The following is a 129833-nucleotide window of genomic DNA, read 5'->3' as shown; positions in this document are numbered from 1 at the left end:
AAAAAAAAAAAAAAGGCAAGAAAGGAGGAGAACAAGGATGGAGCAAGAGTGCACTTGTGCATAGAATCCTGTCTTTGCCTGTTTCTGCACTCCACTGTGGGTCAGAGGAGGCACAGGCATGTTTCTTTAGCATTGACCTTGTCTAGCAGTTCACTAGATCATGGAGGCTATTTTCCTCCAACCTGTCCACCTGACTCAGTGAGTAAGAGAGTAAGACTCATCCAGGTCCAGAAGATCAGACCTGCAAAGATAGGAAACTCATTCAATGTGCCCACTGTCACTACACCCATGCTTTACTTAGTTTTTTGGCTAGTCTTGTGCTTATTTGTTCCACCAGGAACAAAGAAAGACTGCTTCCCTCAAGAACATACCCTGCCCTTTTCGGAAATAAGCCAGTGAGACCCAACATAATCATTACCTTCAATGTGAAATGCCCAGGCCAGTGGCCAGCATACCAACAACTGGTCCCTAAGAAATTGGACCACTCTCACATCATCCCATAAATCTCAGTCACCCCAAACCAGAAGCTAAGTGATAAACCACAGATACCCAGGCAACCTGGCAGGTGCTTTGTTGAGCCATCTCCCTTCAAACACTTTTGCACATTTTCAAGTACAGAAGCCAAAAATTTCCATGTGACAAGTTACCTCTGAGCAGAGAAATCAATGCTCAGGTGTCTCTAAAATCTGAAGAAACACTGAGATGGAGCCATCTGACTTGGCCACTTTACCTTAGGAATACTCACCCCTCACCACTGCTGTATAATCACAAAAATTCCTGCAGGGACTCCAGAGAGCAAATTCCTTGGAGTTCCTGTTGTGGAGCAGTGGAAATAAACCCAATTAGTATCCATGAGGACACAGGTTCAATCCCTGGCCTTGCTGAGTGGGTTGAGAGTCTGGCATTGCCGTGAGCTGTGGTGCAGGTTGCAGATGTGGCTCAGATCCAGCGTTGCTGTGGCTATGGTATAGACTGGCAGCTGTAGCTCTGATTTGACCCCTAGCCTTGGAACTTCCATATGCTGCAGGTGTGGCCCTGAAAAATAGGAAAAAAAATTCTCCAAGCCTAGTCCAGTCCTGCTCTGCTGACAGACTAGCAGGGTGACGACACACAGTTTAAGGAAGGTGCTCACTGTATTAATTTGTTGGGAAGTCCAAGATCTAGGTGCTGGCAGGGTTGTCTTCCTGAGAAGTGGTTTTCCTGGGCTGCCTTCTCATCCTCCTGTGGCCTTTCCTCTGGGCATGTGCATCTCCGGTATCTTTCTATGTGGACCAATCGCCTCTTTTTATAAGGCCACCAGCCAGATTGGGTTAGGGGCCACCCTAACAACCCCATTTTAATGTACCTCTTTAAAAGCTCTGTCTCCAAATACAATCACATTCTGAGGTACCAGGGGTTAGGGCTTCAACATGTGAATTTTGGAGAATACAATTCAGTCCAAACTACATACACATTAAAAGGAAACATTTCCCTCTGGCCTCTGGGATGGTGCAGAGGCCGCCTCTACCAGGGGAAGACAGATCACATTTTCCTCTCCCTTTCAGGAACCCACAGAAGTTAGAAACAGCAGGCTGTACATCTGAAAATCAAAGTGTGGTACATGTGTGGAAAAACCAACCCAGGAGGCCCCAGGGTTTTTCCGATCTAGTGCAGCATGGACATTTGCACAAAGTAGCTTCTGCCAGGACCTCTCAGGCAGGTCAGGCAAATGTCAAGGCACCCTGGTGTGTGCTCAGCCAGCAGCTTCACTCCTGTGCGGGCCCATGTTCCAGTGAACATTTCTCTCTGAGAACATTCCCTCTAACAAGTGACCCCGAAGTCCAAGGCAAATGCCAGACAGCTTTCTGATGGGTCTTGCCACTCATCTACTCTGCAACCCACTGTCGGGCCATTCCTCTGCATCCCCAACATACATAGGAAGAAGTCACAGGAGATACAGAGAATAAAAGGAGAACATCTTACAGGTATCTAATCAGAGCTCTAGAAAGACAGAGCAAAGAGAATAGGGAAGAGGAAATAGTGGCTGAGGATTTTCCAGTATTGATGAAAATAACAATCCATGGATTGAGGACATCTAGTGATTCCAAGCAGGATAAATTAAAGGAAACTCATACCTAGATACATCATAGTAAAAACCCAGAGCACCAAAGGAGAAAACAAACAAACAAACAAACAAACACCCTTAAGAGCAGCTAGAGAGAAAAGATAGGTTGCCTGTTAGAGCAGTTACAGTGAAATTTTTCAATAGCATAAAATTAAAGCCCAGTAACTGCAGAATGTTATTTTCAAAGTGCTAGAAAAAACTGTTAACCTAGACTTCTAAGATCAGTGAAAATTTCCTTCAAAAATAAGGATGAACTAAAAACATTTTTAGGTTGTTTTGTTTTGTTGTTTTTTGACCATGCCCACTCATGCGGAAGTTCTGCAGCCAAGGATTGAACCCATGCCATAGCTGTGAGCAGTGCAGGGGCTTGGGTTGCCATCGAGGCATGGGTTCCATCCCAGCGTGGTGCAGTGGATTTAAGGATCTGTGTTGCCACAACTTCAGCATAGGTCAAAACTATGACTTGGATTCAATCCCTTGCCCAGGAACTTCCATATGGCATGTGTGCAGCCATAAACAAAACAAAACAAAACAAAATCACAAAGTATCATCTCATACCAGTCAGAACGGCCATCATGAAAAAGTCAACAAACAATAAATTCTGGAAAGGGTGTGGAGAAAAGGAACCCTTCCTGTACTGTTAGTGGGACTATAAATTGGTATAACCACTACAGAGAACAGTATGGAGTTTCCTTAAAAACTTAAAATAGAACCAGCACGTGATCCAGCAATCCCATTCCTGGGCATATGTCCAAATAAGATCATAATTCAAAAAGATACATGCAGCCCAATGTTCATTTTGGCACTATTTACAATAGCCAAGACATGGTAACAACCTAAATGTCCATCGACAGAAGGATGGATAAAGAAGACGTGGTACGGATATACAATGTGGTACCCAGCCCTAAAAATAATGAAATAATTCCATTTGCAGCAACATGGATGGATCCAGAGGTTATCATACTAATTGAAGTAAGTCAGGCAAAGATAAATATCATATGATATCACTTATATGTGGAATCTAATTTTAAAATGACACAAAATAACATATTTACAAAACAGAAACAGACTCACAGATTTTGAAATCAAATTTATGGTTGCCAAAGAGGAAAGGTGGAGGGGAAGGATAAATTAGGAGTTTGGAATTAATATATACACATGAGTATATATAAAATAGATAATTAACAAGGACCTGCCATAGAGCACAGGGAAATTTACTCAATATTCTGTAATAACCTACATGGGAAAAGAATCTGAAAAAGAATGGATATGTGTATATGTATAACTGATTTACTTTGTTGTACACCTGAAACTAACACAGCATTGTTAAGTCAAGTATATGCCTATAAAAAACTTTTTTTAAAGAACTAGAAAAGTAATCACAGGGTGTAAAAAAAAAAAGGGTTATGTCAAAGCTCCATTTATCACTTTTTCTATGTAAGTTCTGTTCTAACCAGAAAATCACAGTGGAGTTTAGGTTTTCCAAATGTCACTGTCAGTTCAGACCTCCTATGTATCAATTTTTGAAGAGTCTGAGTATCTCCTTTACCAGTGCATGGTTATTCTGATGGATGGCTCTGGGTTGCTTTGGTAAAGAACTGAGGAGAGTTTATTGCATATACACACAGTGGGGCTGTAGGATTCTCCTGTTTAATAAATGGACAGGGGGTTATGAACTCCCTTAGATCTGGGAAATGGATGAAGGGTCTGATTTTCCACTGGAGGGCTGATTTTAGGCCTCTATGCACAAGCTCTTGATTTTATCTGACTACATACACAGGTGGCCCTCCTTATCCATGAATATCCTTGAGATGTGAACCTGCGGATAGAGAGGGCCAACTGTACGACACCATTTTTTAGGAGGAATTCGAGCATCCCTGAGTTTGGTTAACCAATGGGTCCTGTAACCAATTCCTTGCCAATAATGAGGGAAGACTCTACATTGAATAGCATGTTGATTTGCTTCTCCTGCCTCTGGGTACAACTTACTGTAATAACCACTACTATAAATCCATGAGGGTCGAAGATCCAGGCACTGTGACTGCCACTACAGCCCTGCTGCTGACTATCGTAATTATGCCCATCTTGCCTCTGATGATTAAATGCCCCCAATCTGACCTCCGTGGGATCCCATCACACCCACAGATCCTGGGGAGCCCAGGTCATTGGCAGCATCCCCCACCATCAGGCCAGCTTGAATATCCACTACCAAGCTATGCAATGATGCCTGTTTCTCCTCACCAGGGCATCCCTTGCTATGTTAGTGAAGGAGTGTTCTCTGAGCCCTCTGGGGAACATAGTCAGAGCTTCAACACTTTGGAAAGGAAGCACTGGCATCTCCATTTCATACCCTGTAGGCCACCATCTGAGTCAGAGTTCAAAGAGCCATTCCAGCAAAATGTCAAGATGGGCTCTAGGTGTCCTTGCCAAAACTTTAAATCTTGACTCACAGTGAGTAGCCGTCACATCAATGAATTCAACCCTACTCAGACCTAAGTTCCTCTTGACAGCTTCAGGTCCACTGTGCTCTGCGTTCTTTTTTTTTTTTTTTTTTTTTTTTGCCATTTCTTGGGCAGCTCCCTCGGCATATGGAGGTTCCAAGGCTAGGGGTCGAATCGGAGCTATAGCCACCAGACTACGCCAGAGCCACAGCAACGCGGGATCTGAGCCGTGTCTGCAACCTACACCACAGCTCACGGCAACACTGGATCCTTAACCCCCTGAGCAAGGACAGGGATCGAACCCGAAACCTCAAGGTTCCTAGTTGGATTCGTTAACCACTGAGCCACAATGGAAACACCTGTGCTCTGCATTCTGTCGGTACACATTAATGAGCCCCTGCAGGTCTTACACTCCCCTGCCAAAGCTTTATGTCAGTTGTAAAGCTATTGTCCTTCAGCTGCAAACCTACCTTCCCTACTCTGCTGGAACCCAGTTCTCCTTTGCCAGCTGCTTCTCTGCTAGAATCTACCTGCAGCAGGTGCTAAACTAGGAGGCTGCAGGGAGAAGGGGCTTGCTCCTTACTGTTTACTTCCCAGTCATTGTTTTTCTTTCCTCCTCCCGTCTTTGATATTTCTATGCCTGGTTCTAAGGTTAACCCTGACAGCAGTTTCTTCCAGGAACAACAACTGACTAGAGTGTGCAGTTTTTCTGACATTCATAGAATCTCAGCAACCTCATTTCCCTCTGAGACGCCAGCATCAGACAATTAACACCCCCTCAGAGGTCTGGATCCCATTCCCAATTCTGATCTCAGAAACACTACTACCAGTAGGGCAGTGCCCCTTCCTCAGAGATCTGAGTCTCAGGCCCCCCAAGTCTCTAGGTTTTTGTATTTTTAGCCTCTTCCCTTTGCTCCTCAGCCATTGGGGTGGTAGCTGCCTTCCACGGTTGTTCCCTTCGTAAAATACCTTATTGTTCCCTTTTGCCTCTCCAGTTCTCTAATACCTGCTTAACAATTATTTACATTCAATTATCTCTATTAAAGTAACTGGTATATGGCACAATATTGTAAATCAACTGTAATTTTAAAAAAGAAAAAAAAAGAAAGTTAATAGTGTAGGAACTCCCTGGTGGCCTAGCAGGTTGGGGATCCCGCATTGTTGCTGTTGTGCTCAGGTTGCTGCTGTGGCCTGGGTTCGATCCCTGGCCTGGGAACTTCTGCATTTTATATATATAGTAACTGGTATAGTTTCTGTCTCCTGATTGGGCCCTAATTGACACAGGTTATCTGAGATATGACTCTGATTATTGGCCTGGAGACAATGAGGGGTGTTGAGGGAGGGTCGTGAGGACAACAAATGTCACTGTGTGAAGCACATGTTTCAAAGAAATGATGAGCCTATCTCCAGCAAGCAAAAGCTACTCTACTCTGGTAAGCGGGGAAAGGGCTGAGGATGCCAATTAAGGAGGCTTCAGAAGAAAGGGTTTCAAGAGTCTCAGGTTTTCCCACCAAAATTTCCTATCCCAGATCTCATTATTTCCTATAAGATCCCCAACTTTGCCTAAGAAGAATGTCAAAAGTATGCACTATTCTCCCTTGAAGATCTACAAAGACCTGCAAATCATCAGACCCTGAGCTTAATTTTCAGCTCAGTCTGCCCTACAGCTATAGGAGGTAAAGGTCTCCTTTAAAGTTGTATAGACATCTTCAAGTATTCAGAGCATATCTTATTGGAATGAGATGCCCTGAGCTTGTTATTCTCTTTTAGTAAGGTCTCTAGTGGTTTCAGAAGAGTCAGTGTACGCTGCTGTCCCTGTAACTTACATGGTAAAATGTTTCCCATAAATCCCAGCCACTTTACCTGCCATTGCCTTGACCTCCATCTGCCCTTCATCCAAATTAACCAGAGTTTAAAGCTTAAGAAATCTCGGAGTCACTGTGTGTCAGAAGTTATTGCCAACCTACTTATTCTCAGTGATAGGTTCCTATTGTTTTAGAGAGCTGAGCAATCCAACTTACAAATTTCATCCCAAGTGTTCATTATACCTGATACCAACTGTCATAGCTCAGGTCTCAGAAAGCAGAGCCTGAGGCAAGGATTAAAGTGCTGACACTTTATACAGGAGTTATAAGCCTAGGTTGCTGAGGCTGAGGAAAAGGGGGAAATGAGGGAAGAAAGATGTGCAGCAATGTCAGGTGATAGACTGGCCAAAACTTCACTCCAAGGCAGGAAGAAAGAGCAAGTCTCAGGAGGTATGTTTGCTAGTCACACAGATTGCTCCAGAAGGGTTGAAAGGAGAAAGTAGACCTGAGAACAGTGCTGAGAAAGGGCAAAGGAGAGGGGCACTGATATGCTAGGGGCACTGATATGCTAGGTTCCCTTTTCTCTCCCCTATCCCATTGGTCAAGGTTTACTCCACAGGAGCTTACTTCCCCGAACTTCTGAACTACATCACCTAGTCACTGGTGGCCACATAAGAAGCCAGACCTCATTCCACACAGTGTGACACTTCATCTATATCTGCAAGTGAAAGGGAGAAACTCTGAGAAGGTACACAAAAATGTACCCAATACAAACAGGAATTCTCAAAACTGATGCAAGAAGACAAAGGAAATTGGAAGGGTTCTGTAATTATTAAAGAAATTGAGCTAATCATGTAAAGTCTTCCCACGAAGAATACACAAAGGCTGACCAGACAGATTTATAGGTCTTTCCAAACTTTCAAATAACATGTACTTCCACACATACATAAACTTTTACAAAAAAGAGAATGGAATATTTTTGATTTAATGAAGCTAATTTATATTATAATAAAATCAGAGGGGGCTGTATAAGAATAGAAAATTAGGAGTTCCTATTGTGGCTCAGTGGTAACAAGCCTGACTGGTACCCATGAGGACGTGGGTTCGATCCCTGGCCTCACTCTGTGGGTTAAGGATTCAGCATTGCCATGTGCTGTGGTGCAGGTTGCAAACACAGCTCGGATCTGGTGTTGCCGTAGTTGTGGTGTAGGCCGGCACCTATAGCTCTGATTTGACCCCTAGTCTGGGAATTTCCATATGCTGCAGGTGCAGCCCTAAAAAAGATTAAAAAAAAAAAAAAGAATAGAAAATTACAATCCTATACTTACTCATGAACATGGATGCCAAAATCTGTAAACGAAAATATTATCAATTTAAAGCCAGCATGTATAAAAAGATATTACATAATAAACCAAGTTGGGTTTGTTTCAGGAATTCAAGATTCAACATTAGAAAATCTATTAATGGCAACAGAAATAAAAGCAAAAATAAACCAATGGGACCTAATCAAACTGACAAGCTTTTGCACAGCAAAGGAAATCATAAAAGAAACAAAAAGACAACCTACAGAATGGGAGAAAATAGTTTTAAATGATGCAACTGACAAGAACTTCATCTCTAAAATATACAAACAACTTATACAACTCAACAGAAAAAAAATCAACAACCCAGTTGAGAAATAGACAAAAGATTTGAATAGACATTTCTCTAAAGAAGATATACAGATGGCCAATGAGCACATGAAAAAATGCTCAACATCACTGATTATTAGAGAAATGTGAATCAAAATTACTATGAGATACTACCTCACACCAGTCAGAATGGCCATCATTAATAAGCCCACAAATAACAAATGCTGGAGGGGATGTGGAGAAAGGGGAACCCTCCTGCACTGTTGGTGGGAATGTAAATTGGTACAACCACTATAGAAAACAGTATGGAGGTACCACAGAAAACTATATATAGAAATACAATATGAACCAGAAATCCCACTCTTGGGCATATATCCGGACAAAAATTTTCTTGAAAAAGACACGTGCACCCATATGCTCATTGCAGCACTATTCACAATAGCCAAGACATGGAAACAACCTAAATGTCCATCGACAGATGAATGGATTAAGAAAATGTGGTATACGGAGTTCCCTTAGTGGCCAGTGAAAACAAATCCGACTAGGAACCATGAGGTTTGATCCCTGGTCTTGCTCTGTGGGTTAAGGATCCGGCGTTGCCATGAGCCGTGGTATAGGTCACAGATGCAGCTCAGATCCCAAGTTGTTGTGGCTCTGGCGTAGACCTGCAGCTATAGTTCTGATTAGACCCTTAGCCTGGGAACCTCCACTTCAGATGCAGCCCTAAAAAGACAAAAGACAAAAAGAAAAAGAAAATGTGTTATATGTACACAATGGAATACTACTCAGCCATAAAAAAGAACAGACTAATACCATCTGCAGGAACATGGATGGAACTGGAGACTCTCATGATAAGTGAAGTAAGTCATAAAGAGGAAGACAAATACCATATTATATCACTTATATCTGGAATCTAATATATAGCCCAAATGAACCTTTCCACAGAAAAGAAACTTAGGGACTTGGAGAACAGACTTGTAGTTGCCAAGGGGGAGGGGGAGGGAGTGGGATGGACTGGGAATCTGGGGATAATAGATGCAAACAATTGCCTTTGGAATGGATAAGCAATGAGATCCTGCAGTATAGCACTGGGAACTATATCTAGTCACTTATGATGGAGCATGATGGAGGATAATGTAAGAAAAAGAATGTATATATGCATGTGTGACTGGTCACCTTGGTGTACAGTAGAAAATTGACAGAATACTGTAAACCAGCTATAATGGAAAAAAATCAAAATCATTAACAAAAAAGAAAATATATTAATTTACCACGTTAGCTAATTAAAGAGATAAATCACATTATATCAATGAAAAAACTATTACTGAAGTTTAAAATCCTTTTAGCAAAGTTGAAATAGAAACATCTTTCTTTAAGCTGATAAGATTATAGCAAATACTGTGCTCAATAGTGATACATCAAAAGCAACCCTTTGAAAGCAGGGACAGTATAAGAATGCCAGCAGGACCACCATATGTGCAATGCACAATCCCAGAAAGCACCATTTACATCATAGACATTGTAGATTTGAATATGTATCATGATGATTTCCTACCAGATAGAAGTAAAGTATCTTGAGAAAGAGGCTTTTTCTTCCAATTTGCACAAAAACTTTACATGGGCTAATGGTGGCCCTGGATAACACTCATTCTATTTGTATTAGAAACTGTGGCTGAATGTCCTGGACTTTGCAATAAGATTTTATAAGTAGTACTAATAAACATGAGGATTGTAATAGAAGACAGTCAAGAGACATGCCTGCATGCAGCAGCCTTGCAAGGAGAGAGCTGGGAGAACATGTGCCCTGACTCTACCGAGCTCCTGCCTTTTGACTGCCAACCCAATGGGGAGTCCTGAGCAAATAAGTCATTAATGTAGTCCAGACAGGTCTGCTTCCCAGGAAACAAAAAAGACTAAAGAAGGGGTGGGAGAGGGTCTGAAGGTGCAAACAGGAGTTCTCCAGCACCGACAGAAGGATTTCATAAATAAACCCACACAGTATAGACGGTTAAGGAAAAGATTAATGTCGTCAATATTCCTCAAATTTACCATAAAGAATGAAAAGATAAGTCACAAACTAAGACAAATATTTGTACCATGTATAAAAGACAAAGGATTCATTTCCAGAATGTGTAATAAAGTCCTCATATTCATTAAGAAAAAGATAAATAACCCACTCGAAAAAAAAAAAAAGGTAAATGACATGAATAAGCATTTCTCAGAACAGGAAATACAGACAGCCAGTAAACACATAAAGAGATGCTCAACCTTGTTAGTAGTCAGGGGAAATGCAAAATTCAACCACAATGAGATAACATTCACACCCACCAGACTGGCAAAAACGAAAAAGTTAGCTATTACAAGTCTTGCCCAGGATGTGAAGTAAAAGGAATTCTTACACAATGTCAAGTGTAAGTGTAAGCGGGACAGTCAACTGTTACTTTGGAAATGTAGTGCCTAGTAAGACTGAAGATGCACGTACTCTTTGACCCAGACTTTCAAGCGACTATGTATTCTAAAGAAATTCTTGCACGTGTATATCAGAAGCTGTAAGCAAGGATGTTCATAACAGCCCTGAAGTTTTATTTTAGATTTACAGAGAAATTGTGAGGAGAGAACAGAGAGTACGCCATACCCAGTTTCCCTATTATTACATCTTATATAAGTAATGTACATTTGCTACATGGATGAACCAACACTGATATGTTAGGATTAATTAAATTTTCTACCTTACTCAGATTTCCTTGTTATTTATCTAATGTCCTTTTTGCATCATTGTTTTAACAGCTAAAATGGGGGGGGGGTGTAAATATCCCTAAGCAGATAAATTGTGGTTTATTCATTCACCAGATTACAGTAAAGCAAGTACAGAAGAGTAAATGAGTGGACAGCTACATGGGGTGACACGGATGAGTCTGGAAACATTTTGTTCAGCAAGAAAGCCAGTTTTAAATACATCCAACATGATTCCATTTATGAAGAGTCAAAAATCAGTGAAATATAGCTCCCACTATGGCACAGTGGGTTTGGATCTGGCAAGGTGTGGCTCGGATTTGATCCAAGGCGGGGAACTTCCACATGTTGTAGGCGAGGCCAAAAAAAAAAAAAAAAATCAGCAAAATACAATCATATACAATTTGGGGATATTTACTTATGTGACAAAACTATAAAGAACATCAAAGAAACAGTTAACCAAAAATTAAGACAGTGGTTACCCCTGGTGGGGAGGGAATAGATGCTGTGGAAGAGAGACCTTCATCGTGCAGTGTCTTCAAAGGTGGTGAGACTAAGAGTTTTTATTCTGTTAAACTTTAAACTGTGCATGTACATTATGTTTGATTTTGTAAGTATGTTTCATAAGAATAATTTTATCTTTTTGCCTTTTTTTCTTGAGCCACTCCCGTGGCATATGGAGGTTCCCAGGCTAGGGGTCAAATCGGAGCTGTAGCCGCTGGCCTACACCAGACAGTTTGGGCTCAGTGAGCCACTCCCAGAATCACGGGAGATTTTTCTCTTGATTCAGGGAACTCTTTATCATTCAAATCCCCAGATGCTAGGAAAGGGGCTGCCTTGCCTTCAGGCCTATCTGAGGCTCTCCGTCTCTGGCCTCTCTGTGAGCTCTTTCTGCACAGTCACTGCTCCAGCTCTTGGTACTGTGGTGTATCTGATTGCTTTGATTGCTTTGTAACTAGGGCCTGGGTGTATTTCACTTTTTTTTTTTTGGTCTTTTTTTTTTTTTTTTTCACCTTTTCTAGGGCCATAACCATGGCACATGGCGGTTCCCAGGCTAGGGTGGAATCAGAGCTGTAGCCCCCGGCCTACACCACAGCCATAGCACCGTGGGATCCGAGCCGTGTCTGCGACCTACACCACAGCTCATGGCAATGCTGGATCCTTAACCCACTGAGCAAGGACAGGGATCGAACCCGAAACCTCATGGTTCTTAGATTCTTTAACCACTGAGCCACAACGGGGACTCCCATAAGAATAATTTTAAAGCTCTCATACTCTTGCTCTTTTTTCCCCCTTAAAGCATATTTTCCACACAGTCCTCATCCTCCAGAATTCTGGCTTAAGGGAAAAGATGATGCGTTAGAATTAGAAGAAACAGGAACCCCAGCCCTCCATACCCAAACCAAAGAAGTGTGATTATGTCTCTTATCATCCTTTCAAACCCCACCATACATCATGATGCTTCCTGTTTCTCAGAAGCTGAAAAAGGTGCTGACATAATGTAATGAGTGGGAAGTGAAGCCGTTTACACAGATCCACCCGGAACCCTGGCTATCACCCCACTGGACAGGCTGGACCCTCGGCTGTGGTCAGGAGCAAAGGCCAAATCCCGGCACCTCGTTGGGAAATAACGCCAAGTTTGAAAAGTCATGGAGGTGGTGATTCTCACCAAAAGAGCGAGCAAGGCTGCTGGCACCTGCCCCCAAAGAAGCCTTCTGCCACAGCGACAGCACTGCTGGGCTCTGAGCAAGGACTCCAGCTGGGACCTGGGGACATCTGCCCTCACTGTGCCCTCAATTCCTCTACATCCAACTGTTGCTTGTCTAGCCATGTACTTGTTTATCCATTACCCAGAAAACACTTACCAAGCACCTGTGATGTACCGGGTATGGTTCTCAGCACTGACAACATGGCAGGAAGCAGGACACAGGCCTGTTCTAGCAGCATTACACCAGCAGAGGGGTCAGCCAACAAGCAAACAAAACAGTTGCAAACTGTGGTAAGTGCTGTCCAGAAAAAAAACAAACAAAGGTAGAAGAAAATAACCACATGTCACGGTGTGAGCATGAAGGTCATGTTACTTGAGTTCAAATTCTACTGCGTCTTCTTTGGGCAAGTTAACTAACCTTTCTAGGCCTCAGTTTCCCTTTCTATAAGTTGGAAGTGATATTCAAACCTACTTATAGAGTTGAATAAACATTTATTCTTTCAAAAAATATCACTGAGCATCTTTACGTGCCAGGCACAAAGGATTAATAGTGAAGATGACAAGCAAGGCCTTGCCCTCGAGCTGTTTACACCATAGTTGAAGAAGTCACTGAATTTCTGAAAGGCCATTTCAGATAGTGATAAGGGCTCAGTTCTGATGTGACAGAGGGAGACTGGGGTGTACTGGGGAGCATGGGCCACCTTATGTGTCAGGGGAGGCCTCGGTGCTAATGATGAGAAAGAACCAGCCGAGAGAAGGCTGAGAGAAAAGAAACAGCCAAACAGAGGTAATAACCACAGGAAGATAGAGATGGCTAGAGCACATTAGCTGGGAATTAGGAGTCAAGTCCAGAGAGAGAAGGAAGGGCCCATTCAGGCCTTGGAGGGGACTTGGCATTTCTTCTACTACGGGAAGTCGCTGAAGGTTTAAAGCAGGGGAGGGACACTCTCTGACATGTTCTTAAAAGATCTCTTGGGAGTTCCCTGGTGATCTAGTGGTTAAGAGTCAGTGCTTTCACCACTATAGCCTGGGTTTGATCCCGGGTTTGGAAACTGGGATCCCACATCAAGACTCTGAACACCACAGCCAAAATCAAAAAAAGAAAAAGAAAACAGACAAACTCAACACTCTTGCATCTCTGTGGAAACAGATGAGGGTATTAATGTTTAACCAAGGAAGTAAGCCTATTGCTCTAGCGTTGGTAGCTTGAACTTGGGTCTGTGTGTGATACACGGTACAGGGTGAGAGGGTACAGGGTGAGAGGTGATACAGGGTACAGGGTGATGGGCTGAAGGTGGCGGGATCTTACTATGCAGGGCTTTTAGTGGGTTCCTTCTCTGTCCTCTCCCACCCCCTGCAGCTTCTTACCTGCACTTGAGATTCATATCTGATTTTTGGAAAAGCTCTTCCCTCTTTGAATTCCACAATCTCTGCAGGTGGTGGGGGCTCCCTGGACCTGGGGTCTCTGCCTCCTTTCTCCCCACCTGCTACCTCATGGTCCTGGAACCCTCTCATGTAACTCAAATGTCTGAGACCTGGATGAGTAGGCTCCAACTCTCATCTGAACAAGTGCAGCCTTTACTAAGGCAGCTGCATGTCCCAGGGGCCTTGTGTTTGCATGACCACCACTGGGTCCCTGCTCCTGCTTACTGTGATCCATCCAGATACTCTATGAGTGCTGCTCCTGGAATGCAGCCCTTTCTACTGAATCCTATTCACACAGCAAAGCTGACCCTGACAGAGGCAATCTCAAACTGAGAATTAGTGTTCCTAGTCTTAGGGCCTCACCCATGGCATATGGAGGTTCCCAGGGTAGCGGTCCAATCAGCTGCCGGCCTACGCCAAAGCCACAGCAACGCCAGATCGGAGCCACGTCTGCGACCTACACCACAGCTCACAGAAACGCTGGATCCTTAACCCACTGAGCGAGGTCAGGGATTGAACCCTCATCCTCATGGGTCCTAGACGGGTTTGTTAACTGCTGCATGACGGGAACTCCGTGTTCCCGGTCTTTGAAGTCCTGTGGCCACCCCTTTAAGGTGGATTTTCCTCTTCTCCATTTTGCCTTCCTCTTGTACCACTTTGCCAGCTCCATTCTTTTCTCTCCCAATTCCAGTTCATTTCTAATACAGAGCATTTTCTTAGCCCTTTTGTGATCTCAGCTCCCATGTTCACCTAGGAACCCAGGGTCTCAGCTCCCTGGCTCCCCCTACTGCCTGATCTAGGTATTTCCCCAAGAATTCCTACTCGAGCTAGATTCTGTGACTGGCTGCAGGGCTGCCAGTGAAACCCCTAAACATATAGTGACCCCAAGAGTTTAAGGCGCTTAAGCCATATCAGAAAACAAATGAAGCCCGTCTGACACGGAAGCTCAGACTGAAGGAAGCCAAGCTCTGTTTACTGTCCCTTGGCTGAGGGACAGTGTTCTGGGATGTTCACATGCCCCACCACTACCCTCTGGTGGCTGATAGATGTTAATTCCAAAACCCACTGTCGCCACCTCTGAGGTGAAGCACCGGCTTTCCCCACTCTGAGCGCAGTGGCTCACTCGCCAGGAGCAGACACAGCCAAGACCTTCTCGGACTGAGTTCCGTCTTCTGGCTTGGACCGAGCCATTAGAGTCTCAGCAGTGGTCAGGTGGGACCCTGATCTTGGAAGATCTGGAGATCACCCATCCTCTGTCTCAAGTCCTTCTCTTGACTACTCCATGTCTCACAGCTTCTTGCTCCCCACCCTAATCATGGGCCCAGTGGGCAGCAAGAACAAACCCGGGAGAATGGATGTAGGGATGATGCGTGTAACGGCTCATTCTCCACTTCCTCCCGCCTTCTCATCCTGCCTCTAGTGCAGCAATCTGTGGCTCTTAAAATAGCTTCCCACATAACTACCTCCCTACTTTCCCACCTCCAGCCCCCAAGTGACTTTTCTTGTTCGCCCACTGGCCTTGGTTCCTCAAATCTGCACTTGTTGTCACAATACTGGCCTAGTTGTCAAGAGCCCCAGCTCTGACACCAGTGAACTCTTGGAGGTTCTCACATTCCCATCCGTAACTTAAATGGGGCACTCCTGGACGTAGGAAGTAACTAGTGGGATGAGAAGGTACCCAAACATACTTAGGACTATGGTGTCCTGACCCGGGGTGGCAGTTGTAAATATATGTATACATGCATGATGTAAATATATGTGTACATTTACAAATGCATAAAAAAAAATCCTCTCAGACGTATCCTTGGTCAGTTGGGGATATGTTATTTGATGGCCTTGGTGTCATTTATTTTCCAGGTGGGAACTTTAATTATCCATTTTCCATAGATCAGGAAAGTGAGGTTTAGAGAGGTCAAGTAACTTGCTCAGAGTCACATAGCTTGTGGGTGGTAGGTTTTGATACAGCATGAGGACAAAAGATAAGGACTAGGAGGGCATTTTGAAGAGTTTTCTTGAGTGCTCAGCTTTACCATCAACTGGCCCTGTAATTTCTGTTGCTCAGGCTGTGGATGCAAAGTCTAAACAGTATGAGCAGTAACCAGCTACAAGGAGGATTTCTAAGTTGGATGGGGGTTGGGGTAAGTGGGGGGTGTTCCAGCTTTGGGCTCCCACACTTTTTGTTCCGGTAACTCTGGGTTACAAAACTGTCTATTTCCTTGTCACTGGCTCCTGTGCTCCTTGAGGGCAACCCGTGTATTTTCTATTACAGCTTTACTGAGGTACAATTAACACAGGAGAAACTGGACTTAGTTACAGTGTACAATTTATTACGTTTGGGATATGTATGCACCTGTGAAACACTCACCAAAATCAAGATAGTGAACAGATGAATTACCCTCAAAAAATTCCATCCTGCCACTTAGCAATCCCTTCCTCCACTTTTTTTTTTTTTTTTGGCTCCCCACCCCTTGACAATCCCAGATCTGTTTTCTATCACTACAGATTAGTTTGCATTTTCTAGAATTTTATAAAAATGGGATCATCCTCAGCCTGATTTCTTTGATCCAACAGAATTATTCTGATATTTGTCCATATTGTGTTTTTTGTTTTGGGTTTTTTTTGTTTGTTTGTTTGTTTGTTTGTTTTTGGTCTTTTGTCTTTTTAGGGCCGCAACCATGGCACATGGAGGTTCCCAGGCTAGGGTCGAATCAGAGCTGTAGCCGCCGGCCTACACCACAGCTACAGCAACATGGGATCCGAGCCGCATCTGCGACCTACACCACAGCTCATGGCAATGCTGGATCTTTAACCCACTAAGCAAGGTCAGGGTCAAACCCGTGTCCTCATGGATACTAGTTGGGTTCATTAACCACTGAGCCACCACAGGAATTCCAGATATTTGTCCATATTGTATGTATCAATGTAGTTGACCCTTGAAAACATGGGCTTGAATTGCATGGGTCCACTTTAATGCAAATTTTTAAGAATAAATTCATATATGTGCTGTTAATGTATTTTCTCTTTATTATTTTCTGAATAACATTTTATTTTTTCTAGGTTACTTTATTCTAAGAACACAGTGTATAATACATATAGAAAAGATGTGTTAATCAACTGTTTATGTTAACTGTAGGCTTCCAGTCAACAGTAGGATATTAGTAGTCAAGTTACGGGGCAGTCAAAAGTTATAATCAGATTTTTGACTGCATGGAGAAATCAGAAAGAATCCTTAACCCCTTCATTGTTTAAAGGACAACTGTAGTTTATTCCTTGTTTGATTTTTTGTTGTTGTTGTTTCTTTTTTAGGGCTGAAACTGCAGCATATGGAAGTTCCTAGGCTGGGAGTCGAATCAGAGCTGCAGCTGCAGGCCTACACCCCAGCCACAACAACACCATATCTGATCCGCATCTGTGAACTATGCTGCAGCTTACAGCAACATCAGATACTTAACCCACCGAGTGAGGCCAGGGATTGAACCTGCATCCTCACGGACACAGTGTCAGGTTCTTAGCCCACTAAGCCACAACAGGAACTCCCTATTTTATTTTTAAATTAACATACAGTAAAAAAACTTTTTTTGGTGAATAGCTCTATGAATTTTAACATGGGTACAGATTTGAATAACCAACATCCAGAATCAGAATACAAAACAAAAACTCCTCAATGCTGTCTCCACCTTCCTCCACCCCGAATCTCTGGGAAATTATGATCTGGTCTCCATCAACATAGTTTTCTCTTCAAGAATGCCACATTGATGGAATCAGGCAGTATGTAGCCTTTTGAGACCAGCTTCTTTTACTCAGCATGACTAAGAAATTCACCTAAATCATGTGTCCATTTATTTCTCTTTCTCTCTGTTTTTCCCTTCCCTCCTTCCATTCCCCCCCCCCCCCCCCTTCTTTCTTTTTCTTTTGAAGAGTAGTATTTCATTGCATGGATGTATGAATTTTCTCATCCATTCACTTGTTGAATATTTGAGTTGCTCCCAATATTTGACAATTATAAATAGACCTGCTATAAACATTAGTGTACAGGTATTTGTGTGAACATACATCTTCTTTTTTCTTTTTTTTTTTTTGTCTTTTGTCTTTTGTCCTTTGTCCTTTTAGGGCCACACCAGCAGCATATGGAGGTTCCCAGGCTAGGGGTCAAATCAGAGCTCTTGCTGCCAGCCTACACCACAGCCACAGCAATGCCATATCCAAACTGCGTCTGCAACCTACACCACAGCTCACAGCAACACTGGATCCTTAACCCGCTGAGCGAGGCCAGGGATTGAACTCAGAACCTCACGGTTCCTAGTCAGATTCGTTTCCGATGCACCACGATGGGAACTCCACATCTTCATTTTTATGGGATAAATATGTATATAAATATGTATAAGTAGGATCACGGGATCATATAATAAATGTATGTTTAACTTTCTAAGAAACTGCCAAATTGTTTTTCCAAGTGGCTGTACATTTTATATTTCCATAAATGTATGACAACTCCAGTAGCTCTATCTCCTCACCAACACTTGGTTTTGCCAATATTCTTTATTTCAATCATTCTAATACATGTGTAGTGGTATCTCATCATAGTTTTAATTTGCACTTACCTAAGAGTTAATGATGTTGAAATATTTGCATTTAATGTAATTATTGATGTGTATGGTTAAGTCCGCCATTAAATTTTTTTTGTTTTCTCATTTCTCATTTCTTTTGTTTCTTTTCTCTGCCTTCTCAATTCTTTTTTTTTTTTTTTTTTTTCGCTATTTCTTGGGCCACTCCCACGGCATATGGAGGTTCCCAGGCTAGGGGTCCAATCGGAGCTGTAGCCACCAGCCTACGCCAGAGCCACAGCAACGCAGGATCCGAGCCGCGTCTGCAACCTACACCACAGCTCACGGCAACGCCGGATCGTTAACCCACTGAGCAAGGGCAGGGACCGAACCCGCAACCTCATGGTTCCTAGTCGGATTCATTAACCACTGCGCCACGACAGGAACTCCCCTTCTCAATTCTTTATGTAATTTAGACATATGTCTTTTATCCAATATGGGATTTCATATATTTTTAAGTCTCAAGTCTATGGCTTAACTTTTGTCATTCTCGATGATGCCTTTTGAAAAGCAAAAGTTTTATATTTTGAGGTGTAATTTGTCAAATTTTCATTATGGACTATACTTTTGGTATCATAGTTCAGAAATCTTTGCTTAATCCCAGGTCACAAAGATATTCTCTTATGTTTGCTTCTAAATATTTCAGAGCTTTAGCTCTCACTTACAATTATGTCTATGAAAAATTTTGAGTAAAATTTTGTGTGTTATGTGAGGTAATTATATAAATTCTTCTTCATGCATGTAGATATTCAATTGTCCTAGCACCATTTGTAGAAAATACAACTGAAATGCCCTGTAATTTTTATTAAAAATAAATTGATAGGCATTCCCTGGTGGCCTAGCAGTTAAGGATTTGGTGTTATCACTTCTGTGGCTCAGGTTTGGTCCCTGACCTGGGAACTCCCCCATGCTGCAGGTGCAGCAAAAAAAAAAAAAAAGAACCGACAATAAATGTAATGGTTTATTTTAGTACTCTCAATTCTGTTTCAAATATTTACATATAAATTTGGATATGGATATATATTTATCTTTGTGTCAGTACCACACTATTTTGATTACTGTAGTATTATAGCAACTTTTAAAATTTTTATTATTTTTGTTGAGTTATATTTGAAGCACAAGATTGTATAAGTTTATGGTATATAGTATATTGCTTTGATACATTTATATTACAATATAATTGCCATAGTAGCATTAGCTGTCGCCTCTGCCGATTAATGCTCATGATACAGTTTTGCTGTCCATAATCACTGGCCTGTATATTAGGTCTCCAGGACTTACTTATCTATTAGTTACAAGTTACAACTTTAAACAACATCTCTCACCAGCTAGGCCCCAGTAACCACCACTGTGCTCTCTGCTTTTACGAGTTCAGGTTTTTTTAATTCCACATGTGTGGAAGAAATACTATATAGCACTTGTCTTTCTCTGTTTAACTCATCTTACTTAACATATTGTCCTCAAGGCCCATCCACATTGTTGCAAATGGCAGAATTTTCTTTTTTCTCATAGCTGAATAGCATTACATTGTATAAATATACCACATCTTCTTATCAATTCATTCACTGATGGACACTTGCCATAAACAACTTGGGTCATTTCCATATCTTGGGTACTGTGAATAATACCGCAATGAACATGAGAGTGTAGCTATCTTTTTGATATCCTGCTATCATATCACTTCCTTTGGATATATACTCAAAACTGTGATTGCTGGATCATATAGTAGTTCTATTTTTAATTTCTTTTTTTTTTTTGGTCTTTTTGTCTTTTAGGGCCACACTGGTGGGGCACATGGAGGTTCCCAGGCTAGGGGCTGAACTGGAGCTGTAGCTGCCTGCCTACGCCAGAGCCACAGCAACTTGGTATCTGAGCCGCGTCTGCAACCTACACCACAGCTCACAGCAACGCCAGATCCTTAACCCACGGAGCAAGGCCAGGGATAGAACCCACATCCTCCTGGATGCTAGTCAGGTTGTTAACCACTGAGCCACGATGGGAACGCCTCTATTTTTCATTTTTTGAGGAGCCTCCATACTTTGTTAATAGTACTAAATCAATCAGTTTACAATCCCACAAACAGTGCACAAAGGTTTCTTTCTCTTTATACCCTCACCAACACTTATTATCTCCAGTCTTCTTGATGGTAGCCATTCTTACAGGTGTGAAGTCAAATCTCAGTATGGTTTTGATTTGCATTTCCCTACTGACTACTGAGATGCTGAGCATCTTTTCATTTATCTGTTGGCCACTTAGATGTCTTCTTTGGAAAAGTATCTATTTAGTTCTTTGCTCACTTTTCAATTGTTTCACTTTGTTATTGAATTAGATGAGTTCATTATCAATTCTGGGTATTAACTCCTTATCTGATAAAAGGTATGCAAAAAATGTCTCCCATTCTTTAGGTTGTCTTTTCATTTTATTCATTATTTCTTTTGCTGTACGGAAGATTTAAAGTTTGATTAGTCCCCACTTATTGATTTTTTTCTTTTGTTCTTTGTGCTTTTGGTATCATATATAAAACATGATTGCCAAGATCAATGTTGAAGAGAGTCTTCTCTGTTTTCTTCCAGGAGTTTTATAACTTCAGGTTATATGTTTAAGTCTTTGATCCATTTCTAGTTAATTTTTGTGAGAGGTGTATAGTAGATGTCCAATTTCATTTTTCTGCATGTGGTATTTTTTCCCAACACCATTTGTTTAAAAGTCTATCACTTCCTTACTGTACATTCCTAGCTCCCTTATCAAACATTAGTTGACCATATATGTGGGAATTTAATTCTGCACTCTCTATTCTGTTCTATTGGTTTAAGTGTCTATTTTTATGCCAGTACCATACTGTTTCAGTTACCATAGTTTTTCAGTATAATGCAAAACCAAGAAGTGTTATGCCTCTGGTTCTAATCTTATTTCTCATAATTGCTTTGGTTCCACACAAATTTTAGGATTGTTTCTTCTATTTCTGTGAAAAAATGCCATTGGAATTTTGATAGTGATGGCATTGAATCTATAAATGGCTTTGGGTCACGTGGACATTTTAACAATATTCACTCTTCCAATTCATGAACACAGCATGTCCTTCCATTTGTTTGTGTCTTCTTAGATTTCTTTCAGCAAAGACTTATAATTTTTCATGGTACATATCTTTCACCTCCTTGGTTAAATTCATTCCTAAGCATTTTATTGTTTTGATGCTACTGTGAATGAGATAGTTTTCTTTATTCACTTTTCAGATGTTTCATTGTTAGTGTATAGAAAAGCAAGTGATTTCTACATTGATTTTATATCCTGCAAGTTTACTAAATTCATTGATTAGATCCAACAGGTTTTTTTTAGAGTCTTTGGGATTTTCAATATATAAGATAATGTAATTAGCAAATAGCAAAAATTGTGCTTCTTCCTTTCCAGTTTGGATGCCTTTTCTCACTTTATTTTGCCTGACGACTCTAGTTAGTAATTCCAGTACTATGTTGAGTAAGAGTGATGAGAGTGGGCACCCTTATATTGGTCCTTATCTTAAAGGAAAGGCTTTCAATTTTTTGCCACTTAGTATAATGTTAGCTGTGGGCTTGTTGTATATGGCCTTAATTACACTGAGGTATGTTCTTTCTATACCCAATCTATTGAGGGTTTTATCAGGAAGGGATGTTACTTTTGTCAAATGCCTTTTCTGCATCTATTGAAATGATCACATGTTTTTTTCTTTCACTATATTAATGTGGTATATCACATTTATTGAGTTGCATTTGTTGAACCATCCTCACATCCTATAAGATAAATCCCACTTGGCCATGGTATATAATCTTTCTAATGAATTCTTCAACTCAGTTTGCTAATATTTTGTCTAGAATTTTTACATCTCTGTTCATCAGAGATACTTGTCTATAATTTTCTTTTCTTGTAGTGTGCTTATTTAACTTTGGTACCAGGTAATGCTGGCTCCATAGAATAAGTTTGGAAGTATTCTCTCCTCTTTGATTTTTGAGAAGAGCTGGAGAAGGACTGGCATTAACTCTTCTTTAAATGTTCAGTAGAATTCTCCCGTGAAGCCATCTTGCTCCAGAGTTTTCTGTATTGGGAGGTTTTTGATTACTCATTCAGCCTCCTTATTTATTACTGGCTTATTCAGACTTGCTGTTTCTTCTTGATTCAGTCTTGGTAGGTTATATCATTCCAGAAAATTATCCGTTTTTCTAGGTTATCTAATTTATTGGTGTTTAATTGTTCATAGTAGTCTCTTATGATCTGTGTTTCTGTAGTGTCAGTTTTTTTAATTTTATTTCATTTTTGAATTTATTTATTTGAGCCTTTCTCTTTTTTCCTGCTAGTCTCTCTAAAGATTTGTCAATTTTGTTTACCCTTTCAAAAAAGCAGCTCTTAGTTTCATTGATCTTTACTCTTGTTCTCCTAGTCTCTATTTCATTTATTTCTACTCTGATCTTTATTATTTCCTTCCTTCTGCTAACTTCAGGATTAATTTGCTCTTCTTTTTCTAGTTTCTGGAGGTAAAAAACTAGGTTTTTTAATTTGTGATCTAATTTCTTTTTTTTGGTTGCACTTGCAGCATGTGGAAGTTTCCAGGCCAGGGATCAAACCTACACTACAGCAGTGACCCAAGCCACTGCAGTGATAACACCAGATCCTTAAACTGCTGAGCCACAAGGGAACTCCTCTAATTTGTTAATAGAAACATTTATCACTATAAACTTCCTTCTCAGAACAGCTTTTGCAGTATTCCATAGATCTGGGGAGGTTGTATTTCTATTTTCATTTGTTTTGATATACTCTGTGATTTCTCTTTTGATTTCTTATTTGACCCATTTGTTGTTCAGGAGTGTGCTGTTTAGTTTCCACAATTTGTAGAATCTATAGCTGTCCTCGTGTTGTTGATTTTTAGTTTTATACCATTACGGTCAAAAAGATTGTTGGTATGATTTCGACTTTCTTAAATTTGCTAAGACTTGTTTTATGTTGTATCATATGATCTACCCTTGAGAATGTTCCATGTGTACTTGAAAAGATAGGTCAAAACAAACAACCACAATTCCTTGAGAATAAAGTCTACTCTGCTTCCTCTGGTACTAAGAACCTACACTGGGAATGCAGGATATTATCTTAAAAGGCTCTCACAAAGCTTGGGAAAGGGGATTGGGCCTTTCCACAAAATTCTCCTTCCAGGATTCAGCATTTTGCTTTGTTTTGGTTTTCTTGATTAAGCATTTCTCTGGTTGCTGTACACTTTTTTTTTTTTTTTTTGTCTTTTTGTCTTTTTGCTATTTCTTTGGGCCACTTCTGCGGCATATGGAGATTCCCAAGCTAGGGGTCCAATCGGAGCTGTAGCCACCGGCCTACGCCAGAGCCACAATAACTCGGGATCCGAGCCGCGTCTGCAACCTACACCACAGCTCACGGCAATGCCGGATCGTCAACCCACTGAGCAAGGGCAGGGACCGAACCCGCAACCTCATGGTTCCTAGTCGGATTCGTTAACCACTGCGCCACGACAGGAACTCCTGTACACTTTTGATAAGTATTCAGAGTTCCAATAAAGTTGATTCTGATAGTTTCCCCAATTTATTTACTGCTTCTGTGTAGGGATGGGATTTTGGAGTTCCCAACTCCACCATTTTGCTGACATCACATTGATATTTACATTTAACGTATTTATTGATGTGGTTGGATTTATATCCAGGGATTTTTTTTTTCTGTTTTCTCTCCCTCTTTTCCCTTTATCCTGAGTATTTTTTGGTTGTTTGAACTTTATTTAGCATTGCATTTAAATGCATCTATTGTGTATTTAACTACCTCCCTTTTTTTAGTGGTTGCTCTAGGGATTACAGTATACATATTTCCTTTTCAGGTCAGCTTAGAATATATGTTACCATTTTAAACAGAATGTAAAACTTAGCATTATATAGGTTCCTTTACTCTCCCCTCTTTCTGTTATAATTTTCTTACATATTACATACACATACACTGAAACACCATGAGAAAAGTTTATAATTTTTGTTTTAACCATAAAATACATTCTAAAGAACTCAAGAGCAGAATAGAATGTTAAATTAACCCAGATTTTCCCATTCTGTTGGTCCTCCTTTGTTCCTGATACTACAAGTTAACTTTTAGTATCATTTCCCTTCTGTCTGAAGGACTTCTTTTGGAAATTATTTTAGAACAAGTCTCCCGTCAAGAAATTCTCTTACATTTTCTTCATCAGAGAATTTTTTATTTCGCTTTCACTCCTGAAGGATATTTTTATTGGATACAGAATTGTGGGTTGATGATTATTTTCTTCTTATATGTTATTTTTTTAATTTAAAAAAGCTTTTTAGCCTGCGTGTGACAAGTGGGAGTTCCCAGCCCAGGGACTGAACCCACACCACAGCAGTGACCTGAACCCCTGCAGTGACAATACCAGATCCTTAACCCACTGCACTACAAGGGAACTCCTCCTCTTATACTTTAAATAGGCGATTCCCAGAGTTCCCACTGTGACTCAGTGTGCTAATGATGTAGCCTGTCTCTGTGGTATTGCAGTTTGATCCCTAGTCTGGTGCAGTGGATTATGGATTGGCATTGCTGCAGCTATGGTGTAGGTCACAGCTGTGGCATAGGTTACAGATGTGGCTCTCAGATTTGATCCCTGGCTCAGGCACAGCCTTAGCCACAGGTGCAGCCAAGAAAAAAAAGATGTGATTTTACTTCCTCCGAGTCTCCACAATGAGATTTTTTCTTCTGGCAGATATATTTATATCTATTTATTTATCTATATGTATGTGTAGTGAAATATGCATATCCATATATTTAAAATATGTATATTTTACATATTCATGCACACACGTGTATAATATATAATGAAATACATAGTGAAATATACACTTGTGTGTTGTATGTGTGTGTGTGTTACTGTTTTCAACAGTTTCATTAACAATGCATGTAGGCATGAATCTCTTTGGTTTATCTTTGGGGCTTGCTGAGATTTTTGAATCTGTAAACCTGTGTCATTTGCCAAATTTTGGAATTTTTCAGTCATTATTTCTTCAAATTTTTTATCTTCACCGCATTCTTTCTCCTCTCCTTATGGAACTCCAATGACATAAATGTTAGATTTTCTGGTATTGTCTTTGAGGCTCTATTCATTCTTTTTTCAGTGTAAATCAGATTGGATCATTTGTATTGGCTTATCTTCAAGTTTACTTACTGACTGACTCCTCTGTTACCTCTATTCTATTACTGAGCTTCTCTAGTGAGTTTTTTTTTTTTTGGTCTTTTGTCTTTATAGGGTTGCACCCGAGGCATATGGAGGTTCCCAGTCTAGAGGTCTAATCAGAGCTATAGCTGCCAGCCTACACCACAGCCACAGCAACTCCAGATCTGAGCTGCGTCTGCAACCTATACCACAGCTCATGGCAATGCCGGATCCCTAATCCACTCAGCAAGGCCAGGGATTGAACTAGCAACCTCATGGTTCCTAATCAGATTCATTTCCCCTGTGCCACCACGGGAACTCCCTCTAGTGAGTATTTAAAATTTTGTTCATATATATATATATATATGTTTACTTTTTAGGCCCACACATGCAGCATATGGAAGTTCCAAGTCTAGGGGTCGAATCAGAGCTACAGCTGCCAGATTATGCCACAGGCACAGAAACATGGGATCAGAGCTGCATTTGCAACCTACTCCATAGGACATGACAATGCCGGATCCTTAACCCACTAAGCTAGGCGAGGGATCAAACCCACATCCTCATGATCCTAGTCAGGTTTGTTAACCGCTGGGCCAGGAAGGGAACTCTGTTATATTTTTAAGTCCTAAAATTTTCGTTCCTCTATTCGTCTTCTATTTATTTGTTAAGACTTTCTATCTTTCCATTCATTTCGAAAGTGATAGCCTCTTCTTTTTGGAGCATTTATTTTCATTACAGTGCTTTAAAATCTTTGTCACTTATTTCAATATCTCACTGTTGGCCTCTTTTGATCATCTTTTATGATACAAATTGAGATTTTTCGTATGCCAAGTAATTTTGTTGTTTTTTTTAATTTTTTTTATTGTTATTTCCCCAATACAATTTTTTTTCTACTATAAAGCATGGTGGCCCAGTTACACATACATGTATACATTCTTTTTTCACCCATTATCATGCTCCATCATAAGTGACTAGACATAGTTCTCAGTGCCACACAGCAGGATATCATTGCTAACCCATTCCAAAAGCAATAGTTTGCATCTATTAAGCCCAAGCTCCCAATCCATCCCACTCCCCACTCCTCCCCCTTGGCAACCACAAGTCTCCTCTGCAAGTCCATGATTTTCATTTCTGTGGAAAGTTTCATTTGTGCCGTATATTAGATCCCAGATATAAGTGCTATCATATGGTATTTGTCTTTCTCTTTCTGACTTACTTTACTCAGTATGAGTCTCTAGTTCCATCCATGTTGCTGCACATGGCATTACTTTGTTCTTTTTTATGGCTGAATAGTATTCCATTGTGTATATATACCACATCATCCTAATCCAATCACCTGTCGATGGACATTTGGGTTGTTTCCATGTCTTGGCTAAGGTGAATAGTGCTGCAATGAACATGTGGGTGCATGTGTCCCTTTTAAGAAAGTTTTGTCCAGATATTTTGTTTTAATCCTGGACATTTGAACTTTATTAGACTTTATTAGACCCTTGTCTGAATACTATGGAGAATGTTGATATTTGTATTTTAGCAAGCAATGGACTCTGTTGGGCCCAGGACACAAATTCTGACCAGCCTTCTGTGCATTGTGGTTTCAATGTTAGTTCGATTTTCTTTTCTTTTTTTTTTTTTTCATTGTTTTAGTGTTTAAAATTTTTTTTAATTATAGTTGATTTACAATGTTGTGTCAGTTTCTGCTGTACAGCAAAATGACCCAGACTCTCTCTCTCTCACACACACACACACATCTTTTTCTCACAGTATCTTCCATCATGTTCTGTCACAAGAGATTAGATATAGTTCCCTGTGCTATACAAAGCATTTCAGTGCTGCTTAGGTTTGTCCTGTATGTGCACCCTCCAGTGGTCAGTCTGAGAAGAGGTGGTGGTTTATTCTTTAATTCAGTTCTCCAGTCTTTGGTACAGTGTTTAGGATCAAATCGGTGCATGCTCATCTTGAGGGTGATCCCAGGAGTTCATCAACAACTTTATGGAGTCAGTTTCCAGAGTTCTGCCTTCTCCACAATCTCCCTAGTGTTCTTGGGTTCTCTGGGGCTTCTCTTTTTGGTTCTCTAGCCAAAATGCCAGCATTTTAGTTACTTTGCTTTGTTGTGCCCTCATTCAGGGCTAAGAGGCAAAAGGTTAGAGAAAGTGGAAAAGAGTTAGTGAAAGAGGAGAGCAATTAGATTTGTCCCAATCCCTCTCTCTCTCTCTTTTTGGCTGCACCTGCAGCTTATAGAAGTTTCTGGGCCAGGGATGGAGCCCTCACCACAGCAGCAACCCAAGTTGCTGCAGTGACAACGCCAGATCCTTAACCTGCTCTGCCGCAAGGGAACTCTAAATTTGTCCCAATCTCTTGAGACTCCTCCAGTCAGAAAGGTGTCTCTCCTTTAGAGTTTTAGGTGACTGCAGGCCTCATATGTCACTGCAGCAGGAATGTTAGGAGGCTGGGGCATGAGAGAATAGAGAACATTTTTAAAAGGTGTATTTCCTCACCCTTTCTGAGCATGAAGAGTGCCTTTCCCATTCTTCAAATGAGAATTAGGAGACTTCTCCTATAGTTTTCACCATCTCTGGCCCAGCTGCCCACTTTCAGGTTTCAGGCTGTTTGGGTCTGGCCTAGGAAATACTGAGGTGATTTTCTTTCCCATTCGCCTGCTACTATTTACTCTTCAAAACCTCCTATGTATTTTGTCCAGGTTTTATTATTGGATTTAGCAGGAGAGATAGGGAGGAGTATGTTTACTTTATGTTACTTAGCTCCTTCCTTCTTACTTCCAAGTGGTATTCCATTGTATGCGACCCTCTATTTATTCATTCTCTTATTAAGGTCATTTTTATTGTTTTTAGTTTGTGGCTATTACAAATTAAGCAGCAAGACGCATTCAAGTACATGTCTTTGTGAAGACACATACTTTCACATTTATTTTGCAAAATATCTAAAAATGGAAAGCCTAGGTTATATGGTAGGTGTGTACTGAAATTTTTAGGAAAATGCCAAAATGTTTTCCAAAGTAGTTGTATCATTTTACATTCCTGTCAGCATCTTAGGAACATTCCAGTTGCTCCATATAACTGCCAACACTTGGTAAAGTCTTTTTCATTTAGCCTTCCTAGTAGATGTATGGTATTATTTCATTGTGGTTTTAGTTTGTGTGTCCTTAATGACTACTGATGTTGAGCATTTTTTCATATACTTATTTGCCGCCCACATATCTTTGGTAAAATATCCAGTTAATTCTTCTGTCCATTAAAAAAAAAATGTGTTGTCTTACCATTCAATTGTAAGCATTCTTTATATACTCCATATACAAGACATATGATTTGCAAATATTTTCTTCCATTCTACAGCCATCATGTTTTATTCAGCTCTCTTTGACTTCTCCTCCATACTCTGCCTGGATCCACTCCCTGTTCTTTCCACTGATACCACCATTACCTTAGTTCATCTCTCCTGGATTGTCCTCCTACTCTGGCCTCCCCCACAGCTGTCATCTTATTCTACTCCTCCTCCCCCTCCTCCTCCTGCTTCTTCTTTTAAATGTTTTTGGCCACACCCATGGCATATGGAAGTTCCCAGGCCAGGGATGGAATACAAACTGCTGCTGCAACCTATCCCACAGCTGTGGAAATTCGGGATCCTTAATTCACTATGCCACAGCAGGAACTCCTCCCATAGTCTTCTTGCTTTCACACATGGAGAAAGACTTAGTCTGGACCACAGTCCGGTCTGCAAACAGTAGGCAGTGAGCACTTAACTATGCACACTGAGGAGCTCCTGTGGTGACTCAGTGGGTTAGGAACCCAACATAGTCTCCATGAGGGTGCAGGTTCGATCCCTGGCTTCACTCAGTGGGTTAAGGATCTGGCATTGCCACAAGCTGCAGCACAGGTCACAGATGCAGCTCGGATCCAGTGTTGCTGTGGCTGTGGCACAGGCCTCAGCTGCAGCTCCAATTCCACCCCTAGCCTGGGAACTTCCATATACTGCAGGTGCAGCTCTAAAAAAAAAAAAAAAAAAAAGCACACTGAAAAATTCTCTTGTGGTGCAGTGGGTTAAGAATCTGGCATTGTCACTTCTGTAGCAGCTTGGGTTGCTGCTGTGGTGCAGGCTCGAACCTGGCCCAGGAACTCCTACATGCCATGGGTGTGGCCAAAAAATGCAAACCGAATCATTTCACCTCCAAGCATAACATCATACAAAAGCTCTCCAGTCCCCTGGCATAATGCTTAAGCCCAAAATGCGCCACATTATCTGACCCTTGCCTCATTTTTCCCCTTTGCCACCATATTGCAGCCAAAACAATCTTTTTCCTCAAATGCACTGAGTTTTGTTTTCTTCCCAAGACCTTTGCATAAGCTATTCCCTCTGCCTGGAGTGTTCTTCACCCTGTTTTGCACATTTATGCCCCTTCTGTCATTTAGAAAGTTAAAATGTCACCATTTTAGATATCCTTTGAACACAAAATCTAAAGTGGCTACCTCCATACTGTCTATGACATGCTATTTAATTTCTCTGCAGAATTGTTATCACAATATAATACTTTGTTTGTTGCCTACCTTTACTAGGGTTTCATGAGAGCAGGGATTCTGACTTATTCATTTCCATATGCCTGGTGTCTACAGCCATGCACAGCACATAGTACAGGCTCCGTAAATTTTTACTGAATATCTGAGCCCATAGCACCTGCCTCTGTGTCTAGAGCTTTGCCACAGAATAAATGCCACCTGAATTTGTCAAGAAATCTATCCCCATAGCACAATGATCAAAAAGCACCCATGAACTAGAAGAGGGAGAGAAAAGACACTCATGCAGGAAAATGACAGAAGAAAAAAATGAAGAGATCAATTCCTCTAGAAGTGTTTTGCAAGCTTTGTGACAGAGTTGCCATGTTCCTGGCTCTGGTGTGGGTTTCCACTCAAGGGACGGCCCTACCTTGGTTGCTGGGGCTGTTAAGCCCACACGGAACATACACAATGTAGTGGTACAGTTCATAGGTGCAGTCCAGAGGCCTCCACAAGGCTGGCTTCTCAAAGGAGATTAGACCCCTTCAACCTTACCCACTGTTGACTCTGTTCCTGTACTTCCTAGGATCTGTAAGTTGATTTTCCCATCCCACAATCCTCAGCACGATGGGTCAGCCCTCCCATGAACTGATGATAGCTCACTGCTCCCATGGCCCCCACCCTCTCTCAGGCCATGTGGCAACAGACTTGCTAAGACAGCACCTAGGGTGCTAGGAAGTTTGAGCACACAGAGTCTGCTTCGAGGGCCCTCCTATAGGCCTCGTGTCTCCCTGAGAGCCTGGTAGGTGAGTGGTCTGAGCAGTTTTTGTAAGTAGCTTACATTACCCTGATGAATCAAGATGGCTGCCAAGACCACACCCGGGCCAGGGTGAGGAGCTGCTCTTCTGAGCACCAGGGCCTCTCTAGGGCCTGTCCCAAAGATAACAGCAGCCATCCATACTGTCTTGACCTGGAAGACAAGCTTCCTGGAGGTCAAGACAGCTGCCTGGGCTCCAGGTAGCCAGGTGAGGCCTCAGCCTTGATTGCAACCAAGAGTCTTGATGTAAACAAACTCCCTGAAACCTCTTATCCAAGGTGGGAAATTCAGATGCCAGGCCATGGGTGAGCACGACTCATCAGGGAAAGCCACCTTGTTTTTTAGTGGCAGAAACTTCTGGGAAGTGGCTGCCCAGGGTGTGGCCCTATTTGTAGACTTTCTGGCTTGGAGATAGAGGGACTGTGGTGGTGCACATGGGGTCCTCTCACTCCTTTGTCTCCTGGGCATCTCATTGCACTCCACACTGGTCCCTGTGTCCAAGGCACTGGCTTGGGGCTCAGGAGGGGAGTGAGTCTAGATAAGGTTTGAATCTGAGAAGCCAGGCAGCTGCTCATGCATTCTCTGACTTTTGTTGTGCTGAGTGCTGGGTGCTGGCAGGGTGCTGGCATTTCCCTGTCTCTATTCTCAGCCTGGACTGGACGGCTGGGGCAGGAATTATATCTGGGGCTGACTCTTCCTCTTTCTATAGAGTACCAAGGGCACTGTCCCCTGCCAGTGGACCCTCATCCAAGACAAATCCTTCTGGGGACCAGAAGGGTTGCTCTGGGAGAATCTGAGGGGGGTGCCCACCCACGAAATGTGTGCTCAGCCTAGGATGCAGACCTTCTTGGGCCATGGGGCTGGGGGAGACAGGGTGCTCATTCTCTGGCCTCCCTCAGCAGTCACCTTAGAAAACCCCATCTTGGAGTTCCTGTCGTGGTACAGTGGTTAACGAATCCAACTAGGAACCATGAGGTTGCGGGTTCGATCCCTGCCCTTGCTCAGTGGGTTAAGGATCCGGCGTTGCCGTGAGCTGTGGTGTAGGTTGCAGACGCGGCTCGGATCCCGCGTTGCTGTGGCTCTGGTGTAAGCTGGTGGCTACAGCTCCAATTCGACCCCTAACCTGGGAAACTCCATATGCCGCTGGAGCAGCCCAAGAAATGGCAAAAAGACCAAAAAAATAAATAAATAAATGAATAAAATAAAATTCAACCACTTTAAAAAAAAAAGAAAAAAAAAGAAAACCCCATCTCTCTTTTTTTTGGGGGGGGGGGTGGTTTGCACCTATGGTGCATGTGGAAGTAGTTCCTGGGCCAGGGATCAAACCCACACCAAAGCAGCAATCCAAGCCACTGCAGTGACAATGACAGACCCACTGTGCCACAAGAGAACTCCTCTTTTTTTAAATTTATTTTTTATTTTTTTGGCCACTCCTACAGCATGTGGAAGTTCCAGGCCAGGGATCGAACCCACACCACAGTGGTGACAATGCTGGATCCTTAATTAGTAGGCCACCAGGGAACTCCAGCCCTATCGCTTCCTTTTCTTGGAGTCTGCTAAATGATACTGACCAGGAAACAGGTGCTTTGTTTACCAGGTGGCACTGTCTATGTACCTTAGCCAAACTCTTCAATTTCTGCTCCCACCCTTTGAGCCAGCATTGTCCCTTGCACACTTCTCTCCTCCCTAGACCCCCAAGGAGGATGATATCCAGCAGGGGGCACTGCTGTCACAGGGTCAGAGTTTCCAGAGGTCTGGGGCCTGGGAGCAGAACTGCTAATCCTCTGGGAACACAGGAGGATCTGGAGGTGGACTCTAGTCCTGCTAGACAGCAGAGGGATGATGGATTGATAAACATGCCCCATCCAGCAGTGGGGCACCCTTATCTGGCCTCCCCTGCCTGCTGTACTCACACACCCAGTGTCCAAAGGGCAGAGCTGAGCAGTGCTGTTATGTTGTTTCGGGTTCTGGCTGTGGTCACCAATGACCTGGGCATTCCTAGAGCAAACTGCGAGCTTTTGACCTCCTGCTCTACTCTAGCTCAATGCCCTTGGCTCCCCAGATTCATAACTTAAGACCAAAGCCAATGCTCCTTGGGTAGAGTGGGGATCTCCCTAAACTTCTCCCAAAATGGGGAATCTAGGGAAGGCCTGAGAAGAGTCCTGCTCCAAGCCACCTCAAATCCTCACCATCCACAGATCCTATTCTCAACTAGGCCCATTCTCTCCATCCCCTATGGCCACAGCCCTAACCCACATGCAGCGCCTGAGCTGCCTCCTGTCCATGGCCCTGCCTCCAATGTGCAGCAGGGTCCCAGACTAGCGCAAGGCAAGTAGGGGCCTATGGCGCACCATTTAAGGAGGTCCTCACTCTCACGGTTATCTACAAACAGCGTTGAATGAGTGTCTCCTCCATAGAAAGTTTTCTAAAACACAGGTCAGACTCCCAGTTACCCTCACAGAGCCTCGTCTAGAGCTTCCTTCAACAAATATCGGATGACAGACTTGTTTCTCCAGAAGGAGAGGAACCATAGGTCCCACCCTGTAGACCCTTGCCTGTCAGGATCAAGTCCAGACTCCTGACGAACATTCAAGCTTCTTCACAGTGTGGTCCCTGTTGGCTGGTCCACCCTTAGCTCCTGGGCAACCATATGAGGCCACACCACGAGTGGGATCTGCCCTGCACTTTTGAGCCTCCAGGCTTTTGCTTGGGCTATTCTTGCATCCTGAAGATCCTCTCCCACTGCTGACTCATCATCCTGCTGATGGTCCTGCTGAAGGCCAGCTGCTCAGAGTGGCCATCTGTGAACACTGGCTGAGATAAATTGCTCCTGTCCTTACACCGCAGCATCTCCGCTCCTTTGCCTCACACTTCAGGTAGGACATACATCTGCTATTCTGCAAATCAAGTGCACTTACTAAGTGCCTACTGTTTGCGAGGAAAGCACTGGGCGCCAAGGAGGTAGCTCTGGGCGTAACATCCACATCTTCTGTCTTTAGAGAGCTCACATCCAGTTTTGTTGTGGGGACCATGGCTCCTCACTTCTAAGTACCCCCATATGGCTGGCATAGGCAAGGCGCTGAGCAACATTCCATGACCATTAGATGCCCCTAAGTCTTCAGCTTTCTGGAGTTACCACTCCACTAAAAGCCAAGTAATACATGGATGCTCCAGCCCGTGAGTCTGCGGGAAGCTTTCTTCAACACTCCTGTGAGTTCTTGAAGAAGGGGAGAATAGCTTTGGTTTCCTGAGGATGACCTATCACTGGAGGTCTCCTGGCTCAGAGCTCCTTCCCTAGCATACCCTGGCCCATTTTGCCCCCCAATATCGACCCAGTCCTATGAAATACTCCCAGAGCAGCATTTCATGTAGGCAATCTGATATGGTGACATCTGCACTATAGTCTGTCACTTGCCAAGCTGGAAGGCAGACAGGCATGCTTTTTCCTAGACCATCCAGCCAGGGGGCCTCTGCTGACCCTTCACCCCTTCTGTCAGTTAGTTGGTCAGTCAATCAACAGATGCTTTCCTGAGGACTTATTCATGCAGAGTAAGGACTGGAACCTTTCATAGCTAGCTGAGGTCCTATCTAAATTGAGGCCCTTTGTGGACCTACCTTCCAGGAGAAGGAAGGAGCCCCTGCCTGATGTTAACAGCCCCTTCCCCTTGTTATGTGGCTGGATGGTGCTTGTCTCTGGACTCCCAGTCTCTCTGCAGATCTGGGAGGGGCCACACATGTGAAGAGGATGATGGGAAAGAGGGGAAAGATCTCTTAGTAAAGACAGAACCAGACAGAAATAACCACAGTGCTGCTCAGGGAAGCCATGTCCCCCTCCTTCTCCCTCCCTCCCTCTCAGTATCCATGAATTGCCGTGGAAATTATCTGTTGTCAAGAACATTTCAGGGAAAAGGTGCACGCTGCTAAGACAATTTGAATCCATCATCCATCCATCCATCCATCCGTCCGTCCATCCCCATCCAAGCCACACTAGGTCATGGGACACCTGCTGCACTCAGCCAAAGCTGGATCCTGGGGCTACAGCAGTGAATGGGGCAGAGAACCCACTGGGCCAACCCATTTTTCTCCTGCCTTTGCCCTGCTTTCTTTCCATGACTGTACCTATATCTCATGGCTTGCTCAGTCCAAGCTACAAAGGCATATTCCTGCTCTTATTTTCAAGCTTAAGTTACATCTACTGTTTCCGAAATGTGACCTCGAATGGAGCTCTACACAGACACTCTGAAGACTGGGTCCTCCACCAAGTCTAATTTATAGGCTAGAATCAGGGTTGGGTTCTCTGCATCAAAGATACTATGTAGATTAGGCAGAGGACCAGCATCAGTGGGTCCAGACTTGGGCTACAGGAGGAGCCCAAGTCTGGACTCCTCACTAAGCCCAAGCTTAGTGAGACCCTAGGCCAATACCATATTGGCCTGGGGTCTCACTAAGCTGCTGCCATGGTCACTAGACCCCTTAAGGGGCACCCCCTCATTGTCTTAAGCCTTATTTCCAGGGCAGCCCCTGGAGTCGGGATTCCCAGACTGAGTCACCAGGGTCACCAGGGGCTGTGCTCATAGCACAAGCTCTACTCTTGCAGCACTTGGAGTTTCCCTGGCTCTCTCCCAGGCCTGCCACCCTGATCCTAAGCCTTAGCCAGAGGAAATCAACTCTGGCCTGGACAAGGGATGCTTGAGGGTCCATCTGCTCCTCTACTGCCTAGCTGGCTGCCTCCAGAGTGGACATCACTGCTAGCTAGCTGCTCCACGCCCCGTTCTCCTGGACTGAGGGAGCTCTACATGTTTGATTTGTCTTTCTAAGAGCCACGGTCTCAAGACTATAAGTAAGGTGACCTCTATGTGGTAATCCAAAAATAAGAATTTAGGAATCGGGCTTGTAGGCAACACTGCCCACCTTGATGACAGGTATTTCTTTGGCCTGAACAGGTAGTGTCCTGGACTTTGCCTCACCATCCCAAACTCCCAGCCTACCTGGCTCCAATCCAGGCCCAACCTACAACCATCCCCCAAGGCCTGAGCTACAAGCCCTGGGGAGGGAAGGAAGTGGCCGGCCAACCCCCATAGCCAGCATTCCTCTGTGATGACGACAATCTGCTCACTGCTCAATCACCCCATCAGAAGCAGTTCTCTGGAAGCCACAGGGGACTCCCTCCCAAAGTAAGTAAGGCCTGCTCCTACAGAGTGGGGCCTCCTTCAGCTGGGGGCATCAGCAGGACTTGACTGGGCTAGGTGGCAAGGAGAGCTGGGCCCAGAGGTCCCCTGGGAGCAGATCAGAAGATCACAAAGCCCACCTAAATGCCTCTCACTCGTTTTTGCACTCATTCAGTAGGCACTCACTGAGACCCTTGTTGCGGTTAGCCCCATTTGAGGCCCTCAGGACCCAACAGGCTGGACTAGGCAGGTAGGGCAGCATTAAGGGGCTCCAAGATATGTAGGAGGAATCCTCCAACAAATAAAATACACAAAAAGGATAACTTCAGCAGTGGTAAGAGCTATGGAGGCAATAGAACAGTACATGACAGCAAGTGGAACAACTGAAGACCTCAGCCTTTGGAGGGGGGCCTCCGAATTCCTCGGAGGCCACCTGCCTGCATACAATCCCCTCCTTCCATGCATGTATAGCCCCTCTTTCACACTCCACCTGGGAAGGAGCTGGGGGCAAGTGCGTTCAGGTGGGGCTTTTCCGAGGCCGATTTTCCAGCTTCCACTGGAACTTCCAGAGAGCCAAAAGCCCGCGACACAGGATGCCCGCCCCTCCCGCCTCCTCGCCTCTCCCCACCTCCTCCTAGGCCAGCGACAGCTCGTGAACCTCTGCGCTCCCGGCGTGGTTCCCGGAAACTCCTCGATTTCCCTGTCTCCGCAGCAATTGCAAGAAACCGAAACCCAGACCCCGCCCCTTCGGCTCCATCCCGCAGAACCCGGCGCAGGACTAGGGGCTGGGAGCTGGGGGCTGAGGGCTGGGGGCTGCAGGCTAAGGGCCTGCCTGAGGGGCGGGTCCGAAGGGGCGGCCGGAGCGGCCCCTCCCCCACTGGCAGGGCCGAGGCGGAGGTGGGGAGCCCTCAGAGTGACCCGGCTCGGCGCCCACCTACCCCCGCGGACATCGTCCCCAGCGGCTCAATACCACCCTCGCCTCCCACGGGAAAGCTGCGAGTCTAATCCAATCGCTCTGGCTGCAGCGGAGGGCGGAGTGACCAGTGGAGGGGACGCAAAGCGGCCTCCCCCACAGCAACATCGGGGTGGGCGCCATTTCTGTGCGCCTACTGTGTGTCGGCCAAACCAGGGAGGGGGCGCAGGGGGTTTAAGAAGGAAGGGCAGGAGCATTTCCGAAGACCTCACCCCCTGCCCCCACAAGACTCGCTAGCTTCTTCTTGGGGGAGGGCACAGAGAAGCTTCGCAACTTGCTACAGGTCACACAATCTGTAGCAGCAGAGTTGGCTGCAAACCTCTGGCCTGCAGCGGGAGGCTGGGCGGAGAAGGAGGAGGAAGTGCCCCGGCCGGCTGTGGCAGGTGAGCCGCCTGGCACCAGCGGGGCAGCCAGCTGGGGAGGGGGAGGGGCGGTCCCAAGCAGCCACCAGGGCGGCGTGGACTGGAGGCTTTGCTTTCTCCCGCCCTCCCTCCCTTTCCAGGAAGCCGGCCAGCCCTGAGCCGGCCGCTCACCCCAACTCACCCCCAGCCGGGGCCGTGCAGGAATGTGGAAGTTGGCCGGAAGGGCTTGTGCCCCCTCCTCTCCAAACACACACCCACACCCATCTTAGGCTCGGGCAGCGCGCTAGCGTGGGTCACCTGGGGTTGAGAGATTTCATACCGGGCTTTATTTCCCAGAGCGATGTAGGAGTGCTGCTACCCCCTTAAAGGCAAAGAAGCCTGCCAGGGGCAATGGCGATGGTGCAAGATCCATTCGCATGGGGGAGGAGGGTGCTGCTTCCATCCAGCACCATTCTGGGTCAGGCTGCTGGGTCTGGCCACAGAGCCGCCCCAGCCTCAGGGCCCCCTGGGGGAGGATGGGAGCTGAGGCCTCTTTCCTCCCAATGCAGTGTTTATAAGAAATGAAACTGCACAGGGCATCAGCGGCAACCCACACTGATACCCCGCTCCCCCTCAGGGGTTCCGGAACAGCCCAGAGTACTGGAGCAATCCTCTGCCCACTCTTACCCACTCTTACATCGCAGGACCCCTAGTGCTTTCCCAGCCAGCTGCTGACTCCCACTCTGCATTTAGGATTTTTATAACAGCACATTTATTCTGCTGTGTCATACACCATTTTTGCCAGAGCTGTGAGAGGGGAGGGGCTAGTCTTGTGCCTCAGCACATCCCCAGGAGTTGACCCAGAGCAGGCATGCCATTCATACTTGTTGAATGAATTAAGAAACGACTCTTTATTGGAAATTAGGCTCCTTTCAGACAGAGTCAAGCCGTTGATTGCTTTCACATGACTGTATACCTGACCTGAGTTAGCACAGTTTAGAACTGCCTGCCTCCCACCTTGCTGTGCAAATAGAGAGATGATGGCTGGGAGGGACTTTGAGCATCAAAGAGAGCTCTCTTCCTGAACCTGGAAGGCTGGAATGCCTGCTGGGGGTTCATCTACTCTGGGGACTGTGGCTCTTTCTCCAAGTAGTAGGTCCCACAGGGCCCAGTGCTGCCCTACTCTCAAAACCTTAGTTAAAGCCTTGCTGGGTCCTGTACTTCAGAACTAATTGGAACCTACCTAGGGGGTGAACACTATGTCCTGAGAGCCCAAGGGAGGGTGCTGGGGACAAGATTTAGTCCATATAGGAAGAGGTTTCCATAGGGATGATATTGCCCCCAGCAGCAGGCAGCCCCTTCTGCCAGTCCAGAAAACCTAGGGCCTAATACAGAGAAACTGCCCAATAAATTTACCTTCATTGAGTCACTGAGTGATGGCATAGACAGGAGGCATCTTGTGAGTGGGACCCTGCTCCTGCTCCAGAGATAACCCCCAGCTCAGCTAACTCCAGCTGCAGATGTGAGGAATCCACCTAGGTCTCTGCTGGAAAATGCAGACTTTGTTCCCCAGGTCACCACTCAGAAGGTGCTAAGTGGAGAAATGGCAGCAGGAAAATTAAGGGCCAGGGGTTTTGAGGAGGGGAAGGATTTCTGCTTGGCTGCTTTAGAGGTGCTTCATAGAAGACCAGGCATTTGCTCTGGGCCTTAGAAGAGAGACTGAAATTGAAATTGGGGGTCGGGGAAAGAACTGAGATAGAGGGTGGGGGTGAGTAAGTGTTGCTAATTACCTGAGGAATTCAGGGATGAGAAGCAAATGGAAGGAACAAAGAGGGGGAAAAATACAGTGTGTTCACAGAATGAAAATACATTGAAAATTTCATGCAATACTTTAAATACTGTCCTTTGACTAATGTTTTACAATTTAGAAGGGAGTTTGATAGTCTATCTAATTTCATCTTCATAACAATTAGGACATGTGCAGAGAGCACCTCTCTTTCACACATGAGAAAACTGAGGGGCAGAGAGGGACAGTAACTTGTCTCACACATCAAGTGGCAAGCGGCAAAATCTTAAGAACCGGAGCTTTTCGGACTCAGATCCACCCCCCCACACCCCCATGCAGGGAAGGAAGACCTAGAGGCCCCAGTGAGATCAAGAGGGGAGGAGGATGCGGAAGACCACCAGGATGGAGCTGGAATTAGGAAGAGAGAAAGCTGCTGGAGGCAGTGCAGAAAAGAGAGGCTAAGAGTTCTACTTGTGTGAATCTGTGGATAGAAGATTCATCCAGAATGTAAGGAAGCATCCAGAAGGCAGCCAGAGCTTGGTTTGGGGGTCACTTGCCTAGAGGGGATGGCTGGAATTACAGAACATGAGTATTTTGAGTCAGAGAGGGGAATGCGCCAACCCCAAATTACCAAAAGAAACCTAAAGAAGACAAAATACGTTCTGCCCACCTTCTCAGGGAATGTGTGATTCATCTTAGAATGGGATTCATCAAGAGCAGTTACAATAGATATTAGAGATACTTAAACAGGAGTTAGCTTTATTTCACTGATTTGGAGTATAGCCCCCCCAATCATGATAAGCAGATTCTTAGAGGCTTCAAGATTACATAAGAATCCCTAATGTTAAAAATTTTTTAAATTAAGAAAAAGCAAAGAACACTTCAAAGATGTAAATGATAATTTCATTGGTAAATCCTAACACTGGGGAATTTCTCCTTAGCAAAAAAGTATTGATGTGCGTGAAGATTGAGCTACACAGTGCTGTTGGTGTTATGAAAAAATGGAAATAACCTAAAGGTCATTAGGGGATTAATTGGGTAAATTTTTATTTATCCTTGTGATAGAATATATGTACCCATTACAAATGACATTGGAGAAGTTATTTCATGACACAGGATGCTCATTTTATACATATGTACACACACAGATGATTATCTGAAGCAAAATAAAGTTCTTGTTTTAAAGCACTTTTGACACTCTCCTGTTGCCTTCACAGGGTCAATTTCTCAAAACACATGAGCTGCAAACTTAATCTCCCTAACCTTATTCTGAATTTCCCAGTGGCTATGTCAAATTCTTAGAGATAGGATAAGCATTCATTTGCTGCACAGAGAAAAAGACTTCATAACTCAGGAGCCACTTGTTCTCTACTCTTCTTGCTCAGAAGGGCTTGGTCTCTATAGTGTGCTCCCATTCCCATCTGCCACTTAAAGCACCCCAATCCTTCTCCCACTTCTAGGACAGCTTCCACTTTGCTTAAAACCCAGCTAGGCTCTTTTCTCCCAGTTTCTCCTCCCTCTCTGCACCCATCAGTATCTGGGAGACAGCTCTGACCCATTCCTGTTGGTTTCCTGGGAACCAAGCTCGGTCTTACAGCATCAGATTTGGGTGTACCAGAATTGGATTAACCCATCCATTTCTTCTGCGGGAGGGAGCTGTAGTGTGACTGACAGGTGGAATGCTGCATCAAAGTGTCTATTTATAGCTTGTAACATTGAAATTGGGGGCTGCTACAGAGGGCGAGCTTGGGTGACAGGAGTGATACCATCAGCCTGGCCTGAAAGAGTGATTTACTTCTGAGTCAGCAGCTTTGGGGAGGTGAAGGAAGCAGCCTGCTAGGCCAGAGTTCTGGATAGAAAAATGAACATAGTCCAGTCACTAGGAGCACAAGCAGGGCAAGGTCTAGTTGTAAGCACAAGAGTTAAAGAGCTGCCATTCCCAAAGAGCTTAGGACCTGAACTTTCCAACCCTTCCGCTAGACCCACAGCCTTGCTCAGCCCTAAGCAATTCCCTTATTTTGCCCAGAAACCCTCGGGACTAAGCATTGAGGGCCCAGAGACTACACCAATGCTTCCACAGTGGGGCTCCGATGCAAGTGCCACGTGAGTCTGTGGATGTGGCCTAAAGGAAGAGGGCTAGGAGGAACCAAGGCTACCCCACCCCTACCCCAACTCAGCAGTCCTGGGTTTTCTGAAACCCTTCTTCCTTTCCCTAAGGCCAGTCGTGGGGCAGTCCCAAGGAAGTAGACAGAGAAGTGGAAGAGATCCCTCCCCGGTCACTATTAGACTCTGGACAGGGACCTTGCAAATCATGCATCATCTGTAGCCCAAGTAGGGCATGGCGCTTTATAGACATCAGCTTTTTGTCACTGTAAAGCCAGCAAGATACGGTTATTGTTACTGGAAACTGAGATACCCACGAGTCCCTTGGCAGGCTGCACCAGCAGGGGCCAATCTGTCCAGGCAGTCCCAAGCAGGGTATGCTTTCCTTTACTTCCCCAGGGCAGGTGAGTGACCTGGAGGTAGGTCACTCCTCAAAAAGGCGACCTTTTGAAGAGCCAAAACCCTCCCTCTTGACACCCCATTTCCGGACTTGAGGAAGCGGGTTGGTTTTGGAGATTCAGTCCTGGCCTCCACTCTTAAGGAGGAGGCAGGTGCCCAGGTGACCCCCTCACCGGGTCTGGGGAGACTGCTGTCCCTACCCTCCGTAAAGGAAGACGAAGAGATGGCCATGGGAGCTAGCAGGTTGGGGAGTGCTGAGTGACGGGAGTAACTGCGGGCCGGGGGCGTTTGGCTTTCCAGGACAGCCTTTCTCCGGGGCGAGCTGCTGTGGGGGTGGAGTGGGAGCCGGCGGGGCGGGCCCGCGGTCGCCCCGGGGCGGCGGCGCCAGGCCGGAGGGGGTGGGGAGGGGCAGCCGCCCTGTACTTCCCCTTCGCCGCTAGCTCTACAACAGCCTGATTTCCCCGAAATGATGAGGCGGCGCCGGCCAATGGGCGCCCTCGCGGCTCTTTAGGAGGCGGGGCCGGGCCTGGGCTGGGGGAATCCCGCTAAGTGTTTAGATTTCTCGCCCGCGTCGCGGTTCAGGCAGTGCGCGCCACTCCTTCGTCCAGGCAGGACGTGCGCTCGAGCCCGGCCGAGCAGAGGCCAACGGGAGCCGTGCCAAGCCAAGGCCAGCCGTGCCCAGCGGCTCCGCGGCCCGGGCATCTTCTGCCTTCTCTTCGCTCCCACTGGGAATCGCGCTCCTTGCGCCCACACAGCAGCCCTTGCAGCGCCGGGACCCTCGGGCACCACTGCCGGATAGCGCTTGCTGCCGAGGTGAGCACACCTTCTCCGCGGGAGGCATCGGTGGCGTCGAACAAAGGCGCGCAGGGCACAAGGAAGTAGGGACCGAAAACCCTAGCCGGGAGAGTGGCGGGCGCGCGGCGTTGCCTGGGTCCCGGCGCGGGCTCAGGAGGGCGCTGGAGGAGAGGCGAGCGGCTGCGCCGGGTAGGGGGAGGCGGGAGGGGAGGCGGACCGCTGCATGGACCGCCTACCCGGCCAAGGTTGCCGGCGCCCGGCCGCTGTCGCAGATCTGTGTGCGCGAAGCCGCGGGCGGCCTCTGGGTGGCCCTTGTGTGTTGGTTGCGCGCATCCACGGGACTCGAGTGTACGTCGGCGCGTGGGCGCCCTGTGCTCCTGGCGTCAGCTGTCTGTGCACAGGCCCCAGGTTTCAGGCGGTCTATGCAGGTGGCGGGGTCTGGGGCTTGCTGACCAGGGTGGCTGGAGGATCTCCCCGGGCCCCGGGAGGAGGCGCCACAGGTGTTCCTTGGGCCACTAAGCCCGAGGAGGGGTGTCTGGCGGGAATGGTTAGCGTCCCCGCCTTTGCACTGTGGCTGTTAGGGAGGTGTAGAATAGAATAGATGGGGGGGGGGGGGGCTGGGCGGGAGGGGGGTGGTGTTCCAGAATGCAGGGTGCCTCCTTGTCCCTAAGGGAAAGTGGACAGCTAGTGGCAACAACTCAAGTATGGAAATTTCTGGCATCAAGCAAAAGAAGGCCCTAGCTTCCCAAAGGATTTGAATTTTGAGAGAAAAGTTCTGGAATTTAGATATCTGGTTTCTGTTTTGTTTTTTGGGTTTTTTTTGCTTGTTTTTGTCTCTTCCTACATATACATCCTGAACCATCACTTGCATGCCTCTCTCTTCCCAAGACTGTCTAGGAGGGAGGGAGTGAAGAAGAAATGTTTTGCTCAAGGTGATAACAAGATTCGGAGGGTGGTTTTATTCCAGAGAAAGCCCTCTTCCCAACTGCAGTACTACAACTGTAGTACTTGGTACCTGGCAGAGGGCAAGGGAGGGTAAATGAATGACCTGGGGTGGGGTAGGGTAATGTCCAGGGGCTTCTCGACAGTCCAAACAGGAGCCTTCTGTCTTCTCTTTACAGCCAACATGCCCATCACTCGGATGCGCATGAGACCCTGGCTAGAGATGCAAATTAATTCCAACCAAATCCCAGGGCTGATCTGGATTAATAAAGTGAGTGTTACTTTTGGGTTTTTCTGCCACTGTTTTAACCTATGTCCTTTGGGGGACCAAAGCTTCAGATGCAGCTCAAAAAGGGAAGTACTGGGAAGCAGGCAGATGTGTTTCTCAGTGGGCCCTGCATGCACCAGGGCCCCACCGGCTGACTTCTGCTTGCCTCCCTTCTTGAGGTATGGACAGGTCACCCATCTGAGGGCACTGATAGGTTTCCAGTAGCAGGATACTCCCAGCATCTGCAGAGCCATAGTTCTGGTCTCTCCTGAGGGAAATACCTACAGGTACACACAGCATCCTGCAAGGCTCCAATCAGTCAGATAAGAGACAGAAGAGTGGGCACTGCTGGCAGGGGAAGGTAGCTGGCTTAGCAGGGGACACAAGAATGAACTTTGCATTAGTTGTCCAGGCCCAGGGGGCCTCTTGCTGGTGCTCATGGGGCAGCATAGACCCTGCACACTTAGCAGTAATAATAGTATTCATAAGAGTTCCTATGGTGCAAGAAACGAATCCGACTAGGAACTTTGAGGTTGTGAGTTCGATCCCTGGCCTTGCCCAATGGGTTAAGGATCTGGCGTTGCCATGAGCTGTGGTGTAGGTTGCAGACATGGCTCGGATCCCGAGTTGCTGTGACTCTGGTGTAGGCCGGCGGCTACAGCTCCGATTAGACCCTAGCCTTTTGCACCTCCACATGCTGTGGGTGCGTCCCCCCCAAAAGAAGTAGTATTCATAATAATAGCTAATGCTTACTATATGCTTACTAGAAGCGGGCATGGCACCATGCTAAGTGTGACACATTGTGTCATTTAATCCTCAAAATAGTCCTATGAGGTAGATCCTATTAATCTTCATTTTCAGGTAAGGAACCTGAAGCACTGAGAGTAGGTAATGAGATCACACAAAAAGCAATGAAGCCAAGATTTGAACCTGAGCAGTTGGACTCAAAATGTATACTGTAATGAAACCTGAGAGCTTAGCCTTTATATTTGTTTCTGTGTTTCCTTCATTTCACAGAGGAGGAAACAATGAGGGACAAAGAGGTACAGGGGCAATGCCAGGTTCACACAGGTGGTCATCATCCAAGTATGGCCCTGTGCCCCCACAGGTGTATGGCCAGGACCCCCTTTGTAGAAGCCAGTGTTCTCAGTTGTCACTCTGTAATGAATGGAGCAGCCCTATGTAATGAATGGAGTTCTCACTCCCATGTTGGTGCTGACAAGCTGGAGTGAAGCATCCCAGGGTATTCTGTATGAGTCCCAGCACATCTGTACTAGGCAGAAGGTCTTTGCTGAGCTCATGGTAGCACAAACTCATCAGAACCCTGAGCCCCTTCTGAGAGATCTAGAATGATGGTGTAGCTTGTTTAAGCCATTCTCAGGATGGGTCAACTCAAGCCATATGTCAGGGTGAAAAGGGGAAGTCAGCCTTTTCTCAGACCTGGGGGCTGGGTAGATTCAGGCCAAAAGCCTGTGGTCTCTGAGCTGACACAGCCTTGTGTGTATGTGTGCTTGTGTGCTGTATAGGAGGAGATGATCTTCCAGATCCCATGGAAGCATGCTGCCAAGCATGGCTGGGACATCAACAAGGATGCCTGCCTGTTTCGGAGCTGGGCTATTCACACAGGTGTGTGCCCTGGACTCCAGCTTAGGAGGGGCTGGGAGGAGATAAGGGAAGGCTCTTCTCTCAACACAGAGGTTCTTTGTTGGGTTCTCTGACCTCCCTAAGATGTACAGAATTCAGGGGTAGGCAGGGGGGCAGACCTCTTCATCCTCAAGGGGAGAGGGTTCATCATTTCAACAAATTCACAAAGGAATTTGTGAAGCCAAAATCTTAGAAAGTGTGGCTTCATGGAGTTTGTGGCTGGATTAAAATTCTCTCTGGTAAAAGCAGTTGTAAGCATGGACATTGAAAGAAACCCAAGCCTTCCTTTTTCTTGATCTAAACAAGTTGGCCTAGGCCCGAGGTCCTAGGTTGGTAGCCTCCTTTTATCCTTGAGAGATGGGGCTCTTGGCCCATCTCAGACCAACCAGCTTACCAGTTACTATTCTTTGATGCCTACCCTGGGTCCACTCCCATGTTTGGAAATATGAGTTCCAGTCCCTGCCGTCTGGCTGCTGAGAGCCAAAGCAGGGAGACTTGGCATGATTGGGGACAAAGACCACATTTTTGGGCTTGGCCTCTCCGGTGCTTTTGGCAGGGCCCTTCACTGAGGCTTGCTGGATGTATTTGAGCCAAGTCTGGGCAGCATGAGAGCTTAGGGTTACCCTTGTCTTTCTCCTTCCAAGGTGGGGTGCAGCTGAGGCTCCCCACCTATGGCCCTGATGATCCTCTTCACTTTCCTGCCCACTAGGCCGATACAAAGCAGGGGAAAAGGAGCCGGATCCTAAAACATGGAAGGCCAACTTTCGCTGTGCCATGAACTCCCTGCCAGATATTGAAGAGGTGAAGGACCAGAGCAGGAACAAGGGCAGCTCAGCTGTGCGGGTGTACCGGATGCTCCCACCTCTCACCAAGAACCAGAGGAAAGGTAGTCAAGGGCTCTGGGTCCCGGGGAAGGCCTCAGAGAGGGAGGGAAGGAAGAAGAAAGGCAGCCGGGGCTCGTATGCCTGCCTATACACAAAGGCTGACAGCCTACTTGCCCCACAGAGAGAAAGTCCAAGTCCAGCCGAGATGCTAAGTGCAAGGCCAAGAAGAAGGTGAGTATGGTTCATCACCTGAGAGTCAGGGTGGGCAGCTGAAGGAGTGTCATAGCAAGCTTGGGCCTAAGCTTCTTTCTCGTTCTACAGTCATGTGGGGAATCCAGCCCTGATACCTTCTCTGATGGACTCAGCAGCTCCACCCTGCCTGATGACCACAGCAGCTACACAGCTCAGGGATACATTGGGCAGGACTTGGACATTGAACAGGCCCTTACTCCAGGTAAGGAGGACCAGATCTGGCAGGGGACCATATAGGTTGGTGGGATGGCTCTTTCTCTTGGGTCCATCCATGCTTTTGGATGGTAGCCTGTTAGAGCAGGCTGTGACTGGGGAGGATGATGGGTGTCCCGGCAAACTAAGAAAGCACACAGCTCTAACCAGAGGTTTCCATTGTCCTGAAGCACTGTCACCGTGTGCCATCAGTAGTACTCTCCCCGAGTGGCGCATCCCAGTGGAAATTGTGCCAGACAGCACCAGCGACCTGTACAACTTCCAGGTGTCACCCATGCCCTCTACCTCTGAAGGTTGGTGCTTCTGGGGCCTGGCCTGCCTACCTGCCTGTTTGGGTCCAGGGAGGGGTTTCCTGGGGGAGAAGAGATGCTCAGAACTGCCTGAGCTAACTGGTGGAGTGGAGAGAAGAGGGAAGAGGTGTGGCTTTGGGGTTCGAGAGACTGAGACATCAGGACAGTGTTTTGTTCTGGAGTCTCTATGCAGATATCCACTGGGAGGCCTGTGTGTGTGTGTGTGTGAAGGGGCAGGGGGACCTTGCGGGGCTGGCACTGCAGGGTGATCCCGGCTGACTGCCAGCCAACCTCTCTGCTATTCTCCATCCACAGCTGCAACAGATGAGGACGAGGAGGGGAAATTAACTGAGGACATCATGAAGGTAAAGCCCTTCCTACCTCCGTGGTGCTCACAAGTGTGTCACATCCGTGTGGCTGGGGACCACTGACCTCCTTGGCTGGTGGGAAAGACACTGTGGAAGGGAGGGCAGGACAGAGGCCTGGTTTCTGGAAAGCTCCTAGGACAGCCTCAGGGCCTCATACAGCTCTGAGTCAGCCACCATCAATTCCAGGTCCCTGGCCCTGTGTCCTCCGTCCCAAAATGCCCTAGCCCTGTCAGTGCGGGAAATGCACATCGGGTTTCAATAATCAGCCTGTAATGTGTGGCTTTTTTTTTTTTTTTTAAGCAAATTAGGTTTTTGGTTTTTTTTTCTTCAGTTTTTAAATTTTTTACTAAAAAGTTTTTGTAAGAGTTGTACCCAGCCTCTGTTCCATTAGCACAGAAAATGGAGACATGGGCCTAGTTCCTTAACTCTAGATCTTCTAGGTATCTTTTCTTGACTTATTATGTTAACCATTGTTTTAGCCACACTCCCAGTTGGTATGTCCTTACCCAGTTGAGAGGGAAGTCTTGGAGATTCTAAGAAGGTAGACCCTCACCTCCCTGGCCCCTTGCTAACTGTAGTCCACATCTACATCTGAGGATGTGAAAATGGCCAAGGATGGGATCCTGGCTGGGAAGCTTTGGCTCATTGAAGGCAGGGCCAAAGGATGAGTCTGTACAGGAAGTGAGCTGATGCCTTCTTGTTTCTTTGTCCCCAGCTCCTGGAGCAGTCAGGGTGGCAGCAGACAAACGTGGATGGGAAGGGGTACCTGCTTAATGAACCTGGGGCCCAGCCCACCACTGTCTATGGAGACTTCAGCTGCAAGGAAGAGCCAGAAGTTGAAAGCCCTGGGGGTAAGAAGACCCTGGATCCATACGGTTTCTCAGAGAAGGGAGAACCATGTAGTAGGTGGGGAAGGCTTGGGGGCAGGGCTAGAGAGCAGCAGAGGTAAAGCATCCTTTTTGACATTCATCTGGGTCCAGGAGTTCCCATTGTGGCTCAGCGGCAACAAACCTGACGGGTATCCATGAGGATATGGGTTGGATCCCTGGCCTCGCTCAGTAGTTTAAGGATCCAGTGTTGCCATGAGCTGCAGTATAGGTCACAGATGCAGCTTAGATCTGGTGTTGCTGTGGCTGTGGTGTCGGCCTGCTGCTGCAGCTCCGATTCGACCCCTAGCCTGGGAACCTCTATATGCTGCAGGTGCAGCCCTAAAAATAAATAAATAAATAAATAAATAAATAAATAAATAAATAAATAAAACCTCTATATGCTGCAGGTGCAGCCCTAAAAATAAATACATAAATAAGTAAATAAATAAATGCATCTGGGTCCAGACAGCTTGCAAATTGGCTCCTGCTCCCAGATCCTAAAGATGAGGCCGCCCTTGGGTGGAAGCAGAGGCTGCTGTGTCTGTGCCCTTCAGGGATAGGACTGGAGGGTGGCGGGGAGAGAACACCTGCCTCCCTATCCCCAGTCCTCACACAACCTTTTTCACATCTTTAGGGTATACTGGGCTGATATCTTCAGATCTGAAGAACATGGACACCAGCTGGCTGGACAACCTGCTGACCCCAGTCAGGCTGCCCTCCATCCAAGCCATTCCTTGTGCACCGTAGGCGGGCCTTTGGCCCCCTTTTAGTCCTCTAGGTGAGCAGGACCTGGCATCATGGTGGCTGTGGTGCAGAGAAGCAGGACTCCTGTGGCCTCTTGACATGACAAAGTGTGACCCCACTGCTGACCGGGGATGGGGCCAGTTTCCTTGGAACAATGGCCTCTTGGGGACTGGCAAGCCAGATCTGGACTCATGTTGTGGGGTAAAGCTGGCCTTGTCTCCTGGGAAGATGGGCTTCTGAGAGTGGTGTGTCAGGAAGAGGTCTCAGACAGGAGTCAGCCTCCAGCTCTTCCCTCTGAGCCCAGCTGCCTGGAGACGGTCTTGCTGTCACTGAGCTGGCCCAAGGGAATGGACCATTGACCTCAGAAAAGCACAGCACCAACCCCAGGGTTGGCTCTGCACTAAGAGACGATTGCACTAAGTGAATCCTGTTCCCAAAGATTCGCCTCCCTTCTTAGCTGAGCCTTGGGGACTGTTCCAAAGCCAGAGAAATGTGAAGGAAGAATGGGGTCCTGTGGGACATGTCCCCTCTGCCTCAGAGGAGCTCTGCCCTGCTCCCTGCTTGGGCTGGGGGGCTTGTGAAAAAACATGGCACTTTTCTTGTGGACGCTGCCACATTTTTGATCAGAGGTGTACACTAATGTTTTCCCCAAGCTCTAGCCTTTGCATTTATTTATACAGTGCCTTGCCCTATACCCACCTGCCCCTTAAACAGGCCCCAGCAGCCCCTCAGCAGACCCAGGGAGGCAAGTGTGAGCGCCTTGGTGTGACTTTTAAAATTGGAAATGTCATCTGACCACTAAGTCGTGTGCGACCACACATGTATATGTGTGTAAATATGTACATTTGTCTTTTTATAAAAAGTTAACTGTTTATAAGGGGTGTGGCCCTTTATTTAGAAATAAATTGTAGATGATTTTACTTTTTGTAGATACATTCTGATGGATTCATTGTTGGCATCCTGCCTGAGCTTGACTTTGGGGTGAGCAGTGAGTGACATATGCACCTATTGCTAAGTCCTTTCAATTATGTTCATGGAGAAGATGCCAGGAGAAAGGATAGTCATTGCACATGGACATGCTCATGTAAATATAGTCACTGAGATGAATTTTGGCTTCTGGGGCCTGGAGAGTGTTAGGTTTTGAGTTTTCCTATGGAATGTGCCATAGACTCTGATGTCCTGCCAAACACAATGCAAGGGTACTCAGGTAGATGCTACTCCAAAAAGTTAACAGTTGGTACAGTACAGTCACAGACAGATCAGACACCGGCTCCCAAAAGGTCCCTGAGGCCTGCTGTGCCAAGCATTACTTGCTGTCCATTTTCTGCACTGATGGGAATGTTCTCTTGCACTGTCTGCCACAGTAGGCAGCGGCATAGGGAGTTCCCTGGTGGCTTAGCAGTTAAGAATGCAGCATTATCACTGCTGTGGCAGTTTGATCCCTGGCCTGGGAACTTCCACATCCTGCGGATATGACCAATAAAGACGAAAAAAGGGAGTGCCCACCGTGGCTCGGCGGTTAACAAATCTGACTAGAATTCGTGAGGATGCAGGTTCGATCCCTGGCCTTGCTCAGTGATTTAAGGATCTGGCGTTGTCATGAGCTGTAGTGTGGGTTGCAGATGCAGCTTGGATCCCATGTTGCTGTGGCTGTGGTGTAGGCCAGCAGTTATAGTTCTGATTTGACCCCTAGCCTGGGAACCTCCATATGCTGTGGGTGTGGCCCTAAAAAGCCAAAAAGCCAAAAAAAAAAAAAAAAACCAAAAAACCACAAAACCCACTTGTGGCCAGTACAGGTAGATACTTGGATTAGATACTGGATTGGGAGCAGATTTGAGGGGGAGGGGATGGGGTGGCTGGAGGACAATAGGGCTAGGATCTTGGGGCTGTTTACCTGCCTGTTCAAGAGCATTTTAGTATTTGACAGCCAACAATAACTGGTACTGAATACCAGCCTGCAGTGTGCTGCGAAACAGGTCCAGGCACAAATGTGTTAGGAAAGCCTTGGATGACTTTACATGAAGTAGGCTTTTTTCTTCCATGTCTTTTCTGGGTTCTAGTTGGGCTGATGCACAAAGAATCTCTATGAAGGGTATATTTGATCAGAACCGTGTTTCTGAAAACCACAGGTTGGGAATCACTGATACATAGCAATAAAGGGTTTCAGATAAGGACCAAGTCATAGGAGTACCTGAGAGGGAGTGGTCTGGAAATGGGCTTTTCTCATCTCCCTCCACAGTCTCAAGCCCTAGGTCTAAACAGCACCCAGCAGTAGGCAGGTTGGCCAAGGGAAGCCAGCTGGCATCACTCGCAATGTCTAGGGAATGAGGCAATGGCAGTGAGGGGTTGCTCAGGGAAACCAAGCCCTGTGGACGCCTCTTCCATTTTCTTGGCCCCAGAAGCTGCTTTGACTTTGACACCCACACCCACCTGCCTTCAGGCCCAACTACCTGTAAGGAGTGTGGGAGAAGGAAAGATGAGCAGGCAAATAATGAAAAAACTGGAAAATGGGCAAAGTTTAGTCAGACATTCTCTGCCAAGTTCAGGAAATAGTGTTCCCTGGTCTGGAAGTGCCGTGTGAATGGTAGATGGCCTCCTGCTGGGTGGACATTCTGCTTGTGGATGCCTGGGTAGCCTCCAATCTTAAGCCCTGCCCATCAGAAGATCCACCTGGACTTTTCAAGAGTTAGTTAGCATCACCTAGGGGCAGAAGGGGAGAGAGAAGGGTACAGCCCTTATTGAGGAAAACAACACTGGGGAGGCTAGCTTCTTATAGCTCCTAATGGGGCTTGAGAAGGTCTTCTAGTGGGTGGCTTTTCTAGCTAAGGATGGCTGGGAGTGGTGTGGCCAGGTAGGGATGGGAGGGAAGGGATGCAACCCAGACCGAACAGCAGGGACTGCTTCTGACCTTTCTTCTTGTCCTTCAACCTAATCCTGACAGAGTAGGTAATAGATATGTTGAAGTCCCAGGCAGGTACAGAAATCTCTCAAGTTCTAATATGCAAAGCTCATCACTTCTAAGTTACCAAAATGGGAGAGGCACTCCATCAGTGAGCTTCCAATCTCCAGAACCAAGATGGAGGTCTGGTCTCCAGCTCTTACTCTAGGCACCCTAAACAACTCCTTGTAATGCCCAGGGGGGGACCCCAAAACTCTACCCCTCCCATCACAAGGGAGTTGGGTCCTAGGGAAGAGACCTGGAAGAGTAGTGTGGGATAGAGCCAGACTTTCCAGGATGGTGAGCTGTCCTAGTACATCCCACCGTGGACCTCAACCCACGCCTGACAGGAGAAGGAAGAAAATCCAACTGCTCACCTATAGATGATGGCAGCTGACACAAACTTATTAGCCAGTGTTGGAAATGGAGCAATATCAGCATAATCTGTGTCAAATTTGGATGAGTTAATTTAAGTTCATTCAAAGGACCTGCCAATGCTTCCGTGGCACATTTCCAAGAATTTCAGTTTAAGCACTAATGGTAGAAGCTCTTGGCTGAGGAAGCTAGCGGCTCACTGTAAGATCATTGTTGGCATTGTGATGATACCACTGTCAGGAAGGACCACTTTTCAATGGGGTAAACTGGCAATGTGGGGCTCAGCCCCACTAGCCAGAGCTCCTGCTAAATCTATAGAGGTTCAGGGGCATTTCCGGTTAGTAAAGGGAGTTTCTTTGCCTCACTCCAAAAGGGTCACTTTAGATGGTTATTTTTCAGTCAGCTCTCTTGCCAGTAGCAAGAAAGCTAGAGGCTAATATGCCAGTTGCCCATACTCATGCTCATGGCCATGCTCACTGTGGCAGAAGACCTTTAGGGAAGACAGGTGCAAACCGTCCCTTCTTGGTTGTATCGGTTTTCAACATCTCTCAGTGCACTGTGTGCAAGATAATGCTTTCTCAGATCTCTAAAAATCTTGGATGGGATTGCCAAAGAAAGAACTAAAGTCTTGGAAAGAGTCCCGGCCTGGCTGGAGGTGAAGTCCTTTCCTCTGGGAGTGATGCCCACTGGCTGGTGGGGCTGGGTCACGCCCAGGCTGTCATCCTCTGGGACCATTTGGTCTTCTTTCACACAGTTTGCACATATCCAAAAATCCTTGTATTACTAGGGTACAGGACTCCTCAGCAGCCCTGTTGGAACACCCAGGAAGCTTTTGTCTGTCAGATGTAATGCCCTTTCTTACTCTGGGCACAACTAACCCTCATCCTGAGGATGTGTGAAATTCATCTGAACTCTGCACTATCCTTTCCCCACATGTGCCAGCAGTCACAGGGGCTTGCAAGGAGATCAAAGAACTCATATACTCCCTTTTCCAGGAGTCAGAGTACTGGGCAGGGTGAGACTTGTCTTTGACAGCCAGAGCTCCCTTGTGAGGCCAAGTCTAAGCCAGCACAAGGACATAGCTTGTTGGCCGCCTGGTTTTCCTAGCTATAGGGAGTTCCCACAAGACCCATTTCTGCTGAAATCCTAGGGCTGGGGAGCTGAGAAGAAGTCCCTACTTCTGCAGGCTCAAGGGTGAGGCAGGCCTAGGGAATCTATGCTGAGTTTAATTTTAATTGGGAAAATATTGGAGGCAATGAAGCAAAGACATGGGGACTAAGTACAAGGGAAGAGACAGCTATTTATCCATTGTATCATCCCTGATCCAGCTCCACGAACTCAGAAAGGAGCAGAACAGGAAAGGACCTCACTGTCCAGCTGCGTAATTACAGCGTAGCCTCAAGTGCTCACTCTGCACCAGGCACTGTGCCAATTACCCTGTGTGCACCATGGCACTGGCACCACACCACAGCCCCTGTTCACAGATCCGGAAACCAAAGCTCGACTGGCATAAGGTGCTTGCCCAGGATGATTCAGCTAATCAGTAGGAGGCCTGAATTCCAACCCACATCTGTCTGTGCCCAGAACCCAAACTGGTTCCACAATGTCAGGCTGCCCACAGAGGAGGAAACTGAGGCCTCGGGAAGAAGTTTGGAAGAACTTGCCTGGGGCAGCTAGCACCTCAAGCCAAAAAAGCATTTGGGCCCTGCATACTCCTGGGGAACCTGGTGCTAAACCACTTGTAGGCAACCTGCTTCTGGGTCAGGGTTTCACAGGTAGCAGAGCAGCTACTTTGTTGTAATCTATTGAGTCAGCAGCTCTCAACACAAAGGTTTATAAAAGAAAAAAGAAGAAGGAAAAAGCAAAGAAAGAAAGAAAGCATTTGGGGACACTGAGGGAAGGCAGCAAACCCTAAAGCTGCTCTGGACACTGTGCCCTCAGTTCCCTGCCCCCACTCCAGGCAACGTGGCTCTGTGGCTACGGTCCTAGGGTCCCAAAGAGGTCCTAGGGTCCTCAAGGGGAGCAATGCCCCACAAATGTCCTGGAGGCCACTTGCAGTTTGAAGGGTGTGTCCCCCAGGGGGTGGGACACAGGCCTGTAACTTGGTCTCAGTGCAGGGGGCAGCTGAAGCACGCAAGTCTGTTTATGAACCAGCTTCCAGCTCCAGGGGACTCTGGCCTGCCAGGTCTTATCTCAGGGATCAAAGAGGACTTTTCAACTGCGTTTCTGCCTGAGCAAAGCAACTGGATCTCTCTTGTTCTGCTTTAAATTAGACGCTTTGTTGGGTCTTGAGGTCCTCAGAGATCTAGACTCTGGGTGACTGTACAGGTCAGGACCAAAGGTGCCTCCCAACTCTCAGGTGTAAGGTTGGAGCCACCCTCTGGCTGTACTGAGTCTAATCCTGGCTTCTTGGTCTCTGAGAAAACCCAGCATTTCTGGGAGCTGGCTGTTTGCTACCCTACATCAGGTGAGCTCTCAGCCACACTGGCAGGCTTCCTTCAGGGAAGGCCTCCCCAGCCTGGGTGCCTCTCACTTTCATTGCTATCCTTATGCCATAGATTGGCCTGGGTCCTTCTGTTTCTGCCCTCCCTTTTTCCTTAACAGCCAGGGGATGTGAGGTATCTGGTTTACTACCAACTTCTGCCTCACACTGTCAATCCTGAATCTGCCTAGAATTAAGGCAGGTGCAGTGAGGTCTTCCACAGCAGTTAAAAATATTCAGCCACACCTTTGCTCAGACAAGTGAAGAGTTATACTTGGGATCACAGTTTAGGAGCAAAATAAGTGGCTCAGGCCACATGAGTCCTGGGGTGGGGGTGGGGGGAACTGTGCACAAGCTTCTCCGAGAAAGCTGACTTCATGGAAAGAGGAATATGTGTGGTTATGTGAACATGGAGTTGGTGTTTGGGGATCTGGGGTGAATAGAGATGGGGGGAGTTGTTAGGCCAGAAAAGCAATTACTTTCCTTAAAACAGAACAAGTCAAGAAGTCCTTTCATCACCCTTTCATCACAACGGTGAGGGTGAATTGAGGCGTGGAGGTGAAGGGTGGTTGCCTCTGTGCGGAACTCGGGGCTCCCTTCTCAGGGTCCCTTCTGGGCTTGCCAGGGTAAGGGCTGAGCTTCTAGGTGTATGGGAATGGGATGTGGCAGGAGGAGGACCTGAAGGGTGTCCAGCCACCTAGGACTCAGAACAGCATGGTGACCAGTCCTCACCACCCTTCTGTCATGACCTGGAAGCAGCCAGAGTCTTCCTCCCAGAAGAACATCTGTCCGCACTTGGGAGGCCTGCCTCGGGATACTCGGGCAGACCCCCCATTTGGGTTTCTGGCTGGACTGAGACACATGCAGTGTGGCCTTGGGACCCTCCCATATCTGACAGCTCACTTAGGTGAAAACCTCACCAGTCCCCTTCCTGCCTGCTATTCCCCATGTGCCCAACCCCCTCTGGCCAGATGGCAAGCTCTCAAGGGACCAGCAGCTTATCTGCATATTCTCACAGGAGGAGGTCCTGCACAGGCAGGATCTGTGCATGAGAGCACCTCCTGCAAAATTCTGTGTTGGCAAAGCCCTGCAGTTTATCTCTGCTCACCTGCTCTGTCCAATGTCCACCTGATTCTCTGAGTCCTTCCTTGGGGACAAGCCAGGATGGACTCTGAGGTGCAGGAAGCAGGCTAAATGGCAGAGAGGGCACAGAGTGCTAACTAGCTCTGCCCCTGCAGTAGAGCCTTGGGCGGAATGCGCCACGATCAACCAGTAGCCAAAGGCCCCAGAACAAGGGCCACTGGGTCCTATGACATGCAGCACAACCCATCCATGTCCCTCAGCAGGACTTCTGGCTAAGTCATTAATTACTTTATTAAAAATGTACACAAGTAAAAAGGAACATGTTTAATTGTATAGAGTAAGAAATATAAATGAGTAAATAGAAACACTAATTAAAGCCACCCGCACTATACCACCCAGAAGCAATCAGGCTGTTAAATGTTTAGAGACTGGGTGCAAACACAATTTTTCACTCCCCTGTGCATGTATTGAGGAGCTCTGTCCCATGCAGACCCAGGCATGGTCCCAGGAGTGATGCCTCTTCTAGGAGCACTGCAAGCAGGAATCTACTTTCCTGGTACTCACCTGGGGCCCTTCCTCAGGCCCCAGGTCTCTCTGCTCCCAGATACAGTGCAGAGTTTGGCATCCGAGAGTCCAAAAGGGTGGACTTCCAGGCTGTCAAGGTAATCTAGAGTCGATTAGGAGGGGCAAAGGGCCTTGGAGGCAAGATGACCAACTGCCCAGTTTGCTCGGGACTGAGGTGTTTCCTGGGATATGGGACTTTGAGCATGCAAACTGAGAAAGTCCTGGGCAAAGGCCTTGTATGGCCCCTTCTTCCTTGCACTGTGCACAGGCCCTCCTGCTGGATCTTAGATTCCTCAGGACCTCAGCAGGCATCCCAGGGACAGAGGCTCCACAGGGGGCCTCCTGCTCCCTCAGGCCCCTACAAAGTTCCAGCCTGAGGCCCAGGGAAAGGATCAGGGATGGGAATGAGTAAGGCAGTCATATTGAGGAGAGGAGCCAGGGAAACTGGCTGCCAGGGGCAGACAGGGATACAGAGGTAGAAGGGCTCCAATACTTGGCTGCCTGTCCCCACAGCACTGGAGCTACCTTTAGCTCTCAGGGTCTAGGCTCTTTAGTTCTCAGAGGCTAGGCTCTGGCCCCAGTCCTTGGAAGCCCTAGGGTCTCTGGGCAGGTGGGAGGGGACCCAGGCACAAAAGACCACTCTAACAATGGTGGCCATACTCTGTTGTTTGGCCTGGCCTGCTGTCTATGCCTGAGAATGTGGCCCTTGGGGAACCCAGAAGAGTAGGCGGAATAGTGGTCCATGGTAGAATAAAAATGTCCACATTCTAAAGCATGGAATCTGTGACTATGTTATGTTACATGGCAATAGAGAATTAAGGTTGCTCATCAGCTCCGAAAGATTATTCTGGATTTTCTGGATAGGTCTAATGTAATCACAAGGGCCCTTACACAAAGAAGGAGGTAGAAGAGTCAGAACCAGAGAGATGGCATTACTTGGAAGCCGTTGCTAGTTTTGAATATGGAAGAAGAGGCCAAAAACAAGGAATGCAGGTGGCCTCTAAACCTGGAAAGAGCAAGGAAACAGATTCTCTACTACAGCCACCAGAAAGGAATGCAGGCCTGCTAATTCACTAAGACCCACTTGGGATTTCTGACCTACAAAACTAGAAGATAATAACTTTGTGTTGTTTTAATCCACTTAGTTTATGATAATTTGTTACAGCAGCAATACTGGGAAACCACCTGAGGGATACAAAAATCCATTAGTTACAGTCAGTCTCACAGAGAACCACAGTCCCTCTGTAAAGACCCTGTTCTGTTCTGGGATGCACTGTGACTCTGGAGCCCTGGGCGGGGAATGAACCTTCACAGCTTGGGTGGGTCAAGAAGGATGCCTGAAGAAGAGGGCCTCTGCTGGAAACAGCTGCCTCCTTGAACTCACTACCCAAAATTCCAATAATGCTAGCTCTGAGCTATCCTGGAAGAGCTGACCTGAGGTCAGGCCACCCAGCACACCCAGCCAGAGCCAGCAGGACTTGCCTTAAGACTCCAGGGTGGCGTACCGTGTCCTTTCCACATGCCCATAATACTCAGCTCTCATCTTTGGCCTCACTAAAGGGATTCTGTTTAGCTTAGGAAAAGCTAAAACTAGAAAGAAAAGTTTAGAGGAAAAAAAAATCATTAGAGTGGATGTCAGCAAGATCTTCATAAAATCCCTGCTCTGTCACTTACTGGTTGCATGGCCTCAAATAAGACACTAAACCTCTTATCAACTGTTTCTTCATCTGTACAATGGGTAATAACAGCTTCTGTCTTACTTGCCTCGCGGGGTGTGTATCTTGGGTAAGACAACACATGAGAAAAGGCTGTGCTGCACAGACTGAGATGCTGTTGTTATTAACCAGTAAAATAATGATCACAACCCCACAGCCTTCTGTTTGGAGTGGATGATCACACATCCTGTGTCAGGAAAGGAAGGGTGAGTGCAGATTCATCAACTCTGCCTTGTTGACAGGCAGGAGGCTGCAGCCCGGCCAGGACAGTAGAGAAGGGCTTGTCTTTCTCTGAGCCACTGCTGGAGCTCATACCGGACGTGAGACACAGCCACCCTGTAACCCGCAGGATGTCCTCCTAACCACTGCAGGTTGGGGCTTCGCACTTTTTTTTCCTAAGAAAAAGGTTCTCTAGATTCTTTTGCATAAAAAAGTCCCCCCCCCCTCATAAAATACTCTCAATTTACAGAGAAAAGGTGGGACATGAAACTGTACACAATACAATTACAATCTAATGAATATATAATTTTATATGTGGGACACCTACTGGAAGAAATGCATCAGAATACTAATGGTGATATCTTTGGTTGGTAGGCCCATAGGTGATAATATTTTCTTCTTTTTATTTCTATAACTTAATAATGCTGTAACTACTTTTACAGTTAGAAAAATTATATATGTATAGGTATATATGAAAAGTGCCAGGGACTTCCTTTTGTGGAACTACAAACTGGGCTGGAGGAATCATTTGAGCTGGATTCTGCACAGGCAGGAGTCCTGAACTTGGCCCTTGCTGTGAGACCTCGGAGACTCACTACTTTCCCTCCCTGGCCTCTGTTGGCCTGGCACAATATTCTTTCGGATTCTCACACCTCGATAATTAAAATATTCTCCTCTCATTCATCCCTGCTCCATACCCAGCTTCCAGTGGCTTCTCTTTTCCTAGATAATTCCTTGCCACTTCCCTCACCAGCTTCATTTCTCCAAGACCTGCCCTGGGAGTTGCTGCCTCCTGGCATTTGCTTGCATCAATCTACTTCTCAGTGCCCTGCCCTTCCTTGAAGAACAAAGCCTGTGCAGCCAGCTGGCTGGCAGTGAACCCTGCTTCCCTCTAACTTGTACATAACAATAGCTACCATTTATTGACTATTAACTTCAGGTCACATGGCAAAAGTGGTCTCATTTAATCCTAGGCCACCAGCAGCTGCTGCAGAGACTTATATTTGAACAGCAACCCCGGCCCCATAGTTGTCCAGTGTAGTGATTCTCTCTTGCCTCTGGGCAAGAGGGTTGTATTGTTAATCTCCATTTTGCATAAGGTAACTGAGGCTCAGAGAGGACAAGTCAATTCACCTGTGGTCATACAGTGGGTCTGTAGCAGAGCTAGGATTTGCTCTCTCGACAGTTCATTCCAAGTTCCGTGTTTTTTCACTCCCACAGTGGTGTCTTTCTCACACAACAACCCCCACATTCCAGCGATGGGGGGCAGGAAGGATCTATTCTGAGTTGAACACACCAGAGAGCACTCAACGACTGTCTGGTGGAGGTGGTGCGGGTCGCAATGAGTTCACATCTTCCTGGAGTGTCTGGGAAGTTCTGGGGGGCAAGAACAGACCTATTCTATTCACTGCTATATTCCCACACCAAGCAGTGCTTGAAACATAGTACATGCTCAATAAATGACAATAAGTTCATGATTGTTCATTCAATTAAAAAACCAATAAAGTAAATAATAGCAGCTAATATCTACGGAGTGCCTACCTTTAGCCAGCTCTCAGGGAGTCTCCAGGAGAGTTGAGGAGGAATATAACACTGGATAACAAGGGCTACAGCTTGGGGTTTTACATCCAAAAAGTGTCTATATAAAGGCCATGAGCACACCAAAGAAAGAAAGATGCTCAGCAGCAACCCAGTACCATGTCAGAGGCCAAGACAGCAGACATCACCATCCACAGCTTGAATATGCTGACTGCCAAAGCATACTAATCCAAATTTGCCATCTGTATCCATGGCTCTGCCTCTTTAGACCATGTGTGGATACTTTTATTGTCTCTCCAGACTGGGTAATCCGAATACTGAGGGCTATAGGACAAACAGTCATGGAAACCAGTGATATTTAACTTGGAGAAGAAAAAAGGATGGTCCTCAGTACCTGATTGGCTGCCGCTGGACCAGAGCCCTAGGTACCTCCTGAGGAAGTCTGCTCTTGCTGGCTGGGATGTCTGGAGATGGACCAGAGAGGCAGGGCACCTGGCAGGCTGCTTCTCTGGGATCCAATGGGGCCTTACTCTCTACAGCATACACTCTGCACATTTGCTCACACGCAAAAGATTTATTAACTGTCATCTATGGCCTATTCCAGGCTAGAGAAACAGGGATGAATAAAACAAGCTTGCCAGCTTAGAAACATCAGCACCCTAGGAGGCAGAGTCAGGAAAGCCTCATCTTGCGGCCTTGGACTCCCAGGTGTGCACCCCACAAGGCTCTGTCTCAGCCACCACTGAAGGCCATTTTCTTCCTGTATTCTGAAGGGGCCAGGCATATGGCAGGTAATCAGCAAATACACACAGCCCTGAGGAGGGGATGCTGGGATGCAAACTCCAGCTGAATCAACACTCTGTGAGAGCCAAGCAGGGTGGGTCCCAGGTATTTGCATGTGTCCTTCTGCCCCTTCAGATCCTCTCAGGTCCAGCCAGGTCCTGACGATGGTGTCTTCCAGCCTCCGTCCACAACCACTGGTTCATCTTCCTGGGCTGTAATGATAGGTCAGAGGATGTCCTCCGATCCTAAATTGCCTATTAGCCTTGATTTTCCATTCCTTTCAAGGCTGCTCATCTGTAGCAACAGTTGTGGTTCGGCAAACAGCGTGGAACTCCTGAGTGCTGTTCCAAAAAAGGCTCACATGGGATAAAGCTCATTCTGCTGTCCTGTCCAGTCACTGCACTGTTCAGTGCTGGAAATGACATACGTACACGTTTATTTTTTTATTGCAAAGCAATAGTTATGCAGAAAAATGCACAAAGCATATGTTCAGTTTAACAAGTATAAAATGTAAATACCTGTATGATCACCACCAGATCAAAAGATAAAACAATGCCAAGACCTTCAAAGACACCTATGTCCCTGCTAATCACAACTCTAACCCTTCTCTGTGGTCATGAATAAACTGACTTTTGTAACAATAAATTCTTTATTTATTTTGGCTGTGTTCACTGCATGTGGAAGTTCCTGGGCCAGGGATCAAACGTGTGCCACAGCATCAATCCAGGCCACTGCACTGATAATGCCAGATCCTTAACCCACTGCACCACAAGAGAACTTCTTTTTTTTTTTTGTCTTTTTGTCTTTTTTTTTTTGTTGTTGTTGTTGTTGTTGTTGCTATTTCTTGGGCCGCTCCCGCGGCATATGGAGGTTCCCAGGCTAGGGGTTGAATCGGAGCTGTAGCCACCGGCCTACGCCAGAGCCACAGCAACGCGGGATCCGAGCCGCGTCTGCAACCTACACCACAGCTCACGGCAACGCCGGATCATTAACCCACTGAGCAAGGGCAGGGACCGAACCCACAACCTCATGGTTCCTAGTCGGATTTGTTAACCACTGTGCCACGACAGGAACTCCAAGAGAACCCTTCTAAATTCTGTTATTTTTTATGGTTTTACTTACTCTACATATATCCTTTAACAATACAGTTCAGTTTTGCCAGTTAAACTTTTTATGAGAGGAATTATACTGTACGTATTCTTTTGAGGTTTCATTTAACATTATGTTGATGAGAGTCACAGTATTATTACAGTATTCTGATCCAATATTACAGTATTATGGGTCACTACAGTTCATTCATTTTCACTGCAGGAATACTTCACAGTTTATTTTCATTCTCTAGCACCGATGGGCATTTGGACTCCTGGTGCCGTGTGAATATGTGTGACTATTGTGGGCTAGAGTTCAGTTAAAGCAGATTCTGAGGAGTAGACCTGCTGGGGTACGGGGTACATGTATTTTCATCTTTACCAGATCATTTACGTACTTTTCTTTTCTTTTTTTCTTTCTTTCTTTCTTTTTTTTTTTTTTTGTCTTTTTGCCATTTCTTGGGCCGCTCCCGCAGCATATGGAGATTCCCAGGCTAGGGGTCGAATCGGAGCTGTAGCCACCAGCCTACACCACAGCCACAGCAATGCGAGATCTGAGCTGCGTCTGCAACCTACATCACAGCTCACAGCAACACCGGATCCTTAACCCACTGAGCAAGGGCAGGGATTGAGCCCGCAACCTCATGGTTCCTAGTCGGATTCATTCGTTAACCACTGTGCCACGACAGGAACTCCCTTTTTTTTTTTTTTTTTTGGTCTTTTTGCCTTTTCTAGGGCCGCACCTGCGGCACATGGAGGTTCCCAGGCCAGGGGTCTAATTAGAGCTGTAGCTGCCAAGCCTACGCCAGAGCCACAGCAACATGGGATCCGAGCCACGTCTGTGACCTACACCACAGCTCACGGTAATGCTGGATCCTTAACCCACTGAGCAAGGCCAGGGATCGAACCTGCAACCTCATGGTTCTTAGTCGGATTCGTTAAACAGTGAGCCACGACAGGAACTCCTATGTACTTTTCCATTCTGAAAATGTTCCTCAGGGAAGCAGTGCTCCAACAACTGAACATTATCCGGGATACAGATACTCGCTAGAGGGACAGAGGAAATGAGGGATGCCTGCACTTGCAGTTTAACTGGCCCACCTTTAGTCCTCTGAACTCGTCCCCTCCAGCCTGGCCATCCCGTCCCCTCTGGTGCCCAGAGGCTGAGGCCTCCCAGTAGCACGCTCTTCTCCAGCCTCTCTACTTCAGTGATGCAGCTAAGTGAGGGTGGGAGGAGGCTAGGAATGAGGAAGTGGAAACCACCTAGGAAGGCCCAGAGAAGTCTCGTCCACAAACCTCAAGATTTCAGCAGTACACTCTGTGGGAGAGGAATGTGCAGGCTGCCCACAGAGCATGCATGCCTAGGAGGCACCAAAGCCTACAGGTGCCAAGTTGTGCCACCGGACAAGCCACCACTTTGCACTGGATTCCTGCACATCAGTCACTCCATACCCTCCTCATCCCATGTCTCTGAAGTAGGTATTATCATCCAGGTCACAGGTGAAGGTACTGAGGCACAGAGACATTGGCCGCCTGCCAATGTAGTACAACAGTTAACAGTGTGGGGGCTGAACCTGTAAAACTGGGTTCCAATTGCAGCTTCCCTACATACTGGTGCAACACAGGGCCAGTTACCTGACTTCTTTAGACTCAGTTTCCTTATCTGTAAAATGGGGCTAATTCACTCACAGGTTTACTAAGAGAGTTAAAAGAGAGGATGTGTAGAGGGAGCTTAGCAGAGGGCTTGGCACAAAGGAGGAAGGAGCAGGAATGAGGAATGGGAACTATGGGGTTCCAAGGTCGCCAGGACAGGATGGGCATGGGAGGGGACATCTCATCTCGGCAAGCTGAGACAAGGCCATCAGCTGAGGGAGCAGACTGGTGCTGTGTGAAGACTCAGTCAGTGGAGGGCTGGCTAGGTGGACTCCGAAACGTGGGCACCCAGGCAGTCCTGTCGCCTTGACACCTTTGCTCAAAGCTCTCTCCCTATCTGTGCTGCTTCAAAGGGCAGTGATTTCTGACAGGGAGCAGCTGGATCCCTGCACATGTGGAAGCTTTAGCCCAGCTTCAGCGCTAGCCTGCAGGAGGCCGCATTGGCTGGCAGCAGCAGTGTCAGCCAATGGGCAGCGAAGGCTGTTGCTAAGGTCACTGGTGAACCTTATTTGGCTATATTGGGCTGACCCTGCATTCACCTCTGAGAACCCTGGGAAACGCCAACCACAGATGTGAAGTGAACGTCTCAAAACCACAACTGCATTTCCTTTGAGAAAAGATTCGACTCTCCTCTCAAGCCTGCCCCACTTGGGCTGGACACCCTCTCTGCAGTGGCTTGCAACCTCAAGAGAGAAGAGCCTCGGTGAGGAGTTTGCTACGAACCCATCCTGGGCAGGCCAGGGCAGAAGCTACACCCAGAACACACCAAGGACCTGGAAGGCTTCTGCTCTCACCCTAGCAGCTGCCGACCTTCAGCCCAAGCCTGCCTGCACACACCCTGAAGTGTTCCTGGCCCCACTTCCTGCAGCCTTGGGAAGCGGCTGGTATGAGGAAGACCCGTAGCACGCAGGGAGGAAGTGGGCCTGCCCAGGCCCTCACCATCTGCACCGGCCACACTGTTTCAATGCAGCCTACAGCTCAAACGGTTGGCGGTTTCAGTTTTTCACCTTCCTTTGGTACACCTTCAAGCTTAACATTAAATAAGTAAAACTGCTGCCCCACCCCAGACAAATGGGGGAGGGAAGCTGTGCCTTCAATATTTCCAAAATAATACTGTTTCTTCATATTTGTACAGTGCCTTCGGGTCTGGGAACTGTGCTGACATTTGCCATCTCGTTGGACCCTCACAAGCCCTGCTAAGGTAATAGCTAATGACAACTGAGCCCTCGGCAGGTGTCAGGAACAGGAATTAACTCACAGAATCCACTATCACTGTTCCCACCTGACAGAAAAGAAAAATGAGGCAAAGAGAGACTCAGTAATTGGCTCAAGGTCACATAGCCCATAAATGCAGAGCTGAAATTTTACTCTGGAATATTTAAAATTCCGCCCTTTTATCTTCTGTTATACTTCTCTTCCAGGCACATACACAAGAACAAATCCCATTAATGGATGAGAAAGTGAGGCTGAGAAGAATAAAAGGTGTGGGGCCTGATGTTAAGGCTGCTCCCCATGTTCCCATCTCCTCCTGGAAGACCATCCACTGGCATCCTTCTTATGTTCCCCCCGCCTTTTTTTTTCTGGCTCTGCTGCACCAGAGGCCACACCCACACCACCGTGGTGACCAGAGCCATAGCTGTGACAATGCCAGATCCTTACCTTGCTGCACCTTTTTATCACTATGACAACCTCCCCCAACCCTGGCTTGTTTCCTTTTGACCCAGGGGCTAAAGGTGGCCTTTCTTTTCTGGGTAGCCCAAGAAGCCAAGTGTCTCGGCCTGTTGGGAAAGGCTATGTGAGCCCATCTGTCAGGTAAGGGGGACAGAACTAGGGCCATGGAGGATGAACCACAGAAGCACCCCACACCCCCTCCTCTCCCTCTAAGCCCTCACCTATACACACTGGGACAGTTAAAGCATTTCACAGGCAGGAGTCTGGGGATAGCAGCACTGGGGCATCTACCCGTCCACTGTCTCCTTCACTTTCAGGCTGCCTCACTCATGGAACATATACTTTTTCATGCCCCTATCAAGTGTCAGGCACTATTCAAAGAATCAAGGATATAGCAGTGAATAATACGGACCTGAAGAGTCTCGTTCCAGGAAGGGACAAAGATGGGAGGCAAATAACTACACAAATAGCTGGAAAACCCGGTGTCCTGTGAGAGGATGCACCCACCTTCAAGGTCTTAATCAAAGGCCTGTGTGGCATTGGGGGTGGGGCAGCCAGGAAGGTGCAGAGTTGCAGGTAGGGACAGTCTTGGCTCCTATCCCACAGCCCTTCTCACCCCGCATTCCAGGCCCTTCAGGAAATCTGCTTCCATGAAAGCTGCTCTGTGGTAGCCTCAAAACTGCCTCAAGCAGTGCCTTTGCGGCCAGCTGCTTTTCCGTGTTTGCGCCTGAGTGAGCACAAACTCAGGTTTGAGTGCTGTGGGAGACCAGCAGGGAGGGCAGACTCGGGCGTTTGATCTCTGATCCTCGGCTAAACTCAAGCACCTCCATTGCTCATCAAAGTTCTTCGTGTGCACGTGGGAGAGGCCCAGTGGGGCAAGAAGCTGCTGGTACCAAATGCTGGCATGAAGTGTTCAATTCTAAGAAACATTTAAAATTTTTTTCTTTTTCAAAAATTTTTTTGTTATTTCCCCAAGACAATTTTTTTTCCCTACTGTACAGTATGGTGACCCAGTTACACATACATGTATACATGCTTTTTTCTCCCATTATCATGCTCCATCATAAGTGACTAGACATAGTTCTTATTCTAAGAAACACTTTTATAATTAAATATTTTCAGATTAGTGGAGAATCAGGGCCCTTTCTAAAGTACCTCTGAAAATAGTTTTTCAACATAAAGTGTGAAATTAGCTTTTGCTGGAGAGGAAGCCCTCCAGGGCTGACAGTAGATGGCCAGGCTGGGGGAAGCTGGTGCAGCACTGTGCATCTTTGCTGGCACCTCCCGCCCTGAAGACGGCTGTGGCAACCCTGTATTTGTGTGCCAACTGCCAGGGTGCTTAAAAAAAAAACAGCTCCACCTTGCTGCCTTTGCTAAACATGCTTTTCCCTCTTCCTCCACTTTCTTCCTCAGGGACTCTCTGTGTGGAAAAGAAAGCCCGACTCTTTGGGTTGTGAGGCTGTGATTTCTAGTTTCATTTTCCAGTTTCCATTTACAAACTGCTCTGCCAGCTCTCCACTCCCCATGCCGCAGGGCACCACCGAGGATGAGAGGCAAGAAAAAAGCATTCCAGCCAGTACCCTGCTTCCTGGGGCTCACAGAGGGTGGGGACTGGCTGAACCTTGGGAGGAGGTTGTTAACATGCAGATTCCTGGCTCTCCAGCCTCTGAGGCAGTAGAATTGGGCCCTTAAAATTTGTAATAGGTATTAATAGAAACAAAAAAAAAAAAAGAAAATTTCTATTAAGAGCCCCTAGGGTCCTTTTGCTCTGTCCCTGCTCATTTGTAATTTAGAGCCTATCTAATTTCAAAAGTATTTAAGGATATTTACATCTGTGTTTTTCCTGTGTGTGTGTGTGTGTGTGCGCGCGCACGTGTGTAAGAGACAGAGAGAGAGAGATAGAGAGAGGAAGTGGGTTGGGTCTTCCAATGTACCCTTGTCCTGGTTTAACCCTGGAGAGAGCAGGTGGTCAGGTCCCCAAGCCTGGCAGATGTAGACCTTTGCTAATCTCTAGGGCAAATTTGTTCTTCAGTGTTTCTAGTATCACTTTTTGATCAATCATTAATCAAAGTTGTAATAAAAAGATAATCTTCTCAGGACTGGGCTATAAAGGTCCTGGTTAAAACCATAAATAAACCCTTCCATGGAGGCCTCAAAGCCAAGAGAGAGGGTCTCATGTCTGTGGCTGGATTTGGAAACAAATGAAGGTTGGGCACAGACATGAACTTTAGTCACCTGACTGGCTGTGGCCTCTTGCTTCACCTCTCACTGCCAATGAAGCTGGCCATGTCCTGGCTCCTGGATCAGGTGACAAAGCTAGGGAAGGAGGCTGTGGCTGGGCCCAAAGGCAGGGGCCTATAGGTACCTCCGCAAGGTGTGACAGCTGTGTGTGGCTCTGGGGCCAGGCCTGATGGCAGCCCCCGAAGCCCACAGAGCCCATGTGGTGGAGGGCACCCTTAGTACTGCCTGGGGTGAAGGAGGCTCACTTCTCAAGGGAGGAAGAGAGGAAGTGGCTGGTCCTCCCAAGGGCCAAGAGGGCTAGACTATGGGGCCCTCACTCCTCTCCAAGCTCCCTCACAGTGAAGAGGGCAGATGTGCTCCCAGGGGCATGAGGTCACTGGCTCTTGACTGGGTGCAGAAGCTGGATCTAGGAGCTAGAATCAACAGGGATAATGAGAGGCCCAGCACCAAGTCCAAAAAAGCAAGAACACCAAGGCAGGGCAGGGGACCTGGACCAGATGCAGCCTGGACCAAAAGACTTAGGGTTCAGTTGTCGCGAGTTTGGCAGGAACTACAACAACTGCATCATCCAAGACAGCGGACATGCTCAGGTGGACAGAGCAAAGAAGGGCACTCTCTGAGAAGGTAGAAAAGGCACTCACTGTTCTCTCCAACCCCTTCTGACACGCTACTAGGCCCTCTCTGTACCACATTTTCAGACACAGAAGAAATGGGCATTTTCAGAGAAATGTAACCCTAGAGGTGCAGGGCAGTGAAATCAGGTATGAGAAACTGTTTGAAGGACTGATGTCCAGAACAGGGTTGTTTCAGATGGCTGGAAGGGAGGACGCAGCATCAGTGGAACAGTCAAGACACATGTGAGGAGGAGACTTTCTTAGATCCACTGTGGCTTCCAAAGACAGATAGATACACACACAAGCACACACACACACACATAAGCACACACACGATTTTTTTTTTCTTTTTAGGGTCACACCCACAGCATATGGAAGTTTCCAGGCTAGGGGTCAAATCAGAGCTGCAGGTGCCAGCCTACACCACAGCCTCAGCAACGCCAGATCCAAACTGCGTCTGCGACCTACATCACAGCTCATGGCAACGCCGGATCCTTAACCCAATGAGTGAAGTCAGGGATCAAACCTACATCCTCATGGATACGAGGCATTACCACTGAGCCACAACCGGAAGTCCTGATTTTTTTTTTTTAAATGGCCACACCCACAGCATATGGAAGTTCTCAGGCCAGTGTCTGAATCCAAGCTGCAGCCTCAACATACGCTGGATCCTTTAACCCAGTGCCCTCGGCTGGGCGACCCAAGTCACTGCAATCGGATTCTTAACCCACTGCAAAATGGCAGGAGGAATTTCCACACATGCTTTTTTTTTTGAGAGAAAGATAAACAAGAAAGGTATGGAAAGATAAATGCTGAAATTTTAACAGGGACTTTCTCTAGCTGGTAAGATTATGAATGATTTGAATTTCCCCCCCTTGTGCTTATCAATAGTTTCTAAAATGTCCATAACATACCCAAATTACTTTTTTTATAATGGTAAAATAGACATAACATAAAACTTACCATTTTAAGCATTTTTAGTGTGCAATTCAATGTCAGTAAGTGCATTTACATTGTGGTGCAGCCATCACTACCAATAAGCTCCAGAATTTTATCATCCTCAATACAAACTCCAAACTCATTCAACTAATTCCTCATTCTCTCCTACTACCAGTGGTGGCAACCACCATTTTCCTTTCTATCTCTGTGAATCTGATCATTCTAGGTACCTCATGTAAGCGGTATCAACATTTGCCCTTTGGTGTCTGGCTTATCTCACTTCTTAGCATAATGTTTTTCTTTTCTTTTTAAAAGCAAATCATCACCTTTTTTATTTTTAAATTTTTTAAAATTAAAAAAATTTTTTTTTCACCACACCTAAAGCATATTGAAATTCCTGAGCTAGGGATCAAACCTGCATCCCAGGAGTGACCTGAGCTCCTGCAGTAACAATGCCAGCTCCTTAAGCCAATGCACCACAAGAAAACTCCCAGCATAACGTTTTTCAAGTTTCCTCCATATGGCAGGATTTCATTCCTTTTTTAAGGCTGAATAATATTCCATTGTGTTCATATACTACATTTTGTTTACCCATTCGCATATCAAAGCACACTTGGACTGTTTCCACATTTGGGTATTGTGAATAATGCTAACAATAACTGGGTGTACAAACATCTCTTTGAGGACACTACTTTCAGTTCTTTCGGGTATATAGTCAGAAGTGGAACTGCTGGATTATATGGCAAGTTTTTTTTTAATTTTTTGAGGAACTGCCATACTGTTTTTCCACTGCAGGCTGTACTATTTTGAATTTCTCTCAGCAGGGCACAGGGCTTCTAATTTCTCCACACCCTCACCAACATTTGTTATTTTCTTTCTTTTCTTTTGTTTTTATTTATTTATTTATTTTGGGTCTTTTTTTGTTTTGTTTGTCTTTTTAGGGCTGCACCCATGGCACATGGAGGTTCCCAGGCTAGGGGTCCAATCAGAGCTGTTGATGCCGGCCTACACCAGCCACAGCAACACTAGATCCAAGCTGTGTCTGCGACCTACACCACAGCTCATGGCAATGCCAGATCCTTGACCCACTGACTGAGGCCAGGGACCAAACCCACAACCTCATGGTTCTTAGATGGATTTGTTTCCGCTGCACCATGATGGGAACTCCTCTTTTCTTTTTTTTAATAACAGCCATCCTGGAGTTCCCATCGTGGCGCAGTGGTTAACGAATCCGACTAGGAACCATGAGGTTGCGGGTTCCGTCCCTGCCCTTGCTCAGTGGGTTAACGATCCGGCGTTGCCGTGAGCTGTGGTGTAGGTTGCAGACGCGGCTCGGATCCTGCCTTGCTGTGGCTCTGGCGTAGGCCGGCAGCTACAGCTCCGATTAGACCCCTAGCCTGGGAACCTCCATATGCCGCGGGAGCGGCCCAAGAAATAGCAAAAAAAAAGACAAAAAAAAATAATAATAATAGCCATCCTAAAGGGTGTGAAGTGGTATCTCATTGTGATTTTGACTTGCATTTCCCTAATCCAAACTACTTTCCTTTTAATCTAATTTTATCTGAATCAAATCTTTTGTCCTTTATTTCTCAATAATATGGACCGTTTCCTCCTTTTCTGTACCTAGTATTTGCATAATGGGTTTTTAAAATTGTAAAATACACACAGCATAAAATTTACATTTGTAATCATTTATAAATGTACAGTTCAGTATTATTAAATACATTCACAGTTGTAACATGACCCAAATTACTTTTATAATGATAAAAGAAACAAAAGGCTATTAAAAAACAAGAATAAAGTAGTGGATTCTCAGGCTCTGAAGATGTTCACACACTTTGGGCCAGTCTTGGCAGGGACCTGCATTCCTCTACTGAGCACCTCTGATATGCTGGGCTCTGTGACAAGCAAGGGACTCCAAGGTGAGCATGGTCTGGTGTCTGCTCTTGGATTTTAGCCTCTGTGGGAAGCAGTTATACCCAAGAATGCTATAGGCCCAGTGGGCCACACAGTCTGCAGGTGCAGCATTGGGAAGGCAACACAGATGGAGTGGCATGTGAGCTGAGCCCCGAAAGAGGAGCAGATGTTTGCAGGTACACAAGGGCAGAATTCTGGAATTAGTTTGTGCTGTTGGGTTGTGGCAGCACCTACATAAGTACTTGCTAATGATTAATGTCTGTCTTCCCTACTCAATTATAAGCTTCATGAGAGCAGGGCCAGCTGGTCTTGTTCACTTTTGAACCCTACTATGCCCACCACAGACAGGGATAAAATTAATACTAATTGAAAAAATGAGCAGGTGAGGAGAAGGAGATGGAGAGAGGAGATGTCACCTTCTAGAACCTTGGCCACAAGAGGCAGACAGCATGGCTGTACTCCATGGGGAAGAGGGCAGAGGGAAGCATTATGCAGATGATGGAGAAGGAGCATGCCAAATACCGCACCACAGGAGCCAGTGGAGATGCCCAGGTTTGAGAGAACACTTCAGGGCTTGACTGCTGGGTAGGGACTGGGAGAAAGGGGAGAGGCTGGGGTGCAGGGCCAGTGGGAGGAGAGGGGTCTCTCCTTTAATGAGACTCAGATGGCCAGTATGAAAAAGACAGGAAATGCCAGGCACTGACAAGGACATGAAACAACTGGAACTCTCATACATGCTGGGAGAGTGTTCTTCCTGTTCTTTCAGGCTTTAGACAGCATTCTGGTTGCTGGTTGGTTTAGGCTACTACCATTTGAGCCAATCAAGGGAACCTCAACATCTGCACTTGAATTATCAAACATGAAAGGCTCTAGGTCCAGAGCAATTTCAAAGATAGGCCTGAATCGAAGAGACACAGTACAACCAAGAGCCCAGAACTGGCTCTGTGTTCACAAGGCTCCACAATGTCAACTTTGCCCATGTGCCTTCTTAACCCTCATCTCATGTCACCCACAGCTGGCAGGACTTCAGTCAGCAGAAGGTGGACTCTGCTCTTTTCAAAGCATACACGGTGTGAGCTCTGGGCACTCCACCAGGGTGTGTGGAGCCCCTCTGTCTGAGAGGCCTTTCTGCACAGCCAGCCAGGCACCAGAGCCCTCGCCCCCTGCCGGTGCTCCAACTTGCCTACCAATGTGCCAACATGGAGCCCACTCAGGGCAGTACTGCTTGATACTTGCACAGCTCTAGTCTGAGGGAAGGACTCTGTGTGGTTTGTATTTTTACTGCCTCTTCCTTTTAAATTTGGAGGATGTCACTGAGTTACCAAATGCCACTTAACCCACTGCAGGGGAGCATGAAGAAGTACTTGCAGGCAGTCCCTGGGATGAGGTTGCAGTCCAGAGGGGAGTGGCAAGATGAGCACAGATGATGCAACAGGGACTTAATAGAAGGCAATGTGGAATCAGGAACCACACTGTGTGCTCTCAGTGCTACAGGAGCTCAGAAAAATAAGGGGTCAAGTAGGGGTGAGTTGGTTAAGGAAGATCTTGAAGCAGAAACCAAAATGGGGAGCAAAGAAGAGGGGAGACCATTACAGATGCGAGAAACAACTAGGACCTCTATGCAAAGACACAGAACTCAAGAACTGGTCAGGCCTGGCCTCATATGGGACAGCCCCATGGGCTGCTCTTTCACCCAAGAGAGAGGCCACAGAAAGCAGGCCTCCCCTGGAGTTCCCATTGTGGCTCAGCAGGTTAAGAACCCAACTAGTATTCACGAGAATGCGGGTTTGATTCCTGGGCTCATTCTGTGGGTTAAGAATCCGGCATTGCCACAAGATGCTGTAGAGGTCGTGCATGCAGCTCAGATCTGGTGTGGCTGTGGTATAGGCCAGCAGCTGCAGCTCTGATTTGACCTCTAGCCTGGGAACTTCCAGATGCTGCAGGTGTGGCCCTAAAAAGAAAAAAAAAAAAAAAAAGCAGGCCTCCCTCAGCTCCACCCAGCTCCCTGGAACACATGTTCCACCATCTTCAGCCTGAACACAATGCCACATAAGCTGTGTCCCATTCATGCTGGCCTGGAAACTGAGAAGAACCTGGCATAGGGCCCCTCTACTTCTCCCACATGATTGTCTGGGACTCCAGGGGGACCAGCAAGGGGTCATATTTGTGGTCAGGAAATGCCTGTGGCAGCTGTGGACACCACAGCCCCTCTGTGAACCCTTCTGAAGTGGAGGCCACACTCCCAAAGATTCTCAGCTGCCTAAACTCCAGTTCCAATCTCCTGCTTCTTCCTGGTAGGCTCATCTTGTCATGGCAGGTGATGATTATCTTTCTCCAAGACCTTCATGTTCTCTCAGATCAAAATCCTCTAAGCTCAAAGCCAGGACACCGACACTCAGAAGAGCAGATAGTAAGCTGTGGTTTAACTCAATGGTTTTTAACCTTGGCTGCACACTAGAGTCACCTAAGAAACTTCTTAAAAGTACTCATGTCCAAACACTTCAACAGGCACTTTGCAAAGAGAGGATCTAATGGCTAACAAACATGTGAAAAAGTACTCAACTATATTAGTCATCACGGAAATGCAAATTAAAACCACACTGTGAGATCATCACACACCCACCAGAATGGCTAACGTGAAAAAGACAGAAAATACCAATTGTTGGCAAAGATGTGAAGCAACCCGAACTCTGATACATCTCTGGAGAGAGTATAAATTGGTACGATTTTCACTTTAGAAAATTCTTTTGCATAAAGTACCAAAGATGAACATACTGGTTTCCGTACTTTCCCAGAAATTCCATGTCCAAGTGTGGATCCAAAAGAAATGCAAGCAGATGTGCTCTAAGACACCAATGAATGCTCACAGCAGCAGTAGTCATAAAAACCCCCAAACTACCAACAACAATCCAAATACCCAAACACAGATAAACGGAGGAACATCTACATGGTGGAATATTCTATAGCCATGAGGATGAACTGACTACAACACCTACAGGCAACAGCTTCCACGAATCTCAAAAACACAATGTTGACTGGAAGAAGCCAGACACAAAAGAATATACACTTGATGATTCCATTTAAATAATAAAAGCTTGAAAACAGGCAAAACTAATTTATATCATTAGAAACAAGAATGGTGGTTATTGGAGTTCCCATTGTGGCTCAGTGGTTAACGAATCTGACTAGGAACCATGAGGTTGCAGGTTCGATCCCTGGCCTCACTCAGTGGGTTAAGGATCCGGTGTTGCCATGAGCTGCGGTGTAGGCCGAAGACACAGCTCAGATCTGGCATTGCTGTGGCTGTGGCGTAGGCCGGCAGCAACAGCTCTGATTAGACCCCTAGCCTGGGAACCTCCATATACTGCGAGTGCAGCCCTGAAAGAAAGGCAAAAAGACACACACAAAAAAAGAAAGGCAATTATCCTTTGGTGCATCAGAGGATGCTGGTGATGTTGTTTCTTGATCTGGATGTAGATTACTCAGGGTAAATGCACTTCGTGAAAAGTCACTAAGCTTTCCCTTTTCTTTTTTGCATGTATATTATCCTTCAGTAAAAATGTAATTTTAGAAGTTCCCGTCATGGCACAGTGGAAACAAATCCGATTAGGAACCATGAGGTTGCAGGTTCAATTCTTGGCCTCCCTCAGTGGGTTAAGAATACAGCATTGCCATGACCTGTGATGTAGGTCACAGACACGGCTTGGCTCAGATCTGGCATTGCTGTGGCTGCAGCATAGGCCAGTGGCTACAGCTCCAATTCAACCCCTAGTCTGCGAACCTCCATATGCCACAGGTGCGGTCCTAAAAAAGCAAAAAAAAAAAAAAAGATATAATTAAAAAAAATTTTTAAAGACACAGATCAAAGATCAGTCAGTATTTTTGGGGGTGAGAGCGAGGCCCAGGCATCCATATTTTTTAACATTCTAGATGACTATACTGCACAGTCAGGACTGAAAGCCAGTGGTTTAATTTCTTGAGAAAAGCAGATCCACTCAAAGACCTCAAATGGTCCTGACAAAAGGCACTTCCAGCTTGGTGGAGTGAAATATTACGGTGGGAAGATGCCCAACTTTGTTGATGTGATGAAGCCTCCTGCATGGGCAGAGGAAGTATTGCAGTATGATGTTGTAATGTGTTTCTTCCCTATCAGTGTCTGTTGAAAGCTGGTTGCATTGGTTTGTAAATGGTGTGTAATAGGAACAAGGTGGTCCCTGGCTTCACCCCAGGCAAGGGGGGTGGTGTAGGTCCCCCTCAGGGTGTCTGTATTTATGGGTAACAGCCAACTCTGGGCTCAGTGGCAATGCCCAAACTCCCTGGCTTCTGGGTTCAGATTAGGAACTTGCAACATCTCGGTGAGGACCACGTCAGGCTTGGCTCAAACGCTTTAGCTGAGAATTTTCCTTCCGCTCCATGTGGTTACTAGCAACCACTCTAGCAATGGCTGAATTCTGGCACCCTCTAAACAAATTATAGGCAGCTTGGAAAGGACAAGACAGTACTCGGACTTAATACCCAGGTATTCTGCCCACTTGGACCCCTTCCACCCTCCCAGAAGTGCATGGACCATGAACCTTCTACTATGGGAGTGGCTATGCAGAGAGGTCTCAGAAACCTTCCCCAGCCCTCCATGGTTCTCTGCTACCCAGGCATGGGCTGGTTCTTCTGGCCATGTCCCTGCATATCTGCCACCCAGTGTGGTGTTCACAGAGCAAGAGTGAACAGGATGGGGCCCGGCGCCTCTTGTTCCTCCTCTGGGTGGGATGCTAGGGGGCCTAGGCTGGGCTCACTTGGCTGAAGGATGAGTGGTATGGACTGGAAAAGGACAAGCTAAGCTGAAAAGGGCTACATCACTTGATGGTGGCCCGTTAAAAACAAACAAATCTGTCTCCAACTGCCCAGTCCACACCTCTCAGATTAAAAAGAAAAAACCCTGGAGGTAAAAGAATCATAAATAAGGAAGCCAGGGTGTGAGACTGTGGGAATGTCTATCCACAGAAGCTGCAGCTTCTGTTTCCCTGGCTTCAGGCTCCTCTCTGTGAAACAGGGCTGATGACTCCCAGGCCTTCTCCTCCTGCGTAGGATGGCTGAGGGTCCATGGTGCCACTGGAGTGGGCACAGAAGGATGGGTCCTGTGGGCTGTGCCTGCGCTGCCCTTGGCTGGGACCTCAGCCCTCATGTGCCACCTCACGTCCATGTTTGTGAAAAACCACAGTGGCAAACTCTGCCAGCCAGAGTGGCACTACCCCTTCCTGTTGTCTTCTTTAAAAAGCATTTATGAAACATTTCCTTTTTGTGCTTCAGGAAGTGGGTGGCCAGGAAATGGTGTTGATTCTACTTTCTCCCTAGAGGTGTGTGGGCTACAAAGGGGTGCACAAACTTAACAGAACTGAAGGCTGCCTGGACAGTAGGGTGAGAAGGTGAGAGAATCCAAGGAGTCTCCAGCAGGAGAGTCAGGCAGGCTGATCTCAAAGGAGGCTGTAGAACAGCTCAGTGCTGTGGGGTGTGAGGCGTGAGGGGGCAAGGCCATGGGCTGCACAGGGCTCCAGTTTATCCTCAGCCCAGAGGAGAGAAAATCTCTCCCCAGAGCAAAAGTAGCCAAGAAACTACTGACAGGTTGGACCTGAGGGACCCCTAATGTCACATCTAGGGAAATCCCACCCAGACATGGCCTGGAAGTCACCCAAACATCCACTTTACCTTAAGACCCAGCAAGGATCTGTTATCCAGGAAGGTACTCGATAACCTCTTTTCTGAAACCATTGACATTTTCAGCCTGTCATATAATTTCTGAAAGTCATTATAAATTCCCTCTCCTGGTTTCCTTCTATTTAACATGCTTATTTTCCTTCTCAAATCTTCAATAAGTAAGATTTCCTCATATGGAGACGTCACTAACCCACTACTCTCTACTATGTACTACAGTTAACAGCTAGGAAGAGAATTTTCGAAAGCCCGTGAGGAGCCCAGAGGTGTCACAGAGCTCAGACACAGCAAACATTCTGAGGAGGATCTCTCAGGGCTCAAGCAGGGACAATTCTTATTTTAGATGCAAATCAGAAGAGTTTCTGTTCGGGCAGAGTCCCAGTAGGAAATAGATGCACACTGCATACGTAACAAGGAGAACTCCAAGAAGGACTGTTTCCAAGGGGGTGAGCAGGGAAGGACAAACACCCTGGAGCCAGCAACAGTGAGGAGCTATTACCATGGCCAGAGGGAGGAGGAGGTGGGAGTGTTACTGGGACCCTGAGAGAGCTGCAGGAGAGGGCTGCTGGGAGGGAGGGCTTTAGGGAGAAGCAGACAGATGCTGACCTGAAGCCTGGCAAGGAAGGGAGCTGGAAGTGGGAATAAAGCACCCTAATGCACCCCAAAATTACTCTCTAATCTCTAAAAGCAGTCTTTGATTGGTCAAACCCAACTGGAAGCACAAGAGCATGGAGCCTGGTTGACACAATCCACAAAGGTCAAACACTGGGAGGTGCAGGAAAAGAGAGAAAATGGGTAAGGGCAGGCTAGTGGGGGGGATAGCCTGCATGGTTATCTAGTTTAGTGGCCATTTAAAAGGAGCAAATTAGAAGTTAATGTGCTGTAGTGTGGCATCCTCACCACAAAAAAACGGGACAAGAGGCAGTCAGAGACAGAGCTGACCATGAAAAAAGTTTAAGGAACTTTAGCACAGTGATCTGGGTCCCTGTCATGGAGAAACAGACAGCTCCACTTAGCTTAATAATTCCAAGGTAAACATGTGTGTTCACAATGATGATTCTAAATCATCAACAAAACATTAAATGTGGTCGATGTACTACTACTTAGCACAGCTTCATCAGGCAGGGAAGAGTATAACACAATTTAGAGACACTATATATCCACCCAAGCAAAACATAATGGGCTTAAGTTAAACACATCAAGTTATTCCTATGTCTCAATCTCCTTTCTCTCCTGGAGTGTCACTCAAGTGCCAGTCAAGAAGTGAAACTGTAGGGAGTTCCCACTGTGGCTCAGTGGTAATGAACCCAAATAGCATCCGTGAGGACGAGGGTTCAAACCCTGGCCTAGCTCAGTGGGTTAAGGATCTGGCGTTGCCATGAGCTGCGGTATAGGTTGCAGACACGGCTCTGATCCCACGCTGCTGTGGCTGTGGCGTAGGCCAGTGGTTATAACTCCAATTCAACTCCTGGCCTAGGAACTTCCATATGTGGTAGGTGTGGCCCTAAAAAAGACAGACACACACACACAAAGAAGTAAAATTGTATAAATCTTCAAGAGAAAACAGAACGATAAAGAGACATCAGTGTATAACAGATTTCAGCAAACCCTGGGAAGCTGGTAAGCAGAGGGAGGAATCTTGGCTGATGTGGAAGAAGCTAGTCTCTTAAGGGCCCACAGAGGGGGATACTGACAGGTGGAAGGCCACCTCACCCTCAGAACCCTGGGGTCTCAGACCTTGGAGAGAGTAGGTATTATGATGGTGAGGCTCAGATCAAAGTGGGTGGGGGTTCTTTAGAACCAGGGCAAGTATTTGGAATCCTCTCACCCCACACTCTGTCCCACACAGCAGGAGACTTAAGACACTAAACAGGAAAGACCCTGGAAAAAAAGAGGACAGGTGAACACAAGGATGAAAACAGAGGGATGTGGGCAAAGTCTAAAGACTGAACAATGCTGCCACCCACCTCCTCCACATGAGTCTGCACACCTCACCCTGCCCCAGGCACATACCACTGTGTACCAGAGCTTTAAGTAAGTTTTAAACATTGTTGGAATTTTTTTTTTTTTTTTACATTTCTTCCACTGAGAACTAGGTCTTTGTCTCCTTTCCTGAATCTGGGTGGCTTATGACTATAGTGGAATTGATGCTAAGTGGCTTCCAAAGTCAAAAGCCATACAAGGCCTTGCGGCTTCCATATTGCTGGCTGGAACACTGACACTGAAGCCCTGAGCAACCACACAAGAAGTACAACTACCAGGCTGTTGTCCTTCTGAGGCCATGTGTAGTCTATCTGGTCTCCAGGTCCAGCTGCACCCAGTCTTCCAGCTATCCCAGCCAAGTAAAGTGCCATCTTAGAAGTGGATCCTTCAGCCCCAGCTGGTTTCGACTCCCAGCCATCTCAGCCTAGACACCGGATACTGTGCAGCAGAAAAGAGCTAATCCTTTCCTGAACTGCTGACTTGCAGCACAATAAATGGTTGTTGTTTATGCTATGAGTATTGGGGTGGTTTGTTACGCAGTAACGAAAATTGGAACAGGGAGTTAGGATGCTTCTCTTGAGAAGCTGCATGACTCTAGAATAGTGGTTCTCAATAGGGTGATTTTGCCCCCAGGGGACACTTGGCAACACATACAGACACTTTTGGTTATCACAAATCAGGGAGGGGGGTTACTACTGGCAGCTGGTGGGCAGAGTTCGATGATGCTGCTAAACATTCTACAAAGGACAAGAGCTTCTGACCACAAGGAATTATTTTGCCCAAAACGTTAACATGCCAAGGTTAAAAAATGCAGCTCTAGAGAAAAAAGTCTGACATTTAGAGGTTTGTTAATGAAAAGACTGGCTTCCTTACTATAGTGAAGCCCCAGTTGATACGTTTTTCCCCAATCCAGTTTAATTCAGCTTCTTATTGCTTTCGTTCATAAATATCGATAGATAATTTTTGACATTTGAGGAAAAGCCTCCAATAGGAAAGAGAGAGAGAAAACAAACTAAAAGAAGTAGAAACAAAGACCATTTAGAGAACAGAAGAATATTAAAACTAATAGACAAATGAAGAATAAGGAATACCTTCAGAGAGATAAGACGGAGATAGTGAATCCATAAAACAAGAATGTAATACTAGGAAGGAGGAACAATTAGAAAATAAGAACGAGTACTTATATATTAAACACATAAAAGCTAAAATTAAAAAAAAAAAAATAACAAGAGGTCCTGTCATGGCTCAGTGGCAACAAATCCTACTAGTTTCCATGAGGACATGAGTTCGATCCCTGGTCTTGGTCAGTGGGTTAAAGATCAGGTATTGCAATGAGCCTCTGGCATAGGCTGGCAGCTACAGATCCGATTGGACCCCTAGCCTGGGAACTTCCACATGCCATGGGTGTGGCCCTAAAAAGACAAAAAAAAAAAAAAGATTGAAGGATAAAGGCAAGGAAGGTTTTGCAAGAAAGTAGACCCAAAGGGAGGGGAAATGAAAGAAAAAATATGAGAAAATTAGATGATCAATCCAGTAGATTCAAAAGATAAAATAGAGGGAATAAAATTATCAAAGAATATAATTTTCTTCCCAGAATTCAAAAACATATAACACACTACTTAGCACAACCAGTAAAGAATGTCCACAATCATGTATTGAGTTATGTATTGAGTTAACCAAAAATTGTGTTAGTCCTATTGGGAGGATAGAGGGAGAATGATATGTGGTTTTGTAGGTGAGCTCAGTTCTCATCTACCACCATAAGTCCACAGAGGTCTAAAATTGGTAAATCAAGAAATAACAACATGAACAGAAATAGAAACTAGTAAAAGGGTTGAAAGGGGCTCCCTCTTAAGAGAGTGGGACTAAGAAAGGTTGAGAGTGGATTTTTATCATAAGCCTATTTTATATAAATTATAACACATGCATTATTGTGATAAATTTGATAAAATAAAACCAAGAATGAGTCCAATTAAATATTGCAATGTGATGCAATTGAATTCAATTATTTGGAAAATTCACTTATGTGGACAAGCCATGCAGCAAGAATGCTCGATAAACTGGCATGGGCAGCATACACCTCATTAATGTGGAAGAATTTCTCCTGGTGTCACTGGCCAGTAGACAGTTGGTGGGTGTGGGTTGGGATGGGAGGCACCACAGCAACCCTTGGTTAGTCACCCGCTCCCTTTCCCAGCAGTTGTATTTGCTTGAGAGACCCTGTCCTTGAGTATGGCTCCTACCAGGCTGCCAAAGAGAGAAGGTAGTCATTCTTCTCAGATGACTTCTAGGAATTGATTAGGATACCCTGGCTTTCCTACTCTTAACACTGACAAGATGCTGAGTTTCCAAAGAAGGGTAAAAAGCCAAGGCCTAGGGCTAGAGCCACAGAGCTCTTCCCAGAGGTGCAGGAGTCAGGTTGCCTCAGCAGCAGAAGGTGGCTACGCCCACTCGTAGTCATCTGACAGTCACCATATCTCCTATTGGAGGCTCCCAAAGAGGGGCCAAAGTGGGGAACGTGCTTGCAGGGGCTTTAGCCCTACCTCTGAGATGCATCTCCTTGGACACCAGCCCTCAGGCCTAACCATCCTTTTCTTTCTTTTCCTTCACCCACCACCTCTTCCCCCTCTCCCAGCCTCTACCTCAGTCCTCAGGAGCTTTGCCCTGGGGGCTGCTCAGTTGGCTCGTCAGCCAAGGCACTGCATTTTTTTTAAAAAAATCCTTTTCTTTTCTTTTTTTTTTTTTTTTTTTTTGTTGTTGTTGTTGCTATTTCTTGGGCCGCTCCCGCGGCATATGGAGGTTCCCAGGCTAGGGGTTGAATCAGAGCTGTAGCCACCGGCCTACGCCAGAGCCACAGCAAGGCAGGATCCGAGCCGCGTCTGCAACCTACACCACAGCTCACGGCAACACCGGATCGTTAACCCACTGAGCAAGGGCAGGGACCAAACCCGCAACCTCATGGTTCCTAGTCGGATTCGTTAACCACTGCGCCACGACGGGAACTCCAAAAAAAAAAAAAAAATCCTTTTCAATTGTTAAGTCCTTTTTAAATATTACATCATTGCTATGTAAGTGTGGATGAAAAATGTTGCATGCCGTATCAGCAAAGAATGTTGAGTCCTTTAAGCTATCAGCTACTACTGCTAACTAAGGTGCATATCAAAGGAATGATTTCAATATGCCCAGACTCTTGTGTCTTCCCATACATAGAAAAGCACTAATTCATTAATTTGAGATGTTTGGTTTTCTTTAATTAACATAATCTTTTGATGTTCCGACTACTATCCAGTCTTTGTTGCAAAACTCCCGTATATCCTGGCTCCTCTCTTACCTATTCTGAGCAGACCCTCAGAGCCATCGGAGAGGCTGTCTCCCTAGCTTGAAGTCCTCAGAAAGTCCACCAAATAAAACATAATTCTCAACTTTTAGGTTGTGTATTTTTTTTTCTGTCGACATAAATATGTATTCCTTGTAGGAAAATTTTAGAATATTGAAAATCACCCATAATTCTAACCAGACAACTAAAACCACATCTCATCTGAGTACCCAACCGATGAGCACCCACCATATACTGGGCCATGAGCTGAGCTTTAAGAGGTGTTAATCTCACCAAAGCCTCACAATTCCGTGAGGCAGACACCCATTTTACCGGCAGGAAGCAGAGGCTTAGGGAGAGCATGTCACTTGCTTAAGTCTTCATGTTAAAAGACTGATCTGGATTTCAACCCAGCAGGCTGAGTCCAAAGCTACTTTCCTTGCATGTTTTGTAGGATATTTTCCATTTTTTCTTTTCCCTTTTTTTTTTAAATTTAGCAATGTATGCAAACGTCTTGCTTGTCAATATACACCTAGGTCATTCGGCTGCAAAACATGCCCTTGTGCGGATATGCCAGATTCTAAATAACCCATTCCTTTTTGTTGAGCTTTCTGACATTTCCTTTTTTTCTATTACAAACAATGCAGTTATAAATATCTCTGTTCATACACCTTTGCACAAATGTGGTTATTTTCCTAGGATAAATTCCAGAAGGTGGAACTGCTCGGACAAAGTCTAGATACATTTTAAAAAGCTGCCCTCTTTTCCAATCACATCAGCAGTACACATCAGTACATGTTCCCCCACATCCATTACTGAGTATTTTCACTTTTTAAAATTTGAACTGGGATTTAACACAGAATCAGAAAACCCCTGTGCCAGAAGCATGCTGGTGTATTCCTCTAGATTTAGAACCAAACCATCCTTGCTTTTGATAAAAGCCGAAACACTCTGCCAAGGCCAACTGAGACTCCAGCAGGCAGGGCAGAACCTCCAGCAAGAACGAGGAAGGGCAGAGGCCTAGAGGGAGTACAGTAGGGCAGGAGGGCCCAGCTGTGGGCCCACAACTGATCGGTTTTGGGAAGGGTGACAGGTTTTCCCAAGGACAGCAATGTCTTCCTGGGTCTGAAGACCTGAAGCCACCTCTGTTGATCTACTCCTCAATACTGAATGGTCCCTCACTGTCCCCAGCCCTCACACTCTAGGCAAGAAGTCAGAGTGAGTTCCTGGACCTCCACCATATTCAGTTGCCAATACTTCCAGCACTCGGATCTTCCCTGACTATCTTTCAAGGCCTTTTAAACTGGAAAGTCCCAAACTAGACAAGATCTTATTGTTCTTTTACCTTGGTGTTGATTTCCTTCAACAGGCTGCAAACTCTGGCACCTAGAGGAAGAAAGGAGAGTGAGCCATTAAGACAGAGCAGTGAGGGAAGCCTTGAGACAAAGCAAGCATGGATGGAAATTGAGTGATGAGTGTTCATCTTCAGAAGCCACTGAGGTGTGAGTTGGCTATGCTGGCCCAGGGCAGCATAGGCATTCTCCGCTCAGGACAGTTCTTTCTCACCTGGCCTGTTCGTGCTCCTATGCTGGCAGAAACCCCTCATGCTCTTTCCCCTTGTCTAAAGGCCTTCTATAAACAGTAAGTGGTCCTGCCCTACATTTTAGTTCATATACCCATCCATCAGATATTTACTGAGTACCTACTACATGCCAGGCACTGTCCATGGGTTCTGGGGATACAAGAGTAGACAAAAGGACAACAGCTCTGTACCCATGGAATCTGAAGTCTACTGGGGAGACTAACAACTAACCAACCAGTCAGTCAAATAAATAAATAAATACACAAAATAGTAGTCAAAAGAGTTAAGGAAAAACAAAGCAAAAGAGGGGGAAGGAAATGTTGAAAAGGAAGGTGGGAAGAAGTGCTGAAATTGTAAATGGTGTGGCCAGGGAAGCCTAGACATCCAAGAAGATGACTTATGAACAAAGACCCGAAAGAAATGAGGACATGTGCCCTGAGAATTGGGGGGGGGGGGGGGGAAGAAGCTTTCCAGGTGGAGTCAACAGCTTGTGCAAAGGTTTGAAGATGAAAGCCTGCCTGACACAGTAAAAACCAGAGAGGAGGGCAGTGCAGTCAAAGCAGAATGAGTGAAGGGAAAGCAAGAGAGGGCATCAGAGATGTCGTGAAAGGCTCCAGAGTAGGCAGGGCATTAAAGTTCATCAAATATCGAACTTGAGCTTTGACTCAAGATGGGAGCCACTGGAGAGTTTTACACAAAGAAGTGACATGATGCAACTCACACTTTAACAGGAACACTCTGGATGTTGTGTTGAGAATAAATTGGGGAGCATAGGTGGAACCAGCTGGGAGGCTACTGCAGAAATCCTGGCAAGAGACAATGGTGGCTTGGACTATGGTGCTGGCATAGAGGTGCTGAGATAAGGTCAAAATCTAGAAAGTACAGCCAGCAGGCTTTGTTGATGGATTGGAAGTGAAATATGAAATACAGGAGTCAAAGAGGACTCCAAGTTTTTTGGCCTGAGCAAATGAATGGATAGAATAGGCCTTATTTGAATGTGAAAGCTTGACAATGGCGCATGTTTGGTGTGGAGATAAGGAACTTAGTTTTAGATGTGTCAAGTAAGAGATGGCTTTAGACACCCAAGTGGATAAGCCTGTAGGCAGGTGGATATATGATCTGGAGTTCAGGGGAGAGGTCTTGGCTGGAAATGAAGATCTGTGAGTCCTCAGCATGTAGCTCCTACAAAGCCACTACAAAGGATGAGATAACCAAGGGGGTGATTGTCAACAGAGAAGCTGCCCACAGTCCATGAGGACTCAGCCCCACCATTCAATTGCTGGGCAAAGGAGCCTGAGAAGAAGTGGGAAGCACAATAGGAAGGAAACAAGGAGAAAAGGTTTCAAGGAGATGGGCAATCCACTGTAATAGGTCAAGTCAATGACGACAGAGAATTAATAACTGGATTTAGTATCGGAGTCACAGGTGATCTTGGTCAAGGGCAGATCCAGTGGAATGCTTGGGATGAGAACTTGACTGGAAAAGGTTCAAAAGAAAGGAGCTGAAGTCATGAACTGGAGGACAGAGTGGGCTGGCAGCCACAGGAACTCTGGAAGCAAAGGGGTAAGCGATGATCAGATAAACTGCTTCAAGCTTCACTTTACTCATTCATAAACTATAAAGCATAAAGCTGTCGTTTTCACAACACATGTGACCATTTGGCATCGGTTATTACCAAGCTGGACCATCTTCTACAGGTTGCTGAGCTTCAACCAGTTCTGGCCCCAGGAAACAGCAATCAGCTTGTCTCTAGACTCCCAAAAAGTTATTCCCATTTTCCCAAGGTCACCCATAACCTTAGGATCAGTGCTTATAACCCGGGCTGCTCAGAAGGTCCTCTGTATCTTACAGACCAAGATTTCAGTTGGTCCCCTTCTTTGGATGGGAAGTCAGAGTAAGCAAGACAGGCAGGGTTCCCTGCTCTCACCGAGCCTACCTTCTGGTGGAGGAGATGAACAACCATCAAGGAACAGAAGAGAAGGCAGATCACTGCAGATGTGGACAAGCGCAATGAAGACAATAAAATGGGGTAACAGAGGTCGAGAGAATGTGGGAGTAGCCTCTCTGGGAAATGACACTTTCTTTTTTTTTTCCTTTACTATTTTATTTTATTTGTCTTTTTAGAGCCACACCTGCAGCATATGGAAGTTCCCAGGCCAGGGTTGAATTGGAGCTGCAGCTGCTGGCCTACATAACAATCACAGCAACACAGGATCAAGCCACATCTGTAACCTACACCACAGCTCACAGCAACACCGGATCCTTAGCCCACTGAGCAAGACCAGGGATTGAACCCGCATCCTCATGGATACTAGTAAGGTTCTTAACCTGCTAAACCACAACAGGCATGCCCTGGGAAATGATATTTGAGATGAGACCCTCAAGCTGGCCCCTCTCCCATAATACTCTTGAGCTTTCAAATCTCCCAAGGCTAGGTAGGTCCTGGGGCCAACTAGAGGCTTCCAAAGCGAGTTCCCTTGTGGCACAGAGGGTAAAGGATCCGGCATTGCCACTGTAGCAACTCAGGTCACTTTTGTGGCATGGATTAGATCCCTGGCCCAGGAACTTCCACATGCTGTAGGTGTGGCCAGAAAAATAAACATAAAAAAGATATGCATTTTCACTGAAAGAATTGGAAACTATTGAAAACAGAAGTTACCATTTCACTATCCAGAGATAACTATTGTTCACATTTGGAATGCGTCTTTCTAGACATTTTTCTATGCATATATAGATGACTTTTTTAAAAATGGGATCATGTTAGTGTTCTCACTGTGGTGCAGTGCTGATCGGCAGTGTCTCTGCAGCACCAAGACGCAGGTTTGATTCCCAGCCTGGCACAGGAAGTTAAAGGATCTGGCATTGCCACAGCTGTGGCACAGGTCTGCGGCTCAGATCTGATTCCTGGCCCGGGGAACTCCATATGCCATGGAGTGGCCAAAAAAGAAAAAAAAAATTGGGATCATGTTGTAAATTCTGCTTTGTGTTCATTTTTTATGTCATGAATTTTGACTAAATCTACTCTTAAGTACTCATCATTTTCTTCTACCTGATTTTAATGACTGCATAGTATCCCACTGAATGCTTACTTTTACCATATTTTATTCAATTCTCAAACACTGGCCACGTATATTGCTTCCAAGTGACTGCTACCATGAGTAAATATTACAGTGAATAAACCTGTATATGGCTTTTTTCTTTAGTGGCGAAGACCTGCAAATCTCTGATTGTTTCTTTGGGTTAAAAGAAAATATCACTGCCCTAGTGGGAGTGCTCCAGATCTCACGGCATTGAGAGACAGCCTGAGTATGAGGGCAGTTGGGAGGGCAGAGCTGAGCCGAGAACCCAAGGAGCCCAGGGTTCACTCAGATGCCAGAGGCTGATTTAATCCTTTGACCTACTCTGGTGCTCAGCAGTAGGAAAATAGTCCCTCCCATAAACCCAGTGAAATCCAAAGGGATTCCCCACCTGAGCCAGGAAGGTGTCACTCTCTGAACTGAGCACAGATAGTACCCTCATCCTCCCTTGAAACCCCCTTAGGGATGCTCCTCCCTCCTTCCCTCCTGGTCAGGCAGTCGGCCTCCTTGGAGGGAGGGCGGGCTGCTGGGGAATGCTCTCAAAATAGAGGGTTCTACAGAAATAGCAGCTCCTCTCCCATTTCTAATCTAGCCTTGCTCCTGAATCTCTGAATTCCTCTCCCAGCCCGAGAGGGGTTGGTGGAGACAGTTTATGCCCCCCACGAGAGGACTGTCCTCAGGGATGGTGAGTTTTGGGGTAAGTGGGAAAAGCACAAGCCCAGGAGGCCACCAGACCTGGGTTTGAATCCCAACTCTGGCGCGGTCCAGACTCATCTTGGGCAAGTGACCATCTGGAATGCAAGCTCTCTGAGGGGGGTACTCGGGTCTCTGTAATTTACTGTTATATCTGCGACACTTAACAAGTAGGAGGCACTCAATAAATATTATGCCAGGTCAATGCATGATCTTTTCTGAGCCTCAGTTGATTATCTGTAAAATGGGGATAACACCTATCTCAAAGGCTTGTTATGAATTACAAAATAAAACACAGGTAAAATGCTTAACACAGTGTCATATGCTCAAGAAACACTAGAGTCCAAAGCCCTGGAGAGTTGCTTCCACCACGCTCTGAGCCCTACAGCACTGACACGAAGCTCTGCAGCTTCTCCTTGTTAGAATTAGTTTGCCTCTACACTGCTCACTGCTGCCCCACAACCGTGCCTCTGGTATGGTGCGTGTGCTTGTCCAACTCTCCCATTAGGCTTCAGGGCAGTTTAAAGATAAGAATTTTGCCTCTGTATCCCCCATGCCTCTGAATAACACTATGAATAAGCAAGGTCCTTATTCCCATTCTACAGATGAGGAAACTGAGGCTCAGAAAGGTTAGGTGCCTTGCCCTAGTTACAGAACCAGGGAGTAGCAGAACAAAATCCAAACCTGGTTCTGATTTCTGGGCCCCTGCTCTCTTTTTGGTGACTCTCTTACAAACGGGAGTGGAGGGTGAGGAGGAAGCAAGCTAGTTCCCACGTCCCCAGGGAAAAAGTCAGGCAGAACTCAAGAACAAGGAGGTCTTCTGGGAGTTGAAGAGTTGTCAGGGCACTGGCAGCCACCCAAGCTCCCTCTCATCTTCCTGTGGATCATCGTGCATGCAACAGCTGCAACCCCCAGAGGCCTGTGGTCTGGTCTCTCTGGGCCAGACTGATGCAAGGGTGGGCCCCCTAGGCACCCTCTATCAATGCAGAACCCAGCCAGCAAGGGAACTTGGGTTTCCTCAGCACAGAGCTGATAGTCATGGCCTGAGGAGCAGAGGTGGCAGCTGCAAGGCACCTGCCCAGGACTGGCCTATCTTCAGTTATGAGGCATGAAGGGCTCCCTACCAGACCACAAGCATCTTGATTTACTCATCTCTGTGACTCCAGGATCCTATTGAATGAGTGAGAGCCCCAGCCTCCAACACTTGGAAGTGGGAGAGGAAGCAGCTAGATCTAAATTGGGGATGTGAAGGGAAGAAATAAGGGGCCAGAGAGGAGGGTGTTTAATGACCAAGAATGACCTCTATCCCCTCTCCCCTCCCCTTTATTAAACTGTATGTTTCTAGAGGGCAGATCTGTGGCTGATTCATCCGTGTCTCTACCACACCCAGTAGATGACTTTGCAGAGAGGTGGTATTCAGTAAGTGGAGCTTATTAGAGATAAAACTGGAAGCCAGTACACAGAATGACAGATGGCATCTGCTTTTCGGGCATGGGTCATCCAAGAAAGGGTAGTCCTGCTAGACCAGTGTCCTGGTCAGGAAGCCCCAGGGAGGGGTAGGGACTCTTCATCAGGGGGTTCACAGCATGTGCCTCCTTCCAAAGAAAGATTTTGGGGAAATCTCCTGGCTCTACATGTCTCCCTGGAAAGAGAAATAGACTGGGCATGTGGTGTAGTATCCTCGTCCTTGGGAATCTGGGAGGACTGTGGATCGTAAGAAAGAAAAATTCCGAGCAATTATCTTTTTATTAAAAGTAAAACTGCTGCTTTTGCCTGAATGGTCAGATCAGCAGGGTTTTTTTCCATAAGCCTTCTCCAGAGCATATATGTGTTGCATGGCTATATATAATACTGATGCTGCATATTTAAAATAATGCCTTTCTTCAATTGTTGTGTGTCTATACGTATAAACTGTGTTGCACTCTGCACATGTGCTGTGTGCATGGCTTTCTCTATGAGGCCAAACTCAGTGTGCATTTATCACCTGAACATCTGTATAGACTTAAGCCTCAGGCTGAAGGGACCCAGACCCTAGAGTGGGATATCCTGGAGACCAGTCAGCACACATGCCTATCCATGTAGTCCTAAATTAAGTCGATCACAGTAGAAGCTGACAGAACACTGTAAATCAACTATAATGGAAAAAATAAAAATATAAAAAATAATTTAAAAAATAAACTAAGTCTATATGATTAGGTCTAAACTTTTCCGATAGCAGCCAAAGATCTCCAGGCCACGGCCCACTCCACCTGTCCACACCCTCCTCCCATCCTACACTTCACTTTCCTAACAGTGTGGCTCAAGTGAGATGCAACTACCTGGATCAGCCAGCTCTGATTTAGCCAATGGTTCCCAAAGCGTGGCTCCCAGACCACCAGCATTAGCATCAGCTTCACCTGGCACTTGTGAGAAATGCAAATTCTCAGGTTCCACCCTAGAGCTACTGAACCACAATCTCTGGGGTGGGACCCAGCTGCCTGTGTTTTCGTAAGTCCTCCAGGTGATTGTGGCATGCACTAAGGCTTGAGAACCACATAGTTGATGCCATTCCCTAAGCCCGAGTTGCCCTTCTCGAAACTTTTCTGCTTATTATCTCAACCACTTGTCAAAGAAAACTCAATACTATCCCTTTCAGAAAGCCCCCCAAGTCCCCTGAGCACCTGTGAATGCTTCTCCCTGGAATTCATAGCCCCTTTGCCACCCCCTACCCCATTATGGTAAAAGAGCTTCATTTCTGTTTCTCTTTACAGCATGTATTTTCTGCTTCATTATATAGCAAATTGTGAGCATTTGTTAACTGCCTTCCAGACTAATTCAACCCTAATACACACACACAAATGTTACTTTGAAAACACCTTCAAGAATAAAGTCCACATCTTACTTCACTCGCTCTGTCAACAAACTTCTCCTCAGGGCCTGCTATGTATCACAGGAACTGTGCAAAGCTCTGGGGTTTCAGAGATAAAAGTGTGGTCCTATCCTCCAGGAGCATTGAATCATATAATAGATATTTTTTGGTGTCTAGCTTCTTTTTTGTTTGTTTGTTTTTGTCTTTTTAGGGCTGCACCTGAGGCATATGGAGGTTCCCAGGCTAGGGGTCAAATTGCATCCACAGGCGCCAGCCTACATCATAGCTCTAGCAACACAGGATCCTAGCCGTGTCTGCAACTCACACCACAGCTCATGGCAACCCCAGATTCTTAACCCACTGAGTGAGGCCAGGGATCAAACCTGCATCTTCATGGATACTAGTCAGGTTCATTACCACTGAGCCACAATGGGAGCTCCAGGTCTAACTTCTTTTGCTCAACATGTCTGAGATTCATCTGCATTGCTATGTGTCGACATAGTTTGTTCTTTCTTAAACTGCCGTGGTGTACGCCATTGTAAGGATATGACACAATTTATTTATCCATTTTGTTGTTGACGGGAGGGGCATTTGAGATGTCTCCAGTTGGGGCTTTGATAAATAAGAACACTACAAATATTGTTGGATATGCACACTCATTTCTCTTGAGTATATACCTGGAAGTGGATTCGATGGTTTATGGAATGGGTATAATCTTGGCTTTAGCAGATACTGCTAAACAGTTTTCCAAATTTCCAAATGCTCAAATTTATACTCCTACCAGCAATGTATGAGGGTTTGCCAATATTTGGTATTATCAATTTTTTACATTTTAGTCCTTTGGGGTGGATGTATAGTGTTATACATTTTAATTTGCTTACTGGCTATTTAGATATCTACTTATAAGACTTTGCTGTACACTTGAAACTAATACAACATTGTAAGTCAACCATATTTCAATAAAATTAAATTTAAAAAAAGATTTTCTTGTTCAAGACTTTTGTTGATTTTGTCTTTTTCTTATTGACCTAAAGGAGTTCTTTATATAGGCTGGATACAAGTCCTCTGTCAAATATGTTACTGAAAATATCAGTCTGTGGATTGCCTTTTTATTCTTTTCATGGTATCTTTTGATGAACAAAAGTCCATGAACGTTCAATTTATTTATCTTTTCATATATGACTAGTACTTTTGTATCTTATTTAAGAAATCTTTATTTTAATGCCGAGAAATCTAGTGAATACAGAAATAATAACAAAAGTAACTAATATTTAAAAATATAAAAAATTGAAGGAAGGACAAAATTTGACAGTAAGTGGGAGAAAGACTGCATCTGACCAAGAGGGTGTGCCCATTTGAGTGTGACGTGCAAAGCCTGGGCTTTGTCTTGTGGTGTGATATGGGTGAGAGGTGAGCCTCTAATCAGTTCAATGAGCAGGTGTTAGTACAGTTTGGACGGGGTGTTGAGCCAGGTCTGAGGATGGCTCTGTGGGGACAGGGGGACCCTGGCTGACTGGCTCAGGAGAAGGACCACCCCATTTCATATATGTTAAGCTGGGTCCAACCCCCCTAATCCTGGGGACTTCCCCTCATCCAGGCCCTGTTCCTCCTCCTCTGCACCAGAGCCTGCAAAGAGAGCAGTGCTGACACTTGTCCAGCTGGCTCAAGATGGGGAAATTCTCCCCTCCTTGAGTCATCACAAACAGGAGGAGCTTCATATAACAAGCATGGGACTACAAATGATCGCTATGCTTGTTTCACTATGCTGCCTCAGTTCCAAAATCCCCTGTGATGCTTTCGAATGAAATCTAGATCCAAAAACTTTCCCCATGTTTCCCCCGGTTTGAACAGAACAATACCCAGGGAATCACACGCTGCCTCAGAAAACTGACTTCCTCAAAGAAAATAAAAGAGATATCAGACTCAAGGTTATGTCTATGTAGTCTAGAGTAACTAAGCCCCCATCTCTCTGCTTGGGTTGGTGGTGGTGGTAGCAGGCTGGCGGCCCCCGTCACCTTGCCAAGAGGACCCCAGTTCACCAGATGGACACAAGTCATCTTCTGCCTCCTCCAGCAGAAAGCCAGCTCCAGTGTCCCCAGGGCAGTTTTCTCCTCATCCAGCTTCATGGAGATATACTGCCCATGGTCTTGGGAGCTCAGAGGTGTGGTGCACAGGTCCCCAGCCTCACTGCCCACAGAAGCATACCTTCTTCCTAGGGCATGGCAGTGACCACAACCAGGTAACAAAGGCATTTCTGATACAGTCACACCACTGGTCTTTGGGAAAACCACAAAGTGATCTCTACTTGCACCCAGGTTCCATGTTTGTCCTGATTCCCTACCCCTCCCCACTACCCTTTCCCATCTACCATCCTCTCATAAGAACTCAGAACTCCAGGGTAAAAGCAGTCCTTGAAATCCACAAATGGTATGCAAAATTCTCCATGTTTGTGCATTTTTCCTGGAAAGGATCCATCTGTTTCCTTAGAATCTGAAAGGGGAGCGTTACCTCAAAAGGCTAAGAACCCACAGACCCAAGCCTTCTTTAAAACAACCCACTGGTTTGATAAAGTTAGTTTATACTAATGACTTAGGCAGCTTTAGCTAACTGCACTTCCAAAATAACACCTGGGAAAGGAGAATGAAAACAAATTCAAATGAATTAGCAATGAGATCCTGCTGTAGAGCACAGGGAACTACATCTAGTCACCTATGATGGAACATGATGGAGGGTAATGTGAGAAAAAGAATGCATATATATGTGTGTGACTGGGTCGCTCTGCTGTATAGTAGAAATTGACGGGACGATGTAAACCAACTATAATGGGAAAAAAATAAAAATCATTAAAAACATTTAAATGAAATGAAATACGAAAACACATTTCTTAAAGGAATACATGTTGCTGAAATGAAAACATATTTCTGATAACAAAACTGAGGGAAAGTTGAAACCTGAGGCGGGGGCATGATGCTGAAGTGGGAGGACTTTCTGCTACACTTTTGGCCACTCCCACTAGTGCAGAAGACCAGTTTTTCTATCTAGATGGCTTGTTTTTGTTTGTTTGTTTTTGTTTGTCTTTTTTGCCTTTTCTAGGGCTGCTCCTGCGGCATATGGAGGTTCCCAGGCTAGGGGGCGAATCGGAGCTGTAGCTGCCAGCCTACGCCAGAGCCACGATGCAGGATTTGAGGCGCGTCTGGGACATACACCACAGCTCACGGCAACGCTGGATCCTTAACCCACTGAGTGAGGCCAGGGATCGAACCAGCAACCTCATGGCTCCTAGTCGGATGGCAACTCCTAGATGGTGTTTTGAAGGCTACTAGAGTGGAGACAGGAGTTGGTGACCAGGATGTGTCACAGGAGACAAAGGCATATCTCCAATGAAGCCCAGCCCCTCAGGTTAGAGGAACTTTCAAGGCCACTGAGGCTGCTAAGACCTTAGAAAGAAGGAAATATTCTCACTGTGACTTAGGGGCCTAGGAACTCTGTTTCCATCATCATATCAGTCCTTGAATGGGAAGACTGTGCCTCCCCAAAGGGCCAAGCCCCCAGAAAAGCTCTGTTTGTGGCATCCTGGGTCCCCACTCTCTGCTGTGATAAGACACAACAGCTGCCCTCGAGGAGCTACCTGAGGCCGCTCCCTCCCTCCCACTGCACCCAGAAGGCTCTTGCTCCTCTGCTCCGTCTCCCCCCTCTCACAAGGGAGCTTCATTACCAAGCCAGGGCCCTGCCCCCGCTGCAGGCAGGAGGAAGTGATTCTGCAAGGCCTCCCAGGGACTCCCAGGGCTGGCTCAGGCATCACATTGTTAAATAGTGGGATTTTTTTCCCCAGTGTTTTCAGAAACTGTTGTTTTAAAAAAAATAACCGTCTGAATTGTTTATGTAATTCTTGGGAAGTCTCAACAGATATGGTTACCTATTTATAACTGGAGCAAGGACTTAAAAAATAAATGTAGAGGGGCTGTTAAACTGGAGAGGCTCTCACGTTAAAGTTCTGTGCTTTTGTGATATCAGAACTGCCTTCCTGAAATGGAGAACAGAATTTGCTAAGAACTCAGGTTTTTAGGGGTTTTTGGCATGGTGATGCTAGATTTCATTTAAAAGCCCGGGGATATTCTATTCTCATAGACATTCCATGCCTACCAGAGTCAACATAGCTCCTTCTCCCCCTCCACACACCTACAGGGTCTGCTCTGTCTCTGGATTATCCTCCTTGGAGGTGGACATCAGATCTCTTGGTGCAAGTCTCAGGGGTTCAGCTCTGTAGATCTGTACCAACTGAACCCATATGGTCACTAAATCACAAACTTTTTTTTTTTTTTAAATCACAAACTCTAATTACAGGGGAGATGCAAAGTTCCAGGAGGACAATCACAGTGTGAGGGTGATGATATGGGCTTCTTTCTAGAATCCCTGGTGTCTCCATTACTCAGTGGTGGCAATCCAACTAGAGTGCAGGAAGATATCCTCTTTTCTATTAGGAAGGCTACTCTTCTTGGACTTAAAGCAGTGATTTGGATCAGACTTTTCTGGTAAAAAAAGAATCTGATGAGAGCTATGTCTCTAATAAATGTACAATTTAAAACTAATTGAGGGGGAAAGGGTGGGTTCACAGCCCATGAAAATGAGCCTGTGGACCCAGAGATAAGAACCTCGGGCCTAGGATGGGCTTTCTGATAATACCATGCCTCTAAGTATTCTTAACCACTGCCAAACAAGCACCAGCAGCTGAGGCTTCAGCCTAGACCCTCCCTCACTTGAACTGAACACCCTGGGAGAGAAGGCAGAGGCATATGGCAAAGTGATCTCTAACAACAGTCGCCAAGGGACATCTAAAGGAGGGTGAAGAGGAGTTTCTGTTGTGGCTCAACAGGTTAAGAATCCAACTAGCACCTGTGAGGATGCAGGTTCAATCCCCAGCCCTGATCAGTGGGTTAAGGATCCGGCGTTGCCATGAGCTGTGGTGTAGGTCGAAGATGCTGCTTGGATCCTGCGTTGCTGTGGCTGTGGCGTAGGCCATTGGCTACAGTTCCAGTTGGACCTCTAGCCTGAGAACCTCCATATGCCATGGGTGTGGCCCTAAAAATACCAAACAAACAAACAAACAATCCAATTAAAAAATGAGCTGAAGGAGTTCCGGTCGCGGCTCAGTGGTTAACGAATCCGACTAGCAACCATGAGGTTTCGGATTCAATCCCTGGCCTCACTCAGTGGGTTAAGGATCCAGTGTTGCCGTGAGCTGTGGTGTAGGTCACAGATGTGGCTTGGAGCCCAAGTTGCTATGGCTGCAGCTCCAATACGATCCCTAGCCTCAGAACTTCCACATGCCACAGGTGCACAGCCCCCCAAAAATAAATAAATGTATTATTTAAAAACCAAAGGAGGGCAAAGAGTCTGGGCCAGCAGTTCTTCCTCTCTGCACTCTCCACCCCCCTTTATGCTCTGATGTGGGCTCTACTATGCCCACCTGGAACCCCTCAGCCATCTTCCACATGTTCTCTCCCAGGGAAGCTCTTTAACTGGCAGGTGTGGGAAAGAGGAAAAGAAAACTATTTCTGTCCCTCCCAACTCCCTCCATTTTATGAACGTTAGAAAGTGATTACTCACCCAACCGGGAGAACCCATCCCAGGTATCTTAATGGCTCTTCTGACACCCATAAGGACAATGAGTGATGAAGAAAGGCAAAATCCTAGTATATAAAAATGTATTTGAAAAAGGAAAGCCCCCCAAAAAAGTTCCCATCTGTTGACCAGAGGCAATAAAATGACTTTTAAAAAAAACCTTTGGGGTCTTTCTTTGAGGAAAATATAAACAAAGAAAGACATGTTCTAGTCTTAAAACTCTGACTTGGTATCAAGCAAAGTGATCTCTAACAACAGTAAACAACCTCTCCGCAGCACTCTTCGACTCACCTTGCCTCGCCCACATTGCCTCACCCAGACGATTCAGCAAACATCTACTGACCACTGACTGTGTGCTTCCTATCATTCCAAGAGCTGGAGTTCTGCAACCTCTGGGCATTTTGAGAGGAGCAGGAAAACCGTTCAGTCAACATTTACCGTGTAACTACACTATGTTAGGTTTTGAATTTTGAAGAGACAAGAATCTGAGAAAAGAACAGCTAAGAATAATCTGACCTGGGGAGTACGAATCTACAAATAGCAAGCACCATAGGTGCAAGGAGCAATTAATTCTGCATAGTGGGGTTAGCGAAGGTGACCTAGAGAGGTGACATTTAAGTTGGGATTTGAAAACATATTAAGACTTTGATGGGTTTAGCTGGGAAGGAGTGGCATTCTAAGCAGAAAGAATTGAGCGAGCAAAGGTTAGTGTTGGGGGAGGGGGTGATATGAATAGTTGATTGTGTAGGGTATGAGATGCTGTCAGGCCAGGGGCACTAGAGCATGTGGTCTGGGAGCAGGAAAAGAGGAAATAAGAGGCAGGCTGAAGTTTATGATAGCCATGGGTAAGTGCAATTCAGAGGACCTGTTATACGGAGTAATAGCCAGCAGCTTCGCCATCTGCCATACCTACCATTCAAGCCACGGCCCCACTGCCTCCTAGAAAGCTCCCAGCCAATGGCGGCTTATGGCATGGGTGCTAGGGCCTGTCCATTTCTGCTCAAATCGGGATTCCTCTAATGGGCAATCTTGGAGCTGGAGCTTCCTACTGACTAAGATGTTCTCAAAGCTGCATCACAATTAAAGCATCTTCCTACCCAATTCTCCTTCCTTCCCCTTCTTTCCCAGAAGGCAGACCTCAATTGCTAGATTATCCTCTGAAGGCTGCCTTCTCTCTGGCTACTCCTACTCCCTTCCCTTTATCTTTCACAGGCATAACCTCCACTCCCCAAGTAAACCTCCTGCTCTTCAAATTCCATCTTGGTGTCTGCTTCCCAGAGGACCCAAACTGACTGAAAAGGATCCAGTGTCTGGACTCTGTCTTGTTGGCAAGGAGGAGCCTTTGAGGTCTTTTAAACAGGGGAAGCCAGGCTCAGGTATGAATTTTATAAACGTTATTTAGCAATACAGTGAGGAATGAACCGTGGGGAGAGAACACGGTGTTGAAAGGACCATTCATTTAAAAGGACAGTGCATTTATTGGTACAAGATTTTGACAAGAAGAAACTGGCAGCGTGTATAACTTACTATACTGCTCTTTAAATCAACAATCCCAATTTTAGAAATCTTATAGAATGCTAGCACAAATGTATGAAAGTAAAAGGATGATGACGTTTATAATAGCCTCATATATATTAGTATGACATTAGAAAACCCCATGTTCATCTATACGAGGGAAGATAAAAAAATGATACACCATACAGTGGATGATTCCATGCAGGCTTTAAAAAGAATGTAGTAGGTCTCTTTGTACTGTCTTAGAAAGAGGTACACAATACATTGCTATTTGTAAAAAGTCAGTTGTTGAACAAATATAGAGCATGATCCAATTTTCACAAACAAAATTGAATGTATACATATCCTCTACATGTGCTTGTATAAATAAGTCTGGAAGGAGACAAGAACTGTTGAGAGGGGTTATTTCTTGGGGTGGAGGTCTTTCACTTTTTAGTTTATTGGTTTTTTACAAAGTATTAGTAGAAGAGAAATTCTGGCTTTTATTTTTATTTAGTTTGGTACTTTTCTGTATTTTCTAATTTTTAAGGTGATAAATATGGTTCATTTCTCTTAAAAGAAAACAAAATTTTAATTTAAAAATCTCTATGTTTATCTGGGAAAAAAATATAAAAATTCTTCATATCCAGGGGAGAAAAATAACAAGAAGCTCCTGGGATATTTGGGAAGTCTGTCAATGGCCTGGTCTAGGTGAATGGGAATTAGAGATGATCTGAAATAGAGCTGAATACCAGGTGGCAAAGATAGAAGTTCCAGAAGAGCCCCGGAGCGCTACCCTGGGTAGTGGGTAGATGATCCAGAGAGGAGGAGTGGGTGGGGGAAGGAGCAGGAGAGAGGATGTAAGCTGACTGAGCTGGCCTGAGCGTGGGGGCTCAGGCCACGCCAGATGGTGTAAATGAGAAGTGATGCTGGTTCCATCCCCACAGCTCCAGAGTAGCTGGGGCTAGAAACCCCTGATCTACGAAAGATTCAAACTCACCAACAGAACTTACCAATGGACTAAAATGCTAAATTTAAACATTGAAACTGTTAAAAAAAAAAAAAAACTTGAAAAACTTCTGGTGAATGTTTCTGATCTGAGTGGAGAAGGACTTTAAAAGGAAATGCAAAAGGCATTTGAAAATTCTGTAACTTTTGGAATTCTCTTGTGGCCCAGTGGGTTAAGATCTGGTGTCATCACTGCAGCTGTGGTGAGGGTTCGACTCCTGGCCCAGGAAATTCTACATGCCACCAGTGTGGCCAGAAAAGAAAAGGAGTCTGTAGATTTTAACAATAAAAATGAACAGCTATCATTTAAAAACAAAACTCACAAACAAAATCAAAAGGCAAGCAAAAGTAGGGAGAAAATTCACAATATTAAGAAAGGAAATATCTTTCATATACAAGAAAGCGGAATGGTAATTAAAAAATGGTTGACAAGAAAACAGAGCATTTTGTATTGACAGAATTTGGTGCAGCGACGTATAACAGAAAACAACTGTGGCTTAGATGGAAATTGGTCTCTCTCACATTTAAAAAAAAAGTTCACAGCTTGTCAGTCTAGGGTTGGTACAGTAACTCCAGGAGTCATTAAGACTTAGGCTTCTTTCAGCTATTCTACCCCATCCCTAGAGCACTGATCCCATGATCCATGTTGGCTGCTAGACCTCTGGTCATCATGTCCTCATTTAAGGAAGTAGGAAGGAGAAAATGGGGGTGGGTAGAAGGGCACCTCTTTCTCCTTTAAAGGAGACTTCTTGGCAGTCCCACATGATGATTAGATCTCATTGGCCAGAACTCAGCCACACAGCCATATCTAGCTGCAAGGTAGCCTGGAAAACATAGCCTTTTAGGTAAGTAGCAAAGGGCTCAGCTAAAAATTGGGTTTGTTACTAAGAGGGTGAAATGGACATCGGAAAGAAACTATCAACTTCTAACACACAGCTGAACAGAATTCTCAAAAGAATAAATACATAAAAGATTTTAAAGGATCAACTGCACTAATAAATGAATGTAAAGCAGCCTTCTTTTAGTTTATTCCTGCTAAGATCTTGAAGGGCTGTCCAAAAGAGAACACTCAGGAGCTGACTATCTTAATGACAACTTCCATACAGCTGCCCATTGAGAGAGTTCCCGGGTAAAGGCCCTTCCACCTGATAAACAGCTTCTGACGCTTCTCCTCAGAGTCTCCCTCCAACCCCAAGTGATGTCAGATTCTATAAATACTGGGAAGTGGAGAAAATTCTGCACCCAGGGATTCTCTAACTAAAATTATGGCCACAATTAAATTTTAGGTGTTTTTGAAAGTTCCTTAAAAAATAATATCCTCATGCATACTGAATCAGCAGTTTCAGAACCAAGAAGAACCTCTTCCCTGTGCTTTAAGTGTCACAAACCAAGCATGAAAACTGACCACTAAAATAAGGACTAGTGTGAGGGAGAATTAGGCAACCCCAAGTTAACTCCTTTGGCCAACTGAGAACTTACATAAGGCTCCAGAGGATGGTAACGTCAGAGCTGCCATCCCACAGAATGCAGAGAAGACACAGCCAAGCATCGACTCTGAAGGCTGCTTACATTCTTAGGCCTATTTTTAATAGCTACTATGCCTTTTCTCCATCTCAGACTGTCATCAGTCACTTCTCACTATTTAAGTGAAAGACTGCCTTTAGCACCCACTTATCATTTCTGTTCTTTTTTTAACAGTTGTGATTTGGAAACAAAATACAAGAGCAAACATATTTAGTAGAGTCTGGGGGACCTGGTCTTTAGGGTCTGTGAAGCAATGTGATATAATGACTAAACATACATGTGCTCAGTCCCACGTATCAGGAACACCTGGATTTGACTTCTAGTTCTACCATTTACCAGTTGTATGTTCTTGAACAAGTTATTAAACTTCTCTGAGCCTCAGGAGTCTTGTCTCACAATGGGGAAAATACTGTTCTTATCTCATAAAGTTTATCACACTATCAGTGTCCTACAGGAAACAGACGACAAAGAAACCAACAAGGGTTAGTGAAGCACTTTAGGGCTGGCAGCAGTGAGGAGCTGTTACCACTTCTGGCCTGAAGGTGTACAGGGAAGAGGTAAGGGAACCCAGAGAGGGCAGCTATCTGTACGGGTGTCTGACAGGAGTTGTGGGATCTAGTGGAGGAGGCAGCTGGCCTACAATGATCCATTGGTGACCTAGGGGAATAGATTCTTGACCTAGTTTTCCTGCGTCCACTGATCTCCGACCAGTATTCCCCATTAGCCACACCTAGCAAAAGGCAGAGGCCAGAAGATGGTGATGCAGTACATACAAGTCAGCCTTCCAGGGCACAGAGCAGATGGAGATGGAGAAAGCAGATCTGGACGGGCAAATGGAAGATGGGAAGATAAAATAAAATAGAGAATGTGATGAGCTTAGCACAGTGCCTCTAACACTGTAAGTCCACAAGTCCTCAATAAATGTTAATTCATTTGAACTTTGATCTTTCTCTCTCTCTCTCTCTCTCTCTCTCGCCCGCTCTTTCTGGCTGCTTTTTTTCCTTGCTGCTTACTTCCTGGTTTTTAATAGGTCACGAATGATTGAGGTGACTTACAAATAATAACGTGCTGTTATCTATACTGGAGGTTCTGAGGGTTCAATGAGTGTGTTAAAAAGATAACCAGGACTCTGGGGGCTGGGAATGAGAGAAAAAAAAGAAGGGGAGAAGGAAGGAGGAAAGGATGGAGAAAGCTGTATATTCCCTCTCAGGATAGCGTGAACACAGAATTATCTTAGTTTACGATCAAATTATGCACTTACTAGGATGTAATAACAGTGTCTTTGCAACATACTTGCAAGGATACAAAGAGGTCTTCTTGCAAAATCTTGTTCTTACCTATAGATTAACTGGTTTTATCTCAGTGCCCCCCTTTCCTCCAAAAACCAAGTAGTCCAATTTGTTCACATGGATGTTCAAACACTGACATGCTCTCACTGTGTGCCTGGTTCAGGTGGATCTTATATTCTGATTTGGGAAATGGATACCTGGAGTGAGCTGGTCCTCCCACGGGATGACTCTCAATGGGTAGGGAGGCCCAGCGAGGGGTCCTGAGCTCATGAACCTCAGCATTCTTTCCTCAAGCCTCTGCCCACTGCTGACTTGGCCCCTTAGCAATCTGTCTGAACTCTACAAGCTCTTCTTGAGGGTCTGGTATAGGCTCCAGGGCAGAGGGAGCCTGGCTCCCTGTTCTGCTTCAGCAGCCTTCTCACGTGCCCTGACCCACCCTCTCCAGGCCTTTGCACAGGCCACTCTCTCTGCCTGGAACATACCCTCTGTCTCCTTCACCTGGCTAACCACACCTCATCCTCCAAGACCCTTCAGGGGTCACCTCCTCCAGGGAGCCGTACTGGACTTGTCTCCTTTCAGTGCCCACAGGGATTGGGAAGCCTTCTGGATGCTCCCATGAACCGTCTTTGATTTTCACACCCAGAGCACATACCACGCAGTCTTGGTTTCCTGGCCTAACTCTCCCAACAGACCTCTTGAGAGGCCTTCACATATTCATTCTGGTTTTACCACCATTCAGCAGAGCGCCTGGCACACAGAGGACAGTCCATAAAGGTTTACTGGATGAATGTATAGGGAATAATTCAGAAAAGAGCAAAGAAGTGTCACAAATCCCAAAGCATCAAGTTACCCAAGCTATATGTTCTAGAATATTCTTCCTCTCTGGTCACCCTGGTTCTCCTGCCCCAATAGCAGTCAGGAAAGGTAGCTTTATGACTATTCACCTGCTCCTTCCTCAGGCTTCTTCTTTTTCAGGTATTTTCTTAAATGCCACTTTCTCAGAGTCTGTCTCTGACCACCTGATCTAAAGTAGTCAGTCACTTGAAAACACATCAGTATATTTTAATTTGCCACAAAGCATTTACTGATAGTGTTGACATTTTACTTATGTGTATGTTTAATTATTTTCTATCTCCACCACTAGACCATAAGCTCCATGTGAGGAGGGACCTCATCTGTTTACAGGTGTATACCCAGCATCTGCCAAAGTGTGTGCCACACAGCAGAGGGTTCATTCAACATTTGTTAAACGAATGCGTGCTGTTGTTACTGCAGTCTGATTTAATCTGATACATGTCTTCTCTCTTTGCTGTTGGATTAGGTGCTCCAGAGAAACTGGGAAGGGTTTCCCCTCATCGCACTGGAGGGTGGAAGGGAGAACTCAGTTCCTTTCCTAGGCCAAGGTAAGATAAGCTGCCTACCTATAGCTTCCTTGTGACCAGACGCTGCTAAGTATTTGCAGGCCCCAGATGCTGGAAATGCTCCTCCATCCAGCTTTCTGTGAGAGCAGCTCCAGCTGCCCATCACCCAGACTGAGAGAGCAATGTGCCCAGAGCTCCTGGATGGCCTGACACCCAGCAGGGAGCAAAGGCAGTGGCCAGCACACTGAGAACATAAGTCTTCCTTTTCCCATGTGGACACCCTGAGAGGCCGCGTAGCTGCCTGGCTGGGTACAGCAGCTGGCCCCGACTTACGTGGCTGGGCAGCATGGCTCTCTGGCTCTGCTATAGAACAGGGCTAGCCTTGAGAAGCTGTAGCCTCCCTCCTGCCCTTTCGCTCCTGAAGAAATTGCTCTGCCAGCTCAGTGCAGGGCCAGGCCTGGAGTGTCTCACCTACCCCCTTCCTTGAAGTCCTTTGGATTACTGGAAATCATAAACTGTGAGAGACAGCCTTTATCACACCCTGAACAGTGCACTCTTAATGTTAACGCCAGAAGCTGAAACAGCTAGGGACGCTGGCCTCCTGGTTACTCCCAGTTACTGATATTTGCACCTGGTGATTGAGGTCAGATTTGCTTCTCTTAAGTCACATGATTTGCTTCAAGACAGGAAGATGTCAGGGCCATTTGTTGCAAAGGAACCAGGGGCTGATCACAGAAATGCTGCAAGCCAGCTTTGGCAGCAAAGGCTGTGCTTCTTAGGGAGCCAGCCCTAGGAGCATGAAGCTGAGCTGATAAATGACCCACATAGGGGTCATTTAACTCAGAGCAAGCTTAGGATGCCTTCTTTACTCCAAGATAGCTGCTGAATGGAGTCACTCTGAATCCTTTCTGGAATAGACTGGGATATTAATTAAATAATTAACAAACTAATTAAACATAGTGAATAGGCCACTCAGATGATTCTGGTCATTTAAGGGTCTGCAAATCATAGTACCCGCCCCACCCTATGCAGACACCCTAATCTTGCTTCTGGATTTGCTTGGCCTCAGGTATTTATCTCCTGGTTGTCATGGAAGCTGCTCAGATAAACAGCAACACAGCCAACTTGGCTCCTCTGCTAGCCTCAGATCCTTCTGAGAGCAGTGGAGCTCCCTGGTGGCCACTGGTGGCCCTGCCCGCTGGGCTGGACACAGCCCTATACAAACTCATGTCTGATGTCTCTTTGACATGACCTCTTGAGGCACACAATAGGTGCTCAATAAATGCTTGTTGAATGAAGGAACCCCTGGGGCTTATGTTGGCTCTCAGGCTTCAAGGCTCCTTAGATAACCCTTCAATGTCTGCTGTGGCTAGAGAAGGTCCACCCTTGCCAGTCACAGGGGTCACCCCAGGCACTGCAGGCAAGGCTGAACATGGCCACTCAGCTCCTCAAGTGATCCAACGGGCTTACAGGCCATTCCTCTGCTCCCAGAGCCAAGTGAACACAGACCTGTGAGGAAGGAGTCAGCTGTGGTCAGGCAACTCAGCTGGAAGGCAGACAGGGACAAAGTTGGGCCTCATTCACACTGGATGCCACACGCCACAGCGTGGCAAAGGCCCCACCACCTGCATGCCAGTGGAATGTCACCTTCACTGTCTGTGTGTCCATCTGAGGGCAGAGCACACCCTCTTACTTGAGGATGGACAGCTGGTCTCAAAAGGACATCACAAAGGGACTAAGAAAGAAGCCACTGTCCTTGTAGACCCTGCAATGGCTATCAAAGAAGGATGATCAGTGTTCTCAGGAAAGACTCTAAAGTGGGGCAGAGTCTCTAAAGTGTGCCTCACAGAAAGCGTGCTGGAGGATGGGCCGGACCAACTCATCTCTCAAGGCCACCAGAATCAACTACTGCCTTGTTTAGGGAGGCAATGCAGGACTGAGTCTAGATGCTGGACTCCAACCTGTGAAGCCCAGGTCTGCTGCATGAGAGCAGTGTAGCCTTAGGCATCATTTAACCTCTGTTTCTTGGAGTTCTTCTTGTGGCTCAGTGGTTAATGAATCCGACTAGGAACCATGAGGTTGCGGGTCCGATCCCTGGCCTTGCTCAGTGGCTTAAGGATCCGGCGTTGCTGTGAGCTGTGGTGTAGGTTGCAGATGCGGCTCGGATCCCGCGTTGCTATGGCTGTGGTGTAGGCTGGTGGCTACAGCTCCGATTAGACCCCTAGCCTGGGAACCTCCATATGCTGCAGGAGCGGCTCTAGAAAAGACAAAAAACAACAACAACAACAACAACAAAAACCCTCTTTCTTTATTTGGTTGTTCACATGAATTTAAGAAGATAATACAGGTAAAACTTTTAGTATAAAACCAATACATTTATAGAACAATACTTTCAAGAACAACTAAGTAGAAAAGAAACAGGGAAATAAATGGCATGGCATTACATACATCAACAGAAATTTGATTCCCCACCCTAGAGAACAGAAACGATTGCAAATAACAGTACAGCAAAGACAGGTTTGAGCTCTCTGGTTCAGTCATTCTAGGCTCCTGAGTCATGGCAGATGCACAGCCTACATGAGGCTGAGCCACACGTGAAAGCTGTTTCCACCCACAGACTGGTGGAGCCCACTGATACACTTAATGACAAGGATGATAAAAATACCTGCCATGGGCCAGGCACATGCTAAGCAGTTCATGTAGGTTATTTTTATTTAATTCAAACTGCAAATCTGTGAGGCAGGTATTCCTGTTCCCACTTTACAGAGGTAGAAACTGAGAGGTGAAGAAGTTAAATAATTTCCCAAGAACACCCCCACTCACTTGTGTACATACACAAAGAAGCAGAGCTGGGATTCAAACCCTGGCCTGACTGCAGACCGAAGCAAAACTGTAGGAGCTGTCCATGTTCCGGAAAAACCTGCTAGGGTAATCTTTAAATCTATGTCGCTAGGGGCAAGGGCATCTTCCAGGGGGAGCGGTCCTTAGGCAACAGGATGAATAGGGCAGCTGGAAAAGGCATCTGCAACCCCTCCCCCACAGGGCAAAAACTGGGCTTCCTTTTTCCAAGGGGTCTTAGGGAGACCCCTCCCATATCCAGTTTGCAGGCCTGAGCTACAGACTCCTGCGGCAGAGTGAGGGCTCAACTCTGCTCAGGGACAGAGAGTTCTAGAGTACCCACTTGCCACCTGGGTGGTTGCCCCACTGCCCTCCCCACTCCAGGGGCAGTCTCTGGGGCCCCGGGAGGGGGCAGGGTGTGAAGAGGGATCTGGCCAGCAGCAGTCAAGGGGTGGGCCTGCAGAAGAGGAGCGCTGGGGGCACACCACGCCCAGCCCTACTCTGCCTCTCAGAACACAAGGAAGGAAGTTCCCTGCTTCTGCTACCACAAGTGTCCCTCCCTGAGGACTCTTAAGGCCCTGGACTGAGGGTCCTGTGTGCTGAGGAAGCCCTAATCTCCAAGCCTCTGCCATTGCCAGGACCAGCTGCCAAAGGATTAGACTCAGAACTGTTTCTGTATATTTAACTTTTTTTCCTGGAGACCAACAAGAATCCTGGGGAGAGAACACTGGCCTGGGATTCCATGAGCCATGGTTCCTATTTCTGGCTTTGCCTATAACTCTCCACATGACCTCAAGTAAGTCACTTGACCTCCCTGGTCTAGACTGTCCTTCCTGTTAAATGGGAATAATTACATAATCATCATCATAGCTGACAGTCCCTGAGGTTTTACTCTGAGCCAGCCCTACGCTAGATGCATCATTGCATTCATCCTCAGAGTATCATTTGAGGAAGGGAGGTACTATTTTCATTCCAATTTTCAGAAAAGTGTGGAGGAACAGGGAAGTTAGGGGACATGCCCACAGTCACACGATTAGTAAAGGTGGATCTGGCTCTTGGTGGCTCTCAGAGCTTTTTCTAAGCTCTTCACCACTGTGACATATAGAGTTACTCTATAAAGTATTAGGGACAGTTGCAAAAATGTTCTGAAAGCAAAAAAGGGAGGGAGGGGCCAAAAATACAAATACAGATCACAACTCCCTGGACATAAGTGAAGATAGAATCCTAATCCCCTGAAGCACATTCTGTGGAGTCTGTCCACGGAATCGGAGCCCTCCAGGACGGGGAAGACCCCAGGAAATCACTTTTCTCTTTCTCTTTGGGCAAGAATGCCATGACTAGACAAATTCTATAGGTTGAGACCAGAAAGGTCAAGCAAGGGTGACCAGGTTAGGGCCTCAGCTGTCAGGTGAGGAGGGAGACAGAACCAGGCCCCCCCCCCTTCCTAGAGGAGAGGAGAGTGATGGTAAAAGGCTCATTTGTGTCAAGGTGGAGGCGCTCCAACCAAAATTTAAACATTTTAATGCAACATTCCAGTATATCTTTTCTAATCTTAAAAACAAATTTTAGGTGGAATTCCCATCGTGGCTCAGTGGTTAACGAAGCCAACTAGGAACCATGAGGTTTAGGGTTTGATCCCTGACCTCGCTCAGTGGGTTAAGGATCTGGCGTTGCCACGAGCTGTGGTGCAGGTGGCAGACACGGCTCGGATCCCGAGTTGCTGTGGCTGTGGTGTAGGCCAGCAACTACAGCTCCGATTGGACCCCTAGCCTGGGAACCTCCATATGCCACGGGTGTGGCCCTAAAGAGGCAAAACAAAAACAAACACAAATTTTATTTCACTAAAAAAACTGGTTAATATTGAGTTCTAAATGTAGTTGGTCCTCTCCCGGCAAAGCTCTTTATCAGGGTTCATAGTTGCGGACGACAGAATTAAAGGTGGTTAATACTTCCAGGAAAGGGACTCTACAGAAGGACAGCGAGTAGATAAAAAGGCTCTGAGGGAGGCCTGCAGATTTAGAGGCCAACCAGCCAGGAACAATGTCTCAGCCACACCTTAGAGCTGGGCTGAGAACACTATCCCAGCTCCTCCTCCCTCTGCTGGCTCTGCTCCTCCCACTTTCCTCCCAGCTCCCTGGTGCACCCCGCCTCCTCCAGCTCTGCAAACAATCCCAACTCAGGGCTATGAACTCGCTGTTCCTTCTGCCTGGAACACAGACATTCACACTGCTTGCCCCCTGGCTTCACCCAGATTTCTGCTCACATACCCGCGCCCTCCTCAGAGAAGTCTTCCTGGGCTGCCTTGTCACGCTATCCCCTCTCTCTGCCTCACTCTTCTCACAGCACCTCCCGCGCCCAGACACTGAATTCAGCATTGCCTGTCTCTCAGATCAAACTGCAAGCTCCATGAGGGCAGGCTCTTTTGTTGGTTGTTGTAAGCCCTCAGACTGCTATGTTTCCGGTCCTTAACTATTTGCTGAATACTTTATGAAGGAATAAACAAAAGAATGACTGGAAAACTTCAAGTAGATGGGGCTTTTGATGTGTTTGTGGGAGGTGAGCACCGAGTCTCACTCCTCCCACAAACCTGATCCTTCTCTTGGAAAACTTCAGTATGAACCAATGTGTCATGTTCTCCAGCTTGTGCTGGAAGTTTAGGGTAGCAGCAAGAGTCAACTTGTACTGTGGCTGCAGCTGTGCTGTCATGCTGCCCAGATCTCGATCAGCTCTACGGATCCCACTTTGGAGGGAAGACTTGCCTGGGGACCTGTAGCTCCAAAACTCCCCTGACAGTCTCTGCAGCTCTTGGAACTTGTCTGGACTGTTGCTATGCAGACCATGGAGGCCTGGCTGGGTTCCTGCCCCTGCTTCCCAGGCCTTGGACAGGCTGGGAAGTGACTTACCCAAAGTCCTCTTTCTCCCCTAGAGCGGTTCAGCCCAGGGAGTGACACTAACAAACAAATGCAGTCATGTATAGATTCAGAGGGTCACACAGGGTCAGAGTGGGGTGAAGCCTTGGTAATCTGGAGACAGCCTGTCCGCTGCAGATAACGTGAACCAGTGCAGGTATAAGCGTGTGTGTGGACTCTGGGGTCTGGCAGATCCAACCTCCACCAGCCATGTGACTTTGGAGACTCATTCGAAAAGACAATATTTGAAAAGCACTGCTTTTCTCAGGTGTAAAATGGAAATAAAAGTCCTTACTTCATACAGTAAGCTTGTCCTCCTGTTCAAAAGTCTTTACTTCCTATTATTTATGATATTAAAGTCAAACTCTTTGGCCCAACAGTCAAATTGCACTACTACCAAAATCCAGTCAACCCAGCATACCGGGCATGGTCCCTCCAACTCCTCCTGAAGCTACTGCTCCCTTTCCAATCCATGCGCCTGGAGCCACCATCCAACGCCTTCTCTCCTACCTGAGTCTACCAAACCCCACGGGTAGGCCTCATGAAGTCTTCCCTGACCTGGGCTTTTCTGGGCCCTCACTGGTGTAAGTACTGAATGTTAACAGATAGCAACAAAGTTTTGACTCTCCAACCAGAAGGTGGAATCCGTGAGGGCAACTATCTCTTTTATAATGTCTCCCTCAACCAAGTATTAAATAATACACAAAAATTCTTGACTGACTCACCTGCAGTTAGGATTCAGTTAAAATGATCCCAAATATTACCTCTGTTACCCAAGAGAAGGAAAATAGATATAGAAATAAATTAAATTGGGAGTTCCCATCGTGGCGCAGTGGTTAACGAATCCAACTAGGAACCATGAGGTTGAGGGTTTGATCCCTGCCCTTGCTCAGTGGGTTAAGGATTCGGCATTGCCGTGAGCGGTGGTGTAGGTCGCAGACTCGGCTCAGATCCCGAGTTGCTGTGGCTCTGGCGTAGGCTGGCAGCTACAGCTCCGATTCGACCCCTAGCCTGGGAACCTCCATATGCCACAGGAGTGGCCCAAGAAATGGCAAAAAAAAAAAAAAAAAAAACTATTAAAAAAAAAAAGAAATAAATTAAATTGGAGACAAACGCAAATCACTCCTATTTTCTGTGTACTTCATCTGAGGGAGGAAAAAAAAATAAAACTCTATCTCCAACCCAGACTTGTCAAGTAGAGGAACTCCCTAAAAACAATGCATAGAATAAATCACAAGGACTAGTCTCACTTAAAGATTTCAGGAAGGAAAACACAGTTAAACTGAAAACTGTTAACTGGTGTTAAGAGGAAAAAAAAAAAAAAAACACAACAAACAGCCCGGAAATGTTTTTAGAACCTTGTCTGTCAAAGTCCCTTAGGGGTTGATTCTCCCTTCAACATATTCTTCCTAACACCTGCTTTTACTAAAAACCCAGCACCAGCGTTGTGTGAGTCAGAAGCAGAGTGAAACTGGACACAGAGGCACCCAGCTGTGAAGCAAATCAACCAGACAGCACTCAAGAGCCACACTAAGTATGACTTGCCAGGGCCCAGTGGCCACGAGCGTGGGGTCTGGGGAAGTTGGACCAACCTCACCCCAGACCTCCCTCCTGCCTTGTTCCTCTCTCTAGTCCATGCCTCCACTTCCACCACCCCCAACCTCACGTGGCATACACATGGACAAAAGGACTTGACCCAAAGCAATTCCACATTATTTCAAGTGAGACCTAAGGGCCAACCCATTGTTCTTTTTTTTTTTTCAATGGTTGCACCTGTGGCACAGGGAAGTTCCTGGGCTAGGGGCTGAATTGGAGCTGCAGCTGAGGCCTACACCACAGCCATGGCAAAACCAGATCTGAGCCACATCTGCAACCTATGCCATGCCCCTGGCACAACGCCAGAATCCTTGACCCACTGAGCAAGGCCAGAGATTGAACCTGCACTCTCAAAGACACAATATTGGGTCTTTAATCTGCTGAGCCATAATGGGAACTCCCTCTTTCTTACTTTTTTTTTTTTAAGCAAGAATATTAAAAGACAGAACTTACAAAACTCAAGAGATATGGAGAAGAATTAGATCTAATAACTTTTTGAATTTACCTCATATTAGATAATCTTTTTGAATGCAATTCTACATCTATCTAAAGAAACTATCCCTTTAAAATTCAAACAACATGAACTTAGTTCTCTGCCTTTTTCAGATTTTTAAAAACAGTACTTGGTCATTAAAGCTTACAGAGTCACAAAACATGGGCCACACAAAACCCGCACACAAAAACGTTCATTGCAGAGAGTTCCTGTTGTGGCTCAGTAGTAACAAACCCTACTACTATCCATGAGGACGAGGATTCAATCCCTGGCCTCGCTCAGTGGGTTAAGGATCCAGCATAGCTGTGGGCTGTGATGTAGGTCACAGACGCAGCTCAGATCTGGGTGTTGCTATGGCTGTGGCTTAGGCCAGCGCCTACAGATCCAATTCAACCCTAGCCTGGGAACTTTCCATATGGCACAGGTGCGGCTCTAAAAAGACAAAATAAAAAAATAAAAAAAGAGAGAGAGGAAAAATGTTCATTGAATCATTATTCATTATGGCCAAAACATGGAAATAACCCAAATGTCCATCAAATGATGAATGAATAAGCAATGGAATATTATTTGGCAATGAAAAGGAATGGAGTACTGACAAATGTTGCAACATGGATGAATCTCAAAAATATCACGTTAAGTGAAAAAAGACAGGTACAGAAGACTACATATTGTATGGTTCTACTTATATGATCCAAGGATAGGCAAGTCTATAGGGACAGAAAGTAGATTAGTAGTTGCAAGGGGATGATGGAAATGGGGAGATTAGGGAGGTGTACACTTTAAATGTGTGAATGAATCTCATGGTATAAAAAATATATCTCAATAAAGCTGTTTTTTTAAAAAAAGAGGACAAAGAGAAAAATTCCCACAATCACAAGTTAATGACTGCTGTTTCTAAGAATGACTATTGTGTAAGTCTGTTAGTTTGAAACATCCAGAGTTAATGTGTTCTGAGTGGCCCAAGAATAAGTGCCCCAAAGCCATGTTCAGAAAGGTCCCACAGGACAAAGGACAGCTTTTCTTCCACCGACCAAAATTTTAACTCTAATAGTTAAAAACATTCATATATCAGTAGACACTTATAATTGACCTGGCTTATAAAACAGCTGATTCTTTTGAGTTTTTAAAGATTAAAGTATAGTTGATTTACAATGTTGTGTCAGTTTCTGCTGTACAGCAGAATATATGTATGTTATACACACATACATTCTTTTTATATTCTTTTCCATTATGGTTTAACCATAGGATATTGAATACAGTTCTATGTGCTAAATCAGTTGATTTCGACAATTTATTTTTATTTTTTTGCTTTTTAGGGCTGCACCCACGGCATATGGAGGTTCCCAGGGTAGGGGTCCAACTGGAGCTACAGCTGCCAGCCACAGCCACAGGCACAGCCACATCAGATCCAAGCCACGTCTGTGACCTACACCACAGGTCACAGCAACGCCAGATCCTTAACCCACTGAGCGAGGTCTGGGATCGAAACTGCAACCTCATGGTTCCTAGTTGGATCTGCTTCCGCTGCACCACGATGGGAACTCCTGATTTTGACCATTGAGATTTGGCTTTCATCAGTAACTAGAACCAGGCTGAGAGAGAGATATGCTCAGGGAGCTTAGGCCTCATCAGTGGGTGCATCCTCAGAAAGGTCACCAAACCTCCTGGGTGCAGAGGAAGAATTTTCAAATTTTTGAAATCAAACTTTTCCAATTTATGGAAATTACAGTTCTTTCAAATTAGTGATACAACTACCTTGCATCAACTGGTACACATAATGATGCACATAGGCAAACAGTAATAAAGGCAAATTTTACCAGTGTGCCAGCAATTCAGTTTAAATGAGATGAAAAAGAAAAATAGTATTATGTAAAATTAGGATAACAGTAAATTTAGAGAGAGGGGTTGTTTGGGAATTATAATGTTGTTTCCCACTAATTTCACTTTCTTCCTTTTTCAGGTCTATAAGAACAAATACAATTCATCTTCTACCAATAGTGGCCAGCCTTACTTTCTGATAAGAGGCAAGAGCTACAGAGACCTTGGGCAGCCACTTTGACTTGCTATCTTTTAGCTCTGTAAGTAATCAAATATCTGAATCCTGGTCCCCATGCTTGTAACAAAAGCATGGGGACCAGTTTGACCAAGTTTTTGAGGACAGTGAGCAATATGTAAACCCTGGAGCACAGTGCCAACACACATGGAGGCCTGGGGCAAAGTAGGCACAGGCTGGCGTGATGGACATGGGACCATCCGGCTCCTCGCAAAGAAAGACTTTTGACACTGATGGGAAATGTCACAGAATCCTTGTCAGGCATGATCTCAAAGGGGCTGCAGTTAAGGGAAGCACATGGCCAAACCTACCAGATGCTGAAAATCAAGGAGGGCCTTTGCTAGATGCCTCATTAGAATGCCAACAAGTGGTATGGTTGCCCTTGGCTTTAAGGACAGAAAGTATACTTATTTTCAAATATGAAAATGAGAATTATTGTCTACTGAGGACAAAGTTAACAAATGGGGTTGAAATAGAATATAAAAAATTCCCATTCCGCTTCTCAGATTGCAGGACTAATGGGGGTCTTCGGATCAGTAAACTAGAGCTGTGAAATTCCCAGCTGTGGGATGAGGGGAAGATTAGGGGGAAAAACCCTCCAAGGGGCCTCAAGGTCAGGGCAATCAGAGAGACGCTCAGGGCACTCCTGGGCCAGGGACAGCTCTCTGGCAGCACACGAACAGTCCACCCTGTGGGCAACTGGAAGAAGGACCACAAGATCCTTAGGAAAAAAACACCTCGTACTTCCAGCTTACTACACACTTATTGAATTAAAGGAACTGTCTGGACGGGTACTACCTCCTAGGGTGAGAAATGGGACAGACCCAAGGTGTAGAAGAGAAGGGACACCACACTCACGATGTAGTGGATGACCTCCTTGCCCTTCATCCACCTGTGACATTCCATTAATGCTTCATTCACTGCTATTGTTTTTTGTTTTTTATAAACAAACTGTGAAAATTAACAAACTACCTCAAAATCAAATACCTGTATTACACTAAAACAAACAAATAAAAAAAAACTTAAAAACAAATAACAGAACACAAATAAGAGAAAAGCTTTGCTTGAGCTCCAAACTCACCCATGGCTGGTGGCTGGCATTCTTGTCTCCAGGAGGAAGGAGTCCATTTTCTTGTTTCTCTGCCATCCAGCCTCAGGGCTGCGTGCAGTACAGAAGTCCAGGGCCTGCTGCCACCTGCAGGCAAAACAGAAAACAACACAAGTTATGGTTTAAGTCACTCACCTAAAACTCCCAGCCTGGGCTTGTCCCCAGGGAGCTGGAAGAGCTAGGTCCTGTCCAGGTGCAAGAGACAGAACTTCTTCAGTTCTGTGTTGGGGATCCCACCACAGAGTTGTGACATATGTAGTGAGTAAAGATTCTAAATGATCAAGGGCTCAAGTATTTTTTTTTTTTTTTGTCTTTTTGCTATTTCTTGGGCCTCTCCCGCGGCATATGGAGGTTCCCAGGCTAGGGGTCGAATCGGAGCTGTAGCCACCGGCCTACGCCAGAGCCACAGCAACGCGGGATCTGAGCCGAGTCTGCAACCTACACCGCAGCTCACGGCAACGCTGGATCGTTAACCCACTGAGCAAGGGCAGGGACCGAACCCGCAACCTCATGGTTCCTAGTCGGATTCGGTAACCACTGCGCCACGACGGGAACTCCTCAAGCATTTTTTGACAGCAGCAGCAAACCCTTACACAGGGCTCACCGTGTACCAGACATTGCTCTAAATGACTTACATTTATTAACTCATTTAATCCTCATAAAAATAGGTGAATTGTTTTAGGAGGTCTCTGCCAATCTGCCTGATTATTGAGTTAGGCTGAATAATTAAAATGAAAGCCTTGATAATACCTGATTTTAAAGAGGGTCATATATGAAAACCCTGTAAGAGATTCTGAGCATCCTACAGATCATTCATTCCCCAAATATTTATCAGCTGCCTGTGATGGACTAGACAATGCTCTAACATCTAGGAAAAGAGGCATCAACACAAAAGACAAAGCCCCTGCTCTCATGGAGAGCTTCTCTTCTGGCGGAGAGAGGCTATGAGAGAAGAGGTGATAAATGGTGTGCCGAAGAAAAAGCAGAGTAAGAGGGAAAGAGAATGATAAGGATAGCTATGCTGTTACTATTCATTCATTTATTCATTCATTCCCAAGTGTTTATTAACCATCCACAAAAAGCAGGTACCCTGCTGGGATGCAATGACAGGCAAAAAACAGACATGGTCCCTGCCTGTAAGGACTACTGACTCACAAAGGAGAGGCACATGACTACCTAAAGACGGGCAAATATGTTAACCTATGGTAGGTATGATAGCAGAATGGCACAGGTCTCTATGAAAGCATCCTAGGGAGCTCAAAAGCCTTAGGAAGGCCTGGGATGGAGCATGAAAAGGAGAAGAATTCTTTTTTTTTTTTTTTTTTTGTCTTTTTGCCATTTCTTGGGCCACTCCTGCGGCATATGGAGGTTCCCAGGCTAGGGGCTGAATTGGAGCTGTAGCTGCCAGCCTACGCCAGAGCCAGAGCAACGCAGGATCTGAGCCGTGTCTGCGACCTACACCGCAGCTCACAGCAATGCCAGATCCTCAACCCACTGAGCAAGGGCAGGGATCGAACCCGCAACCTCATGGTTCCTAGTCGGATTTGCCAACCACTGCGCCACGATGGGAACTCCAGGAGAAGGATTCTTGGTAAAAAGCAGATCATGTGCAAAGGCTGGATCATGGACAGCAAGCAGAAGTAGAGTGGGAAGAGAGGAGGCAAGAGGATGTGGAAAAGGGGTGGGCGCCCTTGCACAACCCTCCCAGCCACGAGACATCCTTATCCTCTGAGAACTGGAGCACCACACAAGGGCCTTAGGCAGAGGAGGAACATGGCTGGATATGTGTGTTTTAAAAAGATGATACTAGGTGGTAGGCTGAATAAGGGTGCTGCCAAAGATGTCAATGTCCGACTCCCCAGAAACTGTGAATATATCCCCTTACATGACAAAAAGGATACTGCAGACGCGATTAAGTTCAGGATCTTGAGATGGGGGGCGGATCGTCCTGGATCATCCAGGTGGGCCCAATGTAACCGCAAGTGTCCTTACAAGAGGGAAGCCAAGGGCGACATGACGACAGAAGAGAAGTGTCAGAGTGACGCCGTAGGAAAAAGGCGTCTCAGTTTTCAAGATGAAGGAAGGGTCCCTGAGCCATGGAATGAAGGAAGCCTCCAGAAGCTGGGAGTCAACAAAATGATTCTCCTCCAGTGTCTCCACAAGGAAAAGACCCCTCTGAAACCTTGGGAACTGTAAAAGAGTAAATTTGGATTGTTTTAAGCTACTAATTTTGTGGTGTTTGTTACTGCAGCAAATACTGATTTCTATAAAACACAGACCAGAAGTAAGAGGAAAGGGAGGGCAGGAAAGGGTTGTCTAGACTAGAGATGTGCAAGCTTAAACCACAGCAGTTGCAGTGAGGTACAGAGGAGCTGAAAGACCCCTGGAGGGGAGGAGCCGACCAGTCAAAGGTCTTGCTGGACCCTGGCAGACATTAGTTGAATGCTGCAGCAGGCCTTCTTTAGGCTTGGGATCTGGCTGGCTCACCTCTGACAGAGCTTACCACCCTTTGCAGAAGGAGGAAGCTTGCACCAAAGCTGTAAGGCCCACCTCCAGATAGAGACACAATTTAGTCACTTCACAGGGACCCACCAACCCTCTTCCACAAAGAAGTCCAGGGATTTCCAGGAAAAGCTCTAAGAAGTAACATCCCTGTAATTTCTACTAGGCAAAAAGTAGCAATTGTCTCTGCTAAGCTTTAGGCCTTGTAGTGAACCTTTTTTCCTAAGAAAGATTCTGTAATCCTGGAAAGGAGGTGACTAAATTTAAATACACGTACCTTCAACCCAGGTAAAGCCGAGCCATGATTATATCCAACATGGATAAATTTCATAGTAAGTAGAATAACACAGAAGTTAAAGAAAGAGAATAAAGGAGAAACCAGGAGACCCTCTCTCAGCATCTCCTCCATTCTTATTTAATGATTCAGACCTGCTGAAAAAACTAGAATCTTAATTTGGTCCAGCCTAATTGAGAAAATGAGGCAATAAAAATTATGTCAAAGAATTTTAGATATACTCTATTTTACTCCAAAAATATAAATATACACCCACCAAGACCAAGTACCTTGGAGTGTACTAAGGGGTGACAAGGAAGTCTTGAGGGCACTATCTCTCCAGGGCTTTGCAGCAGGCCACAGGGACCTAACTGGATTCTTGGAGCATATAAGGACCCAGGAGTGCCTGAAGATGGCAAATACCAAGCAGTACTGTTAAGGTTAGAACAGGTTAATTTAAAAATATCTATATGTATATATTGTTTTTCTAGTGACAAAATTAGCATGTTTATTAATGGAAAACACAAAAATTTCCTGTAGTAACAAGAGTCCGGGGATAATTTATTTGGAAATATTTCATCCAATATTTTTTGAGATTCACACACACACATGCTTTCTCTGAAACATTAGGATACTACGCATATTTTTCTTTTATAACCAGTTTTGTTTTACATAATGGTATATAATTTTCCCATGTCATTAAATATACTTTAATAGTTGGCACTATTCCATCATTGGATGGTATCAAAATCACGTAACTAACCCCTACTGTTGGACAACTGAGCTGTTTCTAATTTCATGATAACAGAAGTCGTACTGGGAGGAACAGCTCCATATATTACAACATCTCTCCATTTAAAATCTGTGTCTAAAGCTCAGATTATTGGTTCCTTTTGTGGCACAGTGGAAACAAATCTGACTAGGAACCATGACATTGCAGGTTTGATCCCTGGCTTTGCTCAGTGGGTTAAGGATCCGGAGTTGCCACAAGCTGTGATGTAGGTCACAGATGCAGCTGGGATCTGGCATTGCTGTGGCTGTGGCCGCTAGCTGTAGCTCCAATTCGATCCCTAACCTGGGAACCTCCATATGCCACAAGTGTGGCCCTAAAAAGCAAAAAAAAAAAAAAAAAAAAGGATTTTAAAAAGCAAAACTTATTTACTATTATAAATGGAAAACCAGCATCATATGTCATAAAGGCAGTCATACAAACAAATACAATGGAAAACCTAACAGTGTCATGAAACTAGCACTGATACTTCTATCTCTTTTCTCATCCCTTTCTATGAAATGGGAGAGGAGGAAGGCTTAAAAAGGTCTTAAAGTCATACTAGCACTAAGCTGAGATTTTTCTCCTTCCCTTGATCAGGAGATTGGAAAGGAGCTGACTAGAGGAGTCACTTCCTCTCTATGGGAGTCAGTGTTAGACGAGGTCACAAATGTGTCCCACATAAAATTACCCTGCACCGCCTGAAATAAACCCAAAGGGAAACATGTTTTAGGATACATGTCTGGAAGTAGAATTACTGGGATAAAAGGTATGGACACTTTCCAAAAGTTTTGATAAACTCCATCCGAGTTAGTTTTACCATAGGTTTACTATGACAGTGCCCATTTTACTTTACCCTCAAGCACTAAGAGTTATAAACAAAAATGATAAGCTTTTCAGTAAAAGATATTCAGCAGATGAATTTTCAAAGCTACTTTCGTATTCCTCCAGCAAGTCTCTGACCCTAGGGGAGGACAATTATATGAACCTTCAGATAGTGGTAAATTTACACAAACTGATATTGCACTTGGTTTCACCAAGCTAAAGTAAACTCAGTAAAGCATGAGTAAGTGACTTTAGCATTTGCAAATATTTTAGAATGTTTTTGTGTTGGCAAAGGTCAAATGAGGATCAGAAGAGCATGGATTCCAAAGTATACTTTGGAGAAATAAGAGACCCAAAGGAGCATTATTTTTGAGACACAAATAACTACAAATTTTCAGTAAGTCAAGGAAAACTCTAAAAGAAACATATGTTTAAGCCTTCCTATCTTGGTATGATATGTAGCTGCACAAGTAGATTACAGATTAACGCAACTGTTAAGAAAAGACTTTTAAAATAGAAAACTAAAAGTTTATTTTAAGCATGAAGAGTTAGTAATAACAGAAAGCTTGCAGATTATTTCAATAATTCCTTGGCAGACACATGCGTATATGCGCCTGTGGGACAGAAGAGAATTAAAAACATGCTAAAAAGTTTCTTACGTTTGGAATGAAATTAGAGGGTCTGATTAATTTTTAGCATTTATAGGAAAATATGTTTACCTATGCTTGAGAATTTAATGAGGGATCCTATTCAAGTCACTAAATAAAATGAAGGAAGGAATGAGGACAAAAACACCTTGATGAATCCAGAAGTAGTTTGTAAGAAAAAAGCTCAGAGAACTCATGATAAATTGATGCCAAAACAAGATGGCAGAAATAAGGCCACATTTACCAGTGATCGAAATAAATATGAATGAATTAAATTTTACCATTAGACTTTCAAACTAAATGCCCAATAATGGAAAATGGATAAATAAATCATGATACTACATTTTAAAGAAAATGCGTATCTGTGTGTGTATATGGCACAGAACGAGGTCTGACTTAAATAGCTCAGAAAGTGGTAGAAAAATATATAAGCGCAGAAAAGAATCTAGAAAAACACACCAATTTGGTAACTGGTTGCCTATACAGAGTAGAATTACAGGAGACAGGAGTGGACTTCCCCATCTCACTTTATGAATGTCACTAATAGCATGTAACCAGAGAAAGAAGAAGAAATGAGATAACAAATATAAGGGCAGAATCGATGAAACAGAGGATACAGAGGACAAAAAATAAAGGTGGTTAACAAAACCCAAACTATTTCTGTGAAAATAAACATCTAGGGAAACGGATGAAGAATAACTGATAGAAGGTGTATAGGGGGAACTACAGGGGAAAAAAAGGAAATGACAAATATAATAGACATTAAAAAACATACAATAATAATAAAAATAACTATGATAACACATTTCAAAAACTGATAAAATGGATACATTTCTAGAAAAATTGCCAAAATCCACACAAAAATTATTGACAATGTGAACAGCTATTTAAGACACTGAAGTACCTTTTAAAACCTCTTCCCCATAAAAATCTTAGGCCTGGAAGGTCTTACAAGCACATTCTAATAAATTCTAAAAAACAGACAATTTCTATATTAAATGCATTGCTTCAAAAAACAGAAAAAAAGGAGGAAACACTGTCTAACTTAAGGTTACTAAAACTTTGAAATTTGTAATATGGACTGCTCTAAAAAAAAAGAAAAATACAGGTCAGTCTCACTGATAAACATGGATGCTAAACACCTAAGTAAAATATTATTTAATCAAATCCAAAAGTACATTCAGAAAATTACATGATAAGTTAACAAAGAAATGAATTTTTAAAGTCAGAAAAATCTTTCAATATAACTCACCACATTTATGGTTTACAGAACAAGTTACTAGTGCCCACCATTTCTCTGTTCTCCTTTTCCTCCTGGAAATACCAATATCCTTCCCAGCCACCTTACAACTAGGTGGGACCACATTACTAGCCCTTGCCGGTGGAATGTGAGTAGAAGCGGTATTTGTCATCTCTGGACAACCAAAAGGATCTGTTGAAGGACTCAGGTCTTAGCATACGGGGAAGACACTGGCTAGAAAGAGCCTGAGTTCCTGAATGTGATACGTGAGTTCCTTGTTGGTTTAAGCCCTTGAAATGTTGGAGTTGTTTCAAGAGTTAGCATTATATACCCTAATAATACATGGACAATCACATGATCATTCCACCAGATGGAGAAAGACTACTTGTCAATGTTCAATAACAAATCGTGATTTAAAAAACAAAACAAAACAACAATAACAAAAACAACTTTTAGAGTAGGATTAAGAGAACAAGGCCCTGTCATCCCTACCACCTTTTCTTCATAGCTTGGTTATTCATCAGTTTAGCCACAGTTTGTTGCTAAATTTCTCATTAGAAAGTAGTGCATGGGATTATATTTTCCTTCGTATCTCAAATCCTAAAGAAAGGGACTTCCTTTACTTGATAAAGATTACCATCTAAAAGCCTATAACTAACATCAAACTTAACAGGGAAACTATATCTATTCTTTTTAAGGAAGGGAACAAGACAGTCAGTCATGCTTGCTCCTACCTCCACCATGTAATAGAATTATACAGGCAGTAGCCGCTACAATTTAAGAAGAAACAATAAAAATGGAAACAAAGTATAAAATTGAAAGAAAAGAGATAAAAGTTGTCAGTGGTTGCAACTGGTATAGTTATTTACAGAACTCTATCAGAATGAATAGTTCATAAAGATAGCTGTATAGGGATGAGACCAACCTAAAAATAATTGATTTCATTTATCTACAGCAACTGTAACCAATCACTGAGAGAGAGAAAATGAAACCATGTAACAGGCAACAGTATAACAAAATAAGATACCATTGTAATAGTAATATTATTGAATTATTTAATCTAGCAATCATCTTAAAGAGAACATGTAAGAACCCTGTGGAGAAAAATTTTAAACCCTATTAAAGCACATAAAAGGAAGCATGAATAGATGGATACATATTCATGGGTGAGACGACTTGACAATGAAAAATATCAATTCCTCCCAGATCAATCTATGATTTCAATTAAATTCCAATCACAATTTCAGAAGGACTTTTGGCAAATTTTCCAAACAGATATTTCAATGTTAATGGAAGAACAAGTCCATGACAAGCTAAGAAGAGTTTGAAAAAGAAAAATGAAATGGTAGCTATTAATGCAAATCACAAAGCCATAGTAATAAAAAACAAAATCCAAGTGGAGTAAAGATGCAAATGTAAAAGAAGAAACAACAGAGTTTGTAGGAGGAAATACAGAAAAAATATTATTATCTTTAGGTAGACAACGATTTCTTAAGTAAGACACAAAAGGCACAAGCTAAAAGGAAGAAAATGATGCATACGACTACATAAAGTTTAAAGTTTTATGTCAAAAAAAAGTAGACTATAGACTAAAAAGTAAGAGTTAAAACTATAAACTCTTGGAATAAAACGCAGGAGTGACCCTTCATGACCTTGGGTTAGGTAAGGATTTCTTAGATATGACACCAACAGCACAAGAAATAAAAGAGAATATTGATCAACTGGACATCAATAAAACTGAAAAAAATTTTTGTTTCAAAGAACACCATCAATTAAGTCAAAAGATAACTCACAGAATGTGGCGAACTATTTGCAGCTCATTTATCTGATAAAGGATATGTATCAAGAATATATAAATTATGGAGTTCTCATTGTGGCTCAGCAGAAATGAATCTGACTAGTATCCATGAGGACACAGGTTCGATTCCCGGTCTGGCTCAGTAGATTAAGGATCTGGTCACAGATGAGGCTCAGATCTGGCGTTGCTGTGGCTGTGGCACAGGTCAGAGGCTACAGCTCCGATTCAACCCCTGCAAACCTCCATGTGCCACAGATGTGGCCCTAAAAAGACACACACACAAAAAGAACATATAAATAATACAACTTAATAACAAAAGAGCCAAATTTTAAAAATAATTGTGAATAGACATCACTTCAAATAAGATATACAAACGGCTCAAAAGTGCACTAAAATATGTTCAACATCATTAACCATCCAGGAAGTGCAAATTAAAACCACAGTGAGCTAGAGATTTATACCTGCTAGGATGGCTGTAACCAAAAATACAGACAAGTGTTGGTGAGGAAATTGAAACAGTCATGCACTACCAAACAGGTGGTAGGATTATAAAATGTTGCAGCTATTTTGAAAAACAGTTTAAAAAGAGACACACCATATAATCCAGCAATTCTACTTCTAGGTATATATGCAAGAGAAATGAAAATATATGTTTACACAAAAATGTGTACACTAATGTTCACAGAAGCATTATTCATTACAAGTCAAAAAGTAGAAACCACCAAAATGTCCATCAACTGATGAATGGACAAACAAAATGCAGTATATCCACATGATGGAATATACTGGGCAATAAGAAGGAACAAACTCCTGATACATGTTATAATGTGCCTAAAGCTCTAAAACATTATACTAACTCTAAGAAGCCAGTCACAACAAACCACATATTGTATAATCTCATTTACATGAAATGTCCAGAAACAAGCAAATATATAGAGACAGAAAGTGGATTAGCGCTTGCCTAGAGCCATGGAGAAGAATATTAAGGGCTACTGGAGAATGACTGCTAATGGAGTAAAATGTTCTAAAATTGGATTATGGTGATAGTTACACACTCCACAAATATATTAACCAGCACTGAATTGTATACTTTTAATTGATTTTCTGGCTCATAATAAAGGTGGTATTTTCTAAAAGCAGTGAATATTCAACTCCGGGAGGGGAGTACACATGGGGTACTCCATGTTTTAAGAATTAGGACCTCGATCTTTTGTCAAATTCAAATGGCTGTTTTCACAGTTAAGATTATTCAAATTTTCCTTCAGTAATAGGTCTTAGGATCAGATCCATGTGATGAGGCAGAAAGAAAAGTTAAGTAAAGCAGGGCGGGGCGGGGGGGGGGGTCCTTGGTATTGCCTACAAAAACTGTTATCACTCCAACCTAAGTCAAGTACCCGTAGATTCAGGCACTTAACTTCTAACACTAGTGCGTTCTCCTATCTACACAACTGGTCTTGCGGGCACCTGGCATATCTATTTTCTCTTGCCAGGGAATGGGGAACACCCCAGGGCAGGGACTCTCTCCACAGCCTTGAGGTGGAGCCCAATTCTGAGCTGCGTATTCGTGACCAAGGGCAAAGAGCTGGCTCTCATCTTTCAGGGGACACAGTGGACAGAGAGAGTGTGCTGTCTGGGAAGGACGGAGTCCCGGAGGGCCATCCCTGACCATTTCTGCCAGTCCCAGGGTCAGGGCCCTTGCAGAGGCGGCCCTTGTCTTCACCTGGGCAGGGCTGTGGGGAGAGGGCGGCACTCTCCAGGCCTCCCAGCTGCACCCCTGCCAGACAGAGAACGCTTGCGAGGCACGCCAGGTGCGACCAAGTGCACCAGATTCGAAAAACTTAGCCAAACCGCCCTAGGTTTGGGGCCGCGGGCAGCAGCAGAGGAGTCTGATAGGTAAGAAGGGTCAATTGAGAGTTCCTCCCTGCTGGGCTCAGGTGAGTCACACTGCTGGGCATTTATACCTCTTTTTTTTCTTTTTTTAAAATTCTTGGGTGGGGGTGGGGGATGTCGGCGTTCCACAAAAAGAAAACGTGTGATGAGAGCGGTGGCCTGGCTTACCCCCGGCCCCCCTCGACCCCAGGCTGCCAGATCGTTAGTCCGAGCCCCCCGCCCAGGTCTTCCAGCCCCGCCCGGAGGATGAAGCCTCCAAAGTCCAGCGGGGCCCCTTCTCGGGCCCTCCCAGCCCCGCGGCAGCAACCCCCGGCCCGGCCGGCCCGCATCCAACCGCCGCCTGGCGTCCCGCCCGCGCGGTCCGCAAGGAGGAGCCCGCGAGGCGACCGCGAAGGGGCTGCGCTTACCTTGCCGGGCGCGGGCTGCGGCCCCAGCTCGCCTGCTCCAGGCCGTCCGCCCCGCACACTGCGCCCCTCGCCCCGACGGCTGCTGCGCCGGCCCTGGACACCAACACTTTCATTTTCCTCAACGCTCTCGGCAGGAAAGCGAAAGCGAAATCGGCCGAGAGGCGGGCCCGAGCCCGAGCGCGCGGTGAATGCGGAGCGCGGGCCCGCAGCCAGAGGCGGGGGCCCCGGGCCTCGGGTCAGCGCGCGGCGCGCGGGCAGCGTTCCGGCGGGAGCCGCGTCCGCCGGAGAGGCCGCTACCCTGCCTGTCTCTCGGGGCTGCTTCCCCTCTAAGCCCTTCGTGCTGCGCCCGCTGGGGCCTCGCGGGTGGAGGCTGGCCCCCGCACCGCGACCAGACTGCCGGCGGCGCTTCGTGGGTCGCTGGCCTGGACGGCCGGGGGCCAGGCTCTGAGGGAGCCGGGCGGGAGACGCTAAGGGAACTGAGGCAGGTTTCGCTCGCAGACCCCAGGGGTCGGGCGCTCCTCAGCCCAGGCATGCGCACTGGTCCCTCTGCCCAGCTGGGGGCATCCGCACCGCGGACGGCTCGGTCCTGACGGTGAGGGTACCAGGGTCAGGGAGACATGGAAGACAGTGATGCCAGTGAAAGGCGGGGGGCGGGGAGCGGGGGAGACATGCTTTATTTGATAAGAAAAACTGGAGCAAGATTAAGGTTTGGACTCCCTGGTCTAAGTGGTGCCCATCTTCATAATCCACGGATTTAGAGATTCCAGGTACAAGTTGGCTGTGTGACTTGGGGCAAAATATTTACTCCTTTAGCCATGGTTTCTTCTGTTGGATCAGGATAATAACCTTACCTACTTCAGGGTTGTGGGAATTAAATGAAATGATGTAAGGAAGAGAATACTTAGTATTTTCTATTAGGCTCTAGGTGGCCTCTCTGAGGGCAGCGACCAAGTCATTGTTTTTCGGGATGCTTAATAGTCGAATGGTCATTTGATAAAAGGATAGTTTTAAAGGTTTTTTTTTGAACTGTGTTATTTTGACTTAGAAGAACTGAGGGGGCACTGCAATTTTTTTGGAAGGCACCTCACACTTAGCCTGACAATTAGCCCCTATAATCATGCCACTGGAACAAGTTTTTATTAGAATAGAGCACTGCCTCAAAGTTTGACTGAAGTCCCCCCAGCTCAGTCAAGCATTAGTCACAGAATCTGAAAAATACTTTTGTAAGCATTTCTGTAGAAATGTGAAAAACATTGTCAAGACTCTGTGCTCCAAACAGTGCCTTGTGTTTCTTTGTTGGTTTTGCATAGAGCAATCTGATAACTGGAACAGAGAAACATAACATACTGCTTAATCTGCCAGGGTCACTTTGGTAAATTTGCCATTTGTAAATTTGGGCATGTTCCCTGCTTGAGGGAGGCCTTGATTTGTGACTGAGGTTGTGACTTTTTATGCACAAAAGCATAAAATCCTCCCAGTAGTCCCACAAGAGCAGGTGGGGAAGTGAGGCAGGCCAAATGATAACCTTAGAAAAACACATTTCCTTCTCCAGAAAGTGATGCTTTTTGTCTGCAGTATGATGGGGGAAAAAAAATTAAGACAAGCCTAGGAGCCTCTTCCTTGTTATAGGACAATCATTCTTGACTCTGAGGGCAAAGTAGAGCTAAATATGCTTCTGAATAAAAAGAATGTCTGGGAGAGGAGGGTTAAGAAAAGAGAAAAAAGGCAAGAAGATAGAAATTCTGGTTACCTTTTATGAATGTTACCCATGGAAACACAGAGGTGCCAGGAGGTGATGGATAGCCTGGAATCTATCATTTTGGTGATTTCCTAAGGTCTAGATTTGGTCCTTGGCCTTATGGGGTCAAAATGTTCATCTTTTCAATGTTCCAGTGTGAATTAATAATCAGCATTATATGAAATCAGAATGCAAACTTATTGATTTTATTGACCATTTGCTAGACATGTTAAGTGTGTTATATGCATTGCCTCATTTAATTCTCTCCACAGCCATGTGGTACCTTGTGGTCTTTTTTACAGTTGGGGAGTTGGGGGAGGGGGGAAGATGAAGGAAATCACTAGGGAAACACAGCTGGTATGTATGTATGTGGTAGAGTCAGAGTTCAAATAAAGGCCATCTGATCCAAAACCTGGAGCTTCGCTGTTTCTTGTGAGAAGCCATACTGTCCAGAACATCGGACTCTATAGAGTGGGCCTACTAAGTGACTCTCTTCTTGTAACTGTGCAGTGTGGACCCTCATTGTCAGAAAGTGGTTTGGTGAGCTTTTTAAAAATAGAATCAGAAGGATGAATTATCTGACGTAAATGTTTAATGATATCAGCTTTGAGTAGCCTTTGTCTGTCTTCTTCCACTACGAAAATCTGGGAGGATTAGGCACTCAGTCCTGCTGGTCTGGCCAGCCCTACTCCTTGGAATGGTGCCTGGTCAATACTTGTACCTTTTTATTATATTGCCTGGGCTGCTCCTTCTCAGATGGACCCATTTCTTTTTTAGATAGAATAAGGCCTCACTAAGTAATAGTACTGTTAGACCTTGTAAGTCCTGGAGTCCTTATTGCTTTTTATGGAGGCATTTTGTGTATCTTGGCTCTGATTGGCTTGATTTATAATTTAACTTTGTATCCCACTTCTTTGGGGATAACTCACTCTCTTTTCTTTCTTACCTTCCCTGAAATTCTAACTCTAGAATAAAATCTTGTGCAATAGCCATTTTCGCAACAAGCACTGAGGCCCGCAGTGCTCATCAATGAAGACCCAAAAATCCAAGTCCAAGGCCAGCCCTCAAAAATTTTATCATGGGCAGAGGGTGGGGTGAGAGCGGAGGAGATCATGCCAGACATCTGGAGAACAATGTAAATGGAAAGAAATGGTTAGAAAACACCTGGTGTGTGATTCAAATAAAAAGGAAAAATATTTAAAACCTGTTTTAGATACATCATTCATTCAACAAATGTTTTGAACAAATACAAAATGCAGCCACTCTGCTAATCATGGGGATTCAATAATGAAAACTGACACAGTCTCTGCCTTCAGGAAACACACTTTTATGAGGTAGTCAGACATTCAAATAATCAGTCAAATATAGAATACTATCCTAAATGTTACAAAGGGCATTTGATTCTCAGAGAAGGATTTGAAATTTCCTGAGGGGTCAAAGAAGTCTTCCTTGAAGAAGAGTTGTTTGAACTAGGAGCTGAGGAGTGAGGATTAGTTCACTGGGTACAGGGGATGGGGTTGGAGAAGAGATAATTAGTGGAGGAGACAGCATGTGCAAAGGCCCTGAGGCAGGAAGAACTTGGAGAATTTGGGGAACTGAAGCAGGCTGGATATGAACCATTTTCAATCTGATACCCAAAGGGTCAGTGAAGCTCAGAGAGAGAGAGAGAGTAAGGAGAACCCAAGTCCGTAGGAGGCTGGAAAATAAGGCAAAAGCCATAACAGCTAAGATCTTGAAGGCCAGGCTAAGGACTTAGGTCTTTATCCCATGAGGACTGATGTTGTTTAAGTAGGGGGTTATATCATCTCACTTATGTTTTAAAAAGACTGTTCTGTCTGCTGTGTGGTGAATGGATTGAAAGATGGTCACCAATTGGGATCAAAATGAGGGGAGTAATGGTGGGAGAGATGGAGAGAAATGTACAGATGTAAGAGATGTTCGGGAGGTAAAATAGTCAGGAACTTGGCAATGGATTGGGTCTTAGAGATAAGGGAGAAAAAGATGCATGACTCCCAGGTTGCATGATTGAATGAATGATTGTGGAAGCCATATAGGTGATCAGAGGTCTCTTCAAGAGACCCTTCTACAAGGAACAAAGCTGACAGCCTCCAGCTGCTGCGCCTTCACATCTACTGCAATGTTCACACAAGGCCTCACACTCTGGCCGCTCTCAGTGAATGAACAAGCACAGTGCAGGTACCAGAGCCAGGCCCTTTCAGCTCCAAGGTGGGGCTCCTTCAGCAGGATATTTCTATTCTGGGGTTTCCTTTCACTGTGCCCATCACTTTCTCAGAACTGCTCTGCATCTGAGGCTTTTCTTACCTAATCCTCCTTCCTTCCCTCTCCCCTTTCATAGAGGACATACCTCTATCATGGTCTGAGTCTCTCTCTCTGCCTTTTCCTGCTCCCTCTCCTCTTTACATTTCATGAGCCTTTCCCCCACTAAACTCAAATGTGTAATTCCATCTTGGTGTCAGCTCTAGGAGGACTCAGACTGACCCAGTGATGGCCCACATTGAACTGGAGAATCTTGGACCAGATTTTGGAGGGCTTTGATTCTGCACATGCTGGGTGAGGTGTCAGGTGAGCCAGGGACCTCTCTGTCCACTTTCCCACTCATAGGATATGTTCTGCCTTACTACTAAACTATCAGCCATGTCCTCTTTGTGAGCTAGTGTCTGGTCGTCTTTATAAAATGCTTGTTCCATGGATAATCTCCATACCTCAGTTTAAGACTCAATACTATAACTGTTTCCCTCTAGAAAAATATGACTTACCACTAGCAAAAATATCCCTTCACTTTCTTGAGGAGGAGGCAAAAGGCAAAACACAGAAAGGGGGTGAGTAATTGGTCTTGAACAATCAAAGGTAAATAATTTTGCTCTGGGTAGCCCTGACTTTTTGGGAAAAGGAGTAGTCTTTTATAAGTGTTCCCAAAGGTAAAGACTTATACATATGAAGACACAGATGGAAATCTGTCATTCCGTGGGAAAAAGAAGTTAACACACCAAAAAGCACGCTAGCTCTGACCTTTGTTTCCCAGAGCAAGGTGTCCTCAGAAAGCTGGGTGGCATAGGATGACCTTCTGGTGATTGCCTGTTTGGCTGAATCACCTGTCGGAGGGCGGCGCTCTTCAGGCCTGACATTGGCTTATCCTACTTGAAGCAGGCTTGAACACAAATCATGCCTACTCATGAGTATTTGAACACTGAGCTTTCTCACAGGTCAGTGTTTCCTTCAACTAATCACAGACCTCAGACCGCCCATACCCATCTGTGAAGGATGGAAGTTGATGGTAGGTGAGTTTACATGTTTTATTACTAAGCTTTTGGGAAGCCCTGATACCATTAGTCTGCTTGGACTAAAAAGAGAAAGAAGTAAGTGTGGGCATTATGAAGGATATTTTCCTGAGGGGTCTGTCTCTCATTAAGGGATGAATGAGTAAAAATATCTGTTAAAAACAAAAAGAGGAGTCCCTGTTGTGGCGCAGTGGTTAACAAATCCGACTAGGAACCATGAGGTTTCGGGTTTGATCCCTGGCCTTGCTCGGTGCGTTAAGGATCTGGCGTTGCCGTGAGCTGTGGTGTAGGTCGCAGACACAGCTCAGATCCCGTGTTGCTGTGGCTCTGGCGTAGGCCGGTGTCTACAGCTCCGATTAGACCCCTAGCTTGGGAACCTCCATATGCCACAGGTGCAGCCCTAGAAAAGACCAAAGAAAAGAAAAGAAAAACTACCAAATGTAAAGTGAATGTACTACTTAAGTCCTTGAGGGTAGAAACCTTGTCTTTTTCCCCAAAGGTAGTTATTATTTCCCTCGTTAAGCCAAACAGAAAATGACTAGGATTAATTATTTGCAGAGTCCGTAATTACACTGGGGGTCAGGAGGAACAGCGGTATTATTATTGTCAGTACAAATTTATTATTGCTACACATTTTACATGCATGATCCAGTTGAATCCTTATAAAAACCCAAATGAGGTAACTCATCCATCTATCTTTACAGGTGAGGATACTGAGTCTCAGAAAGGTTAAGTGAGTTGCCCGAACTTACAGTACTACTAAGTGGAGAAGCCGACTTTTGGATCTCATGGACCGCACATCTATTCCAGGTGTGGACGCTTAGCCAATAAGCTATAATGCCTCCCAGGAGAGGATGTGCTTTGAGGTGACCCTTGAACATGGGTAGAATTGGGATAATCAGAGATAAGGAAGGACAATGTGGAGTTCCTGTCCTGGCTGGAGGAAACGAATCTGACTAGTATCCATGAGGACACAGGTTCAATCCCTGGCCTTGATCAGAGGGTTAAGGATACAGCATTGCCGTGAGCTGTGGTGTAGGTCGCAGACACTGCTTGGATCCCACGTTGCTTTGGCTATGGGGTAGGTTGGAAGCTGCAGCTCTGATTCGACGCCTAGCTTGGGAACCTTCATATGCCACGAGTTCAGCCCTAAAAAGCAGGAAAAAAAAAAAAAGTTACAAT

At 45.6% G+C, this 129833-nt stretch overlaps 1 protein-coding gene and 2 long non-coding RNA genes across 7 annotated transcripts; 2 read left to right on the top strand and 1 right to left on the bottom strand.

Annotated features, from left to right (window-relative positions):
- Window positions 1–42295: 42295 nt before the first annotated feature.
- On the top strand, window positions 42296–49861 carry IRF1 (interferon regulatory factor 1). 4 transcript variants are annotated; one of them, XM_047778591.1, is made up of 11 exons: window positions 42298–42545; window positions 43416–43459; window positions 43649–43740; window positions 45264–45363; window positions 46091–46267; window positions 46387–46436; window positions 46527–46659; window positions 46841–46963; window positions 47276–47325; window positions 48044–48179; window positions 48832–49861. In XM_047778591.1, the coding sequence occupies exons 3-11, from the start codon at window positions 43654–43656 to the stop codon at window positions 48942–48944; spliced, it is 969 nt and encodes a 322-aa protein (XP_047634547.1). In that variant the 5' UTR covers window positions 42298–42545; window positions 43416–43459; window positions 43649–43653; the 3' UTR covers window positions 48945–49861. The 4 variants fall into 4 exon arrangements, with proteins under 4 accessions (XP_047634546.1, XP_047634547.1, XP_047634548.1 ...); XM_047778590.1 differs by lacking the exon at window positions 43416–43459 and having other exon boundaries at window positions 42296–42545; XM_047778592.1 differs by lacking the exons at window positions 43416–43459; window positions 43649–43740 and having other exon boundaries at window positions 42299–42545.
- A 1572-nt stretch (window positions 49862–51433) lies between these two features.
- On the bottom strand, window positions 51434–113251 carry LOC125126320 (uncharacterized). Its single transcript, XR_007134597.1, has 3 exons — window positions 113236–113251; window positions 83113–83153; window positions 51434–59694 (listed from the first exon to the last, which is right to left on the bottom strand). It is a non-coding gene; the product is annotated as an uncharacterized LOC125126320 (long non-coding RNA).
- Window positions 113252–122718: 9467 nt separating this feature from the next.
- Window positions 122719–129617, top strand: LOC125126319 (uncharacterized). Of its 2 annotated transcripts, none has more exons than XR_007134596.1 (4): window positions 122719–123210; window positions 127830–127935; window positions 128115–128651; window positions 129356–129617. It is a non-coding gene; the product is annotated as an uncharacterized LOC125126319 (long non-coding RNA). The 2 variants fall into 2 exon arrangements; XR_007134595.1 differs by having other exon boundaries at window positions 122719–123251.
- Window positions 129618–129833: the final 216 nt, after the last annotated feature.

This window comes from Phacochoerus africanus, chromosome 4 (assembly GCF_016906955.1).
Source record: "Phacochoerus africanus isolate WHEZ1 chromosome 4, ROS_Pafr_v1, whole genome shotgun sequence".
In the NCBI taxonomy this organism is placed as follows: domain Eukaryota; kingdom Metazoa; phylum Chordata; class Mammalia; order Artiodactyla; family Suidae; genus Phacochoerus; species Phacochoerus africanus.
This window is presented reverse-complemented; position numbering and strand designations above follow the sequence as displayed.

Coding starts and splice junctions, on each gene's coding strand:
- IRF1 (XM_047778590.1), top strand. CDS start 43,654: ATGCCCATCACTCGGATGCGCATGAGACCCTGGCTAGAGATGCAAATT. Junction 45,364..46,090: donor GAGCTGGGCTATTCACACAG/GTGTGTGCCCTG, acceptor CCTGCCCACTAG/GCCGATACAAAGCAGGGGAA. Junction 46,437..46,526: donor AGTGCAAGGCCAAGAAGAAG/GTGAGTATGGTT, acceptor CTCGTTCTACAG/TCATGTGGGGAATCCAGCCC.